Source organism: Macaca mulatta, chromosome 4 (genome assembly GCF_049350105.2).
Source record: "Macaca mulatta isolate MMU2019108-1 chromosome 4, T2T-MMU8v2.0, whole genome shotgun sequence".
NCBI classification, from domain to species: Eukaryota; Metazoa; Chordata; class Mammalia; order Primates; family Cercopithecidae; genus Macaca; species Macaca mulatta.
The window spans coordinates 167,232,186-167,376,364 of record NC_133409.1 but is presented as its reverse complement, the minus strand read 5'-3'; positions in this window follow the sequence as shown (position 1 = coordinate 167,376,364).

Genomic DNA, 144,179 nt, shown 5'->3' with positions numbered 1-144,179 from the left:
ATACTCAGAATCAGTAGATTTTTGCATAAAGACAAGGATGCCAAGCTCCTGGCAGAAAATCTGAAGATAAAGAGTAAACGTGCCTGCATTGCCTCTTGGCCATGGTGTTTTGGGTCGAGTTGCTGCTTGCTACTGCTTCCACCGGGTCTGGATACTATGAGGTCACATGCCCCCCCATTTTGGATTTGCAGCCTCCTCTGAGCTCTGATCTAGACTTTCTCCTTTTACAGATGAGGCAACAATAATGACCTGGCTGGGTAGTGGCGAAGGCAGGACCAGAATCGGTTTCCTAAGTTCAGGTTTGGAGTTGCCTTTTCTACCATGCATCAGCATTTCTTAAACTGGGGGCACGTAGATGTGGTCTTCATGATCAACAGGAATATTTTTTCCTTAAAAATATGTCTGTACTTGACTCACATTTGAGAAATCCCATGCTACACCCAGTTACCAGTGGAACACCCAAACTTTCCCAACCATGTATTCAGTTGTTTCTGCTTTGTTATCTGTCTTGGAATAGCGGGACTCCTTGTGGCACAGCTTATTATTGTCCAAATTTGTATATGCTGCTAACCAGATATTTCCCCTGAAACTTAATAGTTAGACAAAGAAAAGGCGTTTGTTGTTGTTGTTGTTGTTTGTTGTTGTTGTTGTTTGTTTGTTTGTTTGTTTTGAGACAGAGTTTCGCTCTGTAGCCCAAGCTGGAGTGCAGTGGTGCAGTCTGGGTTCACTACAACCTCCGCCTCCTGGGTTCAAGTGATTCTCCCTCCTCAGCCTCCCAAGTGGCTAGGACTACAGGCATGCCACTCAGCTAATTTTTTTGTAGAGATGGGGGTTTCACCGTGTTGGCCAGGCTGGTCTTGAACTCCTGACCTTAAGTGATCTGCCCACCTCAGCTTCCCTAAGTGCTAGAATTACAGGTGTGAGCCACTCTGCCCAGCCAGAAAAGACATTTTAAAGCAGTAAATGGTTCTGATTCCTCCAAGGTAACCTCACAAAGGGATCCACAGTTAAAGATACAGAAAGGAAGTGTCACAGGAGAGAGCCCATGGCAACAGCACTGCCTTCCACCCCGGAGAGGCCAGGGCAGGAGCAGCTGCAGCCTCAGCTTCTAACAGTGATTTGAGTCTGCTATACTGGGAAGTAGCACAGGACAGTTGGTAAGTGAGTAGGCTCAGCTGCCAGATGGCCTGGGTTCAAATCCCAGGTCCACCATTTACTGCTGGCATTATGTTTAAGCAAGATATTTAGGTTCTCTGTGCTTCAGCATAGTCATCTGTCACGGGAATAATATTTACCTTGTGAGAATTCAATGAGATAAGCCACATAGAGCTCAGTGCTTAGCACATAATGAATAATGCTATTATTAGCACAGCAGGTTTACAGTTTATAAACCACACTGACATCATTTCCTCCCATTTTTTCCACGTAACAAATCTATGAGATAAGTAGGATGGATCGGATCCTGTTTTAACAAAGACTCTTAAGAGGTTGAGTCATCCAAGATCGGGTAACAAATACTCAAATCCAGGCTTTCTGCCTCAAGATCCTAGGTTGCTTCTACTATCCACAATGCCTGTGGGACCCTCTAAGGAATAAGAATGATTTTCCAAGACTATTCTGAGGCTTAGCTATCAACATGTGTTCAGATATAGTGGGAGCAAATCACTTAAGAGTTAGGGCTTTGAAGGCAAGCAGCAGAGGTGGGCGGAAAACCAGAGAGGGTTTATATAGATAAATGAAAAACTGCAGCACACCAAGGAAATTTCTCATTTGAAATTTTGAAAACCCTGGAAGGGGATGGTGCTCAAATTACCTGCAGTTTTCAGGCAGCAGCAGGAGATTCCATGTGGTGCTAACGGGGCCTTCAAGGGCACTCTGGTCAATGTGAGTGGTTGGTCTGCTGCTCTCGTCGGGGGTGGATGGAGTGCAGTATGGGGACCGGGCAGGAGACTAGGATGGGAGACAGAAAAGAGAAAGGTCCCAGTCAGGGAGCATGAGTGATTCTGCACATTGCTGGTGAGAAAGTCTATAGGAGGCAGCAGTCCCATTTCCCATGCAAAGGAAACCGGTCAGATTACAGGATTTTCACTGGGTGCTTTTTATGGTGTTTCCTAAATTATTGCTTTGGATTCCAGAAATTTTGTATTAGGACTTGGCACTGCAGCAAGCTTGTTGGAAATCTTGAGTAGTCTGTTTAGACTACTGCTTGGTCCTAGAGGCAGTAATAGGAAATTGGCTCTAGCCTGGACAGGTACATTTTCAGCTTTATAAGAATCCAAATGGGCCCACGATTTTATTTCCTTTAAGGCCAATGTGGAAGAAATGCGGGTCTCTTTACCATCCTATGGTACCGTGGGCACTTTCTTCTCCTCTGGCACTCCTAGACCCCCATCTCCCCTGCCCCCCTGCCTCCTCCTCCCCCTCCCCCTCCCCCTAGGTCTTGCTGAAGTGGGCCAGGCTGAGGCGAAAGCTGTGCTAAATATCTTCCGAAATAATTTAATGGGTTTCATTTCCTGCAGCCTCTTTCTATCCTCTGAGGGAGACATTTTCCATCTAGCAGGCCATAGTAGGAATGTTGAAAAGAAGAATATAGTGTGGAGTGGGAAAAATAATTTTTGTGTCTTGGTACCTGAGAAGGTGTCCTGCGAGCTCCCTTCCCAAGACGCAGGGGCCCTGGGTGCAGCTCATCAACATATTGCATTCTTTCCCCATAGGGTTGCCAGAGAAACTACAGAAAGCCCAGTTAAATGTGAATTTCAGGGAAGAGAAAACCAATTTTTTAATATAAGCATGTCCCAAATACTGCGTGGAACATATTGTTAATAACACTATAAAAAGATTGTTGCATATCTGAAATTCAGATTCGACCATGTGTCTGTGTTATTTTCTGCTAAATTGGGCTACCCTATTTCCCTAGGAAAGTATCTACGTAAGCCTAGTGAACGGTAAAGAAAAGAAGGCAGGTAATTTGAAGGTCTTCTGAAAACTGAAGAACATAATAAAAAGATTAAAGGTAATATTTTCAAAAAAAAGAAAAAACAGTGCATAATACTAACCATTTCAAACAATAAATTAATTTTCATTTTGCATATTCTGTTCACATTTCTGTCCCTGAACATTTCTATTTTTTACAAACGTAATGCTGCATAATTTATATTGCGCTTCACTTTTTTAAACATTGTCTCAAGTACTTCTAATAATTTTATACTATTTTATAATTATTTTTAAGGGCAATATAAAGTTCCATAGAATTGAATATAGATACCCATATTTAAAAAAAGTGTTAAAAGATTTCCATACTGTTAGGCATTAAATAGTTCTGAATGTTTGAGTTTGGGGGATTATTAAAATTAATAAGGTCTCTGTATTTCTCTTAAAAATAATGTTATGCCTTTTCTGTCTTTAAGAAAAAGTGAGTATTTAAAAATGTGGGGGGACACAAAAGCGGTGTTTGATTTGACAGAGAGTCTCTCCTTGATCAAACTTTAATCAGGCTTCTCTGCTTGCGCTTCCCAGCCAGTCTCTGACTTTTGCATTTCTGTGTCCATCTTTGTATTGTTCAATGTTAATTAGAATCCTGTCGAATCAGTTTAGCCAGCGTCCTCCATCCTTGATATCTGACCAATTTCTTCACTCCCCACATCCCCCAGGTAATGTGTGATCACCCTGGTCTGCCTTCGGCAAGAATCCTATTAGGTCAATTTAGCAAAGACTTACCCTACCCTCTCAGTAATTCTCGAACCATCTACCTCCCGCACTGCTCCTTGGCTATAAATCTCTCCTTTTCCTTGTTATATTTGGAGTTAAGCCTAGTCTCTCTCATCCACCGAAAAGCCCCATTATCACAGTCCTCCTTAATAAAGTCTCCCTTATTGCTTTAACAAGTGGTGTGAATAATTTTATCTTTAACGGTTATGGTGCCGCAACTTGGATAGGACCAGATTCATTATTGGACCCCTCCAGACCAAAGGTGGGATGTTAAGTACCCAACTTTGATGCCTGTATCTTCACTCCTGACTGATTGATCAGGGATTCACTGGTGAGTCAGAGTCCTGAACCACTGCTCAGGACAAACGAAGCACAGTAAGGGCAAATTTTGATTCTTATGAGTCTGAGTATACTCTAACAGATGCGTTAGAAGCCCAGATGAACAGAAGTTGGGGCCAAGTGCAGTGGCTCACGCCTGTAATCCCAGCACTTTGGGAGGCCGAGGCGGGCAGATCACTTGAGGCCAGGAGTTCAAGACCAGCCTGGCCAACATGGTGAAACCCCGTCTCTACTAAAAATATAAAAATTAGCCAGGTGGGGTGGTGCATGCCTGTAATCCCAGCTACCTGGGAGGCTGAAGCAGGAGAATGGCTTGAACCTGGGAGGCAGAGGTTGCAGTGAGCTGAGATCGTGTCACTGCACTCCAGCCTGGGTGAAAGAGTGAGACTCTGTCTCAAAAACAACAACAACGAAAACCCAGAGGTTGGGTAAGAGGCCTAGGCAAGTAGAAGCTGGGTTAGGGACCCAGGCTTCTTTGTTTGAAAGGTGCCTGCTGGGCTGGATATTTTTCTTCCTGACTCCGTCTTTAGTGAGGATAACTCCCCAACTCCCTAGGCTGGAAGTCTCTTTTCCCATTCTTTCTCTCAAGTGGGGTCTGACTTCCAAACAGTGCACTGGAAAATGTTTCCTGGCTCTGTGAGGCCTGCTTTGTTTGATCCTCTTTCTTCCATAGGAACTTCTCAGTCGGCTGAAGCCACCTTCCCTAACCCCTGCTGACTAGATGCTTTGCTAACTTTGTCCACCTCCTTCTTGTTGGCACAGTTTTACTAAAGATAATGTGGAACTTCATTGGCTTCTTTGGGAAACTTAAGATCACCCCCAACTGGCTCCTCTAAGACCACTGTTTTCCCATTGCTTTTGCTCCTTCCCTCCCTTTACTACCTTTGATCTCCCTTCTGTCCTCTTGTAGAGGAGCACTTTGATACGCTCCTTCAAGTCCCTGCTGCTTCTGCCTTCTGCCACTCCGCCAGGCCTTTCCTTTCCCACTGTAGCCTTTCAACTACCTTCAACCACTTGAGCTTTAGGCCCCTTGCCTCCAGTGGGGGCTCTTAAAGGATGCAGGGATTCCCAAACAGCAACCACCTATGGCCGAAAAGAAAAAAAAGAAAAAGAAAAAGAAAAGGCTAATTGGAAATAGACTAGACATTTTATCTGCTCAGCCAGGCTTTCGAGACGTCCAGACAGTTGACTTGATGTCCCCTCACTCTCTTACCTAAAATGTAGTCCATAGCTTCCATAAGGTTACACACCAGGGCAAATGAAAATCTAAAGTCTCCTACAGAAATATGGGTAAAAAACATTAGCTCTCATATTGAAGGTGAATATTTGCATGTATGCCTATATATGTATGTATGTTTTGTATACATGATATTTTCTTACCTCTGGATGGTATTATGAAATTAATTTATAAAATTCCTTAAAGGAGTTTTATTCAAATTGATTAGAAATAAATGGGTGCTTATATAAATTAAACATTCCTAAAACTCCCAGAAATATAGGAACTAACTCAAAGGTGTTTCAGGTTCACATGACATGGGTACATCTTTGGTAAGTAAGATTAGTTTAAGACTATTATTGGCTTAATAAAAACAGTTGTGTGTTCTTAGTTGTTAGCATTAAACATAATATGAGCATACTTTTTATTCTACTTGGGATTACTAGCCAAATAAAGTTAAAAATAGTTAATAGGGAAATAACTTGAGATGATATATTAGTTTAATGTTATAATATGTCTGTCTGAAAATAGTTTCCAAACTCTCTTTGGTAACTTGAAACCTTAGACTTAAGCTAAATTAAGTAATACATATTTATTAAATATTAATCATTTCTAAGTAAGATAAATTACTCAAGTATTAATTACTAAGCACAGGTTAAGTTTATATATTTTTGGCTTCTTATTTTTATATGGTATAAAGAAACTGAAAATATTTGGATCTGTTAATAAAAATAAAAAGTTGTTCTATAAGAAGTGTGAGATGCAGGCGGGCATGGTGGCTCACGCCTGTATTCCTAGCACTTTGGGAGGTTGATGTGGGCAGATTGCTTGAGCCCAGGAGTTTGAGACCAGCCTGGGCAACAAGGCAAAACCCCATATCTACAAAAAATGCAAAAATTAGCCAAATATGGAGGCACACACTTGTATTCCCAGTCACTAGGGAGGCTGAGGTGGGAGGATTGCTTGAGCCTGGGATGTTGAGGCTGCATTGAGCCCTGATCCTGCCACTTCACTCCAGCCTAGGCCATAGAGAGTAAGGCTCTGTCTCAAAAAAAACAAAAACAAAAAACAAAAAACAAAAGACATGTGAGACGGTATGTTCATAAAATTTGCTAGTGTGCTACAGAATGCTTATTTATGACAGATAACTCATAATTGTCTACCCCTTACTAACCCTTAGTTTTCTCTGTAATAGGAGGTTACTAATGATTAAAATTACAATCAATATATGTCAATAAAACTGTTGAAAATAGTAATGGAACAATTCTGTATGAAAAGTGTACAAGGATATAGGATGTGTTTTTGATTTGTATTTTCATGGCAATAGAATTATTTGCCCCAGTTCGATAAGAATCTAGTCTTCTTGTAACATGACACTATTGTGAACATTGCTTATATATTACTAAGGCTTTGACTGACATAGCATATTTTTTTTTTTTTTTTTGAGATGGAGTCTCGCTCTGTCGCCCAGGCTGGAGTGCAGTGGCCGGATCTCAGCTCACTGCAAGCTCCGCCTCCCGGGTGCACGCCATTCTCCTGCCTCAGCCTCCCGAGTAGCTGGGACTACAGGCGCCCGCCACCTCACCCGGCTAGTTTTTTTTTTTTTTTTTTTTTTGTATTTTTTAGTAGAGACGGGGTTTCACTGTGTTAGCCAGGATGGTCTCGATCTCCTGACCTCGTGATCCACCCTTCTCGGCCTCCCAAAGTGCTGGGATTACAGGCTTGAGCCACCGTGCCCGGCCCGACATAGCATATTTAAGAATGATGTGCATAGGGCTGGATGTGATGGCTCACACCTGTAATCCCAGCACTTTGGGAGGCTAAGGTGGGAGGATCACATGAGCTCAGGAGTTCAAGACCAGCGTGGGCAACATAGTGAGATGCCACATCTAAAAAGAAAATAATAATAATAATAATAAAATAATTATATGCATAGAATCTGATTTAAGAAACTATGGTTGACTTTATGGAACTGATGTTTATAAAGCTGTCTTGAAAAAATCTGGCCTGGTACCCAGTTTATAGTGTTCTAGCCTTACGGGTGTCATTCCCTGGCAGACCTAACAACCTAAAGATATTTGGTGACCCCAAGAAGAGAGAAATTTACCCAATCTATTGATTTTGCAGGTGAAATTTGGTGGTGAGTTCTCCAGAGGCTTTTAATATGAGATTTGATATGAGATTCTGTATTAGTCTGTTTAAGACATTCCTGAGACCGGGTAATTTAAAAATGAAAGTGGTTCAGTGAACTCACAGTTCCACATGGTTGGGGAGGCCTTACAATGATGGCAGAAAGCAAAGGAAGAGCAAAGGCACATCTTACATAGCAGCAGGCAAGAGAGTGTGTGCAGGGGAACTGCCCTTTATAAAACCATCAGATCTCGTGAGACTTATTCACTATTATGAGAACAGCACAGGAAAAACCTGCCCTGCCCCCATGATTCAATTACCTCCCACTGGGTCTCTCCCGTGACACGTGGGGATTATTACAGTTCAAGGTGGGATTTGGGTGAGGACACTGCCAAACCATATCAGATTCCTATGAGAAGTTCCAGCAAAGCAAACTCAAAAAGTTCTATGTGGTTGATTACCATTCTTGCTGCACTTATGTAAATAATCAGGCCAAATCTAATGAGACTAGACGTATTTGGTAAACAAGAATCAAGGAGTAGAGTAATTATAGAGAAAAATTTTATGTTTCAATGGAAAACAATAGTGTGCCCTGGTTGGTTCTTTCTTGTACATTTTGTCAGTCCCTAACAAATTCTCAATTCTTTTCATTTCCTCTGATCTGACTATAACTCTTCAAACTAACATTTCTAGTTTTTTTCCTACCCTCCTGGCTTGACATCATGGAGAACTAAAACTGACCTTTTCCCAAAGTCCTGAAAGCTGAAGCTAGACAACTCTATATATAAGTTTCAAAGAAATCACAATGGATCATGTCTGGACAACCTTTGCTGGCTGCTGTGAGGGCCATTCGGAAAGTTCAACTAAATGCCAAATGCCATTACCAAAGACACTGAAACTGCAAACCAGGAAACCTGTCAGATTGCTACTGCCATCCTCATTCCACCACCTAAAGATGCTCCGAGCCCTTTATTTAAAAATTTTCTTAAATGTTTGCCCTTCAGACTCAGAAACGGCACTTGTTAATTTTAGTTGGTTTTTCTTTTATTTCTGTAAAAATTGCCCTTATTTCATGCCTAAATGTTTTTTATCAACGTCAGTAAATACCCTCTACTACCGAGTCTGAACAGATGGTTCCGCTGGTTGGTAAAGAACAAAAGGCGACTATAAGAGAAATGGACCTACATTGTAGATATGTTACATTCTTGTTATGTCTCTTCTTTCCTTTGAACGAGAGGATGGATTGACAAAGAATCTCCCCTTGAACAAAGTTAGGCTTCTCTGAATCCTCTTCCCAACTAGTCCTCAACTTTTGGACTTCGTGTCTATCTTTGCATCACTGAATTTTAGCAAGAATTCTGTCAAGTCAGTTTAGTCAGAGTCCTCCACCTTTGATATCTGACTAATTTCTTCATTCTCCATATCCCCCAGGAACTGCTGATTACCCTGGTCTGCCTTCAGCAAGAATCCTATTAGGTGAGTTTGACAAAGAATTATCCTACCCTCTTAGTAATTTTCCATCCACCTACCTCCCACCCAGCTCCTTGGCTATAAATCTCTCCTTTTCCTTGTATGTGGAATTGAGTCCAATCCCTTTCCCCCACTGCAAAACCCCATCGTAGTACTCCCCCTTACCATTCAAGTAAGTAGGCTGCCTTGCCATTATGCAAGTGTCACAAATAACTTTTTTCTTTAACAGAATGTAGAAAAATCAGCAATACAGACAAATACAAAGGATGTACTCCTCCCCATCCAACTCTGTGGACTCCTTGGTCTGTATCTTTTCCATTTCTTTTCTATATACACTTCCAACAATGGGGTCATACCACAGTTACCACACTGTAACATGATTTTTCATGGCACCATGTATCATGATTTTTTTTCGTTTCAGTAGACAGATTTCCGCAACATCATTTCAAGTAGCTGCATAGTATGGAGGCTTCATGTTTTATCTGGACAATGATCTATTGTTGAACGTTTTCATTTATCATCCCAGCTTTTCTTTATTGAAAATAGTACTGACGTGAATATCCTCTTGTAGCTAAATCTTCATACACATCTTTAATTATTTTCCCAAAACAAATTTCCAGAAGTGAAATTGCTGTATCAAAGGTCATGAATATTTTAAGGTTTTGATAAGCAGGACCAAACTGCCTTACAGAAAGTTTGCTCCAATTTACATTGCCATTCCCAGTTAAAAATGACCAATTTCTCAAGGATCTCATAAATATTGCTTATCATACAAACATATTTTTCCCATTTTGGTGGTAGAAAATGGTATCTAGTTGCTATTTTAAGTTCACTTCTTTGATTACTAAAAAAAATTGAATATTTTAATGCTTATTTGCTGTTTGTTTTCCTTTTAATTCTTTGTTCTTTGTTAGTCCTTTTTCCCCAGTGGAATGTTCTTTTTTTCTCATTAATTCATAAGAGAATATTATACTAAGAATATTTATATTTTTATATACTAAAAATATTTATATTCTTACATGTGAATAATAATATATAAAGGATATTAACATATCTTCATATGTAATATTCTTAATATATATTAATATTTTTCATATGTAATAATATTACCATATTCTTCATATATGAAGAATATCACCCTTTGGGTTTTTTATATTATAAAATTTCTTTCCTAGATTATCATGTGATATTCATTGTGAATTTTTTGAGGTACAGAAGTTTTAAAATGAATTAGTGATTGCTATATACTAATTATTTTGGTAGAGAATTATATGTTCTATAAAACATATAATTGAGAAAAGGGGAACAATCTTTGCTTAATTTCACCCAGTAGTTCTGGTATGGTTTGGCTGTGTCCTTGCCCAAATCTCACCTCGAATTGTAATCCCTGTAATCAGCACGTGTCGAGAGAAGGAGGTGATTGGATCATAGGGATCATGGGGTGGTTACCTCCATGCTGTTCCCTGACAGTGAGTTCTCACGAGATCTGACGGTTTTATAAGTGGCACTTCCCCCTTTGCTTCCTTCACAGTTTATCTTGCCTACTGCCATGTAAGACATGCCTACTTCCCCTTCCACCATGATTCTAAGTTTCCTGGCCTCCCCAGCCATGCGGAACTGTGAGTCACTTAAACCTCTTTTCTTTATATTACCCAGTCTTAGGTATTTCTTTATAGCAGTGTGAAAATGACCAATACAAGTTCTGAAGAGCGACTTAAATTTAGAATCACCTGAGATGCATTAAAGCATCAGGTGTCCTGCTGTCTGGGGTCTACACTGAAGAGATTCTAATTGGTTTGAGGTGGGGCCTGACATTGTTGTGTTTCTAAAGCTCTGCAGGTGATTCTAATTGCAGCTAGTGGACCAAGGGTAACTCTAGTTTTTCTCATGGTGTGAATAAGGTACAGAAATTTTAAGAAACATAGTCTCTGAACTGTGGCCCTGTATAAAACCATGATGTTGTGGCAAACCTATCACAGGTTATAACATACAGTTTATTTAAGGTTTTAATGTTTTAACCAAAGAGACACATATTTCCTACCACCAGGTTTCATTTACCTCTCATAGCAAGTGACCTTCCGACGTTACAAGTATTTAGACAAAGCAAGAAGCAGAGGATGTGTTATTGGTGTGGTTAAGGGTGGTGTGGCTGTTGTTTTTTCCCTCAATATTTTGCTTGTTGACTTAAGGCCTTATTTACTTTTTCTTGTACTAGGTGCATACATCTAGAGCAATAACTAATACTAGTACTATTACTACTAACACCATTCCTGTTGCATAGATGAGAGCATCTCAAACTTTAATCTGCCTAGGAGACACCTGGAGATCTTTTAAAATGCAGATTCTGATTCTGTAGAACTGGGGCTTCCTGGGATTTTGCATTTCTAACAAGCTCCCGGTGGGTGGTGATGCTGCTGGTCCTTGGGCCATACTTTGAGCAGCCGGGTAATGATTGATGAGACTGGGTTTAGAGATTACCCACATTTCTAGGAAGTAGCAGAGTATGTATTAAAACCCAGGTTAGCCTGACTTCAAGGTCACCGTCTCATATCTAACAAAATGATATATGCATTTGCCTTTTGACCCAGCAATCCCACTTCTAAAAATCTACCCTGAAGATTTACTTTCAAAAATACAAAAATATATAAGTAGAGGTAAGGCACTGCAGCATGATTTGTGATAGTAAAATACTGGAAACAACATAAGTGCTCATACACAGGCTGAATGTGTGGTACATTCACCTATGTCCGTACAATGAAGTACAATGCAGCTGTAACAAAGAATGAGGAAGATCTCTATGACCTGAGCTGGAGTGATGTCCAGGATCTGCTGATGAGTGAATAAAGCAAAATGAAAAAGAATACATATAGTATATACAAAAATACAATATGTGTCTCCTCATTTAGTGCAAAAGAAATACAGGAAGGATAATCCAGAAACTAAGATGGTTGATTATCTGCTGGGAATGGGATGAGAGTGGTGAGAAGAGAGCAACACTTTGAGTATACCATTTTGTATAGTTCTGGCTCTTAGAAATATAATGATATTTGGCCGGGCTCGGTGGCTCACGCCTGTAGTCCCAGCACTTTCGGAGGCCAAGGTGGGCGGATCACCTGAGGTAAGGAGTTCGAGAGCAGCCTGGCCAACATGGTGAAACCCTGTCTCTACTAAAAAAAAAATACAAAAATTAATACATGCCTGTAATTCCAGCTACTACTTGAGAGACTGAGATGGGAGAATTGCTGGAACCTGGTAGGCGGAGGTTACAGTGAGACGAGATCGAGCCACTGCACTCTAGCCTGGGTGACAGAGTGAGACTCCATCTCAAAAAAAGAAATACACTGATATTTTACATACCCTCTAAAATAAATATGTAAATAAAGTTAACCAGGATGAGGAGGCACAGAGTAATATGAGGCCCAAAATGGAATACAAGCAATAACAAATGAACCTAAATGTATTACAAATGAGTAATATAACCATACAGAAGGGGAGGAAAAGAACCTAAGAAACTTTAGAAAATAAAATCTTGACTGCGTATGTAAGTACTTAAGGCTAAAGACAGAACTGTAGACAAACGTTATACTCTAGTTGGCAAATCTGTTTCCCATGGGGGTAATGGGTTAGCAAGTCTGTAACCCCGCAATGTATAGTTCGGACAAATAAGTAATCAACTCATCTTGATTGTCCTGGACTTCCCTGGTTTTAAAACAGAAAGTCCCATGTCTCAGGAGCCCTCTCAGTCCCAGGCAAACAAGAAAGGTTGAACACCCTATATACATGTGAATGTATTTTAGATCAGAAGAGCGAGACCTCATTGCTGGAGAAAAAAGAAGCTACAAATAAGAAAGGGAGAAGAAGTTAATCTTGTGGTATTAGATTGGAACTGGAGGTGTCAATATAAATTCATGGTTTTTAATGCAAAAATAAACCGTTGAGTGTGTATGTGTTAGTATACACAGACATTATTTCCTAATTCTGCTTGCTTTGAGGCCTAAGGACAATGATCCAGTAGCACAGAGATTTCAGTTTTGAAATACCATTCTAAAATACAAGAAACCAGGGCTCTTTGGAGAAGCTGATTCCAGAATGGGGCAGGGAAAATACCAGATAAGCCTGTGGTGCCAGAAGTTAAGAAAGTGCTTGAAAAGAATGGTGTGCATTAAACGGACACAAGCATCAACCTGAAGGAGCTCTTGACTGCCAAAGCTGAAACAATTTAAGCAACAGGATGGGTGTAGTGGTTCATGCCTGTAATCTCAGCACTTTGGGAGGTCGAGGTGGACAGATTGCTTGAGCCCAGGAATTTGAGACCAGCCTGGGCAACATAGTGAAACCCCATCTCTTAATTAAAAATACAAAAATTAGCAGGGTGTGACGGCGTGTGCCTGTAATCCCAGTAACTTGGGAGGCTGAGGTGAGAGGATCACTTGAGCCTGGGAGTTCCAGGCTGCAGTGAGCCGAGATCACACTACAGCACTCCAGCCTGAGTAACAGAAAGAGACCCTGTCTCAAAAAACAAACAAACAAAATAACCTTAAGCAACAAAATAAATGATGGTGTTGGATTATAACCCATAGAATAAAGTACATATCCATGAGTTCACACTGATATAAATAATTGAGTAAATAAGTAAACAGGGGAGAAGGGACGGCTTTTCTTTACAGAGGAATGCAAATGTAGAAGGACTGAGTGAAGTGAAAATCATCACTAGGTGAACATCACAGTAAACATTATTGTGGACAAAATCCACCGATGGATGCTAAAATTAGTGGGCAAAAGTTCGAAGAGAAACAAAATGCTAGCCTTGTCTCAAGTATCTTCCCGAAGGTATTTATCAATTACCAAGAAGAAAATGGTAACTTTATGGTAACTTTACAGTACAGAAACTTTGCACACACCACCTAAGCCCAGTGATCAATGTTAACATTGCCAGTGATATGACATTAACTTCATGAAACCCCCACTATGACACACTGAGGACAAAACACACTTCTGTGGTGTTCTTGCCAAAAATTGTACAAGTTCAATCTGGTCATGAGAAAACAGACAAACCCACATGGATATTTTATGAAGTAACTGGCCAGTGCTCATCAAAAGGGTCAAGGCCTTGATGGATAAAGAAGGACCAAAAAACTATCCCAGATTGGAGGATACTAAGAAAGCATGACAAATACATGCCATGTGGAATCCTGGATTGGATACTGGAACAGAAAAAGAATATTGGGGGAAAATGTGAAATGGGAATAAGGTCTATTTTTTAGTTAATAGTGTAGGCTGGGTGCAGTGGCTCATGCTTGTAATCCCAGTGCTTTGGAAGGCTGATGCTGAAGGACTACTCCCTGAGGCTGAGAGTTTGAGACCAGCCTAGTCAACAAAGTGAGACCCCATCTCTACAAAGTTTTTAAAAATAGCCAGGCATGGTGGTGCATGTCTGTAGTCCCAGCTACTCAGGAGGCTATGCTTGGAGGATCACTTGAACCCAGGAGTTTGAGGTTACAGTGAATTATGCTTGCACCAGCCTCCAGCCTGGACAACAGAGTGAAACCTTGTCTCAAAAAGAAAAAAGAGATATAGTATCAATGTTGATTTAACGATTTTATGGTTTTGATGATTATTGTATACTTTTATAATTTTTTAACATTAGAGGAAGCTGGGTCAAAGGTATATGTAGGCTCTCTATACTATTTTTGCAATTTTTACATCTAAAATTATGTCAAAATAAAACATAAAAATCTAAAAATAAAAAATAAAGTCACGGCCCTTCCCACTATGAGGCCATTTCATAGTTAGTACCTGCTTGCCGGCTGCCCCACCCCAAAGCTCTGTGACATAATGAATCTCCCTAACCTAGCTCCATCACTGAGTACAACACTGACACATCAAGGTGCTCAGGAAATGGTTGGTTTTTCCTAGCTTATCACTAGATAATAATGTACTATTTTAAGTTACTTTACTTGGTTAATGGATGTTTATTTGGTGACGAGCTGGTGGCAGGGTTCTCCCTGTTTTTTAAGGCTGGTCTAAGTCAGCATGAAACTTTCTCAGCCTGGGCATCTTGCGCTATGATCACAAGAACACAGTGAATTCTGATTTTCTTTTCCTTAGCAGATCCAACTCTATGATTAATTTTACAGTTGCAAATAATGCTAGTCAGCATTTATTATATGCCCGCTCAGAATCATATTCAAAACCAGGAAATCCACATTTGTTCCCATAGGTGCATTTTTAGACATCCCATTATAAAACGTGGAATTGTAAAATTCTGTTTTCTATATGTTACCCTCCTCAATCACAGCAGAGACTTGTGATCCCCTAAAGGACAGAGGGCACAACATCCATCCCTCGGTCATCTGGATTACCCTGTTTGTTCTCTGATCTTTGGTCCTCCATTCTCTAGTTCCTGGTTTCTGCTCTTTTGGAGTCACACAACTTAGTTCTCTCACCTGGAAAAAGGGAGAAGATAATATCACAAAGCAGGGTTGTGGTGAGGGTTAGAAAACATGATGTGTAAAGAACTATGGTACAAAAGCATGCACAAGTGCTTGATAAATGCTCATGTCCTTGTTTCCTTCAGTTTCCTCTGTGCCACAGGGCCTGCCTAACCCATTAACAACATATAACAGAGTTTGGCGTTAAATAAGGTTTGATACAGTCCCCAAACTGCAAACTAGAGTGTTAACCTAAAGGCTACTGTTCCAAGGTTTATAAAAAATTATAAGATTATATAAAGTGCCCTAACTATAAGATCAGCAAACACATAAACAATCTAAATATTCAGTATTATAAATTTGAGCAACAGAAAACACGCTGATGGCAATAAGTATCAAATTAAACATTTTCTGGGTAGTTGTATTTGTCTCTTATAGGAAGTTTTTAAAGAGATGATTTGCATGATTCAGACCTCTTAGGAAGTTTTTAGAACATATTTGGGCTGGTGACTTCTTTTTTATCAGTTATTCAGTAGTACACAGAGAACGTATTCAGTGAAAATGTGTTATTAATCGTGATAATTAAGATGACAATGATGTTTGATACTGACAAATTTATTTTAAAGATATAATCCTCTTTTTGCCCTCTTTAACATCCTCAATCTTCTGACTTAAAATTGTAGTAGTTGTAGTAGTAAAAATTTATTAAAACCTTACTAGATTATAGGCATTATTCTGAATCTTTTACTTGTATTAACGTATTTAATTCTCCCCAAAACCCTATTATAATGGTAACAGTTAGCGTTGCTATAGCATTTACTATGTGCCAGAAATTGTTCAAACACTTTATATGCATTAATTCACTTACATCTCACAGCAGAAATGTGATGAAATTACAGTTGTTAACTTATTCATAAGGAGAAGAAAAGTAACTTGCTGAAGACTACAAGCTCAGCATCAGGCAAAATCAAAGTACTGGGAAATAATAAATGTCAGTCTATCACTTTACTTTTGGCTGTCACAGGTCCTATTTTATGTCTGCCAACAAAAGAACACTTCACACTGTGTCCTAATAACAGATAAACTAGACCATTGAAGATCACCATCAGAGAATTGCTAAAATGATCACAATATCCTGAAAATGCTTGATCTGTTTTCCTTTGTCATTTTTGACATTTTGCTGAATTTCTTGTCTCTGTGTGTGTGTGTGTGTGTGTGAGAGAGAGAGAGACAGACAGACAGACAGAGACAGAGAGAGAGCGAGCACGCGCACAAGGGAGCGCTTCTTTCCTGCCCTCCTGGCCTGGAGGAGAACCAAAACTGCCCTTTTCCCAAAGTCCTGAAAGCTGAAGTTAGACAACTCTCTCTATATATAAACTTCAAATAATTCATGACAGGTCATGTCTGGACAACCTTTGCTGGCTGCTATGAGGGCCATTCAGAAAGTTCAACTAAACACCAAGTGCCACTACCCAAGACACTCAAACTGCAAACCAGGAAATCTGTCAGATTGCTACATGCCTGGTACCTGAACCTACTGGAGCCATCTTGCACCCAAAGGGGAGTTAGCACACTGAAGATGACAGAGGGGAAAGAATCTGGGTCTTTGATGATACAATTGAGTAGGTGAACTAAGGGATCCTGGAATTACTATACCTCTCTTATATAAGACAATAGATTTATTGTGAAAGCGATTTGCATTTCGCGTATCTATACTTGAAGACAAAAGCTTTCTGATACAGATATATTAACTATACTCATATTTCCCTCCATGTTTCATGTAATAGTTGTTTCATGGAGGGAAATATGAGTATAGTTAATACGTCTGTAAAAGAGTATACCTTATCTTGGTATACTCTTCAGAGATATAAACATGCAAACCACACATACACACAAACACACCAGGACGTCTCACTGCAAATCAGCGCAGTAACAATCCCCAAATCTCAGTGACTTAAAACAACAAATGTTTATTTCCTGCCATGCACGCCTGTTGCTCGTGTCTACTGTGAGTTGGCTCTGTGTCAGCCTCTCTCTGGGACCAAGACTGATGGATGGCACTGACTTGAAAAATTGCATGTCACTGCAGCAGAGGACAAAAGACATCCCATGGATCTCACACTGGCAATTGGATGCTGTAGCCCAGGAGTGACACACATCATTTCCTCTTCCAACTCACTGGCCAGAACTAGTCACACAACCCTCCCCAACCACAGGACGGCAAGGAAATGCAATGGTACCATGTGCCTGGAGTGGGAGGAGAAGTGCAACAGCACTAAGGACTACCAAAGTTTACTAAGTATTAAAGCTGCTAAATAGGGCTATTCGACAGGGGAGGGGAAATGAGGGGTGGCAGGTAAATAGGGGAAAGAGTTTTGTTGTTGTTGTTAGCATTTGGATTTTCTTAAACTTTGAAAGATTGAAGTATTACCATAGAGATAAGTGAGCAAATCATAAATGTACAGCTCAGTGAATGATCAGAAAGTGAACTCATTTGTAAAATTACCACCTAGATCAAGAAATAAAACATTACCAGTTCCCTAGAAACCTCCAATTTCTACTTCCATTCTTCCTCCCAAAGTTATCCTATAGACTGAAAATTTAAAAGAAATACACATTTTCATACCCATCATGAGGGAAGTAGAAAGTATCATTCCTTTGGGGTTTCTCTAAACCTTGGGGAGAATGACTATATTGTTATTTTGGATAACTGAAACCTACAGGGGGTAAAGAATGGGTCTGAGTTTACTAGGAAGTAGCACAAACCAAGGAGAACTAGGTTCTCTGAGACTTGGAGGATGGAAAGTTCTGCGAATGGAGATGATACAGATACTTGCTCCCCTGCACTCCTCAAGGTGTCAGGACCTATGATGATGCTATATCTTGCTTCCTGGGAGTTAGCATTGGCCATCTCGGCTTTGGAGGCTTACAGCCCAGGCTGAGGCAGACTGGAATGCTGATGAGTTTCTCTGTGGCAGCTATGCCTGATAAACAACAGAGGGCCAAACTCAACACTGGTACTGGGAAATGACAGGAGAAAGAGAAGTGATAGCAACCAAATCGGACTAAGGCCAGGCCCTGCCCTATTTCCTGGCCAACACTCAGGATTCCTGTTCTATACAATGGGGAGGTGGTGGTGGTGGTAGTTAACTGTCCCAGTAATGACCGCTTTTGTATGTACTCCCAGCCAAGGAGGTGGAGGCACAAAGCCAGATATAATTTAGCTTAACACACAAAACAGGCCAGGCATGGTGGCTCACATCTGTAATCCCAGCACTTTGAAAGGCAGAGGTGGGTGGATCACTTGAGCTCAGGAGTTCAAGACCAGCCTGGGCAATGTGGTGAAACCCCTCTCTCTACAAAAAATACACGAATTAGCCAAGTGTGGTGGTGCATACCTCTTGTTCCAGCTACTCAGGAGGCGGAGGTGGGAGGATCGCTTGTGCCTGGGAGGTCAAGGCTACAGTGAACCCTGATCTTGCCACTGGACTCCAGCCTGGATGACAGAGTGAGACCTTGTCTCAAAAAAAAAAAAAAAAAAAGATAAAAGAAGAAAAAAGAAAAACCCCCACAAAAACAGCAAACCCACCAAAATTAAACACCAATAAACAACAACAACAAAATTATGCTGTTTCTAGCCCCTGGATTTAAGGAGCAAATTTAAGTGGAGCCATGTCTGGACTCAGCAGAAAATGTTGCAGTTTGCTGGTGATGTCTACCATGGATGCATCTAAAGCGATGCTGTCTGCCATCTTTGTTGTGGAGTTTGGTAAAATCGTGTTCCTCTCCCTCTTCACTTGCAGCGTAGGGTGGGTAGGGCCTCTTTCCTCAGTTGTTATCTGAGCAGAAGATAGTAATTCCATCTCCCTTCAGTGCCAGGTGGGCTGTGAATGGGAACTTGTCCTCAAAATGCAGTTTCACCTTCCTGTTGTTGTTGGTGTCCAAGTCTGAGGTAAAGCAGCAGAGCAGAGGGCCGGCAGTGTGTGCGTTCTCTGTGAAGCCCAAGGTGTACCAGTGCCCTGACATAAACTGGGGAGGGGGAACACAATGAGTGTATCATTCTGGGTCCAACCAGAGAAGAAGATGGATATGTATATATAATTCATTTGGAAGACAATTATAGGAGCTGGCTAAGCAGCCTCCACAAGGCTGTTTCCTTGACTAATGTTTGAGCCTGAAGCCCGTGGGCAGGCAGGCAGGGAGGAGAGCTGATGACAGCAACCTAGAACCCCATCGGGCCAGACTGAAACTCATCCTTTTTTTTCCCTCTCACCTTGATGATGAGGGTATCCTGCAGAAGTTGAGGCCCTGTGTCATGTTGCTGAATAAGTCAACACCCACCTCAGGGGTCAGAGAAGCTGTGGGAAGGTCCAGAGGGAAGGGAGGGCAGCGACAGGCCCAACCATGCTTCATGTCAACAAGGTGAGTCAGCAGATCAGCAAAGCCTGTCCATGCGCTGCAAAATGGCTGTCCCCACCATGCCTCCTTCCATCTCTCACGAGAGAATAACCCTTTAGCTCTTTCTAACCGGAAACATAGGAGAAAGAATTCTGGGAAATGTAGTCTAGCCTAGCCAAGTTAGCACATTCCAAAGCCACTGGACTAGCTATTGAGCCAAGCCTCACTAAGGCTGTGGCTCTGCCCACTTCTCAGGAAGTGAATTTGGTCTTTAAACCAATACCATGTGGCCTCCCCTGTTTCCCCAGCTGTTTTCTGCCCCTGCTGGCAGAGCCACTTATGTTAGTCCAGACCAAGGAGCAGACACCAGACTAGATTACATGTGCCAGATATTTACTAGGGGAAACACCTATGAGAGAAAACAGGGAGGAAGCCAAGAGAAGCTTGGAGAGCTTTCATACCATGATGTGAGTCCAACCCCGGGGAAGGAAGAAATGAAGGTTGGATAGAAATCACAGACTTTGATGCAATTCTAAGGAAAGTTGGGAAATGCTGCCTGTCAGAGGAGCCCTGCTTTTCCCTGAGGCAGGTCTGCTTTAGTATCCCGATGTGCTTAGGAGCAGCATTTGGGAAGTGTGGCCTGCAGGAAAACGCAGAGATGGATTTCAGAGCACAGTGTTGGGGGCCCTCGATCAATTGCTGTCTCAGCAATAGGAGGTCCGAGGGTGCCTTGTCCTGGCCACACTGCCTTGTTCTCATTTCTTGCTTTGGTCAAAACTCAGAACCAGCCCACCTTCCTCTTTTAGAGCACGAGAAGTAACTAACTAGGGCCAGGAGTCTTGCTGGCGCCTCTTTTGCCCAATGCCTGATTTCTGTTCAATCAGAAGAAGCTTTTTCAGGAGGAGATGGTGGCCATACTTGGAGGTGAGGGGGGTTCCAGAATATTCAAGGAAGATGGAATTGTTGCCTTGATCTTACAATTGGTCTAACCTTAGGTCATTTTATGAAAGCGTTTGGCTAAATATTAAACACTCCTGATGCCCTGTGATGTATTACATATTTCTTAAAGGAAAAAAAAAAAAAAAAGAAAAACAGAACCAGTAAAGTTTTCTGCTATGAAGGGGGAAGTATGGGATTTGCTAGAGATAGGGATTTGGAAAATATAGGTCAAGGCATTTTCTGCAGTCTTTTATTTCTATTCTCTTGAGAAATCAAAGGTAAGCATCTGTAACAAATGAACGTAATGAAATGGAAATAATTTTTGCCTAGGCATTGGAAAGGTAAGGATTCATTAAAATGTTAACTCCTGGAAGGCAAGCATTGCTTTTCTGAAGCTGTGTGACACCTAGCGGGTATCTGTACAAAAGAGGACTTAGTTGCTCTTTGGTAGTGAGTCTTTTGAATTTTCGGCTTTCTTTTCATCGTTGCGTAACAGCAGTAATAAATAAATTCACATTGTTCATGGGAAATGTGGGGTGGAATGCACCACAGCCTTACCAAAGCCTGCTCTTAGTATCTCGCGTTTATAGCAAACAAACTCCACTTTTGCAATAAGTGTAAATGACACTTTTGCAATTCTATTTTTTCTGTAATGCTCACTCACCAGAGATTTTTCCAATCAAGCATACAGTCCCCATCATGGTTTCTCATCTGTGCAAAGATGGAGTGTGAGTTGCTCTACTTGACCTTTGTTCTCAGTTTTCTGCCCTTAGGGTCAAATTATGCGCTTTTAATGAGAATTCGTATCATTTTTTTCAAAGAAAACACGAAGGGCTGATTGGCTAGATTGTTGAAGCCTGTACTGACAGCTAATAAATGAAAAGGATCATCAAGAAATCATCTCCCTTCCAGTGTACCTGCCTAATGGGAAAAACACAGGTAAATTGTCTTTATTCCCTGTTAAGCCCTAAAAATGGGAACAACAGTTCCATCAGATTTAAATTCCCTAGAGAGCATTCGTTTTTTCACGTTTATGGATGAATAAACCTCACACGCTCATTAGGCCCCATCGACCTCCTAATCAGCTCAGGAGACACTGAAAAGCAACCCTCTATTAGTAATTCCTGGCTAGGGCACTGACTGGAAAGAACTTGTTTTCCCCTAATTTAGAGCAGTCCCCTGGGTGTAGCAATATTTGCGGGAGCTTGGTAAACAGTCTGTCTGACACACTGCAGTTGCTGGCAGCTTCACACCTGGATCCTCATCAGGTCTAAAGACTGAGAAGTGAATTCATTACTATCTCCCAGACAAGGCCCTGCACTGGTGCAACAGTTATCAGGAACTGGGATGAAGAATGAATTGGGGCCAGGTACAGTACAGTGGCTCATGCCTGTAATCCCAGCACTTTGGGAGCCCAAGGTGGGCGGATCACTTGAGGTCAAGAGTTCAAGACCAGCCTGTCCAACATGGCGAAACCCCGTCTCTACTAAAAATACAAAAAGTTAGCTGGGCATAGTGGTGAGTGCCTGTAATCCCAGCTACATGGGAGGCTGCAGTAGGAGAATTGCTTGAACCCAAGAGGCAGAGGTTGCAGTGAGCAGAGATCGTGCCACTGCACTCCAGCCTGGGCAACAGAATGAGACTCTGTCTCAAAAACAAAACAAAACAATGAATTGGAAATACGCCGAGAGCCCCAACCTTGGATTACTTAGAAAACAAGCCCGAATATCTTTTCCATTGATAACAGTGTCTCTGTTTACCCATTTTCTTGCACTTCATTCTTCATAGCCAGGCCCATCAATTTTGCCTGTAAAAAGTCTCTCATAGCTGCCTCTTTCTCTCCTTTTTTCTCCCACAATCAGGGCTTGTATTCAGCTACGTTGTAAGGTATAGGTAAAACCATCATAGCTGGCAAATAGTCACTGGTGATTGCTTCCCCCCACCCCATTATCAGCCCTGGGCCTCTCTCCTTGGACCCAGCGCACACCAGAGCACCAGGCTGGCCAGAGCTCCAGACTGGTTAGATGATCTGCTCTGCCTAGGTCCTTACCACCTGCGATAGGCTGATAAAAGTCCCCAAAGATATCAGGTCTGTGGTCGCTTACCTTAAAAATCAAACACCTGTGAATATTATTTTAAGTGGTCAAAGATGTGATTAAGTGAAGGATTTTGAGATGAGGAGATTGTACTGGATTATCTGGGTGGGCTTTAAATGCAATTACATGTATCCCTCTAAGAAGGAGGCAGAGAGAGATATGACAGCTGACACACAAAGGAGAAGGCCATGTGAATATGAACAGGGAGAGACTTGAAGATATTGGCTTGAGAATTGAAGCGCTGTAGCCATAAACTCAGGAATACCAGAGCTACCAGAAACTGTTAAGAGGCAAGTAACACATCTTCTCCTATGGTTTTTGGCAGAAGCATGGTCCTGTTGACACCTCAATTTCAGACCTCTGTGAAATCCAGAACTGTGACAGAATAAATTTCTGTTGTTGTAAGCCTCCCAGTTTGTGGTAATTTGTTATAGCAGCAAATTATAGCAGCAAATTAGTTTCTCCTAAGAAACTAATATACCACCTTGTTCCAGAATCATAGCAGCCTCCCAGCTGACTTCTTTTTTTTTCTTTTTTTTTGAGATGGAGTCTCTGTCATCCAGGCTGGAGTACAGTGGTGTGATCTCAGCTTACTGCAACCTCTGCCTCCCAGTTTCAAGCGATTCTCTTGCCTCAGTCTCCCGAGTAGCTGGGATTACAGGCGCCGGCCACCACTCCTGGCTGATTTTTTTGTTTGTTTTTAGTAGAGATAGGGTTTCACCATGTTGGCCAGGCTGGTCTCGAACTCCTGACGTCAGGTGATCCACCCACCTCAGACTCCCAAAGTGCTGGGATTATAGACATGAGCCACTGTGCCCCGCCCCAGCTGACTCTCACGGGCCAGTTCTCTCCTCCCTAACCCGCCCTGCGTACTTAATTTTCCTGAGCTCCTCTGCATGGTTTCCAAAACTTTCTATAATCTGTTCCTCTCTCTTACTGGCACAGCTTTAGTTCCCATGAATAGTAATGATAGTAATAATAATAACTTTATTGAGTGCTTTCGATGTGCTAAGCACTGTGCTGAAAGCTTTATTGCAAGTATGATATTTCATTCTTGCAACAACACATTGAGTTTAGCATTATTATGCTTTCTTTACAGAAGAGGAAACTGATGCCCAAAGAAGTTAGGTAGCTGCTCACATGAATGGCAGAGCTGCAGGTACCCTCATGCTCCCAGCCAGTGTACTGTTTTTGTTCTTCCTCCCATCTGCTTGTCAAAAACTCACCCTCATTCCAGACTCAGTGTATATATCACCTTCTCTCCAAACCAAGTTCTATTCTTCCGTAAAATATCTCAAAATATGATAAAACAAGATTTTTATAAAACGTCGAAAGTACTTTTTTTTTTTTTTTTTTGAGACGGAGTTTTGCTCGTCGCCTAGGCTGGAGTGCAATGGCACGATCTTGGCTCACTGCAACCTCCGCCTCCTAGGTTCAGGTGATTCTCCTGCCTCAGCCTCCTGAGTAGCTGGGATTACAGGTGCCCCCATGACGCCTGGCTAATTTTTGTATTTCTAGTAGAGATGGGGTTTTGCCATTTGGCCAGGCTGGTCTGAAACTCCTGACCTCAGGTGATCTGCCCGCCTTGGTCTCCCAAAGTGCTAGGATTACAGGCGTGAACCACCGCGCCTGGTCAAAAGTACTTTCCATTCCCTATAGAAAATGTGGAAAATACAAGGAAGAAAATACGACTCCTGAGTATTTCAACCTTGGAGGGTTTTTTTCCCTAAGCGTAATTAAAAATGTAGATTTTAAAAATTAGGATTATTCTTTTTATCCTATTTTGTAATATGGTATTGGCTCAGAAACATAGCACTTCCCCAAAGTTTTTGTATTGTTCCATGCATGTTAGTTTTCTAAGTAGATTTTAAAAGTAGAAGACAGAGGTCATGATTTATACCATTTCTACATTTCTAGATACCTCAGAGTGTATAATTGGGCACACGGCACTCATTCAATAAACACTTGAATTGACCAAGAAAAATGTTTAATCAACAAATATTTATTGAGTGGGGTTAGGCGTCTCTGACCTTTTAGTTAACAATAAACTTAATTTGTGGGTTGAAAGCCCAGCTAAACAACTCACTTTAGGTTGGAATAACCTGCTGATCTTGGAGACAGAAGCTCATGCCGCTTATTAGTGTCTACACATAGGGTGAGCCATTAAAGCTCTGTCAGCCTCATTTCTCCAACTGTATAGGTGAGAAATGTGTGCTTGATTACCTTATCGACTCTCTCACCTCTTCCAGGATTATGTGAGAACCAAATGAGGTAATGTTCAAATGACATAATACACAACAGCACTCTATAAAATAAGGAGGTATGTTATCATTCTTCTTTCTAACCTTGCTATAGTAGGTGAAATGTGTTCTGAATATGCTTACAATTTGTCCCCACTATTGATCACATCTACATCTTGGTAACGTGATCTAATATTATAGACTCCAAATTATTAGCATTTATATTTTAAATTATTACTTTTTTCTGGGGGGGGTGGGGGCAGCGACAGAGTCTTGTTCTATTGCCCAGGCTGGAGTGCAGTGGCATGATCACAGCTCACTGTAGACTCAACTTCCCAGGCTCAAGCGACCTTCCCATTTCAGCCTCCCAAGTAGCTGGAACCATAGGCACACCACCATGCCATGTTAATTTAATTTAATTTTATATTTTATATATTTTTTTAAATATTTTTTATTTTATTTTATTATTTTATTTTATTTTATTTTCGTAGACATGAGGTCTCCCTATGTTGAGCCTGGGCTGAAACTCCTGGGCTGAAGCGATCATCTTGCCTTGGCCTCTCAAAGTGCTTGGATTACAGGCGTGAACCACCCTGCTCTTCCTGGGATTTTAATCGTATTTATATCAATTTTTAAAACTTAGTTTTAGTGCTCGCTGCTAGTTCCCTTCAGTCACGACTTTCTTATTCAATGTTTGAATATTTCCAAGTAATTGTTTTAGAAAAAACATGAGTGGTAAATCATCCAGTTCTTTAATGTCTGGACAATGTCTGAATGTTCGTCTGTTGCCTTTATATTAGAGTCGCCAGATACAGGACACCCAGTTACGTTTGAATTTTCAGATCATCAATGAAAACATTTTAGTATAAGTATATCCCATGTAGTATTTAGGACATACTTACAGTACAAGCAGATTCATTGTTTATTTTAAATTTAAATTCAACTGGGTGTTATGTTTGTGTTTTTATTTTCTCAACTTGGTAGCTCTAAAATATATACAACAATTTGAGTATAGAATTATTGGGTTATATCCTTTTCCTCTGAAATCTTTGAAAGTGATACACCATTACCTTCTAACCACCATTGTGGAGTCTGATTTTTATTCCTCTTTCGGCAACCTTTTTTTTGTTCTTCTGAATGCGATAGGAATTTTTATTTGTTTTTATGATATAAAGAAGTTTTAAGGACATATAGGAATTTCAGGCCTTTAATCAAGGCTTATAAGACTTTTGAGACTTTGGAAATTATATCAAGTATCTGGTAACCAACCTTCATGACTTACCTTAAACTTTTTCTCCCCCACCCTTTTTGTTTAAATACGAACTTGTTGAGGATGTCAGTTGTGTATTCGCATCTCTGAGCCTGTAATCCACAGAACAGTGAGAGAGAGTTGAAGAAATGTTGGTTGCAATATCAAATGAATGAATAGGGGCTGAACATTAGAACTAGCCACATGTTTCTCATGCATCGTGTTGTCAAATGATTGCACAATAGTTAAGTGTAACAATATGAAGATAAACTCTGAGAAAAGTTCCCCAACATAAGGAATCCCCTCAGTAATGAAGCAATGAACACTGGTTTCAAGGAATGGAGAGATTAAAACAGGTCTTGTTTTCTGGTATGGAGGATATGATGCAGAAAAAAATTTAATTACAAAAACATAGGCTATTAGGCTATTATTTTATTCAGAAGCAGAGTGAAATTCATGTTTCATTTTGTCACCCTTGCTGAGAGGCCCAGGAGCATGAGAAAATAATTTTTCCCACTTTGTAATGAATGACAACAGGGTAACCCCACTGTTGAGAAGAGCAACATTCCAGCATTTCAAAAAGCCGAGAGGCCAGGGAGAGCTCCTTGGACTGGCTCCAGACTGTTCCTGGAGAGGGTTGTAAAGGGTGAAGACTTCTGAGGCCATCAGCATGTTGCAAAGGGAGGGAAATACCCTTTGATGTGAGATGGCAACCCTGAGTCAGAGGCCTAATTTCCAGTCTCAAACTGTCTATAAAATCAAATCACAGTCGGACTTTGCTGTGTAGCTCGTCTCTGAGGTCCTCACCCTCCAGAGAGTGAGTTCATCTTCCTTTAGTTACGAATCTCTCCCAGCTCTTCCATGATTGGAGCAAATAATGCGCATATGGCGCGCAGTTCTGCAGGTGCTGTAAGATTTTTCTCGACTGCTTGTACTTTAGCACAAATTCATTTTCTTTAGGGCAATAAAGGTAAATCTTCTTTGAATTATCAAATCTTAGCTGCTAACCTCAGTGAGATTTAAGCTGATTCTAATTTGGATCCCATCTGCCTTGCTTTCCTTTATTGGCTTATTGTTTATTCAGTCACATAGGTTTCCCAGGGCATCTGATTTCCCATGAGGTCCTCTTCTTTAAAAGTTAAGTAACAAAAATAACAACAATCAAACTCCCAGTTTTCTAGAATTCTACCTGGAGCTTTTGTCTCCAGCTGAGCTTGATTTCAGCACCACCCTGAATGCTAACCCTTGGATAGTGGCTGCTACCTCAATAAGCTCCTGAGTCTCTCTCATAATTAAAAGATTGTGTGACTTCAAGAGCCCAGAGGGAAATCCTTCTCATTCCTAGAGCTATATCACCACTGTTTCTGATAAACTATGAAAAAATCAAGTCTTGAGCAACGTCATTGTCAGCTTGTAAACCTGAGTATTGGAATGTCACACTAGGAGTTTTCTAACGGCATGTGTGTGTTTGTGGGTATGTGTAGACCTACATGTAGGCATAACATTGATAACTATGAGTTACGAATGGGTTATGCAACTGGAGAATGGATCAGACCCAGTATAGAGTCTTTTCTATTGCCTCTAGAGATTTATCTTCATCAGAATCAAAGCCTCGACATTTTTAACCATTTATTGAAACTCTATGGCTCTTTTCTTGAATTGAGATTTGATTCTTATATGAGAATCGGGAAAGGACAACAAGGGAGGCGCTGGTCTCTGTCTGCTGGCAGGTGTTTGGCAATGTTTAGGAGAACGTGCATGTAGTGTTGTATAGGATGAGGCAATGAGGCTATTTCTGGACCTTAGAACTAAGTCTTGCTTTTGTGGAACATCATCATTTCAAGTGTGCTATTTTACCACACACTTCCAGGTCATGGTGGCCTCATTGTTCTACACCTGCTATCTTGAGGGGCATGGCCTAACTGTTAATGATGCCATGAATATGCATGAAGAGAAGTCAAGCAGATAGCTCTGATATTAAGAAGTGATAAAAATCATCTTTAATCGATTTAATATAGTTACCCTAAGCAGGCATCCCAAAGTAACATAAATGCACAGGATAAAATATGCATAGATGAGTTGTATAATTCCCTTATTAAGAAGGATAAGTATTAAGTAATAAGTAATTTTTCACCCAGCTAGAACTGGGAGAGAATGTGTGCACTATTGTATGGCCCCAGGCCACTTTGGCACTGACTATTCTCTTTCTTCCCATTCCATTCCCCATGATTGATCCCGTTAGGTGTAAAATACATGAGGAATAAAACACTGCTGAATCTGGGGGAAATGTCATTTGTTTTTTTAATTCTAGGCATTATTTTATACGGTACTGAAGAATCCTTTCAAGGCCAATAATGTGGATGACTCTAGTAAAGTTCATTGTTGAATCCAGGACTTGAGCAGAGAAGAGACTGGACAGGCTAAGAGGAAGGAATTGGGCTTAGGAAGGAATTGGGCTTAGTATTATCCAGACACCAGTCATCAACTGTCAGAAAATCACAATGTACCATACTGATTGTAAGGAAAGGGCTGATTAAAGGAATATGCTGTGCAATGTCTGATGTCAGACTGGGTGGAAGGACTCATATGCAAAGCAAATTCTGGATGTGCAGGTCAGGTTTGGGGTTCTGAAATATGATTTTGCACAAGGGGGATACCACAATGCCTGGGCTTGGTTCTATAGCAGAGAATACTCAGTGACATGAGGGGAAGATCTGGTGGTGGATAGCAAGGCCCTGCAAGGGACCTAGAGACATATGGGTAAGAATGTTAATATGCAAGGTGCATGTTAGGAACACAGACAATAAATGCCTGGGTTGCAGAGTCAGAGCCCAGACAGAAAACACTTGAGCTCCAGGAACAGTGCCCAGACGTGGCATGCCTAGGCAAGGGGACCGAGCCTCATGACACAAAAACTGAGAAGCAGCAGCAGCAAGATGATAATGACACCAATAATGATTACAGTAATAAACATGAATAACCATAGCTCATACATACTGAGCACTTGTTATGTGCCAGGCTAAGTGCTTAACACATACATGTTTTTTATTCTCATTTAACAGGGGAGAAAATTGAGGGCTAGAGACATTAAGTACACAGTTCAAGGTGAAACAGTGCTAAGTGGCAGAGCTGGGATTTGAACCCAGCTTTGTCTCACTCCCAAGCTCCTGAGCTTCCCTCTTTTCAGGACAGATTCTGATAGAATTTCCTTCCCAAGGTTGTGATGAGGCTGGAGCCTACAGCAGGGATGGCACACAGGTACACATCAAAAGCAGATCAGTGCTGCTTCCAAAAATTAACATAAGTAAATATCAAGCCTGGTTATGCAAAAGGAATTCTAGCCTTCAAGACCTCTAAAAGGTAATCACCCCACCATGCCTAACATGGATGAAGATCTTCATGGAAATCTATTGCCTGTTTTGAGGATGTAGATAATGCAATTAAAATATAAAGCAATATTGCTGGGGACTGCATGATGGGTTGGGAACTCACGTATATCATTTATTGTTTGTTGAATTATGTACCCCAGAGAGTTATGTTGAAGTACTAATCCCTGGTACCTGTGAATGTGGCCTTATTTAGAAATAGGGCCTTTGTGGATATGATCAACTTAAGATGAGATCATATTATATTAGATCAAGCCCTAAATTTAAAGATGCGTGTTCTTATAAGAGAGAGATTTGGAGACGTACAGTTACATAAGGAAAAAGGCCATGGAGGATGGAGGCAGAGATTGGAGTTATCCTGTCACAAGCCAAGGAAGGACAGGGATTACCAGCAACCAACAGAAACTTGAAGAGGCAAGGGACGATTCTTCCCCAGAGCCTTCAGAGAGAGTATGGCCCCACCAACACCTTGATTTCAGACTTTTAGCTTGTAGAACTGTGAGAGAATAAGTTTCTGTTGTTTTAAGCCATCTAGTTTATGGTAATTTTTTACAGCAGCCCTAGGAAACACATATACCATTGGTGGGCCAGTTATACCTTGATAAAATCTTCGTTTTTGTTGTTGTTGTTGCTGTTTTATTTATTTATTTATTTATTTATTTATTTATTTATTTATTTGAGACTGAATCTCATTCTGTCGCCCAGGTTAGAGGGCAGTGGCACGATCTCAGCTCATTGCAACCTCCGACTCCGGGGTTCAAGCGATTATGTTGCCTCAGCCTCCTGAGTAGCTGGGAGGTGCCCTACCACGCCCACCTATTTTTTTGTATTTTTCCTGGAGATGGGGTTTCGCCATGTTGGCCAAGTTGGTCTTGAACTCCTGGCCTCATGTGATCTGTCCATCTCGGCCTCCGAAAGTGCTGGGATTACAGGAGTAAGCCATCGTGCCTGGCCATAAATTGATAAAATCTTCTTGAAAGCAATTCAGCAAATGCATCAAAATCTTTTTGTATTTTTTGGGTTTTATTTCTAGTAAACTATCTTTGTATGTTCCTCATAAATTGAGATACAGAAAAGCCTTATTGACAGTTGTTGCTTTATGTATAATAGTTTTTAAAAGAAAATAACCTAATAGCTAATAAGAAGAAATGATGAAATAGTCTATGATATAGCCATAGAATAAAATGTCCAGCAATCATTAAGCACTTAAAAAGAAGTTTTTGTAATGTGGGAAATATATAAGTTATAATGGTAAATGAAAAACTGGGAAATAGAATATCCAATTTAATATGATCATAACTCTGATATAATATACATGGAGGAAAACTGGAAGGAAATATATCAAAAGATTAATCGTGATGATCTTTGGGTTTGGGAACTATGGCAAACATTTTTTCTTTATGTCTTGACATTTTAAAATTATCTATAATAAGCACATATTACTTTCTATATGGGGGAAAAAAGAGCTTGTCAAGAAAACTTAGAGGAATTTTATTAGAGAGGTGAAAAGAAAATGCCTCCTGAAAAGTCATCTCTGAAGAATGTAAACCTGTCATTATTTATTTATACTCATGATAAATTAGGAGCAAATATGTTTTAATGTCAACAATGTTAGTAATGCTTATATTTGCATAGGGATTTATAGCACCTCAAAGGGCTTACACTTTGCAAAACATTTTCACCCTGTATCTATTGTCCCATTTGATTCTTAAACTAGTCTGTAAAGAGTAGGTATTGTTATCCTTATTTTACAGACACAGAATCCTGCGATGCTGGTAGAAATAAGAATAGAACAGGGATGGAGCTGAGCACTCCAGGAATTGCAGGCTGTCCACTCCTGAGAGTGGCCTAGGCTCTGCTTCTCACTAGTGCAAGCTTCTACCAGCCCTTCTGCCTGTGGGTTCCAGCTCCCTCAGCTACAAAATAAGGAAGAGGTATTACTTCCCTTGGCTTTAAAAATCATATCATCTTAAAATCTGTGAGGCCTTGAGAGATAATGAATTGCCTAGGAAGTCTTTAACTTTTTGATCCCCCTGATTTCTTCTCAGAGATGAGATAATAGTATAAATTTAAAATGCATTATCTCTTTCTTTACTTCTGCCCAAAATAGAAATCCCTGAAATATCCTCGTTCTGTCTTTTGGAATGGGAACATAAGCAGAGTTCCATGAACATTGACTTTGTATTCTTCCAGCTCACCTCTCTTATGAACACAGGCTGTGGAAACATTGACACCTTTATATGCAATGATTTATTACCCTATCTCAGGGACAGGATGCAGGACCACAGTGAAATACGCTCTTGTGGACCTGACAGCAGCTCATCAGACAGCCATTCTCCCAGCCTGGCAGCTTCTTCTCTTCTGCCTCCTGTTATCCAAATAATAGAAACATAAAATCGAAAGACGGGAGGAGAGCTCTAGGATTGGGGTAAGGGTGGCTCCTAAATCACCCAACTCTCTCCCTTTATAGAGGCTCTGTTCATTTGATAATCAATTCCAGAGTCAGAGGAACAGGCATCAGAATATAAAGAAAGGTTTCCCTTTCCACATCCCACTTGCATTAGAGTATAAATTATAAAGCGCACTTTAATTCCACGTCCCAGTTTCCCGCAGTACGGAGACTCTAATGGTTTCATCTGAAATTACATTCACTCCAGCCCCGTCATTCTTACTCTGTCTCACAAGCTTGCCTGGAGGAGACTGATAAATGGCATCCTGCCAATCAGATCACTCCATGTCTTCAGAGGAAAGCTCCCAGGGCTTCTCAGGAACCTTGGTGTGCATTCATACACATTTGTTAAGCACTTACTAAGTGCAAGGCAAAATCTAGGGACTTTTGCTTTTCGTTCCTCCCTTCCTTCTTTCATGGAGAATGTTGTTTGAGCTCCTACTTAGAGTGTGACAGATGCAGTGTGGATATAATGATGAATTAGTCACTGCCAAGGAGGAGCTCATGGTCAGTGGGAGGGAGGGAGACATATACATAAACATGAGGCAGCAAGCGGGAGAGGAGAGAACACAGATGTTCAGATGTCAGAATCAGACCAACTAGGTGTGACTCCCTGCTTGGGTCCTCATTAGCTGCATGACCTTGTGACAGGGCACATCATTTCTATGAGTTATGCCCTTATGAGTGAACTAGAGATGATTATACCCATCTCAAAGGTTGGGCATGCAGATGAAATAACATATGTAAAACATCTAATGCAAAACCCGGGTTATACTAGGTGGTCAATAAATATTAATTTCCTTCCCTCTCAGATACATATGGTATACGATGGTAAGTGCTATGCCATAATTATCTGAGTAATGCTACCCAGGGTTGTATATCCTCAGAGCAAGAGAGAAGACTCAGGCTCTGAAATTCCACCTTTTCAGGGGCACAGCGAGGGTGGTGGTGGGGTAGGTGAACCATAGAGCACTAATGTCACGGGTTTTGGGAGTTTGATGAGTTTCCTGGGGCAGAGCATGACTCCATGGAGAAATTAGGCTGCGGCTTCAGCTTTATGCTAACATATATAAACAATTCACTCATTAGGTGGTGTCCTTGAGAGACAAGGAAGTTACCCTGAGGAGAGACTCAAAATCTACAATCTTGTTTGGGCTACTGGCTAGGGATTGGCAAGGAGGGAGGTTTTTGAAGGTAGTGGTCAAACTGTCTTTTGGTTTCACTTCCTGAATGTGTCAGATTCCTCCAGAGTGGGGAAGCTGTAAGGAAGCAAACAAGCAAATTAAAGGACAAAGCTTGAATCATGAGAGACACTACTGGAAACTCCCTTTTGTGGCCTAACAAAATTTAAAGCCAGATGTGAGTCAGATGAGGACCTTGCATTCTGATACAAGTATGGTTGCAGGCTAACACCAGAGAGGTTACGGGCTGCCTCCAGGAGCCATGGCCAGGCAGGCAAAGGCAGGAGCACAGGGTCACCATCTGTATAAGGAGTGTGTCTATGCAGTGACCAGGGAGCCACAGAGCGAACATCCAGGTAACAGGGAAAGAGAGTAAATGCTACATAGTGAGGAAGTTGAGGACCATCATGGCTGCTTGGGGACACATTGTGAACACATGAGGGATTTCTCCAGACAGAAGGAAGGTGTTTGAACTTGACAAGCCATCGTAATACTTGCCATGTCTCTGGTCACTGTGACAACTCTGCTCTACAGCTTGAAACCCTTAAGACCATAACTGTTTGGAGCACCTGATCCAAGAGAGACATATTAAAGGTCTTCCAGAGGCCTCCAAGGTGGTCTGTTAATCAGAATCTCTGTTGTTGAGAATATGGATATGAGATAGAGAGAGATTTGGTGGCTGGTGGAGTGGCAGATATGGATAGACCCAGAGAGAAGCAGACATGGAAAACATAGCTGAGCTCTAGAATAAGATTCATGAACTCCAGCTGCTGATGGGACCAGAAGACAACTCAGTTTCTCGGAGCTCCCTTTGGCTCCTGAACAAATTCTCAGCCCCAGTCTCCTGACACTTTGCTATTCCACTCTTCAGTCCTTCATGGGTGTGTTTCTTTTACCTAAATGTGGCTAAGCATCATTGTCATCAGTGTCATCATTTTCTGACTTAGCCTTAAAAACGCCTGCCTAAGAGTTTTCATTCATTCTCTGCAAACTCAAATGCCTGAAACTTTTGTTGTTAGGGACTGAGAAGAGGGGATTCTCACTCTGATGATCCATATTCTTCTATTGTATCTCCAGGCTGCCAAGGCCGGGGAAAGCCTGTGTTCCATATAAACATTATTGGTGCCCAGAGAGAAGGAGATCTGCCTGTTTGAAGATTGGGAAGAAGACTCTGCAAAGGATGTTTTACTTGGATAAAGATGACAAAGGGTGCTGGTGTGGACAGGGGCGAAGAGAGAGGGGATGTGTTCTCAGCAAAGGCAAGACTCCAGCATGTGCAAAGGCACAGAAGAATGAAAGTTTGAGTCATGGGAAGGAGTTGTTCTGTGTGTCTTGGGGGCATGGTGGGCAGTGAGGTAGGGAATACTAGTTGGGCCAGACTGTGAAAGGCACTGAAGCTGTCGTAAGGCTTTCTTCTGGAGGTGAGTGGTGGCTTTTAGTCAAGGGAGGTACACAACCAGTTTTATATTTGACATGGTAACTCTGGAAGTAACTACGAGTTCTGGTTAATGGTAGTCCTATCCAGCAGGCAGAAAGACCATTTGGAAGCTAATGAGACAATTCAGGCAAAAGAAAGTGAGGACCTGAACTGAGGTACTGACAGTGGAGGAGAAAGAGGAGCAAGACTGGGAGAGATTTACAAAGTCGCCATGTCTGGACCTGATGAACGACTGCATATCGTTGATGAGGGAGATGGAGGTAATGCAGGGAGGATGAGTCTAAGTTTCTATTTGTGGCAACAGGAGCATGATAGTGATATACATTGAAATAGACATCTCAGGAAGAAGAATACACTTTGGGAAACACTGAGTTTGAGATGCTTCTAGGACACTGCAGTACAGGTGCTGTCAGTAGCTGGAAATAGCATCTAGAATTCAGGGGAGAGCCAGAGTCGGAGATGTGGATTTGTGAGTATTTGGTGTATATGTGGTTTATGTTATGGGCAAACACGAGATCACCAGGGAAGAGCACCGTGATGGTGATAGAACAATAGGTCCTAGGATAAAACTGGTGAAGATCAGTGTGAGACACAGAGGCCTAAATCTAGAAGACCTATTGAGTTGAAGAAAAGTGATGAACAAAGGCAGGTTGTACTCTTTCAGCCTAGGCTTCATGAGGTTGAGTCCTTTGCTTTGCAGGTTTAGAAGTTTGTCTTTATTAGTTCACCTAAGGGATGAACTGACCAAGGTCTTGACATCTGATTCATCTAACCAAACTCCTAAGAATCTGCTTCCTAAACTAGAATGAGGTTCTATTAATTCACAGGTGGAAATACTAAGATGCACAAAACTAATCAGGTACTGATGAAAGCATATAAACTCCAAACTCATATTGCTTTGTGTGTTATCTGCTTCAAGGTAGAGCCATTTCTATTAAAAAAACTAGTATTGGCTGTCTTCAATAGTATTCAGGTGTCCTATGGAATAATACAGGCATACCTCATTTTATTGTGCTTCACTTTATTGTGCTCTGCAAATACTGCGTTTTTTTAACAAGTTGAAGGTTTGTGGCAACCCTGAGTCAAGCAAGTCCATCAGCACCATTTTTTCCAACAACACTTGCTCATTTCATGTGTCAGTTTCAGCAATTTTTAGCAGTATAGTATTTCTAAGTTGAGGTATGTACATTATTTTTAAAGACGTAATGCTATTGCACACATAGTAGACTACAGGATAGTCTAAACATAACTTTTATATGCACTAGGAAATAAAAAAATTTATGTGACTTGTTTTACTATAATATTTGCTTTACTGGAATGGTCTGGAACCAAACCCACTATATCTCCAAGGTATGCCTGTTGTGTGACTGAAAGCCCCCAAACTAAGTGTACTATAGTTAAATAAGTTTGAGAAAACTTGAGTCCTTCTCTTGGATGTTCACAAAGTACATACGAATTAAAGACTTTAAGAACTTCTAGGCCGGGCGTGGTGGCTCACGCCTGTAATCCCAGCACTTTGGGAGGCCGAGGCAGGTGGATCATGAGGTCAGGAGATCAAGATTATCCTGGCTAACACAGTGAAACCCCGTCTCTACTAAAAATACAAAAAAATTAGCCAGGCGTGGTGGCGGGCACCTGTAGTCCCAGCTACTTGGGAGGCTGAGGCAGGAGAATGGCGTGAACCCGGGAAGCAGAGCTTGCAGTGAGCAGAGATCACACCACTGCACTCCAGCCTAGGCGACAGAGCGAGACTCCATCTCAAAAGTAAGTATGTAAGTAAGTAAATAAATAAATAAATATTTTTTAAAAAAGAACTTCTAGAGTAAAGCAACCTGTTATGCTTAACCCAGCATTTGCAAATCCCTTGATCATAGAACTTTCTCACCTATGATACCAGCCCTCATTTCTGACCTGGCATAATCTGTCTAATCAATAGCTCCTCTTGGATGTATAACAGACATTTCAACCTTAACATGTTCAGAACCAGATTCTTGAATCTGCCTCTCCCAGCTAGTTCTCATCTCCCCCATGTTAGTAAATGATAACTTCACTTTCCAGTTGCTTGATCCCAAAATCTTGGAGGCTTTCTTTTTCTAACACTCTGCATGTAAAAATCAGCAAATCCTATTGGCTCTATGAAAACATATCCCAAATCTGACCACTTCTCAGCAGTTTCATTTTGACCATCCTAGTCCAAACTGCTGCCGACTTCCTCGCGGACTATTACATTCGCTATGCAAGTGGTCTCCCTGCTTCCAAACTTGCTCCCCATAGTCTATTCTTCATATAGCAGCTTTTAAAACTCAAGTCAGATTGTGTCATTCCTCTGCTCAAACTCCTCCAATAGCTTCCCATCTCGGTCACAGTAAAAGTCAAAATTCTTAGAGTGGCCTATGACACCCTACCTGATCTGACCTTCCATTACTTCTCTGACTTGACCTCCCACCACTGTACCCTTGGCTCACTCTGCTGCAGGCACACTGGCTTCCTTGCTCATCCTCCTGCCTCAGGACCTTTGCACTTGCTGTTTTTTGTTGTTGTTTTTTGTTTGTTTGTTTTTTTGTTTTCTGCAAGGAATGCTCTTCTCCAGACATCAGCATGGCTCACTTCCTCATTTCGTTAGGGTCTCTGCTCAAATGATCACTCATTGTCTAACCATCTTATTTAAAATATGTCTGCTTTGTGTTTCTTCATAGCATTTATCAGCATGTCAGTGTGTGTATATATGTGTAAGTGTGCATATTTTGTTACTATCTACACCCCCTGTCTCCCTCACAACTAGGATATAAACTCCTCGAGAAGGACTTTGACTTTTTCATTGCTGTATCCAGTATTTCAAAGAGTGTCTGACATGGTATATTTTGTTTAAGATCTGAATAAATGAATACCCCCATTGCTAGATGTGCAGAACACACCATGAGAAACCAGTTTAGACTTTTGGTGCCTGCTCTGGGCCGTGATATAGATTCATTTTTCCTTTTTCTTTTATTTTCTCTATTTTTGAGACAGAATCTCACTCTGTTGCCCAGGTTGGAGTGCAATGGGGTGATCTTGGCTCACTGGAACCTCCGTCTCCAGGGTTCAAGCGATTCTCCCTGCCTCAGCCTCCTGAGTAGCTGAGTTTACAGGTGCTGCCACCACACCCAGCTAATTTTTATATTTTTAGTAGAGACACGGTTTTTGCCATGTTGGCCAGGCTGTTCTCATACTCCTAACCTCAGGTGATCCACCCCCCTCAGCCTCCCAAAGTGCTTGGGATGACAGGCGTGAGCCACTGTGCCCAGTCCCTTTTTCTTTTCAATATTCCTTATCAATCATCATGTTATCATAGAAGTACTTGGAGTTGCAATTTTTCCAGACTGTATTTTATGCTGGTTTCATTTGAGATTGTTTGCAATATCATTAGAAAACAATCTGTAAGTCATAGGGATGGATAGACTACATCTGAGATTCCTGGGATTGGCTAATCTCATCTATTTGTATTGTTTTTAAAAATAACTCATGATTTTGAAGTTCAGTTTGCTTTCAAGGGGTAAGGGTAGAAACTTGGAAAAGGCCTTAATAAAACGGAGGCTCTGAACCTAGGCCTGTAGACATGGGTGTCTTCTGTTTAAAGTATGCTGCCCTGTAAGAGGTCAAAATTTGGGGGTTTAAAATAGAAGGATGAAAAGCACCAGAGTCAACTGACCTAGCAGTCAATCAACACTTACTTTTGTTTTCAGGTGAATATCTGTATTCTTCTCAAGCAGAGCACACAGTTTTGCCTTATACTTGTTTAGCTGTTTATTGTCCGTTTCCCCAGCTAGAGTGACAGTCCCATGAGAGGAGGGGCTTGTCTTGTCCACTGCATTTCCAGTGCTTAGATGGTAACTGACATGTAGTAGGTGCTGGTTAAATACTGGTCTCTTGGTCATGCTTTGCGCATGTCCATTCTAGTCTTTTCCTGCTGCCTACTAAAGACTTACTCTTTGCTTCATGACTTACTCATTTGGTACTTTTTACTTAATGATGCTCAATATGTACTTTCATACATACTAACTCAGCAGGCTGTTAATATTTATTGAGTACATACTATGTGTTTCGAACAAAGGTACAGGAATATGTGAAGTTAGTATTCTAATAATAAGCTACTTAGTCTCTAGGGATAGCTTGTATTTTGAAGCAGGAAATGCATATATAAAACTTTCTCCTGAAAAGAGTCGAGTCAAAAATATCTAAAAGTGCTATCTGATGCTTCCTTGCCATTTGTGGAAGAGAGCAATGGAATGTATCAAATAAGGGGAAGAAATGAAGACAGAGAGAGTATTGACTTAAGTAAAACGTCACATACTTACTAAAGGAGTTGCAACACAACCCAAGCAACTCATAGTGTCTTGTAAAAGATGCGGGATTCCATCGCTTGAACCCGGGAGGTGGAGTTTGCAGTGAGCGGAGATTGTGCCACTGCACTCCAGCCTGAGCTACAGAATAAGACTCGGTCTTAAGAAAAAAAAGTGCTGGATTCCACTTACCCTCCCCCGGTGATGATTCAAAAGCCCATTCGCCTGTTTGAACTAAGATGTAAGACAATGGCCTCAAACTCCAATCTTAATAATAGCACAAGTACTGAAGGTACCCACTGTTTCTCTAGAGTTCCCAACCACTCTTAATATAGTTTTACTTTCCATCCAATATTTTGTTCTTGATGTTTTCTGATCTTCCAATTGTACTGCACCCCTAGGAAAAAACCAAAATTGTTTTTTTTATGAGAAGCTAATTTTCAATTAGTAAAGAAGAAAATCTTATAAACTTTCCTTCCTAAGCATATAGCTATACCCTTGAGAGAACTTGAGCTCATCGTGTGCTCATGAAAAGAACACAATATCCTGTGTGAGTCAAACCTGAAGATGCCAAATGGTGATATATAAGCTTTTAAAGAAGGTCAGAGAACTGAGCCAACACTTCAGTTTTGTTCTTTAAGGGTAGAATACTGGGGGTTATGGGAACTGCATATTATGCAGGAGGGGTGATGGATGATGTCCTCATTATCCTTGTTTTCTAGATTTGAGCTGGTTGCAAGGTGGGGCTGGAAAGTCCCCTGCTGGTAATAATGTCAAGTGTATTGGTACTTGTGACTCAGAGGCACCATCAAAATTGATATGTAAGTGTGAAGGTAAATGCTTTATTTAAATATAGTTTCTCTTCTTATTTCTCCATAATACTCATGGGACACTTTCGATGATTTAAAGCAGAATGCTTTACTATGACTTCAATATTCTAAGGAACTCTTCTATCTACCCTTGACCTCATCTCGACTGCCATTGTTTTAGTAAGGGTTCTAGTTAGAAATCCTTTCTACCAAGGGCAGGAACTTTTTTACTATTGGGGCCCTCTGAAGTTTCACTGAAAAATCAGCTTACAGAAGGCAGGTTAATTGGAGAAAAGGTATACAAGTTTCATGTATATACACAGAAAACTTCAGAATGAAGACCTGAAGATACAAGGGAATTGTCCATTTTTATGCTTAGGTTCAACAAAGTATGGACAACCATGCAGAAATGTGATTGGAACCAGCCTGGGCAACATAGTGAGACACTGTTTCTACCAAAAAAAATGTAGCTAGACACGGGGGTGCGTGCCTGTGGTCCCAGCTATCAGGAGGCTGAGGCAGGTTGTTCTTGGCTGCTCCCAGTTTCTGGTGATGGTTAGCATTCTTTGACCTGGGGCAGCAATGCTCCAGTCTTTTCTCTGTGGCCACATTACCTTCTCCTGTAATGTCTGTGTAATTTCCCTTTGCCTCACACTTATAAAGGCACCTGTTAATGCGCTTAGGGCTCACCTGGATCATCCAGGGTGAACTCCTCATCTCCAGATCCCTAACTTCATTGCATCTGAAAAGACTCTTTTCACACATAAGATCGCATTCATAGATTCCAGGCATTAAGGCATGGGCATGTCTTTGGGAGGGGGCACCATTCAACCCACTCTATACGCCATATTTATTATTCTGTATGTGTAGCTTAAGTCCGTCTTGCTAGCAGCTACAAAGGTTTTTAAATTAGCATTCTGACCTGAACCTTCATAAATCATTATTCCTTGAGGACAGCAGCCAAGGACAAGACTAGATTAAGATTCTGAACAGGAGAATGGTTGATAGAGGGAGTTAGACACTCATAACCAATCGCCAGGGATGAGGCAGGAGATTCACATGCGTTAAATATCTTTTCCATTCGCTTTCAAATGTGGCTTTGTGGCCAGGTGCTGTGGTTCAGACCTGTATTCCCAGCACTTTGGGAGGCTGAGGCAGGAAGATCACTTGAGGCCAGGAGCTCAAGGCTGCAGTGAGCTATGATCTTGGTATGCAGGGAGTGCCACTGCACTCCAGTCTGGGCATCAGAGAGAGACCCTGTTAAAAAAAAAAAAGAAAAAAAGTGGCCTTGTTTGATTCTTATTACAAATCTGTGATGGACTTTGTCTAATCCACATTCCTGCAAATGCGGAAACAGGCTCAAGAAACTAGGTAACAATGTTCTGAAGTCCCACCAACCAAGGGCAGAGCCAAGATTTTGACCCAAATCTCAGTTCTTGTCTCCAAAGCATACATCCTCTGTCACAAGTGGGGATTTCCGGGTGCATCTGGGATTTCCAAGCCAGTTGTTACTGCCATATGCCTATATCCTCCCTCTGCTGGGGTTCCCAATAAGGAGAAGAGGACAGAGCTCTTAAGGCTTTGACAAAATTTGAGTCCTTGGTCTAGGTCAATAGTTTCTGGATTCTGTACACTATATTAGGAAAGGAGAGGAAAGAAATAATTATGAACAGTGTTCCTCTCTGTCACGATCACATATGATTACCATCACTGCATCTCCATAACTAGAAAACTGAACAGGTAGGACAGGCTTGAAAAATCCAAAAGTGATTTTCAGGGTGGGGGATTGAGCAAGGATATATGAAGGTATCAGCGTGACAATTTAGTAATCAGTTTCTTCCTCAATAAATTTAAAGAAAAAACCCAGAGGCAATAGGTTTTTTTGTGAAGACTAATTATGACACTTTGAATTTAAAAATGAATAAATATGCTCTGGAGGAAAAGTAAAGCAAATACGTGGAAGATAAAACAGTTTGGTTTCAAGATTAACACTTAAATATAAATTCTGAATGTCTCTTTGCTGGGTAAGGAAAGTTTTTCATTCTAACTGTGAAGAACTGGAGAGAGAATTTCTTCTCTGGTCATATGCACGAACTTCAGATCCTTTCTTGCTTCACCTTAAAAATAATTGAATAACATCAGCATCCAAGAATTTGAAGACAGCATCATTAATGGATGGATGATAGTTCAACCTGCCTGAGAGAAACTGCGTTTAAGAAAGCCCCGGCCGGGCTCGGTGGCTCACGCCTGTAATCCCAGCACTTTGGGAGGCCGAGGTGGGCAGATCACGAGGTCAGGAGATCGAGACCATCCTGGCTAACACAGTGAAACCCATCTCTACTGAAAATACAAAAAATTAGCTGGGTGTGGTGACGGGCGTCTGTAGTCCCAGCTACTCGGGAGGCTGAGGCAGGAGAATGGCATGAACCCAGGAGGTGGAGCTTGCAGTGAGCCGAGATCGTGTCAGTGCACTCCAGCCTGGGCGACAGAGCGAGTCTCTGTCTCAAAAAAAAAAAAAAATAAAGAAGAAAGCCCCTGATGGCTCAGCCCTTGGTAAGAGTGTATTCCTGCTAAAGATGGAGGTTAAATGCTTAGAATTGCTGAACAGTTACCTCCTTTGCAACGGTTATTAGGCAGAGTAGCCGATTTTTAATTAGATTTAAATGTGTGAATCACTAATGGTTAATGACAAACACTTTAATTATCGGGCCTTTCATTTTTTCTGGAAAGCCTCAGGCTGCTCCTGGAATCCTTAATGTGGGCATGTGAAGAATATGGGCATTAATGGGTCTGAGAAGTTTTTCTGTTTTATCTTGTAGACAAAGGCACAAACCGTTAACTCGATTTTATTGAATGTCTCTTCATAGTCAAGATATAGGTTAATGCCTCAGGGGGTTTGGAGATCCACACCAGGACACAGCCCCATTGGTTGGCTTCATTGCCTGCTCTCTCACTGTCCTGGATCCAGTTCCTGAAAGGGTTTTACTTCTCACCAGGATGCTTCCAGAGGATTTCAACTGATTAGCCAATCAAGGTAAGTTCTGATAAGCATAGACCCCTCCAGACATACTTAAATCTTATTAGTGGATTCTTCCAGAGAGAAAGCCTTTTGAGATGTAGAGAGATGAAGCTGTGATAGTGGAATGACAGATGTGGGGTTAATAATTCCTGGCAGGGGAGCCTGCCTGGAGTGTCTCATGTCTCTCCAATGATGGCAGATGCCTCCTTGCTAATTAGAAGCTGACTGAACTGGCCGTTCTGAAAGCAGTAGCTCTGGCTATAGCTGAAATGACAGTCACACATGCTTAGTGTAAAAAGGTCTCTGACCATTTAAGTCATCTTCACACATGATCACAAGTGTCTGCAAATTCCAAAAGCAAAGCGTACTTGGTACCATAGACTCTCCATTCCCTGTGGCTTAAGGCTGTCTCTGGCCATCACTCACAGTCTGAGGTATGCTCAGTCTTCTGGAATTTACAGCTATCAGCCAGGATGATGGTGTCTTTCCAAGGTGAAAAATGTCTTTCAGATGTTAACTAAAATTTTAAACAAACACTGTTTAGGCAAAGATGTCACAGAGAGGTTATTTACATTTAAGATAGCAGGTACATTTAGTAACATAATCTATGATATTTACAGAAAACTTATTGGACGTTAAGTTTTGTCTTCCAACAACCCTATGACGGAGGTAGTATTATCCTAATTTACAGATGAGAAAACAGACAGAGAGATTAAGTAACTTGCAGAAGGTGACCCAGCTGGTAAGTAGCAGAGCTGGTTCCAAAGCCCACACTCTGAACTATAATGCTAAAATTTGCATATGTAATCTGTGTGATTCTTACTTTCAGTTGCGTAATTGATTTTGCCACATGGATGAAGACAACTTGAACAAGGGCAACATGGACAGCAGAGAGGCACTAGAGAATGATAGTCTAAAACATGGAGTCCCGTGTCACCTAGTAATGAGTTGATCCCCCAGGTCTAGCACATATGGCTGTGAAAGCTTGGGCAAATTGTCTTAGGACCTCAGTTTCCTCATCTGCAAAATGGGGACAATAAGGGTACATAACTCATAGGATTGTAATGGTTATATGTGACAACTGTGACAATACCTAATATTAATTGAATGTTTCTTTTTGTGCCAATAATGAGAAAGATGTATGTGCTTAGCTTTGCCCTGGCATATAGGCATTTTCATTAGCTATTCTTATTATTATTTTATTACTACCTGTCAAACCCGTTTTGACAAACTTCAGGAGATCATCAGCTCCTTTTGCCATATCAGAATTCTGACCTACCGAATATGGCTCTTTGTAAGTGGGTCAGGGATGGAGCTTGGAAATCTTTTTTGTTATGTACAATTTCACCTATAATTTATTTTCCATTTTAATCTAATGCATAATTGAAAACACTTTTAGAATATCACATTATATATTGCTTCTATTACTCTCAGAGATACTTCATCTTTGTCATAGGGTATTATTAAATCTAGCTGAATTTCCAACTTCCCAAGAACCTGATAAACAGGCTCATTTTTCTTCACAGATTAGTAAGGAGAAGGAAATTAACTCTGAATCCTGATTCTTATCTGTAGTTTAAGGGAAAAAATACAGTTAAAGTGACTTGAAATGATAGTCCTAGTCAAAATGATGGGGTTATTCTGCAGCTGTCAGGGGTACCCATGAGCTGCAAAGTCACACCTGCAATAACAGCCTTGATTTTCTAATCCATTTCACAATCCACTCTTGGCATGAAGCACTTTCTACCTTTCGAACTGTCAGATTCTTGGGCTGAGCAAATTGGGTACAGCTTTTTGATTACGCATTCAGTTCCTTCCCAGCTTTAAAACTGATTTCACATTACCAGTATGATTTATCAAGAAGAGAGCCATCTGAAGGCACAAGCCTAAATTATAGAGGCGGCCCTGGGGTGTAAGCAAAAGCACTGCAGAATTTCAGATATAATAAAACAGGGTGAGCCTGCTATTACCTGTGTCCTAGATATAAAAGGTGTTCATCTGATAGCCTGGAACAGCTGGCACCAACACCCCACTTTATTAAGGGGCTGCTGTTTCCATATTTCCAGGCCAGGAAGCCCTATTTCTTAGTAACTAGAATTGTATTCATTAAAAAAACAAAACAAACCAAGTTTGGATCACTCTTATCAAGCAATCGAGCATAGTCTGTTGATTAGGGCCAGCCTGAAGCCAGCTAGTTGGGTAAGGTTAGCTGTCTTCTTTCCAATTAGCGCTTCTCGCCTCTCCTCCATAGGCCTTCCCAAGGCGTTCAATGCCTATGCTTCCCACTTCCTTCTAGCAAAACCAGCTCTCACACCCTTTAATCAAGCATCAGTACAGTTGACCCTTGAACAACGCAGGAATTAGAGGCTCTGACCTCATGCACATCTGGTTGTTTAAAAGTATGTAGCACCTTCCCCTTCACTCTCTTGCTTTTGCTTTCGCTATGTGAAGTGTCTGCTCTTGCTTTGCCTTCTGCCATGATTGTGAACTTCCCCAGAAGAGGCCTCCCTGGAAGCCAAGTGATGTTGTGGCTATGCTTGTATAGTCTGCAGAAACATAAGCCAATTAAACCTCTTTTCTTATAAGTTACCCAGTCTCAGGTATTTCTTTATAGTCATGCAAGAACGGCCTAATACACATACCAAAGACAAAAGTATCCAGACAGCAAACAGGACTACTGGAAGGTACAGGAACCAGTATATCTAGAGGTAGCCAAGCAAAGTTCCCAAGTGGCCCACAGCTGGGAGTGGGGCCAAATGTGCCTGAGCATCAGAGTGGGGCATGCAGCTCGACACCACTCTGGCCTCACTCCCTGGAGATTCTGATTCCGGGCGTCTGAGGCAGGATGGAAAGGTGAACTTTAAACAAGCTGTCTTAACCACTGCCAATTTGGGAACTACTGATTTACAAAGTAGAACCCAGAACCCAGAAAATGAGGCCTGCATCCTGTTCCTTTCTCAGCTACAGACTAACTTTGAAGGACAATTTTAACTCTTAGGTGCCTTCTGTGATGGTGTGAATAGGTAGGTTGCCTTGTGGGTGGTCAAAACATGGCACAGCACTCATTTATCATCCTCATGTCTCAGTTTCCCCAAATGTATAATGAAGTAAGATCTGAAAGCACTGTTCTGAAATCTTGTGAGCATAAGTTAAATGCAAACATGGAGTACTAAGAGCTCTTTGGAGTAGAGGAATTCCAGTGATTATTAAAATAGCACTTTACTGTAATAGCCAAACGAAGTGCCATTTTAAAATTCTTGATCATCTTGAAGATACAGTTCTTGAGTCATGAAGCCCATAACAATCTCTTAATTATTCAGGTGAAAATCAGTTAGAACTATGTGCATCATCTTCCTGTACTTAGAGGGGAAAGCAGCTATCGAGGGTCATTCTCTTCTTTCTTCCCCTGACCACAGGTACTTTATGTAAACCCACTGGTGTGTGTTCATGGGAAGAGGGACCAATCCTTAACCAGTTCATTTGAGTTCCTATTTCATTCAGTAGCTAATACAGGAAACCTTAACAGGGTTTCTGATGTGCAAATAGACTTTGTTTCAAAAGTTCATTTGGAACTTGGAAAAAGACAATGTGTCTAAACTGTGGTTAGTTCACTTCCCTTCTCTCACATCCTTAAAAATATCATTTAACAGTTACCTGAAGTCCTGAATAAAGAAGGTGAAAGAACTGGGCAATTACATTTAGCACTGTGTTTATGGGGTAACACGTAGAGCAAAGAAAAAACAGTTTCCTGACACAGAGACATCGGGAATTGGGGACATTTGCCTTCCCCTAGGAAAAAGGACAGTCTCCCTCTTCAGCTGGCCAGGGGGAGAAGAACACTCAGCTGCACATCGGAGTTGGTGGCAGCTCCTCTGATGTGGCTGGGTTAGGTTGGGTTTGGGTTTTAAGAATAAGATTGTTGGCTCTTGAGTTGTGGGATGGAGATATTCAGAATCAACTTGTGTCCATCAACAGATGAATGGATAAAGAAACTGGTATACGAACACAGCGGAATACTATGCAGCCTTTAAAAAGAAGGAAATTCTGTTATGTGTGACACAAGGATGGAATTAGAGAACATTATGCTAAATGAAATGAGTCAGGCACAGAAAGATAAATACTGCATGTTCTCACTTTATGTGGGATCTAAAACAATCAAACTCGTAGAAGCAGAGAGTACAATGGCAGTTTCCAGAGGCTGGGGGTGGAGCAGAAAATGGGGAGATGATGGTTAAAAGATACAAAGTCTCAGTTAAACTGGAGGAATATGGGGTTTTTTTTTTTTTTAGTTCTGTTGAACAGCATGGTGAATATAGTTAATAATAGAGTATTGCACATGTCAAAATTGCTAAGAGAACAAATTTTAAATGTTCTCACCACAAAAAGTGATAAGTATTTGAGGTGATAGATATGCTAATTGGCTTGATTTAATTATTCTACATTGTATTCATAAATCATTATAACCTCACTTTATACCTTAAAACATTACTTTAGGGTAATGTTTTACCGAGCTTACTTTAGTCATCTGTCCAACCAGGCCAAGAGGCAGGAAATGGAGGTGATCCTTTGAGACTCTTCTACCCCACCCACCTCCAGTTCTTTCTTCTTCAGCTGCCTTTCTTTCCCAACTCCCACCCTCTCCTCCTGCCCCACACCCCACCCGGGCACCTGTTCCATTTCGCATTCCTGCAGGGCTTTCCTTTCCCATTGAGCTCTCACCTTGGAAGGCAGATTTGCCAGTGAAAGCTCCAGAGGGTTTTGTCATCACACCTTTTTTCTTTCTTGGTTCTGTTGTATGGGGTGGGGTCTGGTGTGGGCAGAATTCCATCACCCATTAAGGTTTAGTTTATGTCTCCCACACCTCTCCAGCTCTATGCTTTTTAGCTACAGTATTGAACTTGAGCAAATGTGTAATTTTTGTATGCTTCAGTTTTTATTCACAAAGTAGAGATCATACTTTCCCTCATGTTCATCCTCTTCCCTGTTGAGCTGTTTGTTCTTCCCTCCCACATGCCCTGCTGATTCTCTCCTCTTCCCATGACCTCGGCTGATGGCCGTTCAGGCCTTCCTCACCTTGAGAAGGGATAGATTCGATGACTTGTCCCCAGCCCCCATCACTGTCCACAGGGGCCTGTGCCACTGTACCATGTTATTTCTGAAATGCAGTCATTCCTCACCCCCCACAGCAGCCATGGCTGGACTCAAGTACAGACCATCAGTTGTGGCTCTGGCTTCCTTGCCTTGTCTCCCGTTTCTTCTCCTTACACACCCCCTCCTTACGTACCTCCTCTTGCTATGTCTTACATAGCAAGATAATTCATGCTAGCCTGTTTCCAGGAAAAAATCTCATCACTTCTGGTTTGATATGGTTTGGCTGTGTCCCCACCCAAATCTCATCTTGAATTGTAGCTCCCATAATTCCCTCATGTCACGGAAGGGACCCAGTGGGAGGTAACTGAATCATGGGGGAGAGTCTTTCCTGTGCTGTTCTCACCATAGTGAATAAGTCTCATGAGATCTGATGGTTTTGTAAAGAGGAGTTCCCCTGCACACATTTTCTCTTGCCTGCTGCCATGTAAGACATGACTTTGCTCCTCTTTGCCTTCTGCCATGATTGTGAGGCCTTCTCAGCCATGTGGAACTGTGAGTCAAACCTCTTTTCTTTATAAATTACCCAGTCATGGGAATGTCTTTGTTAGCAGCATGAGAACAGACTAATACATGCCCTTTGCTGATACTTTTTCCTCTTCGTGGAATATTCTTTCAGCTCAGCAAATTGAGAACCTGTCTAATTTCAGCTCAAATTAAATGCCACCTCCATGACATTTTACTCATGGTAGCAGTCACAAGTAAGCCCCTCCCGTCCTGTGCTCCCTACCTACAGCACTCATGTGTGCCAGCTGTGAATGCTGTTTGCTGATTCACTTGTCTTCTCTCCTCTACTAGATGATAATGGGAGCCTAAGGAGTGCAGGGGAAAGTTTTGCTTGGAATTAGAAGATGGGACCCTGATGTCAACCTGGTTGTTAACGCTGGAAGGTTACTTAGCTTTTCTGGGCTTCAGTTTCCTCATCTATTAAATGAGGTGGTTGACCCAGGTGCCCTTGAAGGTCTCCACCAGCACTAAGTCTCTGTGAACTCGTTAGCAGAACTTTAGGGTCCACCCAACCATATGTATTTATCTTCTCTCCTTGCCTCTGCCTCTTTCTGGAAGGGGATGAGAATTAGCTGAGCATTTTCTCAGTGGCCAGTGGGCTACCCAGTAATGCAGAGGGCACTAAAATGGTAGTTAAGAGAATGGGCCTTGGGTCATTCAGGTTGGAGTTTGAATTCAGCTCTATGCTTTTTAGCTAAAGCATTGAATTCGAGCAAATGAGTAACCTTTGTATACTTCAGTTTTTATTTACAAAATGGAGATCGTAGCAACATCTACCTCAGAGGGTTGCTGACAGGTTAAGACGATAATTTAATGAAGATCTCATAATAAACAATAAATAGATGTATGAGTGGTAAAGACCCACCTTCTATGAAGATAATGTGTGGAAGTTACTTAACCAAGTCTGGGTCTCAGCCATGGATGCACATTAAAATCATCTGGGGAGTATTTTTTTAAGAAAAATACCATCACCTGGGCCCCAGTCCAAATTGAACAAGAATCTCTGGGGGGTAGCATTCTGGCATTAGTATTGTTGAAGCAGCTCTCCAAGATTTTCTAATTTACAGCAAGATTGTGAACCATCGTTCTAACGAGAATTTAGTTGATCCCAAGAGAGGAAAATCCACATGTTGAATAACAAATTTCTAAGACAGGCTTTAGAGAAGTTTGAGGCACTTGGGCAAAGAAAGGCCTGCTTCCCAGTGCAGGGGCCATGAAGTTCTCTAAACTCATGTCTGTCTCCCAGACTCTTCCTTGCAGGCCTAGATGAAAAGCAACCTGCCTGAGCCAGGAATGGCACTTAGGAAATGTCTCGTGACTCTGAGTCCCAACATTTGAAGTCATTCTGGAGGCCTTCAGATCTCTCCCAACCCTCTAACTGATTTTATGGATTTAAAATTCAAAATCTCTAGTCAACCACTTTTTCCAGTTCCCTGTTCCAAATGTAATTTAATGGGCTGTCACCATGGAAACAGGTATTTCTCCTTGAGGACCAATCCTCCTCTTGAAAATCTGTCTCTTCTATCATTTGATTATGATCAACGAGGGGTCATGAAAAGCGAGAATTATATCCATGGACTATGTGTAAAGAATCTGGATTTAGACTCTTCTGAGGGATGGTACAGCACTTTCTCTGAATCTGTTGAAGTTCCATTTTCGATAATAAGATACTCTTGCCCTTCTGGGAAGGAGGAAAAAAAAAATCCTGTTTCAAGAATATCGCTCAGTACTAGCTAGATGCGTTTCCAAATGTGAGAAAGTAAAATTATCATTTTAATCTGCCTCATTCTCACTTGTTGGGATCCAAAGGGTAGAATAAAAAACCAGTTTGTTTCAGACTGGTGCCTGTTTCAGACTGGTGCAGGGGGTGCCAGTAGCTCTGGGTCAGGGGGTCTGTACCCCAGGTTTCCCACCTACTGAAGGGCAGTGAGCCACACAGCCCTGCTGGGGTCTGCAGTGCCCCTTCTGGGCCCTTCTTAATCCTAGCAATTTCTGAAACATGCCCAATCATTTGGCACTTTGGCCTTCACAGGTAACGGAGACAATGGGAAGGAAGTGAAGAGGGAACCAGGTGGGAAGCAGAATGTGAGAAAAGGATAAGAGCAGGAGAGAGAGGCCTCTGGTGAAGAACCACGCAATTGCAGGGAGAAGCAGCGCTCGGCAGGTAAGGTGCCTTGTTGTTCCCGGACCAAACTGAGGGTCGGCTGCTCTATCTCGCGGTCCAATAATGAGATGCAGATAAACTGGGGAGGAAGAGTGTTTTTCTTTCTGTAACCGGCTATAGGGAGAAGGCCTGGAAATTATCGCCAGACCAACTTCAAATTACAAAGTGTTCCAGAGCGTATATACCTTCTAAGCTATATGTCTACGTGTAAGTGTGCATTCATCTAAAGACTGAAGTGATTCACTTCTTTTTATCTATAACTAAGATCTGAGTCCTGAAGACCTTCCTCTGGAGCCTCAGTACATTTACTTCATTTAAATGGGTCCAGGTGCTGCGGTGATGACCCTTATCTTGTTTCCTGCTAAATCATGGAGGTTCAGACCCCCCAGTAAACTGGTTTGTGAAGGCCAGGGGAGTTTCTTCAGACTCACAGTGAAACTTGTTTAATCATAAATGTGTCCTTCTAAGAATTCCTTTGTTATTTTGTCATGCCTAAGGTTCAGGAAATGCCTAGGCAAAACTCTTGGTGGGCTTTTGTTACACTCCAGCCTTTGTAGAAGGGCACTGGCTTTTTTTAGCTTTTAATATTTAACTTAACCTCTCGGTCAGTACTGAAACGGTTGTTATGGAGGCCTGTGTTAGTGAGACCTGGCCTGCGACATTGTCACATGTCACCATGGCGAGGCTGAACGGTGCTTCCCAGAATTCCCTTTTCTGCATAATTCAGGTTAGGGTGGGCTGCGAGACACATCTTGCACAAGACCGCAGAGCATCACATTGTCTGTGCATTCGGTGGCTCGGCACTGCGGCGGCCGTGCACGTGCTGTCATTTGTCTGCCGGCTCCTGTTGCTGGTGAGAGACGGCAGCAGGCCTGCAGCTACTACACTTCTCCCGGATCCTCTCTCAGCTTTTGCAAATCCGGGGCCAGATGGGTGTTTAGCTCCATAAAAAAGAGGCCTGGCTCTGGGTCCTGCAGGATGCCCCATCCTGGAGGTTGGGGGCAGTGAGGGAATGACACGGGTTCAGTCCATCCTGCAGGTTCTGGCTTGTCCTTGCTGTCCCCAGTGTCTTAATCAGCTTGGGCTGCTGTAACAGAATATGGAGTGGGTGGCTTAATCCATAAACATTTATTTCTCACTGTTCTGGAGGCTGGAAGTCTGAGATCAGGATGCCAGCATGGTCGAGTTCTTGCTGAGGGCCCTCTTCCTGGTTTACAGATGCCTGCTTTCTTGCTTTTCCTTCCAGGATCATCTCTCTGTGTCTCTTTTTACAAGGGCACTAATCCCATCTATGAGGGCTATCATCTCCCAAATGCCCCACTTTCAAATACCATCATATGGAGGATTAGGCTTTAACATATGAAATTTCAGAGAGTGCACAAAATTCAGTCCACAGAATCCCCTTTGCATTCATCTTTCCCTCTAGGCCATCTGACTTGCAAATTTCAACTTCCAGCATTGGACACAGAGAAACAGCCTTGTAGAAACTAACCACTTCCTACAATTGCATAAGATGAAATCCCTATGATAAATTCATGTGGCTGTGTGCATGTAAGGCTATCCTAGTGGTTCTGCGTTTCTGATCAAATTCCGACTGCATCAGCAGAAATGCATGCAGGGGAGGACGGCATGAAGGGCTAACACCCTTGTTCTGCATGTGCAGTCACGGGTCCTCTGCCATATCCAAGGGTGGACCAGACTGAGTCAGGCCAGTTCTCTTGGGATGCCTAAAGAATTAGAACTGAGAGAGTCACTCTCTCTCGGTGTGGGGGCTGTAAGAAGTAAAGTTGGGGTGCTGTGGGGAACTGTGTTAGTCTGTAATGGCTGCTGTAAGAAAATATCAAAGACTGGGAAGCTTAAACAACAGAAATTGATTTCCTCACAGTCCCAGAGGCCCTAAGTCCAAGATCAAGGTGTCAGCTGGATTGCTTGCTTCTGAGGTCTTTCTCTTTTCCGTACAGATTACTGCCTTCTCCTGTATCCTCAGGTGGCCTGTCCTCTGTGCACGTACATCCCTGGTGTCTCTTCTTCCTCTTATGAAGACACTAGTCATATGGGATTAGGATCACCCTAACAGCCTCATTTCAACTGAGTGGCCTCTTTAAAGGCCTTATCTCCAAATGCGGTCACATTCTGAGGTACCAGGGGCTAGGACTTCCACCATATGAATATTTGGGGACACAATTCAGCCCCATAACACTGGCCATTGGGGGCAAGTGTGGTGGATATACTTTTTGCCATCTGGAGAAAGCCTGATTGTAGAGAAAGAGAAGAATACAGCAGACGCTCAGAGAGCCATGGAACTGATATACTGTATAGAGAAGACCACAGTCTTTGGGGTGGAAGGAACCCAACTTTGTAAGGAAAGTCATTCACAAACTGCCTCTGTAGATGACTCGTGACATGGCTTGTAGGAATTTATCACTCCCAGCATACAAACTGTCTGATGGTTTGTCCTGCAGCATGGTCAGGTCTCTAGGCTGTTTTCCCAGCTGCAGAGCTCACAGGTGTCTGTGCATGAGTCTACTGTAGCTGGAGCATCTCCCCAGCCACGAGACAGGGACTGATGTCGGGATCGGTCAAAACAGCTCTACTAGTAACAGCAAGACACCTTTTTTCCTATTATTATTTGAAATTATCTATGACTTTTTTCTCCCCTCTAGTGCTATAAACTGAAAAAAAATTTCTAGAAAGCTCTTTGTATGTTTTAGACATTATTTTCATAACCTACAAGCTAACTGTATATTAATAAACTATTACCTCCATTCAATCACATGCCAAACTCGCAGAAGCCCAATCACTTTTCAGTAATACGTGCCAATGAACCAACCCATGTTTATTGAGTCTGATTATAAATGAAGCTCAGCAGTAGGGAATTCAAGAGATTCAAAGATGGTGAGGACAAGCTCCTCAATCTCAAAAATCTTACCATCTCGATGAGCTCAGGGACCAAGGCACTGAACTAGCCATCTAGACCTCAGAGTCAAGGTTAAAGCATAATTTTAGTTTTGATTCAGTCCCTTGGCCAGAGGAGCAGAATTGCCAAATTATAGCCATGAACAAGCACTTAAGTAGCTTAGCTTTGTCTATAGGAGGGTCTCTGCACAGCTGAGCAAATTCATAGCCTTTACTCTTTAGTGTTTACGTCTTCCATGCATTTTTTATGAATTCCAAAACAATGTGGCTATGCCACAGAAATGGAAGTCACCAGTCTTTGTTTGCTAGTGTACTGCTTGTATACAAGTTGCTTTGGATTTCTTTTATGTCTGGGCCCTGCGTGGCCTCTCAGTTCTGCCCATGGCAGTAGCTGACAGTGCTCTGGTTGTAGGAATATCTGGAAGGAGCAGAAAAGTGGTACAGATGCAATGGGTGGGACTCGTTTGGTGGGTTGACTGCTGATACAGTTCAGTGTCTGGTTACTGCTTTGAACAATTAGGTGAAAAAGATCGTGCTGACCTATCCAGCACAGCCTCTGCGTAACGAACGCTTCACAGAGTAGTGAAATACGGACACACAGGCAATCATTATATATTATAACACACACCTTATTGGTTCTGTTTCTATGAAGAACCTTGATACACCATCTAAGGAAATTTCTCAAATGTCCCAATCCAAGAAGTGTTCCTAGATAAAATCTAGGATGCCCTGTTAAATTGAAATTGCACATATACCACAAATAATTTCTTATTATAAGTATGCCTCATGCAATATTTAGGACATATTTATAATAAAAAGTTGTTTATTGTTTATCTCAAATTCAAATTTAGCTGTGGGTCTTGTATTTTTATTTGCTAATCTGGCAACCCGACATCTAGGTACTGCTGTTTTTGTAACATCTGCCAGAGCTACATGCCACAGCCATCACTGCCTGCAAGAGAGGCTGGGAAATGTAGTGCTGTTAACCAAGAACATTGTTGCAGTCAAGAACATAGGAGTTTTGGTAATAAGGGAAACGGAGATGATGGATAATGGATATTAGGTGGGCAACTCCTGTAGAGTCCAGGTGACCATTTTACCACATGTGAGATGGGTATAAGTATATTGATAATATTGTTAGCAGCTATCCCATATTAGGTTCTTACTTTGTGTCATGAACCATGCTAAGACCTTTTCATACACTTTCTCATTTAATCTCCACAACAACATTATTGCTACTCCCATTTTGCAGAGTAGAAGCCTTATCCCATGGCACAGGCTAAGAGCAATTTAGTTGTTTGAGGTCACACAGCTAGAAAGTTGCTGAGTTAGGGCTAGAATCCACACTGATGTGGTTCCAAAGCTGATGCTTTTGATATTTTTTTTCCCAACAACAATTCTGTGTGCCTACCATGTGCCAAGCACTGAACAAAGTGTCGAGTTATTAGAGTAAACAAAGAAGACAGTCTTCGCCATCAAGGAGATTACTTCCCATTATTGAGGCCTTTGGGAGGAGGTAATAAGGGTAGGGCCCTAATTCAATGAAGTAGTATTTTTATAAAAAGAGGAAGAGATGGCCAGACACGGTGGCTTGCGCCTGTAATCCCAGCACTTTGGGAGGCTGAGGTAGGCGGATCATGAGGTCAAGAGATCAAGACCATCCTGGCCAACATGGTGAAACCTCGTCTCTACTAAAAAAAAAAAAAAAAAAAAAATTAGCTGGGCATGGTGGCGGGCACCTGTAGTCCCAGCTACTTGGGAGGCTGAGGCAGGAGAATCGCTTGAACCTGGGAGGCAGAGGTTGCAGTGAGCTGAGATCACACCACTGCACTCCAGCCTGGCAACACAGCAAGACTCCATCTCAAAAAAAAAAAAAAAAAGGAAGAGACACTAGAGACCTCCCTCTCTCTCTCTACATGTGCATAGAGGAAAGGCCATGTGAAGACAAAGCAAGAAGGCAACGGTCTAGAAACCAGGAAGAGAGCCCTCACCAGAAACCAACCCTGACAGCACCTTGATCATGGACCTCCAGTTTCCAGAACTGTGAGAAAATAATTGTCTGTTGTTGAAGCCACTCAGCCTATGGTATTTCATTATGGGAGCCCCAGAAGACTAATATACCCCCCTATTAATAGAGAGAAACATAAATAAAAATCAGTACCTATGGAATAAATAAGTAGTGAAAAGGATCAGAGGTCGTGGAGTACTAAGGATTGTGCCAGCTCTTTAGAAAGGAATCTCAACACACTGAGATGTGGCATTTGGGCAGAGACTCGAGGGGTGCAAGTGAATGAGACATGATATTTGGGCAGGATGCTTCAGGCAGAGGGAGCTCAGAGTCCTCCAGGAGGAGCCTGCACTGTGCCTGGAGAGGGAGAGCACAGGGCAGAGTGGTGGGAAATGAGGATGGAGAGTCAGGGCCAGGTCATGTGTAAAAGCCCGGGGTTCTAATTATGATGGGAAGCCGCAGGGGAATGACATGGTCTGAACTTCATTTCTGTAAGATCAATAACTCTGGCTGCTGTGTAAAAACCCGAACCATAAGCAGAGGAGAGTGGGAGTCGGGAGACCAGTTAGGAGGCCACTTGAGTAAGGCAGATGAGAGAGGATTTAGCTTGAAATAGCCTCATAGACATGGGGGTGGTGGAAAGTAGCCAGATTTCAGGATATATTTAGAGAAAGAACAGTCAGTAATGAATCTGAGCAACTGGAAGGAGTGAATTGTCATTTGCTTAGATAGATTCATGTTCAGCGATGGAAATCAAGAGCTCTGGGCATTGGTGGGGGACCTTAAAGGGATCCCTCATGAGTGCCACCCCTCTTCTCTGCCTGAGAAATAAAAGAAAGACTAGAGATAGGCACTGAAATATTACTTTCACTACTGATAGAGGACAACTGGGTGTAGCGGCTTAGAGTGGGATCAAGTCACCCCCTAACCAAACTCCAGAATGAGGCCAACTTACCTCTCAGCCCCAGGCAGTGCTGTCCAGGTCGAGCTCCTCAGTGAATCTCGGAGCACAGGAGAGAACATGTGTTCTCTGCTCCCAAGTGAGCATGCCCAGACTTTACTCATCAGAACCCCTGAGGCAGTGGAGTGAGTCAAGGGCAGAGTGAGGCCTAGAGTTCCATGAATTGAACTGCTTTCACAGGAAGAGAACACCAGGAATGGACAAGACCCATTTTCTGCTAATAGATGTATTAAGTTCGAGGCCCTTCAGATGTCCAGGTGGAGTAAGGAGTTGGCTAGATAAGCCTGGTGCTCATGGGAGTGATTGGATTTATAATAAAGATTTGGGGTCATCAGTGTACTTTTGTTAATTAAAGGCATGGGACTGGCTGAAAGAACATACAAAGGAGAGGCCTGGTCACTCTGAGACTTAAAGGCCAGAAGGATGCTTAGGGAAGAATCCAGCAAAAGAGAAGACATAGCTAGTGGGGTAGGAGGACAGTTGAGAGCTCAGTGAGGAAACTTTCAAGAAACAGAAAGCAATTCACTGTGTTGAATGCTGCTGAGAGGTACAACTCTGGGTCGTTAGATCTGCAAGAGGGAGTTGTTGCATCATGAAGAATTTATCTATCTGGTCATTATCTCTGTTCCTTGGAGGGAGATTCTAAATTTTTGGAATTTCCCAAGCAATAGGAGTGTCTTTGCTATTTGTGGTGGGCCCTGATAGTTTTTGCTAATGAAATGACTCCAGATGACTAACAAGAGGAGGAGGGCCAGCATGGTGGCTCATGCCTATAATTCTAGCACTTTGGGAGGCCGAGGTAGGTAGATAGCTTTGAGCTCAGGAGTTCGAGACCAGTGGATCAATTTGAGCTCAGGAGTTGGAGAGCAGCCTGGCAAATGTGGCAAAACCCTGTCTGTACTAAAAATACAAGAATTAGCTGGGTGTCATGGCACACGCCTATAATCCCAGCTACTCAGAAGGCTGAGGCTGGATAATTACTTCAGCCTGGGAGGTGAGGTTGTAGTGAGCTGAGATTGCACCACTGCACTCCAGCCTGGGTGACAGAGTGAAACCCCATCTCAAAAAGAAAAAAAAAGGACGGGGCTGGTCATGCCAGGAAAACCAACCATGTGATTAGCGGGTTTGGTCTTTGAGCCACATGGCATCAGGCTGATCTCCAGACACTTGGAGTGTGAAGAGGGGCTTGAGTTGAGATTGATTTCAGTCGTGTAGCCAATGATTCAATCAATCATGCCTCTGTAATGAAACCTCAATAAAAACTCTGGCCACTGAAGTGTGTTGGAGCTTCCTGGTTGGTGAACATATCTATGTGCTGGGAGAGTGGGGCACCCTGATTCCATGGGGATGAAAGCTTGTGTTCAGGATCCTCCCATATCTTACCCTATGTGTCTCTTCATTTGACTAGCCCTGATTTATATCCTTGATAATAAAACCATAGCTATAAATATAGCACTTGGTGAAAATCTGTGAGTTGTTCTAGTGAACTATCAAACCTGAGGGTCATGGGAATCTCTGAATTTGTAGCCACCGTTTTTCAGAAGGGCAGATGGCCTGGAGATCGCCAAACCTGTGCCTAGTGTTTGAAGGGAGGGCAGTCTTATGAAAGACTGAGCCCTTAACTTGTGGAGCATCAGGGCTAACTCTGGGTGGTCAGTGTCAGGATGCATTGTAAGGCCCCCCAGTATTACAGGGGCCCACTAGTAGCATTGATGAGTGTGATTTCAGTGGTGTGGTAGGAATGGAAGCTTGATTATAGTTGCTTTAGAAGAGAATATGAGGAAGTAAGTGGAGACACAAGTATAGACAACTGCTTTGGGAGTTTTTCTGGAAAGGGGAACAGAAAATTACAATGGTAGAATGACACTAAACTGCCCTCTAACGTTGATTATTGATTTATAAGGGTGTAAGGCCCTAGATAGGCATTTGTAAAAGTTATTTTGAAAGAGCAGGTATGTATTATGTGGTGTTATGGTTTGAATATGGTCCCTCCAAAATTCACATGTTGCCAATGTATTAAGAGGTGGAGCCTTTAAGAGGTGATTAGGCCATGAGGACTCTTCCCTTGCAAATGGGATTAAGGTCCTTATAAAAGAGGCTTCACACAGCATTCAATGTCTTGCTCGTCTGACTTCTGCCACATGAGGATGCAGCATTTGTCCTCTCCAGAGGAGGCAGCTCTCACCAGACAACTGAACCTGCTAGCACCTGTATCTCAGACTTTTCATCTTCCAGAATTATGGGAAATGAATTTTCTGTTCTTTATCAGTTACCTAGTCTGTGGTATTCTGTTATAGCAGCACAAAATGGACTAAGATGTGGCCGTGGTTAACAAGTTGTATGGAAAGAGTATCCCACAGTAGGTAGAGAAGTAATGTTGGAATACTTGAATGGCACAGTTGATGTGAGGACAAAGAAAGGCGAGGAACATGGCAGGGAAAGCAATGGGAACTGAGCCAAAGCAGGGGTGCCTAGGGAAGTGGGGGCCTGGATGACTAACGAGTGGGGCCACCACTGCCCTGAGGGATTCTAAGTATCACAAAGGCTGCAGCAAGAGAATCATTTTACAAATTGATTGATGAGACTTCTCAGCATTAACTGCCTGTACAGTGACTGAGAGCAGGCAATGTGTACTCCGTGAACTGTGAGTTTATGCCTTTTTTTTTTTTTTTGAGATGGAGTCTCACTCTGTCACTCAGGCTAGAGTGCAATGGCATGATCATGGCTCACTGCAACCTCTGCCTCCTGGGTTCAAGCAATTCTTCTGGTTCAGCCTCCTGAGTAGCTGGGATTACAGGTGTGCACCACTATGCTTGCCTAATTTTTGTATTTTTAGTAGAATGGGGTTTCGCCATGTTGGCCAGGCTGGTCTTGAACTCCTGAAGTCAGGGTGATCTGCCTGCCTTGGCCTCCCAAAGTGTTGGGGTTACAGGCGTGAGCCGCTGTGCCTGGCCTGAGTTTATGCCTTTCTACTTAGTATCCCCAGCACAGTATTTGGCATAGAGTACACGTTCAACAAGTGCTTGCTGAATGAATGAAGCTTTCCTGAGGATACCCACTTTGTCTAGCTTGAACCTCAAATTCTTCCATACTGTGCCTTCAGATCGCCTAAATATCAACTGGGCAGAGAAAGTGCTGGTGAGCCAGAACTGGACAGTCACCTACTGGGGACTTTTGAAAAGGAACTCCTGAATGTAGATGGCCCCTCTTGTCCTTGTCAGCATAAGATTCCTTGGCTCCATGACCTCTGGAGAGGCTAAGAGAATAATAATAATGACAATAATTAGAATATCAATAATTAACACATAATTCTTACGATGTCCTAGGCACTGAGGTAAACAATTGGCTTCATTATTTCATTTAATAATACCTATCAGGTGGGTGCCATTACTATCTCCATTTAACAGATGAGGAAATTGAGGTATAGAAAGAACAAGTGACTTGCTCAAGGTTGTCCATATGCACGTGATAGTCTTGATACGTAGCTTGTCTTAGCCACTAAGCCAGATTGCCTTCAATGTGGAATCACCTGGGGAGCTCTGAACCCTCTCCATACCCAGGTTCTACCCAGGATCAATTACATTGGAATGGCCAGGGTGGGAGTGGGCATCAGTAGTGTTTAAAGATTCCCAGCTGATTCCAATGGGCAGTAAAGTTTTGGAACCGCCTATGTGGCTATGTTGCCTCTCCAATGAAGGTAAAAGAGGCCAGTTGCTGAGCTGGGGTGGACAGGGGTGATCTCTCCTCCTTTCCTGCCCTCAGGTACCAGGGCAGAGTGTCTCAGGTGGGAGCCATGTGAACAGAGAGAATGAGATTCTTTATTTGTAACTTTTAATTACAAGTTCTCATTCCTACCCCACAGACTCAGGTGAGAGGGCAAGCCGAACTATTATAGAAAAAGAGGATTAAATGGCTATAAGATTTATTATTGTTATTTTTGTCATCATTCCATAATTTAGATCAGCCAGAAGAGTTGTGTTCATTTTAATAAGCTAATGAGTACCATGGGAGAGCCACCTCCAATGTTTCGTGATGATGTATTACATTCAACGTTAACTGCCTAGGCAAAAAAAAAAAAAAAGGCACTGCTCCTCACTTTCCCAGTCATCACCCCTACAGGGAAATTCCTCAGCCTTAAGCTGAATATTCCTGCTGAGTATTTAACCTAGAAACTGAAAAGCCTGTTAATTTACAGAAAGTCTAGCAGGAGAGATCATAAATGACTCTCCCTCTCCATTCGGCGTATGTGTGGAGGAATTTGAAGAATAGGGCCTGTCTTGATTTTGTGGTGTAGCAAGGCCTGGCCATCGATTACAGCCAATAAAACAAAGCAGACAGCCCAAGGGTTGTGGAAGGCACAAAGCAGTTGGCACCATCTGCAATATTTCAGGGCACAGAGTACAGAACGACTTTGGAGTGAGGGTGAGAGGTTATGTTCTAGATGATGCGGCACATAGAAATAATGCATTGTTTGCAAAAAGCACATGACAGCCATGCTCAGGGGGAGGGCAGGGAATGAAGGCACAACACAGCCTGTCACAGAACAGGGTGGCCTTTTCCTCTCCTGGCACCTGTGTCTGCCCTCTTTTATGGTGCGGGGAGGATGCTGTTGTGTTTCTGGAACCTTCTCTAGCAAAGTTAAGAATGGCAGCAGAGGCAAGGGAAAGGGTGGATTTTATGGGGCATATATGTGAAAGGAAGAATTACCTTTCAGGATGAGATGGGGAGACGTTACCTATTAGCATCTGCATTTGTTTCTTATTGCTGCCTAATAAATTATCACACATTTAGTAGCTTAAAACAACACCTGCTTATGAATTCACTGTTCTGAGGTCAAAAGGTTGGGTGCAGCACGTCTGGGTTCTCTATTCAGAATTTTGCAAGGCTGAAATTGGGGTGTTGACCAGATACTGGTGTTGTTAGAAGGCATGACTGAAAAAGAATCCACTTCCCAGTCTCATCTGTGTCGTTGGCACAATTCAGTTCCTTATAGTTATAGGACTGGGGTCCCGTTTCCTGGTTGGCCATCAGCTGATGACCACCTGCGTTCCTTGCCTGTGACCTCCTCCATCTTCAGCGGCAGAAATAGGGAATGTTCCCTACAATTAAATCTGTCTTGCTAAGAATAGTCGTGGCTCTTGAGAGTTCACTTGATTAGGTGAGGCCCACCAATAGTGATCTTCGTTTCTTGAGGTCAACTGTTTTGGGACCTTGGTTACATTGACAAAATCCCATCACAGCAGCACCTAGATTCATGTTTGATTAAATAACTGGGAGAAAGCGGGTATACAGCAGGGGACAGGGCAATCTTGGGTACCGTCTTAAAATTCTAACCCCATCTCTACTAAAAATACAAAAATTAGCCAGGCATGGTACTGGGTGCCTGTAAGCCCAGTTACTTGGGTAGTTGAGGCAGGAGAATCACTTGAACCCAGGACGCAGAGGTTGCAGTGAGCCAAGACCGTGGCATTGCACTCCAGCCTGGGTGACAAGAGTGAAACTTCGTCTAAAAAAAAAAAAAAAATTCTGCCTACAGCAGCATCTTAAGCAAAGTTCCTAAAAACCTATGAGTGAGTGTGAGCAGGGTACGGACCCAATTTCTGGGCATATCCACAGCCCTAATTGTTCACTACAATGCTTGGTCTGTGAAGCTAGCCTTAGAATGGTAATAAAGGCTTCACACAGTGAATGTTTGTTTTATCGATGGCTAATGGAAATGCTAACATCAACTCATCAAGGAGACCTAGGGCTGAACTTTCCACCGATTTACTGCAGGCTCAGTGAGGAAGGAGAGCTGGTGCTGTTGGAGGAGGGGAAATACAGAAACATCTTGATGAAAGTAGCTTTATTATACTGTCCACTTAGATGCTGCATATCACACGTTAAAACAATGAGCAAAATATACCTGTTAGAGGACATTTTAAAAAAACATCTTTGTAAAGGGAAATAACTATTAATTCTTTCTCTGATGAGGCAAAGACAGAGCCCACTAAGAGATGCAGAGTGTAGACCCTGCTGAGGAATGTGGCTCGCATGATATGAAAGGCCACAGCATAGAGTTTCGTGGGGAAGAAGCATAAAAACAAATCAAGGGTGATTGAGTTACCTAGAGAGGAGGAGGTAAGAATTGAAGAGGATCCAAGGACATAACCCTGCCAATGCCTATGGGATTTCTTAGCAGAGTGAAAATTATTGATATAAACATTGATTTATCTTTGAGTCACTCACATACTAAGTGCCAGACATTTGACTGGATGCGGGAATACAAACATGTCCCCTTTCCTCCAAGAGCTCACAATGGGAGAGATGAGGACAAAGGAGGAAAGTTGTAACGTCCAGGGCTGAGTGTAGGGAGAGCAATGCACTCGGGAGGTGGCATAGCCCGAAGCGTCCACCCAACTCCACCAAAGAGGGTGTGTCAGAAAAGCCTGAGCCCAGTGTCACAGGGGGACCAGAACAATTTGATACTTGTCCACCTTCAAGATATGTGCATCTCATAGGTAACAAGAATGCCTGGCCTAGTGCCAGACTCCAAAGGAGCATTCGGGAAACATTAATCATCATGGTCATCTCATACTGTGGCCCCTTCCCCTTCCCCCACATACCTTCTTAGAATTTTGGGTCTGGAAGGGGCTGTAGATCAAGTCAGATCTACTCATTTTCATGTGGAAACTAAGTGCTGCAAGGTGAACAGCCCAACCAAAGGCACACAGTTTGTTCACCACTGGTGTAGTTAGCACTCCTGTTTCCCAACCAGAGTGCTTTTTCAGTGGCTCTCAAATTTAAGCATGCATCAGAAGCACCTGGAGAGCTTGAGAAACCAGAGATTGCTGGGCCCTCCCCCCAGAGATTCTGATTATTCAGTTAGTCTGGGTGGGGCCTGAGAATCTGCATTTCTTTCCTCCTTTTTCTTTTTTTGAGATGGGGTCTTGCTCTGTTGTCCAGGCTGGAGTACAGTGGTGCGATCATGGCTCACTGCAACCTTAAACTCTTGGGCTCAAGCAATCCTCCCAGCTCAGCCTCCTGAATAGCTGGGACTACTGGGGTTCACTACCATGCCTGGCTAATTAAATCTTTGTTTTAATAGTGATTGGGTCTCCTGATGTTGTCCAGGCTGGTCTCGAACTCCTAGTCTCAAGCGATCCTCCCTCTTACAGCCCCCAAAGTACTGGGACTACAGGCATGAGCCACCACGGCCCGGCCAAGAATCTGGTCCAGGGGATGATGATGCTGCGGGTGCTTTGAAAGCAACTGCTCTTTATTATGCTCTTTCATTCACCGCTGTACAAGGTGCTTGCAAAGGGTTAACAGAACATCAAATGGTTGGTAATTTTACAATGGACATTGACAAATGTGGCCTTGGAGGAAACTCACTAGAGTGAGCAATGGCTCCCCAGAGGAAACGGCCAGAAGGTTTTCACGAGGGCATTGAGTGGGGAGGATTTCAGGAAGGTTGGGATGGAGGAGGAAGCCATTTGCCTGCCTACACCCTCCTGTATCCCCATGTTGGTGACAGAACAAAAGATAAAGCAGTCAGCATTACCTGAAGTGACTTGGAGGTGATTAATACTCAGAGCTCCCGGAGCAGAAAGGTGGGCATACAAGTTGCAATTAAGATGATAAAGAACGCTGCTTAGCAGCAAGCTGGGGTGTGAGGCTGGTGAGGAGGAGGGCTGCTGCCTGTCTCTTGCTCTGCAGAGTCCGCTTCTGAGATATAGGGATGGGGTTTATGATGCTTCCAGGCTCATCAGGAGAGAGAAGAAAGGTAATTAGAAAGGTTATTTTCAAGACATGGGAATTGTTATTGTTGTTGTTGTTTTGTCTCCCTCCCTGGAAGGAAGGATGGAGACTCCAGCAGTTACTGATAACCATGTTGATGAGGATTTCATGGGTGGCGGGTGGAAAAAGTGATCATGATTTGGTTTAAATTCAGACTGTGTCTAGCCTAGCTAGTAATTGATGGAAGGAAGTAAATGACCCGAAGGAGGCTCTCAGTGTGATTCATAAGTCTTGTGTGAAATTTGAAGGCAGCACAGGTTACATACACAGAGCCAGCCCTACCATATGGAAGAAAATCATTTCCAGTGCCTCTTTGTCTGCTATTTCTGTGCTCTTTCTGCTATTCCGGACACCCTGACCTCTCTCTCCAGGGCTAAGTGGAAGCTCCAAGGCACCATAAAAATTCTTATTCCCCAAGCAAACTGCTGTAGGGTGCATTAACTAAATTCACACCAACTCACCAAATGGTGACTTAATGCCTCTATTTAGGTCACTGTCTAATTCTGACAAATAACCCTATAATGGTGGAAGGGAGGCAGGAGGGGCAGAGGTTAGCAGCAGGTGTGTGTATCCACCTGCCCTTAACATTTCTGCTTGAATGTCTAATTCGAATCTCACTTGCCATGGCCAAACCTGAACGCTACCTTTGCCGCTTGCCTTACCCCAAAGTGTTCCTCTTAGTCTTCTCCACTGCACGAAATGGTACTAGGTTTCATCTTTGAATCCTCTCAGGCAAATCCATCAGCCGTATCTGGTAGTATCTTTTTAGATTTACCTTCAAAACATATACTGAATTCAACCTCCTCTCACCTCTGTGTTCCCACCTTAATTTAAGCCTTAGCCACCCGCATCTCTTGCTTCAAATATGGCAGCCTGGACTCCTGTGTCCACACTCTGTCATTACAGGTAGTTGTACACAGAGCAGCTCTTTAAAACAATTCATCTTTAAAGCAAAAACAAGCAAAAGAAGGAGATCAGATTATGTTGCTTCCTCTGACCTCAACTTCCCTATGGTTTCCCCTAAGAATCAGCCTAAAATCCCCCATTCTTACTGTGTCTGTCAGCCCTACCTGACTTGGCCCCGCCCAGCCCCTCCATTTCACCTTCCTCTCCCTCTGACTCCTTCACCCTGCCCTGGCCACGTTCTTTTGTCTGCCCTTTGAACACCCCTCTCTCATTCCCATCCCAGACACTTGGCACTTGTTTTCCCCTCTGACTGGAACATCAGTGTGTGCAGATGGTGGATGGATGGAGAACATCCCTGGCAACCCTACTCACCACCACCACCCTGAACTCCCAACTCCTTTACCCTGCTTTATTATTTTTTTAATGGAGTTGTGTCCTCTGGTTTGTCTATGTATTTCTTGTCTATCTACCCCTGAGAACATAAGCTCTTTGAGGGCAGGAACTTTGTCATGTTCATGACTGTACTTCACAGTGAGAATAGTGCCTGGCATAGGGAGGGTATCCAGAAGTCTTTGTTGGAGGAGCGAGTTCTATTTATTCAAGGCCTCCTAGCTACTAGGGTTTGGGTATTCGCTGGGTCATTTATGCCAGTCACAACCCTTGAAGTGGGTACCGTTGTCATTCTTTTACACATGAGGAAATGGGAACTCAGAGAGCCTATGTGACATTTCCAGGATGACACAGTTGGGAAATGGTGACACTGGAATCTGACTTTTGGCCCTTCTGAGGTCCCCTGGCAGATTAATGAATCTGATGTGTTAGGGCTGATATGGTTTGGCTCTGTGTCCCCACCTAATCTCGTCTCAGATTGTAATCCCCACATGTTCGGGGAGGAACCAGGTGGGAGGTGATTGGATAATGAGTGAGTTCTCATGACAGCTGATGGTTTTAAAGTGTGGCACTTTCTCATTCTTGCTCACGCTCTCTCTTGCCGCCTCGTGAAGAAGGTACTTGCTTCTCTTTGCCTTCTGTCATGACTGTAAGTTTCTTGAGGCTTCCACAGCCATGTAGAACTGTGAGTCAATTAAACCTCCTTTCTTTATAAATTACCCAGTCTCTGGTAATATAGCAGTATGAGAAGACTAATACAAGGCAAATGAGTCCTCCGAGCACATTTCTAATGATGACAGTAATAAGGACCAGTATTTACTAAGTGCCGATACTGTGCTGAGGACTGTTTATTTTCTTCTTAACCTTCTTAGTAATCCTTTGAATCTTTATTTTGTAACAAGAGGAAACAGGAAGCATAGAAAAGTTTAGCAACTTTTCCAAGGTCATTTGGTGGTAAGTAGTGGAGGCAGGATTTGAACCCAGATGACTGGGCTCCAGAGCCTTCCCACACAGGCTGACAGACTGTGTCCTGGGTCTGTGCATATAAACCATTCCCCATCCCTGATCCCCCTGTCATTCTCACCACAAGGGCTGTGCCTTTGTCTGTCTTGTTTTTTTTTTCCTTTACCTGAAACTTCCAGAAGACTGTCTGGCACTGAGTGGAAAATTACTTTTGTTGAATAAATGAAGGAAGCAGTGAAAGTTTCAAGAGGAAATTTTTATATCATCTAATTCAAATTTCCCCTTTGAGCCAGTAAGTCGTTAACAAATGTTACCATCACAAATGTCTAATGTGAAAAAGAGCTGGCCTGTAAGTTTTTGACTGTATAGAAGCATGAAACAGATACTTATATTTATACAAGGGGCAATATATTGCATCTAGAACTCTGTAATATTGTTCTTTCTGACACATTTTAGAATCTGGAAAGGATAGAGCATTAATGAGGGCCAGCAGAGCAGATGCAGGGCTGAAACCGAGGAAAGTGCTATGAATATTCATACATAACACTCATAGAAATGTTTGTGTGTGTACACAAATGTCAATGTACATGTACAGTGTTTGTATGTAAGTGTGTGTATTATTCAGGGTCTAGTTCAGAAACAACATCCATGCTAGTTACTTTAACAGAGAGAATTTACTATAGGCAATTGAATAAACAGCTGTTGAAAGACAGGAAAGCAAAAGTGTTCATGAATGAACACAGAGATACTCACTGGAGGAAGCCACTGGAACCTCTAGGACTGGGAGAATGAAGGGGAGAGTTTGGGTTTATTGGAAACCAAAAGCTTGGAGGGAGGCTTCACATGAATGACAGATCTCCAGGGAGAGGACCCTGTCTAACTGCTACTGGAACCCCCAGAGCTTGGAGGAGGAGCCCCTGGAACTGGGACTTAGAGAAGGAGCTGCTACGCATGTGCCTCCTGGGACAGGTTCCAGGTTCCAGGATAGTGAAAAGCAGCTGGAAATCAGAGCCACCTGTCACTGGAACCTATGTGCAGGTGCCGGGATGGAGGGCTGTTCCTTGGGTGCTGCTGACAAGAATGGCATCGAGTCCCTTGTTCTGCTCCCACCTTCTAGTCCTCTTCCTGTGCCTGCTACTGGTTGCTTAAGAGGGAAACAGGGAGGCAGCTGGCAAAGGAAAGAGGGAGTTTGCCAAATTCTGGCCCCAGGATCACCAAACAGATTGAGGAAGGAGAATTTAGAACAGAGAGATGACATTTAATAACAGACAGGCAAAGATCCTTTTCCCATGCCGATTATCCTCACATAGCCTTTACGGCAGAGCAAACATTTATTCAGACCTAAATCATGTACCAAGCTGTTCATCACCCATCGCACTGGAAGTTTTCCTGTCAAATAACAGCTTTCCCTACTCCAGTCCTCATGAAGGTGTGGCTACCTATTCTCTATTTTCAACAACATAACAACTCTAATTCAGTTAAATAACAGTAAAATAGCTAACATTTATTGATTATTTACTGTGTGCTAGGTGCATAATATTTATACACTTTATCTCATATAATCCTCATTATAACCCTATCGGATAGGTATTATATTCATCTCCAAGTTACAGGTGAGAAAGTGAGGCACTTTAAAATTAAGCGATTGACCCAATTTTACAAGATTATACGTGGCCAAGGCCCAGGACACATGTTCTTATCTTTTCCACGTTACTGCCTCTAGCCATCTACTGAATAGCTCTGACCTCAGCTGACTTGGGCACTAGAGTTGTGATTAGAATAAGTGCTTTAGAACCAGGTGAAGCTGGTTTTAAGTCTGAGCTACTGTTCTTGCTTGCTAAATGGCATTGGAGAAATTGATTAAATTGATTAGAAATTGATTAGAAATTGATTACTAAGCCTCCACTTCCTTATGAACAAGGGAATAAAGATTGTGTCTGCCACAGAGATTATCTTTAAGAATTAAATGAGATAATTCTTATTAACCACATAGTGCAATTCATTACACGTAAGTGCTAACAACAGGTGGCTATTTATAGTGGATAATTATCCATTGTTTTGCAATGTAAAATTGAGAAAGTCTTTGTACTTCAGTTGCGTTACCTGAGAAAGGTGGTAGTTTGTGGCCCACCTCTAAGGTAGACTTCTAGACAATTTTTGGAGGGGGCCATTCAGCAGCTCCAGTCTAACAGGCTCCCCTGGCTGTAAAGGAGTTGGAGGCAGAAGCCACCTCCCAAGGGAAAGAGAGAATCAGTGTGGCAGCAACAGGTGGAGGATGGGCACCTGTGGCAGGTCAGGTCTGCAAGATGCAGAGTGGCAAGAACTAGCCAGGACGCAGCAGGTAGCTCTACTATCCTTTCTCACATGGGAAGAAGTTTCATGGAACTCTCCTCCTCCCTCCTGCAGTGGTAGACTGAATGCTGAAGTCTGAATTCATAGACACTGTGAATGTGTTACCTTACCTGGTAAAAGGGACTTTGAAGATATGATTAAGTCAAAGATCTTGAGACAGGGTAATGATTCTGGATTATCTGGGTGGGTTCAATGTCATTACAGGCTACTTATAAGATGAGGCAGGAGATTGGAGGAAGAGAAGGGAATGTGATAATGGCATCATAAATTGGAGTGATGAGGTCACAGGCAAGGCCAGCAATACAGGCAGTCTCTAGAAGAGGCAAAGGAATGGATACTCCCCTGGAATCCTCAGAAGGAATTAGCCCTGTCAATTCTTTTTTATTTGATGGGATCTGCCTGTATTTCCCAGGCTGGCCTCAAATTTCTGGGCTCAAGGGATCCTCCTACCTCAGCCTCCCATGTAGCTGGGACTATAGGCATGAACTACTGCCCCTGGCTCTCAACACTTTTATTTTAGCTCCATAAGACTCAATTTGGGCTTCTAACCTCTGGAATTGTAGATGAATAAATTAGTGTTGTTTCAAGCCACTAAGCTAGTGGCAATTTATTACAGTAGCAATAAGAAACTGATACACTGCCCAACTGACTTAGTAATTCCATCTTTACTCCTTTCTGTCTCTGTAGTTTGGTCATACCTATATTGCAGCACACATCAGATCCAGTTGTGTTTATTTGCTTATCTCCTCTACTAGATAGGCAGTGAAGAGGAGTGGCCCTAAGAGCCTCAGAGCCTATCAGAGGACTTAGTTCATAACAGGCTGCATAAATGTGGGTGAACTGAATTAATGTATAGATGGACAAGAGTGTCCCAAATTGTCTTAAATTTGTGGCTGTCTTAACAGAGGCCTTCTTAAACTACCTGCCTTTGTTTAAATGCATTAAAGATGGTTTTTAAAAAAAAAAAAAAAAAAAAAAAAAAAAAAAAAAACACACACTCTGAATTTATAGCCATGGAAGGGATCCCTGATTCCTTTGGTGTCTATCTAACTGACTCTGGTCAAGGTAAAGATCAAAGCGATAATCTTCCACTAATGAGCTAAGACTATGGAGAAGGACAGGAAGGAGAGAGAAAATGCACAAAGCTATTTAGAAGAGGAAGGTTCAGTACAAATGTAACTGAAGCAAGAAGTGATCAGAATATGTAGCAACTGTTATTTTAAGGAAAATAAATTCATGAGATTCAAACTTCAGCATGACGGAGAAAAAAGCGATGTTTTTTACATTTTCCACAAGATGTTCAGCAAGATGAATCTGTCAAGAAATTGGGGGGAAAGGTCACACAGAAGCCAGTGGAAAGTTGTGGATGGAATTCATTCTGTCACACGGCATCATCTCAATTAAAATATAACTGGGAGATTGTCAATTAGGCTCACATCTTTTCAGAATCTTCTATATAGAACATTGACAGGGGTTGTTTATTTGATAGCAGAAACTCTCAAGTCTTCCCATTAGGTTTTCAGTCTGAGATAATTAATGTGTGAAATGGTCTATTGACTTTATTTTGATGGGAGCTGTCTCAGATACGTGGGGATAGTAAACAAAGCATTGAGTTCCCTGGGGATGTCCAGGGTTTGTGTTATTGTCTTGGATGGTGTCAGATCTGGGGTACTGTCTATGCTACACCAGGGAGCAATCACTTGGAGACCAGAGTCCTGGGGGAGGACTCACCAGGATGAGGTCTTAGTCACGGATGATAGGCGGGTGGGCGGAACGTGGTACAGAGAGTGGGACCAAGAAAAATCAATTTCACAAGGAAGTGGTGGGTGAAACCCCATCTCTACTAAAAATACAAAAAAAAAAAAAATTAGCCAGGCGTGGTGGCGGGCGCCTGTAGTCCCAGCTACTCGGGAGGCTGAGGCAGGAGAATGGCGTGAACCCGGGAGGTGGAGCTTCCAGTGAACCGAGATAGCGCCACTGCACTCCAGCCTGGGTGACAGTGCGAGACTCCTTCTCAAAAAAAAAAAAAAAAAAAAGGAAGTGGTGGGTATGGTGGTGAGCTAACAAATTAGCTAATAAATCCGTGGGTGAGCTATTAGGTTGGTGCAAAAGTAAGTGTGGTTTTGCACCAACCTATTTGTGGAGGGGTTGGCAATTTCTTTGGAATACTTCTGTTGTGGCTGATTTCAACTGAGGAGCAAAATTCTTAAAAATTAACAACCAGCTCTTGTTAGCCAGCACAAACCAGCTTCAGCATGACATGGGATGAATGTGTGATTTTTTAAATTTATTTTTTCAATTGAGACAAAATATGCTTATAGAATTTACCATCTGTATTCATCTGTTCTTGCACTGCTATAAAGAAATACCTGAGACTGGGTAAGTTATAAAGAAAAGAGGTTTAATTGGCTCACAGTTCCACAGGCTGTACAGGAAGCATGGCTGGGGAGGCCACAGGAACCTGACAATCATGGCGGAAGGCAAAGGGGAAGCAGACATGTCTTCCCTGGCTGGAGCAGGAGGAAGGAAGAGAGAGAGGAGGGAGATGCTACACACTTTTTTTTTTTTTTGAGACAGAGTCTTGCTCTATCCCTCAGGCTGGAGTGCAGTGGTGCGATCTCAGCTCACTGCAACCTCTGTCTCCCGGGCTCAAGCAATTCTCTGCCTTAGCCTCCTAAGTAGCTGGGATTACAAGCACCCACCACCACGCCTGGCTAATTTTTGTATTTTTAGTATGGGTTTCACCATCTTGGCCAGGCTGGTCTTTAACTCCTGACTTTGTGATCCACCTGCCTCAGCCTCCCAAAGTGCTGGGATACAGGCATGAACCACCCCACCCTGCCTTTTCGTTTGCTTTTTTGTTTGAGACCGAGTCTCCCTCTGTTACCCAGGCTGGAGTGCAGTGGTGTAACCTCCAATGACTGCAACCTTCGCCTCCCAGGTTTAAACGATTCTCCTGCCTCAGCCTCATGAGTAGCTGGGATTACAGGCATCCACCACCATGCCTGGCTAATTTTTGTATTTTTAGTAGAGACGGGCAGGTTGGTTTTGAACTGACCTCGAGTGATCCGCCTGCCTCAGCCTCCCAAAGTGCCAGGATTACAGGCATGAGCCATCATGCCCAGCCTGATTCCATATTTGACCATTGTGAATGGTACTACAATAAACATGGGAGAGCAGATATCTCTTTGATATATTGATTCTTTTCTTTTGGACAACTATCTCAGTAGTGGAGTTGCTGGATCATATGGTAGTTCTAATTTTAGTTTTTTGAGGAATCTCCATACTGTTCTCCATAGTGGCTGTACTAATTTACATTCCCATTAGCAATGTATGAGAGTTCCCCTTTCTCCACATTCTTGCCAGCATCTGCTGTTGCTTGTCTTTTTGATACAAGTTTAACTGGGATGAGAGGATATTGCAAATTGGTTTTGATTTGCATTTCTCCATGATTAGTGATGTTGAACTTTTTTTTCATAGACCTCTAGGCTATTTGTATGTCACTGTTGAGAAATGTCTGTTCATATCTTTTGCCCATTTTTTAATTAGATTTTGTTGTTGTTGTTATTGATGCTATTGTTTGAGCTCCTTATCTACTCTGGTTATTAATCACTTGTCACATGGATGGTTTTCCAATATTTTCTTCCTTTCTATGGGTTGTCCCTTCAATGTCTTGATTATTCATTTGCAGAAGAAACTTTTTATCTTGATATAAACCCAGTTCTATATTTTTGCTTTGGTTGCCTATGCTTTCGAGGTCTTATACAAAAATACATATATATCTTTGCCCAGACCAATGTCCTGGAGTATTTCCCGAATGTTTTCTTCTAGTAGTTTCATGATTTCAGGTCTTAGATTCAAGTCTTTAATTCATTTTGATCTGATTTATTTTGTGTATGGTGAGAGATTCAGGGTCTACTTTCATTCTTGTATATATAGTTCTCTCGTTTTTCTAGCACTGTTTCTTGAAAAGGCTGTCTTCACCTCATTGTATTTTTTTGCATGTTTGTCAAAGACTAGTTGGTTGTAAATGCATGGATTTATATCAGAGGTCTCTATTCTGTTCCTTTGGTCTATGTGTCTGTTTTTATGCCAGTACTATACTGTTTTGGTTACTATGCCTTTGTAAGTACATTTTGAAGTCAGGTAAGTGCGATACCTCCAGCTTTGTTCTTTTTGCTCAGGATTGCTTTGGCTATTTGAATTTTTTTGTGGTTCCATATGCATTTGGGAATTTTTTTTTCTATTTCTGTGAAGAATATCATTGGTATTCTGATAAGGATTGCATTGAATCTGTAAAGTGCTTTGGATAGTATTGTCATTTTAACAATACGATTTCTTCCAGCCCATGAGCACAGAATATCTTTTAATTTTTTTGTGTGTGAGCACATGTTGTTAAAGGCAGGCATCAGGGGGATTACAGGATAGGCCAAAGCCCAAATTGAGAAATTGCAGAAATAGGTTGTAGGCAGGCCTAAAGCCTGAGTTTGTCTGGGAAACTAACCCACAATTTAAAGGTCTCACAATAACATTCAGGAATGTGCTGTGGTTGTTACTAGTTTCTTGCATCTGACCGGCAAGTAGGCATGTGACTAGAGTCTCCAGAACTTCTAGAAAAGACAGGAGAATACATGCTGAGAATGAATAATAATAGTGGTGGCCAGGCGCCGTGGCTCACACCTGTAATCCCAGCACTTTGGGAGGCCGAGGCAGCCGGATCACATGAGGTCAGGAATTCGAGACCAGCCTGGCCAACATGGTGAAACCCCGTCTCTAGTAAAATACAAAAATTAGCCAGGCCTGGTAGCGGGCACCTGTCATCCCAGGTACTCAGGAGGCTGAGGCAGGAGAATTGCATGAACCCGGGAAGTGGAGGTTGCAGCGAGCCTTGATTGCGCCACTGTACTCCAGCCTGGGCGACAGAGCAAGACTCCATCTCAAAACAAAACAAAACAAAACAAAACAAAACAACACACACACACACACACACACACACACACACATAAATAATGGTGACTGTTTTTTGATGTTCTATTCTGTGCTAGACGTCGTATTTATACGCATTACCTTCAATCTTCCTGATAACGTTGTGACACCGAGGCTGTTATTTCCATTTCTTAGATGAGATCAGTAAGGTGGAGAGGGGCTTCTCACCTGTCTGACGTTGTATTGCTAGTGAGTAGCAAATGCTGGAATTGGAATCCAGATGTTTCTGATTCCAGAGTTGCTCCCTTCTGCTGCTGCTTTCCAGCCCATCAAGTGAGCTGGAAATGGCGGAGACTGACCAGGAGTGGGGATGGGTAAAGGAAAGATGAAGGGTTGAGGGAAGGAGGTGTTGTACAAACCAACCCAGCCTCTGGATGTTCTTACCTGAGGGGAAATGTCTGATTGTGTCAAAGATGGATTAGTTGCAGAGGCTGTCAAAGTCCCCGAGTTCTCATTCACTGGGTTTGGCCTGGGGGTAGCACCTGAGGCCATAGATGACACTTGAAGTCAGGTGGCAGCCAAGCTGAGGTTCTGGGCACTGAACGCGTTGGCAGCACAACCATGAACCCCAAAGTTTGGGGTTTTGGGAGCCAGATGCAGCCATTAAGGAGACGGGGCTGGCATGAAGGAGGCACAGAGTCAGAAGCACAGCTGGAAAAGTGGGGCTCAAAGCAGGGTCTGAGGCCAGGAGGGAGCTGGACTGTGGGAGGGGGTTCAGGTACGTGAGAAGAGGGAGTCTGATAAGTCACAGAGGTCACACGTGGGGCTCTGGTCATGCAATCCTCTTTCCCAATTTATGGAGTTCCTATAAGGGAATTGCTACTGAACCAAGAGAATGATGAGAGCAATACAAATAAACATCAGCTCCTGGGGCCTGGAGGAACTGAGCTTGTAATGGAATCATGCGATTAGCCTTGAGCACTCTCTGCCATTGATCAAATCGTCACCACATAATAGCCGATAGTCCTTGGGCATCTGGAGTCTTTGGTGCTCTGCTTGGCTTTGTACAGAGTTGAGACAGAATGACATGGCATCATCCTGGCCTACAGCAGAGGTCCCAGCCCTTACACCTGGGTGGGGGTGCTGCTCAGAGGTATTGAAGAGATTCTGGGAATCCTGTGTGTACCTGTGTGTTCTTCATCAGTGGCATTAACTGTCACCCTGAGGACATTCCATTAATATTTGAAAAAAGGGAACTCTAAGCTTAAAGAGAAGCAGAACTGGAAGGCAACCACTGAGATCATCAAGTAGTTTGAAAGAAATCATTTCTGTTGGATAGCATGCAATCTAAGAATTCTTTCAAAAACACCGGTGTACATGTGTACGTGTGCGCCGTGTGTCCCTGCGTGAAAGGAGATGGGGGGAGAGAGAGAAAGTGAGCGTGAGAGAGGAAACATGAAACAGGGCTTGGCTGTGGGGCACCGTGGAAAGCCAGAAGAAAGCAGGAGGAGGAGGATGTTGGTAAGATAGTAGGGAAAGAGGAGATGGGGAGGTAATATGTGTGACCTGAGACAAGAGACAGAACAGTGAGAATTCAGAGAAACTGTTGGTTTGCCCCCAAATTCCTCATGTTTTTCAACAGGCTTCTGGTTCCAAGAGGGCACAGCTCCTTAAGGCCATCAGGAACCCATACTGGGTCCTGATGTCCAGGAAAGAGAAGGGAATGGAGAATCCTTTTGAACTGGAACATCTTACTCCAGAGGGATGTCTGTAAGCTCCAAGGTTGGCGTGCTTTAATTATTCTCTGCTGGAGAAACGTAGGCTAAGCTCAGTGGAAGGCAGTCTCAGGAAGGGAGGGGAGGAACAGGGCGCTTTTGCAGCACTCAGCCCCCGCCCTCTGGGCTGCCACCCCACAGAGGTCGCCAGGCCACTCCCCAGTGGATCCGGGATTTTGGATGGATCAGAGGGCTCGCTGCAAAGTTCAGCCAGCTGCATTCCTCTACACCGCACTGAAATTTTACCTAAATGTTTTACTTGTTCTTCTATGATGGGACTGATTGTAAAAAATGAAGGATAAATACATTTTTAAATTAATTTAGTTAAAAAAAATTTTTTTTTAAGATTTTGTTTTAAATCCATTAAGTGAAAAAATATATACTTAAATCCCCTATTTACATGAATGCAGACAAATGAAAGAAGAGAAATAATATTTCAATTTTATGTTAAAACTGAATATCCCCATTCAGAGGAAAATTTTGCAACAAATGAAGCCATTTAGCACGGAACTAATCATCTCTTTTAAATCATAGAGAAATGTACCAAGTTCTTACAAAGAGGTATAGCTTTAAAATAGCCTGCTTCACAATGCAATCATCTCAGGTATTGTCTTGCAGATTAACAGACGAGAATGTGGTGGTAAATCTGTTCTCCCTCTGGACGTGGACTCCACCACTCTCTGCTCTATTCTTCTTCTTTTTTCTCTTAAAATTATGGGCTTTGAAATATCAGATTTTGAATAGTTTTCAAATTCATTAGCATAGAGTTCTTATAACTTTATAAAAACTTGTCATTGCTTAAAAAAAGTCACATTCGTGATAAAATAATTGCTAAACATAAAATATAACCCCCCCACCAAGATAATAAAAAGTAAAATCTTGCATCTAGAATTAATTAGTATGAAAAATCGGGGTGCATAAACTTCCAATCTTTCTTCTATACTAAAAAAAAAAAAAACAGGCCAGGCACGGTGGCTCAAGCCTGTAATCCCAGCACTTTGGGAGGCCGAGACGGGCGGATCACGAGGTCAGGAGATCGAGACCATCCTGGCTAACACGGTGAAACCCCGTCTCTACTAAAAAGTACAAAAAACTAGCCGGGCGAGGTGGTGGGCGCCTGTGGTCCCAGCTACTCGGGAGGCTGAGGCAGGAGAATGGTGTAAACCCGGGAGGCGGAGCTTGCAGTGAGCTGAGATCCGGCCACTGCAGTCCAGCCTGGGCGGCAGAGCGAGACGCCGTCTCAAAAAAAGAACAAAAAGCAAAAAACAAAAAAACTCCATAAAGATTAGAACATGCTTTGAGTTTGTTCTTGTATTAGTTTTTCCTTAGTTAATTTTGAACATTTCCACATTGTTAAGTGCTTTTTCAGAAACATAATTTTTAATGAGGATACCATAAATTGCTTAGTCCTTCCCCCATTCTTGAACATGGTGGTTGTTCGGTATTTTGCTATTATGAAAGTACTATGATGAATATTCTGTTCAAAGACTTTGAGTGAATCTTGAGTATTTTCATAGGCGAAGTTTCTAGAAGCAGAATTACTGAGTCAAATACTATGAAGAGATTTCGGTCTTCTGATGTAGCGAATGTCACTCACATCTTTGCAGCACGTGGACACAATAAAGTCTAGGTGGAACATGCGGCTTTTGTTGCAGGTGGGGCAGCGGGGTGGGGAGGCGGTGTGCAATGGCTATCTGGGCTGGTGATGTGGGGGGTAAAAGAATTTTCCAAGACAGTTATAGGTAAAGAAAGTTACAGTTATTAGAGAAAGTAGGAAAATACGTTTAAAAGGGGGCAGTGGACAGCCTGCATGAGAGAAGCAGACAGCAAAGAAACAAACGCTTGCTGGAGATTTTTTTTTTTTTTTTTTTTTTTGAGACAGAGTCTTGCTGTCACCCAGGTTGGAGTGCAGTGGCACGATCTCGGCTCACTGCAAACTCTGCCTCCCAGGTTCACCCCATTCTCCTGCCTCAGCCTCCCAAGTAGCTGGGACTACAGGCGCCCACCACCACACCCGGCTAATTTTTTATATTTTTAGTAGAGACGGGGTTTCACCTTGTTAGCCAGGATGGTCTTGATCTCCTGACCTCGTGATTCACCTGCCTAGGCCTCCCAAAGTGCTGGGATTACAGGCCTGAGCCACCGCGCCCGGCCTCTTGCTGGAAATTTTATAGGATGGTGTTTATGCTGTATGCTGAAGAGGGCTTTGCACAGTACTGATAACGCCAAGGTTGCAGGGAGCTAACTTGAAGGTGTCTGGTGATAGCTTGGCGTGGGAACATTGTAAGTTATTTGTGCAGGAGGGCTCGGTGTCCTGGACCATGCAGAAAGGCGGGCTTGTAGCTTATCTGCTTCCTCTTGGTCCCACCAGCTCAACTCCTTTTGCCTAATTAGGATGCTACAGCTTTTACTAGCTTGAGTGCCCCTCTTTTTTAATTTTTATTTTTTGAGACAGGGTCTTGCCCTGTTGCCCAGGCTGGAGTGCAGCGGCACGATCTCAGCTCGCCGCAGGCTCTGTCTCCTGGGTTCGAGTGATTCTCATGCCTCGGCCTCCCAAGTAGGTAAGATTACAGGCATGTGCCACCACATCTGGCTATTTTTTTGTTTTGTTTTGTATCTTTGGTAGGGACGGGTTTTTGTCATGTTGGCCAGGCTGGTCTCCAAATCCTTGCTTCAAGTGATCTACCCTCCTTGACCTCCTAAAGTACTGGGATTACAGGCATGAGCCACTGTGTCCGGCTGAGTGCCCCTCTTTTGACCTGAGGAGAAAGAGTAGGAGAAAGAGTAAAAGGGAAAGGAGAGAGTGAGAGAGAGAGAAAGAGAGAGAGAGAGAGAGAGAGAGAGAGAGAGGAGAAGTGAAACAAGGCTTGGCCGCTGGGCAAAGTGGAAGGCTACTTAAACCCCCTTTCTAGCTCCCTTTTCCTCTCTAGCATGCCAGGGAGCTCCCAGAGGTGCTCCACAATCTGTGGTTCCTCAGGACACCCAGGTGCCCTTCCTGCTGACGTGTACCTGAGCTGCCGCCAAGCTGCTCCTCGCTGCTCCTCGCTGCCCTGGCCACTGGTGCCAGCTCTCTCCTCTCCGTTCTGCACTTCAGAGGTTCCCATGACTCCGATTTTTGGTCTGTGAGGTGTGATGGCCTTTATACTAATGCATCTCTGGTTTCATGTGCATCATTTTTCCTCCAAAGAACATCCCAGGTGGCTGGAGCTAGGCAGATCCAAGTGCTTGTGTATACTTGCCAGTGGGCTTGGCACCACTGTGCCCCCATTTGGAGACCCGGTAGCCTGATGAGTCTACCTGCTTCTTCTTTCCCAAGGAAGATTTCCTCCAAGGATACCATATTTCTTTCCGGAACTTAATTTGAGGTGACCCCATCTAAGTTTACTAGACGCATCTGAACTTCACATGGATACATAGTTCTGGATAGTTTCAAGACAGCTTCTAGCTCTCCAGTAAATAGTGAATTTAAATAGCTATCAGAGGAGAAGGGTGCTGCCTGGATATTCAAATCTCTTATTCAGCCAGCAGAAATCTTCTCTGTAATATGCATGACTAAATTGTCCTTCAGAAAGGTTGTGTTTATTTACCTTTCCAATAGAAAGTGTACACTTCGCTAAGCCACCAATGTTATTAGATAGCATCATTTTTTAAAAAAGGATTTTGTCCATTTAGAGGCCAATAAGAGGGTCTGGTTCTTTTTATCGGCACTTGCTTAGTTATTAGTAAATCTGAATGCTTTTGCGAATGTTTACTGTTTTTCTTCATTCGAGAATTGTCTGTTCTTTTGCTTAATTTTAAAAAATCTTGAAATAGACATCTTTTTTCTCATTAACTTTTATGTTTCAAGGATGTTAATTAACCATCTGTTCATCAGGTGGGATACTTTTAGTTGCAACTAAAATTCAAGGGATTTGTAATGTCATAAATAAAAAGACCCAAGTAGGCAAGGTCTGGAATTGGTAAATTCAGGGGCCTTATGGCATCACCGGGACGCCTGATATCTTTCCACTCTGCCATCCCTGACATATATCTTGCTCTCAGCCTGATGCCTTCATGCTCTGGAGATGGTGACTCATAACTCCAGAAATCACCTGCTCCTCGCAACAGCATTCAGAGGCAGAAAGAGGCCATTCTCTTCCATGAGTTTCTTCAAGTTTGAGGGAAACTTAACCCAGAAACCCTCAAACCGACTTCCCTTCACAGCTCATTGATCAGAACTGTATCTCATGCCCATGGCAACACCAGTCACAGGCAAAGGCTACCCATGACTGGGATGACTGGCTTAGATCAGTCACCCCGAGTCTCATGGAAAAATGTAGATACCTCAACAAAATAGGTGCTCTCTTAGCAAAGAAAAGTAGGGAATGACCTTTGACTGCCTACCAATAGTATCTGCTATACTATGACTCTCATATATGAAATTCTAGTTTTAAAACAAAATACAGGAGCCAGACACAGTGGCTTGTGCCTGTGGTCCCAGCTACTTAGAAGGCTGAGGCAAGAGAATCGCCTGAGCCCAGGAGGTCGACGCTGCAGTGGGCCATGATTTTACCACAGCACTCCAGCCTGGGCGACAGAGCAAGAGCTTGTCTCTAAAGTAAAACAAACAAAAACCAAAATCGTAGCACGTCTCAGATCTTTCCCTGAGCAGAGCCTTGTGTGTCAGCGAAGTCTCTTGATTGCTAATATACAATACTTAGCAGAGATGCTTGTGCCTCACTGGAGGTCAGAAGGTCTATTCCCCAGCAGCATTAGAGTGCTCCCTCTGTATAGCAGAGGAGTTAAAAACATTTTCTTCTAAAAACTGCTTAGAATTTCTCAAAGACTCTGCATTTTTCTGACGGGAGCATGATACATACATCCAAGCACTCATCAAGACCAATTCAGACATCCATAATACTCCCCTCCTCATTTGCTGGGTGTGTCAATTTCCCATTGCTACTAAAACCAATTATGTAAACTTCGTGGTATCCAACAGCACAAATTTATCGTCTTACAATTTGGAAGGGTAGACATGCCTTTAATATGGCCCTCAGTGGACTAACATCAAGTTATCTACTGGGCTGTGTTCCTTCTGGAGACTCAAGGAGAGAACCTGGTTCCTTTCCATTTCCAGCTGCTAGGGGCTGTCCACATTCCTCACATCACAGCCCCTCCCACTGTCTTCAAAGCCAACCATGTTAATTATTATATCACATCACTCTGACCTTCTCTTCTGCTTCCCTCTTGCTCTTATTTTTTAAGAGATGGGGTCTTGCTGTGTTGCCCAGGCTGGAGTGCAGTGGCACAATCATGGCCCACTGCAGCCTCGATCTCCTGGGTTCAAGTAATCCTCCCACCTCAGCCTCCTGAGTAGCTGAGACTGCGGTTACATGCCACCATGCTTGGTTCCCTCTTGCACTTTTAAAGACCCTTGTGATTACCTTGGGCCCACCCAGATAATAAGGACAACCTCCCCATCTCAAGGTCATCTGATGAGCAATCTTAATTTCATCTGCATCTTTACTTCTCCTTTGCCATGTAACCTTACCTAACACAATCATAGATTCTGTGTGTGGGAATGGAGAAATCTTTGTGCAGATATTTTTCTGTCTACCATAACCCGTAGGAAAATAATTTCCTTTTCCTTCTCTATAATCTTTATTTAATGTTACTGTGGTATTTAGGATACTTCTGGCCTCAAAATAGTACTGCTTTGGTTTTCTAGAGGCCATTTCATTATTTTCCCTTTGGGCCCATAAGGGTTCTGCCTCTGGCTTTTTGCTGAGGATACAACATTTGGCATCAGATCAAAGAGCACAAGTATTTCTTCTTCCAGGCTTTCGAAGCCTCTCTGCTCCTTAGCATGGATATTTCTATCTGGTTGCCCATAATAGACTCATCATTCCACTATGCTTCTATTTAGGGTTGTGCTATATGTATTCACTCCTCTTTAGCACGGTTTCCTTGTCAGAGTAAATCCATCTTGGAGCAGAGAGCTGCTTGCCCCACTTTGACTTCCTCTCTCACAGGTCCATGGAAACCATGCGCTAGGATAAATTTAGCTGAACTCTTGACCCTAATAGGTCATACAAGCTGTCCTTTATACTCCGAATTGCCTTAGGTCATTTCAATAGGTAAGAAGTATTTTCTTTTAACTTTGTTTCCCTTTTCTTCCTGATCCCATTTGTTATACAACATGCTTTCTTGTTCTTCCATGATCACAACTAATCACAATAGGAAAACAGAAGACTCACCTGAGAAGCACCAGGGCGGCTGAGAGCTCATAAAGAAACTGAAAACAGAAGGAAATTGTGCATAGCCTGCCTTCCACATACAGACTTTACATTTGGTAGATTATTGGTGGTCCAGTAAATGAACTTTAACATGTAAGTTATTTCTCTAGGTTTGATTGGTTCCATATTAGCATTTAAGTCCCAGTAACCTAAACATGCCCAGATAGAAAGTTCAATGAGCTCTGACCTCAAAATTCAGTGTAAATATTCTGGATCTTGGCTGGGCAGGGTGGCTCATGGCTGTAATCCCAGCACTTTGGGAGGCCGAGGCTGGTGGATCACCTAAAGTCAGGAGTTCAAGACCAGCCTGGCCAACATGGTGAAACCCCGTCTCTACTAAAATATACAAAAATTTGCCAGGCATGGTGGCGGGCACCTATAATCCCAGCTACTTGGGAGGCTAAGGCAGGAGAATTGCTTGAACCCAGAGGCATAATTTTGCAGTGAGCCAAAATTATGCCACTGTACTCCAGCCTGGGCAACAGAGCAAGACTCCGTCATTCTGTCTCCAAAAAAAAAAAAAAAAAAAAAAATTCTGGATCTTTAAGTGATCTGTATTTAACCAAATGTGGATTCTTTTGAGATTGAAATTCTTCTTGAGATTGTTACAGGAACCCTTACAGCCCTTTGTGTAAAACATTACTCAATATCAAATGAAAAAGAATAAACATGTTTGAATCGTGTTGATTTAATTTTCTTTACAAAGCTGTCTGGAATCCTTGCAGCATCATCTGTTTGGGGTGTCTAGAACCCAGGGATGCCATTCAATAACCAATTCCTGACTTCTGAGGACACTCTGCATAGATGGTATGCGATGTGTCTAGTGAAACGCAGCTAAACAAATTTCTTAGTCAGTCTGGGCTGCTGTAACAAAGTGCCATATACTGGGTGGATTATAAATGACAGAAACTTATTTCTCACACTTCTGGAGGCTGAAAGTCTGAGATCAGGGTACCAACACAGTCAAGTTCTGGTGAGCGTTCTCTTCTGTGTTGCCATCTGCTGCCTTCTCATATCCTTGTGTGGTAGAGAGCAGAGAAGGGAAGAAAGCTCTCTCGACTCATATGAGAACCCTAATCCCATTCATGAGGGCTCTACCCTTATGGCCTCATCTCATCCTATTTACTTCCCAAAGACCCACCTCCTCATACCATCCCATTGTGGGGTATGGTTTCAATATATGAATTTTGGGGGAAACAGACATTTAGTCTGTAACAGAATCTATGCAGTTTTTAAAAAATACTGATCCAACAAAGGATTTTTTAAAGCATTTCTGCTTCTTAAATGAACTCCTGGTTTTCAGGAAACCCCAGACCTCTAAGGCTTCTTTCCAGCTAAACACTAAAGATGGTACCTGAGATTCCCTCCAAAACAGATAAAGTCCTGAATAAGGGCTTGAAAAGAAACAAGTAGAAGAAGAGAGGTAACCTTCCTTCTGGTTTCTTCCCTTGGCGTGCACAGGCATGATGCTACAGCTCTGTACTGTCAACGCTGTCACCAAGCATCACTTCCTTATGGTTTACACTCCTCTCTCCCCATGGTGTCACTTCTTAGAGCTCTGTGATCACACAGTCATGTGCATCCATCCCCAGCTGTCAGCAGGATCTTCTGAGTAAAACACAGCCAAATAAATCTCTGTAATGAGGAAGGACCGCAATCAAAGGTGGGTCTATACCAATCTCCGCCACAGTTCCGGTCAGTCTCACTCTCCCTAGACTGCTTGCTTATTCACTGCAATGCTAATAAGACTTTGTTCTAACCGGGTGAGGCTCTTACCTTGCATTTCAAATGAAGCCCATACTCCTAGGAACCCTGTGTTCACGAAATGTCTGGAAACCAGCATTGACAATATGGAGAATGCTCTCCTCTTGATGAGAGGCTTATTAGAGGCCTGTCATCTTGATTCCTTCCCATTTTCAAGCATTTAAAATGTGAGCAGCAGTTCTCTAGCTGATATATCATTTGGTGGATGTCTGTGAAGGCTCAGTACTTTGCTGTTGTTGGGGGATTATCCCTTGTTCCCTGTGGTAGTCAGAATATTGGCCCCCTCAGGTGCCCATGTGTTAATCCCCAGAACCTGTGAATACATCACCTTATGTGGCAAAAGGGCCTTTGCAAATGTGATATAGGTTAAGGACCTGGAGATGAGGAGACTGTGCTAGATCAGCTGGGTGGGCTCAAGTTAATCATGAGATTCTTTATAAGGGAGAGAGGGAGGCAGGAGAGTTGGAGAAGGAGAAGCAATGATGGAGGCAGAGGTGGAGAATGCAAATGGGGTCTAGGGTCTTTGAACCAAGAAACACAGCCCCCCTCTAGAAATTAAAAAAGGCAAACAAACAAAAAAGCCCCCCAAAACCCCAAACCACCCAAATTCTTTCCTAGAGCTTCCAAAAGGAACATGGCACTTCTGACATCTTGAAATAGCCCGGTGAGACCCATTTCAGAATTCTGACCTCCAGCACTGGAAAATCATAAGTTTGTGTTGTTTTAGGTCATGATGTTTATGAGAATTTGTAACCTTCACAACAGGAAACTAATGCTTCCCCAATTAGAACCTGCTTTAATTAGGCTGCCTTGGTGGCAAGAATTAACAATGAACCTCAGACAATGAGGTGTTTACCTGAAGGCGACATGTGTTTAGAAGCTCGCCTGCTAGGAAGAGCAGGACACCGGGCAGCTCCTTCAACCACTGCAGACCTGGCGGCTCTTGGCCTCGCCAAGCTCCTCTTGATGTGTCTCTTTCTCTCTTCCAGTTGGCTCATTTTTGTCCATCTTCTCTGTGTTCTATATTTTATTCCTGGTCTCTGTTTCTTTTCAGTTCCTGCTCCCTCATAATTTTGCCCTGAAAATGGTACCTCACGGTCTCTACCCCAGAGCTTTCTTTCAGCCTCGGGTCACTGTTATCTACTCTGTTCTTTCTGTCTTGGTTCTGTTCTTGAGGGCGAACGTGACTGGCCCTGCTCAATCTACCATGCTAGGTCACAGCACGGATTGCTGGCCAGACTCAGCGGGCTGTCCTTAGACCACATTCCTCCCTGAGTCCAGTCAGCCGCAGCCAGGACTCAGAGTGATGGGGTGAGAACTGTGGCTGCCCGAGAGTCACCTCGTTACTAGGGTGTGGTGGATGGGAGGTTGATGGTTATTGAAGTCAATCTAGGGCATGAATAATGGACCTAGGGAGTTGCTTTTCTCTCTGAATTAAAACATCTCCACATGGAATCTGTCCCTGATAAATAGTAAAGAGGCTTAGAAAGTCTCCAGTGTAGTCACTTTCCTCCACCCCTGCTACTTTGCTGACACTCCGAGCAAGAATGGATATCCATTTTCTGTCCCCAGGGAGCTGGGGACTTGTTATTTTATTATTATTTTCTGAGACAGAGTCTTACTCTGTCACCCAGGCTGGAGTGCAATGGCACCATCTCAGCTCACTGCAATCTCCGTCTCCTGAGTTCAAGCAATTCTCCTGCCTCAGCCTCCCAAGTAGCTGGTATTACAGGCACACACACCAATGCCCAGCTAATTTTTGTATTTTTAGTAGAGACAGGGTTTCACCATGTTGGCCAGGCTGGTCTTGAACTCCTGACCTCAGGTGATCCACCCGCCTCAACCGCCCAAAGTGCTGGGATGACAGGTGTGAGCCACTGCACCCCGCCGAGCTGGGGATGTGTAAAGCAGATATGTAATGAGGGTAATGTTAGCTGTAGAGTTTGGTCCATAGCATAAAAGGCCAAATCAGGAAGGATTGGCACCAAGGAACTGAACAAAACCAACAACCTCTCTTAAGTACCTCCTCTGTGCCAGGTACTGTTTTAGGCACTTGGGCTATACCTGTGAACAAAACGGCTCTCCCTGGGAGCTGACATTCTGAGAAGAAGAGAAAGACGTACAGTAATAGTCTCTCGGTGAGGTTGACCACTCATTAGACATCCAGTCATAGGCGCCCAGAGGAAGTCTTGGCAAGCATGTGAAGTATCAGAAGAGAAGAGCCAGGCAGCAGCTCCTAGGCAGGGGTCCAGGCCTGGGGCAGGGAAGGGGAGGCCAAGGAGACCTGGCACTAGGGGCTGCAGGGTGGCAGAAGATACGGGAGCGCCATCCTGGGGGCTTCATGTCACAGCCATTATGGAGAAACCAAGACAGCTGGTGGGCTATGATGAAAGGGACTTGGCAGTGAGGATTAAAGTTCCAAAATGAAACCTCTGTCTTCTGAGAACTGGTTGCAGCACCGAGAAGTTTGTAAAGCTTGGAGGTGTGGGGACAATGCCGACACCAGGATGCGGTCTGGGGGCTTGGTTTCTGAGGAGCGGGAAGACCTTGCCTCGTGTCACAGTGGAGTCCGCAGCAAGACCTCTTTAGCAGCAGGACTCTGCGCCCCTGACCTCAGGCCTTCTCAGTTCCTTCTCAGAATCTGGAGTGGAGACATACTAACCAGGCCCGTAGGCCTGAGTGGCCCCAGCTGTGCCACCTGGACTACAGAAGGCAGGTGGGAATCAGGCAGGTCCTTACAATCAGGATTGATCCCTGGTTGTCACTCTCCTTGTGTGACCTGAGACCTGCCTTGGGTTACTAGTTCTGACCACTAGGGCCACAAACAGCAAGTCTAAATCTTTCAAACAGCAGCCTTCCAATTATGTGAAGACTCCTATCGCAGTATTCTGGGCAGTGATTTTTCAAACTTTGTTAGCAAGAGAAGCCTCCTCTCCCCACTGCCCACCACTCTTTGATGTGAATCTTATGCTACCGCCCAAATGTGAAGCAGAGAAAAGCAAAGCTGCTGCTTCTGTACCTGGGTTAGGGACCTGTTGTCCTGCTCACTCCCTCTCTGCTTCCTATATCTCGGCAGCCCCTTGGGCATCCTTGTGAAATTTTCAATGCACTTGGAAAGCCACTCCCTGAGACTTCTCTTTTTTAGGCTAAATACCTCTAGTTCCCTCCATAACTCCTCTGTGTATCTATAAGCTTCCAGAACCTTCACCAACCTGGTTAGCCTTTCCCAGGTGAACTGTATTTTGTCAGCATGTACTCGGGGACCATAAGTGGTCTGACCACTACAGTTCACCTGTGAGCTAGACTCCTGCGCACCCTGGAGTCCTTCCTTCCATGTGTACATATCTGCCCATTTTTGGTGGGCATTAGTTCATTTCATAAACGCTTAACAGATCTGATAAAAGAAAAACTTCAGCTGAATTAAATTTAAAGGAGTTTCACTGAGCAATGAATGACTCACTAATTGGGTAGCCTTCCAGGCCAGAGAAGGCTCAGAGACTCCAGCGCAGCCACGCGGTGGAAGAAGATTTATGGACAGGAAAAGGAAAGTGACGTACAGAAAACGGAAGTGAGGTACAGAAATGGCAGGATTGGTTACAGGTTGACATTTGCCTTGTTTGAACATGGTTCAAACAGCTGATTGGCCAAACATTTGATTGGCCAAAACTTGGAGATTGGCACAAGTGTAGGCTATGGTCTGTTTATACTTCACTTGCTATAGTTTGTGATGTTCAGAAAAACCTTTAGGCTGAACTTAAAATATGCAAGGAGGTAGCTTTAAGCTAAACTTGATTTAACAGATCCCAACTATGAGGCTTAATATTAAGCCTTCTGTGTTAAGAACTGGAGTTAAAAGGACAAATTAAATATGATCTTTATGTTGAAGGGGGTTGAGGAAGGTTGGGGAGAGGTTTGCTTGGCTCTAGTTGGTAAGTGCTATGATAGCTATCTGTCAGGGTGCAGCACAGAGGCCAGTGATTCTACCTGTGGGGGGCTGGAGAGGGCCTCCTCCCAACCCAACTGGCTTCACCAGCCTCTCTTCTAGCTCTGCATTCCAGTCCCTAGCTGTGTGACCTGGGATAGATCACATACCTCTACCTGTCCCCACCTCTGTTTTGTCTTGTTTAACATGAGGAAATTTGACCCAAATATTGCCAAGGTCCTTCCATGTTCCATCCCATGTGCCAGTTGTGATAGTTTGCAGCTTCTGATTTGGGACCCCCAGCTGGAGCTTAGAATGCATTTTTTCATCTAAACACATTCTCCAGTAGTGGTTAGGAGTACTTTGTTTGAAGCTCAACAGTATCTTGAAATCTGACAGTAGCATTTCTCAGAGGAATATTCATGATCCTTGGGATTAAGACCTTATTTTTCCAGAATTCAGAAAATCCTCTGAACTCCTCATTCATAGCCTCTCATTACCTCTGCTTGGCAGCTCTTATTTCATGTTAGGACTGTTAAACTTAGTCACTAATTCTGACAACACTCCTACTCTTGTATCCTGGATCAGCACAAGTATTTGCTTTCATTCTGGCCTAAATCTCCATCCCATCCCCATTTCTGATTTTGATCTTTTTAGATCTCAGCCAGTGTATTGTGTAGACAGACTCTTGGTGCTGTGTGTAAGTAGAACCTAACTAGCATTGTAATACTCCCTATGCTCAATCAAGTTTGGGATGTAGGACAACTGACTTCTGAACAAATTTGGAGCATGGCCCCTTTAGAAGTCCAAGACTTTCTATTAACTTTTGCTTATTTTTCTTTTTTTTCAATCTTAATGTATTTTCCTTCTGGCCAGTCATCCACTGATCACTTACATCAAACTTAATATGAAAAGATTTTTTAAGTTGAAAATGTATGTCGATTTTATTTTGAGAGAATTGGTTCTTCTGTTCATCTAAAATGTACTTAATTTTCTCTTCTTGGTAAAGGTGATGTCTTTTTTCTCCAATACTAGACGTTCAAATTTCCTACCAGTTAAACATCGCTTGTCTTATTTTGTACACACACTCTAAAGGCGCTTACTTGCTGTTGTTCGTGCATACATCTCTGAATCCCTTAGCCCTTCTTCTGTGGACATGATTTGTATCCCTCTGGGACTCTGGAATTTTTAGACGTTACTCAAGGAAGATTTTTGAGATTTCTAGTCATTAGATATCCCCATCTAATTCCAAGTAGGGATGTCTAGTGATTTTTTTCTTTAATATTTATGACTTTTGAGAGCATAATTTGTTGTCTTGGATTTCAGATTCCTTTGAGTTGTAAGGGTTTCTGATTTGAGAACTTTAACTTTGTCTCTCTTAGTAACCCTAATTTCAATCTTAATCTTCAATCTTTCTAATACAGCACAGTCTTCGAAGATAATGTTTTGTATCAGCATCCTAAAAGAGAAAGGAGAAAATATACAAGACGAAAGCTGTGTTGTGGCAAGCATGCATAAGACTATAATCATATATACCATCTTTACAGTGTACCCTAGTCCGTAAAACTCCTTTGTGCATGCCCTTTTACGTATGGTACATTTAAGAGTTTTGAGAAGAGGGAAAGGGGGAGAATCTACCAAGCTTTGGCTCTCACAGGGTTCCTTTTTCATATGTCTTTGTCTCTTAAGGCTTCTCATTCTTATCCTTCATAAAGGTTAATATGACCTTCTCATAACAACTGCAAGTGAAGTGAAAGGCACTTTTCACTACCTTTCTCACCATTGTCTTTATCTGAATTGTAGCCCGAATATATTAATATGCTATATTTGGTCATTGTTCTATACAAACAAGCAAACAAAAACCCAAACTCAATAGAGACAATTTGACTGTGATTGTCTATTCACCAGACAGAACATTTTTTTTCCTAAAGAAATTGGAAATTCTTTAAGCAATAGAGTGTGTTCCAGAGAGTCCTTAGAGACAACAGCTGCTCTGCTCCTAGCTCTATAGTCTTCACCTTCTGTTTATTCCCTCCTTTCTTGTTTTGTTATCCTCTAACACTGAATATACTGCTGAACTTTTAATGATGTTCTTTTCTATTTTCAGATTTTTCTTTTGCATTTTTTTCCTCCCCTGAGAATGGTGCACATTTGAAAGCTGACTTTGAATTCATGAGAGCACTGTGTTTTCAGTACAGATTTTCTGCTTTGCTCCTCTTTTTGGTGTAAGTGAGCTGAATCTGCCCTAGGGCCGTCCTGACTGCAGAATGTGCCCTTGTTCCCTCAAGGCTTGTTATCACCATTTCACAGAGGGGAAGAAAATATTGACCGGGCGCCGTGGCTCACGCTGTAATCCCAGCACTTTGGGAGGCCGAAGTGGGCGGATCACGAGGTCAGGAGATTGAGACCATTCTGGCTAACATGGTGAAACCCTATCTCTACTAAAAATACAAAAAATTAGCCGGGCGAGGTGGCGGGCGCCTGTAGTCCCAGCTATTCGGGAGGCTGAGGCAAGAGAATGGTGTGAACCCGGGAGGCAGAGCTTACAGTGAGCTGAGATCGCACCACTGCACTCCAGCCTGGGTGACAGAGTGAGACTCCGTCTTAGAAAAAAAAAAAAAAAAAGAAAGAAAGAAAAGAAAATATTAGTAGGCTGGTTTGGGCAAAGCCAATCTCATTGAAGAATGGAAAGTTGTGGCCAGGCACGGTGGCTCATGCCTGTAATCCCAGCACTTTAGGAGGCCGAGGCGGGCAGATCACGAGGTCAGGAGTTTGAGACCAGCCTGACCAACATGTGAAACCCTGTCTCTACTGAAAATACAAAAATTAGCCAGGTGTGGTGGCACGTGCCTGTAATCCCAGCTACTCGGGAGGCTGAGGCAGGAGAATCATTTGAACCCGGAAGGCGCCAGTTGCAGTGAACAGAGATCATGTCAATGCACTTCAGCCTGGGCAACAGAGTGAGACTCTGTCTCCAAAAAAAAAAAAAAAAAAAAAAGAAAAGAAAGAAAACTGTTCCCTCTTTACTTGTTCTACAGTGTTGGAATCAATTAAGATAGCATGAGTGGCAAATGTAAGCAGCTTTATGGCATAAGGTATGGTGTAATTATACTATATCTATTATAGTATTATGCATCTTAGGTACAACACAGCTCTCTTTGTGTATATTTCGTTCTCATTTTCTCTCTCTTTTAGGAGTCTGTTATTTAACTTTATCTTGGAAGACTATGTGCTGTATTAGAAAGAACATGTAACTGAAAGCTAGAAAATCCCAGTACTAATCCTGGCTTCACGAACTGTAATGTGACATATAAATGCTGGTTATTATTGCTACTATTAACATCAATAGCCAGGAATGTATTGAGTGCCTGCTGTGGGTTAAGCTTTTTACATGTATTAGTTCATTTAATCCTCATGACAACCCCTTAAAGGGGGTTATTATTATTATCTTTACATAACAGGAGAGGAAATCAAGCTTTAGAAAGGTTACCCAACATCACACCTCTAATAAGTGATATTCAGACTCAGGTTTGTAAGATTCAGAGCTCCTAGTCATTGCTACCACACCTCACCTTTTTTTAGTATGATTGATAACTATAGCAAGAATAAGGGTAATGCATGCAGGTAAATGCTGCATGATCATCTACTCTATCCCTTTCCAAATTGGTAGAACCAACTGTTTGACTTTGAAGCTAAAATGAATCTCAAGGATCACTTAGTGGAGCCTCCTCAATTCACAGTTGAGGAAACTAAAGCCCCAAGAAAGGAAATGCCTTTTCTAAGCTGACAGTAAACTCCAGTGTGGACACCTGAACCTCCGAACCATCTGACCATACGTGAACACAATTTCCTGCTTTCTTCTCATTCACCATGCAACTGATGATCACATTTGCGTATTCCTCTCCCAGAGACTACAGATCTGACACTTTGGGTGGATGTCAGAGACCCACATGATTTAAAGCAGGAAACCATGCCTGGTCTTTTCAAGGTCTTAAGTTCCCCAGGTGGGTGACTTCCACACTACCTTTACAAGTGACAGTTTCCCAAAGGGATAAACTCACTGCATACTGTCTCTCATTTTATTGCCCTGTTGGCTTTCTTATGCACTCTGTCAGTGTCCACAACAGTCTTCACGAGAGGATCAACACTGATACTTGAGACACTATAATCCAATAAATTGAAGGTCTCCAACTCATGACTCCTTGTATCAAGTGGGATACCGTTTGCTGCAAGGGACAATAACGAATCAAAAATGGAGACTGATTAAGCTTAAATAACAAGAGGTTTGTTATCAAAGAAATCAGGAGGTCTGGAAAAAGGGGCATGTTGATGATGGTCAGCTAAGTGGCTCCATGACATCTAGGACCTATGTTCTTTCCACCTTTCTGACCTGCCAACCTCAGCTGTCACTTAGCTCCCTCCAGGTTTCAAAATGGTTACGGCAGTTCCAGGCAACCCATCCTCACATCAGCCAATGTTCAGAGGCAGAAAATAGCGACTCTCTCATCCTTGCATAAAAGCAAAGAAGTCATTCCCAGGAATCAGCCCCTGCTCATTGGCCAGCAGAGGGTCATACGTCATTTCCTAAGTCCGTCACTAGCAAGGGAATATAATTTCCATGATTGGTTTAAACTAATTGAAATCTACCTCCATGGGGATGAGAGGGGCCTAGCCTTTCCAGAGATCTTATAGAGGATTGTGGATTCTTGAAGAACTTCAAGGTTCTGATGGCAAGAAAGAAAGGGGAATAGTGACTGACTAGGCATTTTGATATACTATCATCCTAAAATCATTTTAAACTAAAGAGTAAAGCATCATCACATTATGGAACTTGTCCTTTCTTCTCATTCAGTTACATCAAAAACGTCTGTCAGAAAACAAAAACAATTTTGGCCAAGTTTGGTGGCTCATACCTAGCAGTTTAGGAAGCCGAGGCAGGTGGATTGCTTGAGCTCAGGAGTTCAAAATCAGCCTGGGAAACATGGCGAAACCCCATCTCTACAAACAATACAAAAATTGACTGGGCCTGGGAGAGCACAATGTAGTCCCAGCTGCTTGGGAGGCAGAGGCATGAGGACCACCTGACCCCAGGAAGGCTGCAGTAAGCTATGATCACACCATTGAAGTCCAGCCTGGGTGACAGATTGAGACCCTGTCTTAAGAAAGAAAAAAAAAAAAAAAGAAAATTAAGAAAAATTTAATACTAAATTAAGAAAAAAAAATACTCAGTGTTGATGGGGGTGTATTGATGTAACCGTAGTCATTGTTGAGAACACCACAAATGACATTCAACCTTTTGGAAATCCACTTGACAGTACATATGGAGACACAAAAATATTCATGTGACCTAGTAATTTTACTTCTAAGAAATCAATCCAAAATAGAGAAAAACTGTCAACACAAAGATATTCTAGTAGTATTCAAGGCAACAAAATTTGGCAACAACTAATGGGGTGTGCCATGGCATAGTGGAAAAGGCAGTGATTTGGAATTTGGCAAGCTTGAGCACAGCTCTTACTTTTACTACCTACTTGTAGCCAACCACTACACTCATCTGAATTTGCAACAGTGATCATTGTATTCGAGTTATGGGATTGTTTGAGGGTTAAAGAAAATGAATACAGAGCCCTAATGACATAGTAGGCACACATTAAGGGATACACACACACCATCTAAAACCAAGGAAATTGGCCAGGTGCAGTGGCTCATGCCTGTAAACCCAGCACTTTGGGAGGCTGAAGTGGGCAGATCACCTGAGGTCAGGAGTTTGAGACCAGCCTGGCCAATATGGTGACACCTCGTCTCTACTAAAAATACAAAAATTAGCTGGGTGTAGTGGCATGTGTCTGTAATCCCAGCTACTTGGGAGGTTGAGGCAGGAGAATTTCTTGAGCCTGGGAGGTAGAGGTTGCAGTGAGCCAAGATCGTGCCACTGCGCTCCAGCCTAGGCAACAGAGCGAGACTCCATCTCAAAAAATAAAAAAAAACAAAACAAAACAAAAAAGGAAATCAAGGTTATCTCCTTTATAGACTTATGCAGGCATTAATATTTATGTTAATTAAAACTTTGAACCAGCAGAAAAACCTGTTAATACAATAATAGTAAATGAAAAATCAGGATAACAAATTTCTACCATGTTTAAACTAATCCTATGCAATGAAAAAAAACCCTCACTTGCCAACATGCTGATAGGGTTGCGTTAGGGTTAATAGGATGAGGGGTAATATCCCCTCCTTTTTTCTGTATTCTGACATTACATTTATAGTAAAAATAGTTTTTAAAAATACAAACCTATAGAAGAGTCTAACTGAGACAGTCTTTTAATATTTCCTTCTCCCTTTTCCTTCTCTGTGAACACATCTAAGAAAAATTCTGCTACCCCTTTTTGGTGGTCTAATCTAGATGTATCCAAGATTGAGCTTTCTGTCCCATTTTCTGCATCCGTTGATATCTTTTCACATTTTTCTAGAAAAGTTTTCTTCTGCCATTTTCCCCTTTCTAGCTTTCTTCATGCACATTGGCCTCATTTTGTTAGTGTAATTTTCGCTCTCTGATATTCTGTCAATATTCTCTGCGGGCCTCTCATTGGTTCTTCATTCCTATTTTGTCTCTTAAATTGCCTTGCATTGATTCTACTCCTCACCATCTTCTTCATGTCTTTTTTCCTACAATTGCGCATCGATCTTGTCTATCTTGAAGGCTGAGAAGGACTTTCTGTTCATTAATTACCCGGCTTACTTTCACCTATTCTCCTCCTGTCTAGAAAATTACTCATCTCCATACACCCTTAGCAAGATTACTGAGATGTGCTCAAATTGCTGGAAAGCTAAAGAACAAGGTCAGAAGGCAGGTAGGAGCCGAGGGAAGCTGAGTAGTTTCGAGGTCATGCCATAGAAGCAGTCTGGCTTAGACACTGTCACAGGTGTAGCAGCTATTGTCACCACTGGACATTGTCACTGAAGATGAATTTATTATTTATTTATTTATTTATTTATTTATTTATTTATTTATTTTGAGACGGAGTCTTGCTCTGTGCCCCAGACTGGAGTGCAGTGGCCGGATCTCAGCTCACTGCAAGCTCCGCTCCCCCCCACCCCCCCCGCCCGGGGTTCACGCCATTCTCCTGCCTCAGCCTCCGAGTACTTGGGACTACAGGCGCCCACCACCTCGCCCGGCTAATTTTTCTTGTATTTTTAGTAGAGACGGGGTTTCACCGTGTTAGCCAGGATGGTCTCGATCTCCTGACCTCGTGATCCGCCCGCCTCAGCCTCCCAAAGTGCTGGGATTACAGGCTTGAGCCACCGCGCCCGGCGAAGATGAATTTAAACTGCCCTCATGCTTTCGTACTTGGCTGAGAATCAGGGTTGGGGTTGGAACACTTGACAGCTGGATCTGGGTCAGGTGTCCGTACCCTTCTGGCTGCCAGTGGGGAGACCGGCCTTCCCTGTTTGGCTTTCATGGTGGGAGATGGGACGGCCAAGCCTCATACAAAGAGGGGTCCCCACCATGGAAAGAAAGTTCAGATCCTGACCAATAATAAACAAGTAAGTAAAAACAGAAAACCAGTGTGTTCTGCACTTTTCAGGATCCCGTGGTCCTCAACGCAAACAGCCTGGACTTTATACTGTTATTCCACAGTACAGATACCTTCTGTTAAGTAGAATTCACCTATGCAGCATTTTCTTTCTGCCTTTTCATGAGGAATTGTCTAGCTCTGGCATTGTATTATGAGCTAAGAGAACACCTTTCACTTTCCTCTTATTACTATAATGACCTTGCTTCAAGCAGGGTTTTGCTTTTATCTCTCTCCACAAAGCAGCTTTTTGTCCATTGCTGATTCTCAAGCATGTCTGTCTCTTCTCCCATTCCGACCCTCCCTGGCATATGCACCATTTGGCTTTACCCTTAACACCTAGTACTTTAGGTGTGTACCCTTAACACCTAGTACTGGGCATGGCACATATCATACATAATGAATGAATGAATGAATGAATGAATGAATGAATATATGTTGTTCCCTTCTGTATTTTTAGTTCAGTGTTTTACAGCAAACACGTGTCCTGTGTTTCCTGGAACAATTGGTGAAATTTTCTTCTTTTCAATAAAAAATACTCATTAACTGTCTAACTAGATATGCTTCATTTCTGTACCGTTGTAAAGCTTTCTTTATCAATACCTTCTTAAGTCATAGACGATTCATTGTCAAGCCACATTTCAATTTTGGTTCAGAAAAAGGTAATTTCTGTAATTATTATCAGAGACAGCATGCAATTCTTGAAATGCTATTTAAAAAAAGGGAAAGCACCTTGTACAATTTCTTCTCACAAAGACCAAAAATAAAACCTTAAATGGAAATATTTGAGTATTAAATTTGTGTCGCTTGTTACCTTCTCTATTTTTTATGACGAATGTAAGGGAGTGGGGATGTTAGCTTATGCGGAAGCCAGATCTATTGTTGGGGTCAGATTTCTTTGTAGACTGTTGGGCAGCTCCCTGATGGATGTCCCTTATATGGGACTGCCACTCAATGTCTGGCCTGTGTCCTTTGGCCTGAAGGATGTGTTCTGCAACCATTCCTTGGGGAAATAATTCTCCACCCTATCTGACCACCTTTTCATGAGTACATTCTTTAACAACTTCTTTTACTATTCTAAAATAAAATTCATGAGAAACATAACCTGTCTACACATACAATTTTTTAAAACACCAAACATTACTCTAACTGGAATATAAAGAAGACATAAAAGGAGATTAATTTATGATGCACTCTTGTGCATTTCAATAACTTTAAAGGCTCAGCACAATCATTCTAGAAGACAAAAGGAAGTCATCAGACACTTCAGCTGTCAGCATGAATGTGTGGCAGCTATGAGCACAGGTGGGTAGAGGTGTGTATGTGGAATGGTGAATACTATTGGCTATATTCCAAATAAAACTTAATAAAAGCTTCCCTTAATTCATATAGTAGGTGCATTACTGGGAAATTCACTAACAACTATGCCCCAGCACTTTGGGAGACTGAGGCGGGCAGATCGCGAGGTCAGGAGTTCAAGACCAGCCTGGCCAACATAGTGAAACCCCATCTTTACTAAAAATACAAAAAATTAGCTGGGCATGGTGACAGGCCATCTGTAATCCCAGCTACTCAGGAGGCTGAAGCAGGAGAATCGCTTTGAACCCAGGAGGTGGAGGTTGCAGTGAGCAGAGATCATGCCACTGTACTCCAGCCTGGGTGACAGTGCGAGACTGTGTCTCTCAAAAAAAAAAAAAAAAAAAAAAAAAAAACTATGCCAAACTTTTGGGGGCTTGTGTGCAAAATAGAGTAAGGATCTATGTTCAAAAACTTGGAAAACGTTTTATATTTTTATTATGAAAAATTTCAGGCATATAGAAGAGTTGAAAGAATAGCACAATAAATACTGGTATATATCCAAAAAGGTTGAACACAAATTCAACCATTTTTTTCCAGAATAATTTGAAAGTGATGAAACATATCACAATTTATTTCACTCTGTAGCTTCTAAAAATGACATTGTCTACATATTTATGATACCATTATAACATCTAAGAAAATTAACCATTTAATAACACCACCTGATATCTAGTCCATAAACAAATCTCTCCGGTTGACCCAAGCATTATTTTCAAGACTGGTTTTTAAAAATCAGAATCCAATCAGCATTCACTCATTATATTTATTATGTTTTACTAGTTTCTTTTAATCTAGAATAATCCCTTCACCTTTTTCTCCTATGACATTGATTTTTTTTACACATCTGCCATTAGTTTTTGAAAACAAATTTGCTTTTCTTTTCTTATAATTGGAATCAATCATTTATCCAAAGATCTCTAATTCCATGGACAGAGCTAAGGCTGTGTGTGTACTTTTTTGTAACTGAGTTCATATGCTACTTCCAATTCAAATGAAATATTGCAGAGATTTCCCCTTTATGTCTATTTTCTTAAGCTGACAATTTTGGTTCCTAATAACATATATTCACTTATTTACTTTCACCCTCAACATTTAAAAACTACTTTAAAAAACACCATACCTGTAGATGTTATGTACATCTTGAAGTCTGTCCATATCAATCTACCTAATTCTTTTCTTAATGGCTACATTGTATTGTATTGTGTAGATGCACCTTAGTTTATTCAACCAGTGACCCATTTATGGATGTTTGTATTGCTCTCAATCTTTTTAAAATCACAACAAATACTGCCGTTAATAACCCTGTATACATACTATTCTGCATTCGTGGAGGAATAACTTAAGAGTGAATTCTAGAAGTGGGATCACTGGGCAAACATTTAGAGTTTTAGAGTTTGCCAAATTCTCCTCCATAGAAGTTGTGCCATTTTGCCTCCCCACCGGCAGTGTATGATAACATGTTACGAAAGGTTTTCTCATCTACGCAAGCATCCAACATTGTATTGAAAAAGCCACGAGGAATACAGGATAATCCTTCCTTGGACATGGGGCAGTTCTCTATCATGTGCATTGTCTGCCCACTGCACGGTGTTGACCGTCCCTGGGCTCTGCCCCCTAGCTGCCAGGAGGACCCCCACATTACAACAACCCAAAACTCCAGTGCAAATGCCCAAAATGCCCCGTTAAGAACCTCTGCTCCAGATACTTGAAAATCTACTCTTGAGATGAAGAGAGACCCTTGGAAAGCTGTGTAGTCAGGCCATGTGGTTTTTTGCTTCCCATGTAATTGTTTTTGCTGACTGTCACTTGGCATGATTGTATTTGCCAAGGACACGAGGTGACGCGGCCCTGTGAAGCTGCTTGCTGGAACTTCTGTGGGGATGCTTTTGCTCACGACATCCTACTGGGCTCTCTTTCCAAGGACACTTGGGAGAAATGTCTCTCTCGTATTGATCCTGGGAGAGTTTTGCTTCCCTTGCCATTGTGCTCCAAACACAATGCATCACAAACTTGATCTTGCTCTCGTGTTTGTACTGGATGCTAGAACATGACTAGGCCACTCTGTGCTCTGTTTCGGGCTTGGACACAGGATTTTACAATTACATTGTAATTGTAAAATTACATTGTGTGGACAAACTTCATCCCTAGATCTATCTTATTTTCCTATAGTCTTCTTTTCTTCTTGTCTTATTTTCCTGACTCACCTTTTTAAAAAATCAGTGTGATTATATAATTTTCTAGTGTAATTACATGACTTTCTAAGTTGCCTTAAAGAAATAAAAATTCAGCACCAGCCTTACAGAATTGTTGTCAGGGTTATGCATGTAGGGCAGCTAGCCATGCCTGGCAGAAAAAAGGAGCAGGTAGTCCCTGAGTCAGTCCTGTGTTCCTCTCCCTCTACCTCCACCCCACACCCCTCCCACCAAAGCACACCTGCTCTCCGACAATGTCCATGGATTCACTGAGTCCTACTCCTCCCTTTCTAGTTAGGTGCCCAGATGAGCTTTTGTTTTTGTTTTGTTTTTTGAGACAGAATCTCACTGCAATGCCCAGGCTGGAGTGCAAAGGTGCAATCTTGGCTCACTGCAACCCCCACTTCCCAGGGGGAATTGGGGTTCTCCTGCCTCAGCCTCCTGAGTAGCTGGGACTATAGGTGCCTGCTGCCACACCTGGCTAATTTTTATATTTTTAGTAGAGACGGGTTTCACCATATTGGCCAGGCTGGTCTTGAACTCCTGACCTCAAGTGATCTGCCCCCGTTAGCCTCCCAAAGTGCTGAGATTACAGGTGTGAGCCATGGTGCCTGGCCAAGATGAGCTTTTGAATGTGAACAAAATGTGTGTGTCTGCATGACATGGGCCACACAGTACGTTACCTTCTTTGTAGCACATCAGTAAATGTTTTTCCTGCGTTAAGGAATGGATAGCTGTTCTTGTATCTGAAGACACTTGAACATGAGTATATTAGTTAGGGTTCTCCAGAGAAACAACCAATAAAAGATATCTGTGTATATGTCTATATAGAGAGCTATAGATAGATCATATAGGTATAGATATATAGAGAAAGAGTTGAAAAAACAAACTGTTTTTCCTATTATACTCTCACAACACAGAATGTCCTATAACCAAATGTGTGTGGGTTCTCCCCAGACCCCCTGCCACACCAAACAAGTGAGCAATTCTGCATCAGACACCAGCTGGGTTTGCTCTAATTCAATTCAATTCAATGCTGATACTCTCTATCTACCTGCGAGGAGATCTCACAGGGTGAGAGCTCAGTCCCTCAAGACTGCTCTGCCCTTCAGACTCCATTTGTGAGTCCCGGACTTCCAGAACTTCTGACCAGCAGGCTATAAATTGGGGTGCCCATGACCCTTTCCTCAGGTGTAATTAATTTGCTAAGGTTGTTTATAGAACTCAGGGAAACACTCTAACAGTTCCCCATGTATTACAAAGGTGATTTTAAAGGATACAAGGGAGCAGCCGGATGAAGAGGTACAGAGAACATGGTCTGGAAGGGTCTCGAGTGCACGAGCTTCTGTCTCCGTGTAGCAGTCGTGAGCCATCCTCCTGGTGTGCGGATGAGTTCTTGTTCACCAACCTGGAAGTCCCGTGAACTCAGTACTTCTGGGTTTTTATAGAAACTTTGTTATGTAGCATGATTGATTATGTCATTGGCCATTGGTGATCAACTCAACCTTCAGCCCTTCTCCCCTCCCCAGAGGTGAAGCGAGGGACTGAAAGTTCCAACCCTCCATCACTTGGCTGGTTCCTGTGGCAGCCCCCATCCTGATGCTATGTAGAGGTCCCCAGCTGACTAGTTATCTCATTAGCACACACAAAATACTCTTATGGCTCCAGAGATTCAAAGGATTTTAGGAGCTATACATCAGGAAACTGGGAAAAAGATCATATATATACACACACATATATGATATATGTATATATACGTGTATATATGTATATATACACTTATGTATGTATAACATAAGTATATATATATTTTACATAATCACATACACATATGAAAAGATATTTGTTATAATAAATCAGCTCACATCTCACATGATTATGGAAGGTTGAGAAGTCCCAAGGTCTGCAGTTGGTAAGCCGCAGACCTAGAAGAGCAGATTCCAATCTGGGTCTGAGGGCCTGAGACTCACGAGAGCTGATGGTGTGAGCTCCAGCCTAAAGGCCAGCAGGCTTGAGACCCAGGAAGATGTTTCAGTTCGAGTCCAAAGGCAAGAAAAATCCAATGTCCCAGCTCACAGGCAGTCAGAGAGGAGGAATTCCCGCTGTCTCAGTCTTTTTGTTCCATTCAGGTCTTCAGCCGATTGCATGAGGCCCATTCACACAAATCTGCTGTGCTCAGGCTACTGATCCAAATGTTAATCTCATCACAGAAACATCCAGAACAATGCTTGGCAAAATGTCTGGGCATCCCGTGGCCCAGTCAAATTGACACATACAATTGACCATCACAATGGGGATCTCTTCAGTGGGCCCAGAGTGCAGCACCTGGACCTTATGAAGGAGCATGAGGCAGGTGGTTTATTGCAGTCAATGACCCTTTCCCCTCATCCTTCTCTAATGTAACATTTCTCATTCCAGCTCCTTCTGCCTTTCTGACTTTCTTGCCTGGATGACTCAGAACGCTGGCCCCTATTCGCTCACACGTAACTTGGTCAACTTTATTGTAATCATGATAGTTTTTTCTGGGAATGTATGCCCTTTTACTCTTCAGGCTGCCTGGTAATTTTACTGCAAAATCAAGCCAGCAATTTTCCCTTATTTTTTTCTCTAGAGATTCCTGTCCAAATGCATCACTTATTACCTTGTTTCCAAGATACATTTCATACTCTTCAATCTCAGAAATCTGATATCCTGAAAAATTTCTTGCATAGAGACCCAGGAGCTCTTGCTGATGTTGCCACTGGGTTTTCCCCCCGATACAGAGCACTCTGAGTTAAAAATAAAATGTAAAAAAAAGGCTTCCTGTCTTAAAGAAACATAGGATCTCACTGAGGGGTTTGGGGTGGGGAAAGGAAGGATCTTTTCATTCAAAAGCAAAACAACTAAATAATTGTTTTCAACATGGTAAAATAGCAGCTACTGTCACTGTTATTTCAGGCATTATAAAAATGTCTTTTTGTCATAGATAAATTACGATCATGGTACATAAGTGACCTCTTTGATTTTTTAAAAACCAATTAATGGTCATGCATTTGTTAAAGTCTGTGGTTCCATTACCTAGAATTATTATGGGCAGCAAGGACGTCAGAGTTTTTCTGGTAACTTAGGCCACAGAGTCCAGTGACTTCCCTAAAGTCACACAGCTAGTTATTGGCAGAGCCGGGAATACCACTCATGTATTCTTGTTTTCACCACAGCTCAGTATCTACAGGTAACGCATGAATGACTGGAAGTGTTCACAAGTGCAGACTTGTTTTGGTGATCCTAAAGCAGCCAAATTGGCATTTGATTTTGCATTTTTTTAAAAGTAGGGTTTAGATGTATTGAAAACCAAAACCTGACCTTCTGAAATATAAGAGCTGTATAAAGTCAAGGACTGTTTGCAGATGAGACAAGTGGTACTCTTGCAGCAAAAGGAAGTCCTTGAAATTGCATTGAAACCTGAAGAAGAGATTGAGAAAAGCTAAAACCTGGTAATTGACTTCAGCCCTGGAGACATTTGAGTTTTAATGGTGTCAAGAGATGGTTATCCAACTGATGATTTAACTCTCTCCTCTTCCTTGGATGCATGAAGAGAGGGTTGGGCTGCTTCTTTTTTGAGAGTGAGAGTTGCAGAACGTAGCAGAAGCTCAGAACTATTGTTTCCTCCTCTTGTCTACACCGAAGGGTGTCTCTTTCAACATTTATCTGAGTATCTCAAGACAGACAGCACTTCACCTCTCAGAAGTGCTCCCTGCCTATCCAAACACCACCTCTCTCTAGGTACACTGCGGGCCTCCTAGGCGACATTTGAACATATCTACCCATGGCTAGACTTTTTTGACCACCATAGCTGTCTAAGTGTTGGGTACAAAAAGTGAACCAGCTCTGCAAATCACACCAACAGAGGAGAATGTCAGAAACCCAGGGTTGGCACAGAATTTAGCTGACTCTCCTGATTCTCTAGTTCTCTTTTTGAACTTAGGATTTTATAATTTTCCTATAATGTTTTTCTCCCTGTGCTTTTTTATTTTCAAAGAATATACAATTCATTTATTTTCCAAAATAATGGGAGGAACTTGCCATGTAAGCAATACAAAAATGTTTTCTGAAAATGAATAATTCTGGTACCGTTTCTAGGACAACGAGGGGGATAAAATAAAATGAAAAAAACAGAAGCTGGGAAAATGGTGTAAAAATTTGTGTAAATCTAGAAAGAACCATTATCTTTAAAAACTAAGTTAAAAATTTGATATTTGGCTAATGGAGACTTTAATAATTCAGGTCACATTTAAATAAGTGCCCTGGGCAGTTTATTGTTGCTAATGTCATGTTGATAGGTGTTATACAAGTATAAAATGGAATGTTTTAGAAATAGAATGTAAGTGTCCTTTTTTCCCAAGGGTAACTCAGTGTCTCCTGAGATAACACATTATGTTAGGGTTCATGTATAAGCTGCTCTTTCTTTGGAAATGTGTTAGAAAATTACCATACGGATAATACTTAAAATGTTCTTCCTTAAGTGTTTTGAGAAACAGAAGTCAAACACCAGCCCCTATGTCCCCCTGCCACCGGGGACTGAGACAGCTCCCTGGGTGGCTCATCTGAAGCTCCTCATATCAACAACTTACTCAAAACTAGCTCAGGATAAAAGGTGTTTGTACTATACTGGTAATTTTTCTGAACATTTTAAATTGTTCGAAATTGTAAAGGAAGCATATATATATATATATATACACACAAAAAAAAACACAAATAAACATGTAGATACATATTTTAAAAACATAAATGAGGATGTGTGTCATGCTATACAAAGCCTATAACCTGAGTTTGTCAGTTAACATTATGTTATAAACAGCACCATATTATATGCAATCTGTTTAACCATTTTAAAAAACAAATATGGTTCATCGTAGGTATATACCATAATTTAATTAACCAAGCTCCTCTTCTTGTACTTTTAAATCATTTCCATTATTTTAATATAACGGATAGTGCTACAATGACCAAAATAGCTTTGGACAAAGACAGCATTGTTGCACGTAATGAAATTCAGGGGTTTGGTTTATCTGCAAATTCACTAAACTGTAAGGAAGCCCTTAGCCCATTATCTGTTAGAGTCTATTACTGCATGAAAGCTAGAAAGGATTGATTTTTCTCCCCCTGCTTAAGAGCTCTTTCTGACTAGGCTCACTAACTTTGGAAGTGACATCTTGACGTTGTGAATTTTCTCCCACTTAACAAAGCTAGCACAAAATTCCTTTAAACAGTGACAGAGTGCATTAAATCAGCAATACAGCCATTGGCTTCATGATAAGAATGTTGCCAGTGCCACTGGGTTGTAATGAGAAGGCAGACGTGACAATGCCCACAGCACTTGGGTGTGCATTCAGCTTTCTTCTGCTAGTGTATTAAAGGGAAACATCCTGATTTGCCTGATCTTTTACAATATATTGTTTAATATTTTCGTCGAATTCTATCAAGCACCAGTATTCAATCACTGAGATGTTGGGCCTCACACCTGCTGAAAATTATAATAACGACACTACATTTATACAATGGCTTATGTGTTTCCAATCCTTTTATAATCTAATGTGATTTTTTAAAAAATTAAAATAGAGTTGATGAGCTTTTCATATAAACATGAGAAATAAAAACCACATAAATTGTAGCATTCTTTTCAAAATAAAAGTACAATCAATACTTGAATCTCCAAGCTCAGTTTTTTTTTTTTTTGAGGTGGTAGATTGTAATATTTTTATACCATTATCATTTATGTCTCTGTCCTTTAAAAATGATGGAATCTGCAGCACAATATGATGTGAAGCCTTGCTATAGTAGAGAAAGTGTTCCTGGCCCAGAAATGCTTTGCTTATAAGCAGAATTCCAAGGATTAGATTTGAGAAAGTAGGAGAAATAGATTTCACATAGTTGAGAACACTAATCTCTTCTTAGTATTTCAAATTTAGGTGACATTATCGGTCTCCTAAAATTATTTGCTCCTTGCCTTTTAAAGCCTGAAGTAAGAGTTCCTAAGGGTTATGTAAGTTATTTCTTAAGTAGCAGGACTTAAGGGGACACCTACCGCTTGGTAGCATGTGGGACGATAAAACAGCTGTTATTCTATCATTAGGGTCCAATTATTTTTATTACATGTGAATTAACACTGCTCTTCAAAATCTTCCTGTAAAGAAACTTCAGTGATCAAAGCATATAGAGCACAGCTCTGCAGGTAACTCCTTTTAAAAAGAGGAGGGCATTTTATGGAGATACAAGGTATTCCAAAAGTTTAGTGTAATTTTAAGCTTTGATACTTGTAGAAGTATAAATGCTACAAACCTTCACAAAGCCTTGTTTGAACATATTTCTTTCTTTCTTTTTTTTTTTTTTTTTTTTTTTGAGACAGGGTCTGGCTGTTGCCCAGGTTGGAGTGTAGTGACATAATCATGGCCCACTGCAGGCTTGACCACCTTGGCTCAAGTGATCCTCCCACCTCAGCCTCCAGAGTGGCTGGGACTACAGGCACGTGCCACCATATCCAACCAATTATTTTTATTTATTTATTTTTTTTACAGACAGGGTCTCACTATGTTGCCTAGAATGGTGTTGAACTCCTGAGTTCAAGCAATCCTCCCACCTCAGCCTCCCAAAGTACTGAGATTATAGGCATGAATCACTATGCCCAGCCCATTTCTTTTGCATTTAATTTTGCATTTTTCTAAGAGATGGGGTCTTGATATGTTGCCCAGGTTGGAGTGTAGTAGCTATTCCTACAGGCACCATCAGTGGTACACTGCAGCCTCCAATACTTGACCTTAAGCAATCCTCCAGCATCAGCCTCCCAAGTAACTGGGACTATAGGCATGCACCACCACACCCAGATTCATTTTGTAAATTTTAAATATAAAGCTTTTAATTTTTTACCTCAATGTCTACTATCTTCAAGAGTGATAGAAACAAAAAATTAAAAGCTTAATATTCAGGAGACAAGTGCCAGGTGTACCTGTAGTCCCAGCTACTTGTGTGGCTGAGGCTAGAGGATGGCTTGAGGTTTTTTTAAGAGATGGGGTCTTGCTGTGTTGTCCAGGCTGGAATGCAGTGGCTGTTCACAGCTTCAATCATAATGCACTGCAGCCTAGAACTTCCTGGCCTCTAATGTGATTCTTAAGAACTCTCTAAGAAGTAGGCCAGGTGTGGTGGCTCAAGCCTGTAATCCCAGCACTTTGGGAGACTGAGGCGGGCGGGTCACAAGATCAGGAGTTCGAGACCACCCTGACCAACATGGTGAAACCCCGTCTCTACTAAAAACACAGAATAAAATTAGCCGGGCGTGGTGGTGCGCACCTATAATCCCAGCTACTCAGGAGGATGAGGCAGAAGAATCACTTGAACCCGGGAGGTGGAGGTTGCAGTGAGCCGAGATTGTGACACTGCACTCCAGCCTAGGTGATAGACAAGACTCTGTCTCAAAAAAAAAAAAAAAAAAAAAAAAAAGAAGAAGAAGAAGAAGTGATGGGGGAAGATACTACCATTCTCATTTCATTGATGATGGAAACTAGAATGAGAGTGGGATTGTTGCTCAAAGTTGCAATGCCAGGAAGAGGTACAGCTGGGACTGATGCTTAGGTTCTCTAGCCATTTGCTCAATATTCCTGGATGCCCAGTGTCTCCCCACCTTGTAGTCTATCTCTCTATCACTTTCGTATTTCCATCTGGTACGACCATCTACCCAGTTCTTCAACCCACTCTTTCCTTTGTTTTCATCACTCTCACATCCTATATACTACCATCTTGCCCATTCTACTTTCAAACCACATCCCACATCTGTTCTATTTGCTCCCTCTCTATCATATACATCCCCGTCCAAGCTAGCATCGCTTCTCACCTGAGCAACAGTAATAGCTGCCTGTCTGGCCTCTGGCTCCCACTCTTACATCCCCATGTCTATTCTCTTCATAGCAGCCAAGTGACTTTCCTAAACCACACATCAAACTCTGTTGCTTCCCTGCTCAGAACCCTTGAATTTCCCTTTGAATGAACTCAAAACTCTTCATCCCAGCCACCAATACACTAAGCCCTACATGACCTGGCCTCTGCCTGTCTCTGATCTTCTTCCCACATCTTCCACCATCTCCCACCATCTCTCATTTGCTCCATATGTCACAGCTAGGCTTAGCTTTCTGTCTGTTACTGTCAGGTTGGTGAAAAAGTAATTGCGACTTTTGCCTTTAAAAGTAATGGCAAAACCGGCAATGTCTTTTGCACCAACCTAATAGAACATGCTAAGCTCACTCCTGTTCTAGTCTCCTGACCTGAAGCTCTCCGGACTTAGTCCTTCCACCATCCAGTTCCTTCTTGTCATCCAGGTCTCCGCTTGAAGACTGCTCTCCCTGAGGACCCAAACTGAAGGGGACCCTGTCACCCTTTTCCACATTACCCTGTTTTACCAAATTATGTCATTACTTTGTATTTTGATTTAATGCCTATCTTGATTTACTAAATATACTCCATTTATTTAACAAGCATTTACATAGCATTGCTATGAGCCTGGCATTTTTCTAAATGTATTAGCTATATTAACTAATTTAATATTTAATCCTCATAACATTTAATCCTCATAACATTCCTATCCTTTTTTTCAGATGAGGAAATGGAGGAAAAGAAATGTCCTCAAGGTCACCTAGCTCATAAGTGGCAACTTTCAATTGAAGTAGTTTGGCTCGAGAGTCTTTGCTTTTGGATGGGAGTCTTGTCGATCACATTCAACCCTAAATACCCATCATGTAGAACAATGCCTGGCATAGAGTAGGAGCTCAATAAACATTTGTTGAATGACTGAATGATGTGGTGGTTTCTAAGGAGACCCTAAACATGGATCTCCATGAGCTTACCATGGGTATACCCTATCACCTGCCTGATCCTTAGACCTTTGGTGTTCAGAAACTGGCCTGGCTAACATTTTCTGAGATATTTCAATATAACTTCATCTTCAGCCAGAGTAATGTTTGAAATTAAAGCTATCCTCTGCTTGAAATCTACGCAGTCACAACTAACATGTACGTGGTGATGTATACATTTCTATGGTGCTTTTCATATGCATCTTCTCATGTAACAGTAGTGCAAGGAAAGAAATCATTCCAAAGCCCTTCAGGAGAGTAGGGAAGACTGAAGTAGTCATTGTCATTACCTCAACAGGTTAATATAATAGCTTGTCACCCGCAGTTAAATCCAGAGGAGAGAAACCACATGATATGCATTTGACTGTGTTGGTAACATCTGCAGGGAACATTTACCTGTATTACTAAGGCTAATCTTGTGTTAATAGAGTTGGATCTTACTGAGAATGTCTGGTTATGAAGTTTTTTTTTTTTAAAAGAAAAAACGGGGGGTGGGAAAAGTTAAATCTTACGGCAGGGCCAGGCTGAGTCAAGTTTAATTAAATAATGGTGTGTTGTTATAAAATATCAGGCAGGGCACAGTGGCTCATACCTGTAATCCCAGCACTTTGGGAGGCCAAGGTGGGCAGATCACTTGAGATCAACAGTTGGAGACCAGCCTGGGCAGCATGGCGAAACCCTGTCTCTACTAAAAATACAAAAATTAGCCGAGCATGGTGGCGCATGCCTGTAATCCCAGCTTCTTGAGGGGCTGAGGCACGAGAATCACTTGAACCCGGGTGGCGGAGGTTGCAGTGGGCTGAGATGGAATGCACCACTACGTTTCAGCGTGGGTGAGAGTGAGACTCTGCCTCCAAAAATAAATAAATAAATAAAAAATCATCTCCCACCTTCCTATACTTTTCTCATTGTTGCACAGAACGTTCCTGTCATTCCACGACCATCAGCCCACCCTGGAATGTTCCCCTTATTTCTCTTAAGTCCTCCCTTTCCCAGTTAACCTAGGCTTTAACAGTAACTAGGTATATCCTTCCCCTTAAAACTTACCTCTCCTGTGTCCTCTTACCTCATGGGGTCACTGAGTGAATAACTAGTTTTGATAACGAGTCATCCCAAGCCTTATGCAAAAGCCCCCTTCTCCTTGATCCACTTTGGTCCATTGTCTTCTGTTTTGCATTACTGTTGCAGTCTGCTTCACTGAGTTGCAAGCAGTGTGAAGCTGGTTTTATGTAGTCTGGGCTTTGATGGCAAACTGCCTTGGTTCGAATCTTTGCTCCATCACTTACTGTACATGTAAACCTTGGCAAAGTATTTCATCTTTCTGTGCAATTCTTTCTTCTACAAACTGGGGATAATAGAACACCTGTCTCAGAGGATTGTTTTGCATGTTGTATTACTGCATTTAATGCAGTAATATGCTGCCTGGCCTGATACAAGTATTATGTTACAAGTATTATATGTTAGTACTATTATGTTATTATTATTATTATATGTTAGTATCATTATTGTTGAAAACAGTGACAGTTTTTCTACTCATCACAGCTCTTGTATACATAATTAGCACTTGATAAATGTGGGTTGGAAACAGTCTCATTGGTTTTCTTCATTACTGGTCTCAATGGCTTAAAGTATTATTCGTCTTAAAAAATACTATACCGCAAATGACTTAACAGACATTTAATGTAAATTCACGAAAGAATAATAATTTTTGCAATAATAAAAACAAAGTATGATATTGTGAAATGAATAACTATTTTTTTTCCCAGTGTGAGAGATGAAATTGTTTGCAACGTTTTAATGAGATTGGCTCAGTCCAGCTGGGTAGAATTGTTAATCAGTGTCTGCATCTAGATGACCCATCACCTTGAAGGTCATCAGGAATGGTGACCTTTTAGCTAGTTTAGGAGGTTCAACTCAAAGGTGAACCCAGAAATGATGAAGAATTGGTGTTAATTCTATAATCCAGCCTAGCTCAGTTAAATCCAGCTAATATCACCTGAACTGCAGGTTACTTACAGATATGTGAGTAGAAAATTGAATGTTTATTATTTTATCTACTGAGATCTTAGAATTATTTGATCTACAGAACTGTCACAGTAAAAACCTTTCTAATATGTGCATTGGTACTAGAAGCAGGGTTTTGCCTGTAATATGCGGCTGCAGCTTTGGGATCAGAGAGCAAGTAGCAAAACAATGACAGAGGTTGGAAAAATGATGACCCATGTTATGCAGTAGCAAAACACTTGGTAAAATTGTCACCTGATAAAATCGGGAAGGCAAGTAACATACTTCATTAAATGATGAGAGGAGCAGGAAGTTTTGAAGCAGAATGTTGACAGTGTGAGCTGGTTGTTATGTGTTGTATGTAATCAAATACTAAAAGAAAGGAATGAGTTCAGAAAAGAACTGATTGGTTTCAAAGTAGAATAGAGAGGAAATAGAGAAAGGCCAAAGATTTTGGAACTCTCCAGGCTGAAAAATTAAACCGTTTCTCATCTCCAACCAGTAAAAGAGAAAATTTGTAAAGTTCTTTGAGTTTAAAAGCTTACTAAGGTTCAGCCTCTGGGGAAAGACTGAATCAAGCTTTTAAAAGATCATTGCAAGGATTAAAGAGGTAGCTATAGATTTTTTTCCCCAGTGGGACATAATGGACCTGACATATTGGAAATCTGATATATTGAAGTAACTGTTAATAAGTATACTGCATGTCTCAAAACAAATTGTGGGTATAATTTGTCACATAGAGTTGTTGAGAATGAAATACAAAAAGTCAACAAAGTTTTTGAGTGAGGTATCTTGCGCAAAGCACCCTAGGCTGGCTTAAAGGAGATGTGACTATTAACAAGCTAAAAAGAAAAAGAAAAACAAAAACAAACAAGCAAACAAAAAAAACAAACTTGATTCTCCAACTTGCTACCAGCAGGAAGCAGGCTAAGAAAGTTCTCCAGCTGCCAAGAAGGTAGCAGGGTGACCTGGTTTGCCTGGGATTTTCCTGGTTTTAGCACAGAAAACCCTGCAACCCAGGAAACTCTCAGTCCTGGATAAGTGGGGACAGTTGATCACCCTTCTAAGAGGGCATATTCTACAATGCTATTTTTACATAGCCAAGAAAGATTTGAAAACAGAGGGACATCCATAGAGTAGAGTCAAGAATCATGTAGAACAATGGACTTGGGACTTATTCCCAGGAAGCAGAACTGAGGCTTAATTAAGGAACATTTCCTATCCCTTAGGTAGGGGGAACCTGATAAGATTTCAAAATTGCTATGGGCCCCTGACTATCCACATCCTTCCTTGACAGACCTTGCTTAAGAGCAGTGATTTCATTTGTCCTTCTCTGATGTGCCAGAGAACTCTTAGGCCACATTTGGAATTTCCCCAAAAATCTCTAATGAACTAAATGATTGACTGAGACAACTTATAAAAATAGGGTTTATTTTATGGCATGCTGTTACCAAAGGTGACAGTTTTCTTTCTATGCAGCAATAGGGAAATTTGTTGGGGCATCTCAGGATAACAACCTAAAGCTGAAGGCCTGATCTCACTTTGTTCCCTTCACATTTTCAATTCATGAAAGAAAGCATTTGATGGAGCTGTTTGGAGCAAGTTGGTGTGAGTCGTCTCTTTTTGTCTTGTTTGCACCAGCCAGCTCCGAGGTGTCTGGGCTGCCTCAGGTCCAGCCTATGTGGTTTTCCTCTCACTTATGCACACCCCCTGCTATAATCTGATGCGGTTAGAGTGGGAAGCAGCTGACTCTACCTTCCTAAGATGCTGAGAACAACTGAGACAGAAAAAAGCATTCAGGATAGAGCATTCCTCAAAAGGTAACTCTTTGTAAAGAGTCATAAGACTCTTTTAATCCATTCTGCCAAGTCTTAAAGAAAGGGATGGTGATGTGGAGATTTAATGTATCCTGGTGAGAAGTATAGAAAGAGAGGGGCTAAAAAGGCCTTTTAGCTGTTCATATCATTATATGGGTAAAACCAACCAAGATGTGGTACAGACGATGCTGTGTGGTTACCAAATTTCATTTCCTTTTCTTTCTCCTAGGCACAAAGGAATATATGCTTCTCAGCTGCTGCTGCTGCTGCTGCTGCTGCTGCTTCTTCTTCTTCTTCTTCTTCTTCTTCTTCTTCTTCTTCTTCTTCTTCTGCTTCTGCTTCTGCTTCTGCTTCTGCTTCTTCTTCTTCTTTTGAGACACATTCTCACTCTGTCACATAGGCTGGAGTGCAGTGGCGTGATCTCAGCTCACTGCAACCTCCACCTTTCAGGTTCAAGTGATTCTCATGCCTCAGCCTCCTGAGTAGCTGGGATTACAGGCACTTGCCACCATGCTAATTTTTGTATTTTTAGTAGAGATGAGGTTTCACCATGTTGGCCAGGCTGGTCTCGAACTCCTGACCTCAAGTGATCCACCTGCCTTGGCCTCCCAGGTTGCTGGGATTACAGGTGTGAGCCACTGTGCCCAGCCCTCAGCTTCCTTTACAGTTAGTTTGGGGCCATACTACCAGATTTTATTATATTGTATTTTATTTCTCTCTCTCTCTCTCTCTCTCTTTTTTTTTTTTTTTTTGAGGTGGGGTCTTACTCTGTTGCCCAGGCTGGAGTGCAATAGTGCAATCATGGCTCACTGCAGCCTTGGCCTGCTGGGTTCAAGTGATCCTCCCACTTCAGCCTCCTCAGTAGCTGGGAGGTGTGCACCACCACATCAGGCTAATTCTTTTTATTATTGCTTTGTAGTGATGGGATCTTGCCATCTTGCCAGGCTGGTCTGAAAATCCTGAGCTTACGTGGTCCTCCTACCTCGATCTCCCAAAGTGTTGGGATTACAGGTGTGAGCCACCATGCCTGGCCTTATGCTACCAGGCTTTAGACAATGGCTATAAAACCCCTGCATCATTTTCTGCCAGCTCCATATTCTCTCTCCCTCTTTCACAGCTACCTTCCATTAGAGCTACCTGCCACACTTTGGATGGCAGCACCCCAAGATGAAAGGAGCCTGGATCCCCAAGTCATTATTTGGAGGACAGCCTCTGCAAAGAGCTGCCTGCTGTGCATTGGACTGTGAGGTAAAAGGAACATAAACCTGTGTCTTACTAAACCATGGCGCTTAGGGGATTGTTTGTTACAGCAGCCAGCACTAATTATCCTGACTAGTATAAAAGGCTAAGGGAATGAAAATAGAGACTCCACCAGACAGTTTTTCCTCTTATCTTAAACTCAGCAACTAGTTTTAAAGTGTCATCACTTCACTGGCCTTAGAATTTATCATCCGTGTGTAATTGATTGGCCTCTCAGTTCTTGATTTGAAGTTGGGTGGTGGAGAGAAGGAGGAGGTGCTAGGTTGAAGTTCACATCGTTGAAATCCTTATTCAAAGTACCAAAATTGAGCAGCAGAGGGCAAGAACATAAAAATATTTATGTGTAAGAATCAAAACCCGACAGTAACATGCCTAAGTTATTTTACTTTTCTGGATTTCAAGACAACTATTTATGTCCAGTCCCCAGGGGATCTCCCTCCTGATTCCAGTTACTGTTCTTTATTCATTCCCAGAGTGCCTAGTTACAAACTATGATGTATTTATTTCTCTTATCAAAAATAAACATTAAACATGGAAAAGTTAATACTGGACCTAAGAGCATGCTGGGAGTTTAAACGAGCTCTAAAGTCTTGCTGAGGCAAAGATTTTGACTGCGTCTTAAAGCCCTAATATGGTCCTTAGCAAGCGATGAAAATGAACCTGCTCCCAAAAGCATTGACCTGGAAGTGTGTCTTTGTTGCTTAAGTTATGATTACAACTTCCTGAGCTGGTTTTATTAATGAGCTCTAAATGGAAGTGTTTATCTCAGGAGGAAGTACTGTTTCTCCCTCTTGTCCCTGGTGACATGCTAAACATACTAATTGATATGAAGCTGATTTTTAGGAGACAGGAAAGCCCCGAGGCCTTTGTCACAGTGACAATCATGGCTAGACTCATTACAGGGGCCTATCAGGGCTGGAAACAGGCTGCTCGCATGTTGCGTCATCCCAGGAGTGTGGGCTTTGCTGTGCTTTGTCATTCAACATATGTTTGAGTAAGCGCTTCCCTCTTTTACTTGGCCGTATTACCTGCATGGGGACCTTGCAGGGCTCTGGGAAGCACCTTTTCTTTCTGTTTTATGCAAAATTTTACATCACTTTATTATACTGCCTTCAATTTCATCAGTCATTTGGATCAAAAATGGGATAAACTGCAGCGTCGATAAATGACAAATAATCTATCCTTAATGCATAAAGAGAATGTACAAATCAAGAAGAAGGAATCAAATTGACCATTTGAAAGACCAAATAAAGAGCAGAACATGAAAATATGAAATACCGATGGCTAATAAATATCTTTTATTAAACAAATTAACTTTACTAGCAAGTAAAGAAAATAAATGAGATATAAATGTCACCAAGAGAAATAGCCCCTTATCACTAATCAAATTGGAAAATATTTTACTTTTTATGGTAATACCTAGTGATATCCAGAGTGCAGAAAACAGGCATTTTCAAACACTGCTGGACATAGAGCAGAGTAAATCAGTGGACTATTTAGAAATATTTATCCGAAGTCTTAAAAATTTGACCATCCAATTTCACCCTTAGGAATTTACTCTAAGGAAATAAATATGAATGTATCTAAAGAACATTTATTACAGAATTCTCTAAAATGATAGAATTGGAAGACAATCAAAACCCAATCATAAGGAATTGGTGAAATAAATATAGTTCTTCCATATGATAGAATGCAGTATAGCCATTAAAATCATTGTTCCAGAGTGCCTAATAATACAAGGAAACATTTCAGACATAATGTTAAGTGAAAATAGCATGTTACAAAAGAGTATTACTCCAGTTTTAAAAAATAAAAAGAGAATAAGTATATTTACTTACATAGAAAACAGATTGAAAAAATACACATCAAAATGTTTAATGATTATTATTTTAGTGTGATGGAATTTCTCTGTGTGTGTGTTATAATGTCTCTATTTTTCAATGTTTCCACCAGGGGACATATATTTCTTTAATAATCAGAGAAAAACATACATGTATCTATCTTTATATCATATTGATTCATATATATATAATATATGTAAATGCTGGGGTTATGTAATCCTCCCACCTCAGCCTCCTGAGTAGCTGGGACTACAGGCACCCACCACCACGCCCAGCTAATTGTTGTATTCTTTTGCAGAGATGCAGTTTCACCATGTTGCCCAGGCTGGTCCCAAACTCCTGGGTTCAGGTGATCCACCTGCCTTGGCCTCCCAATGTGTTGGGATTACAGGCATGAGCCACCACACCTGGCACTAGCAAAATTTCTTATATATACATTGTTGATAAGAGCATAAATTATTATAACCATCTTTGAAAGCAGTTTGGCATTAAGTTGGACAATTGAGTTTTCACATACTATATAATCCAAGTAGTTATTCTTATAAATATACTTTTGTACATGTACAAGAATATACATAGATGCTCTACTTGTACTAGCAAAATCCTTGAAACAAGCCAAATGCCCATTGACAGGAGAATGAACGAAGTGAGGCATATGTACACAGTGGAATATTATATAGTAATAAAAATGAATAAACTACATGCAACAATATGAATGAGTCTTAACAATTTAATATTCAGTGAAAAAAATAAGTAGAATATTAACTACAGAGTGTACCCTTTTTTTTGAGACAGAGTTTTACTCTTGTTGCCCAGGCTGGAGTATAATGGCGTGATCTCAGCTCACTGCAACCTCTGCCTCCTGGGCTCAAGCGATTCTTCTGCCTCAGCCTCCCAAGTAGCTGGGATTACAAGCACCCACCACCACGCCTGGATAATTTTGTATTTTTAGTAGAGATAAGGTTTCTCCATGTTGGTCAAGCTGGTCTTGAACTCTCGACCTCAGGTGATCCACCCTCCTCAGCCTCCCAAAGTGCTGGGATTACAGGCGTGAGCCACTGCATCTGGCCAAGTGTATCCTTTTTACAAAATTAAAAAGTAAAGCTAAACAATATATTTTGGGAATGAATATATGTGATAAAACTAGAGATACGTAAAAACAAAAGAGTGATAAACAATATAGTGGTTATCTTGGATGGGAGAAGGCTGAGAGATGGGAAGAATGACGAGCGTATGGGTAACATACATCAAGTTAATGTCAATATCTTAGTTTCTTTGTTGGGTGGCAAGTTCATAGTTGTTGGAGATGTTCAAGAAGAGTTCCCATCTGCAAAGAGTGTGGTTGGTGCTAGTGATTACCCCCAACACTTTTTTTTTTGAGGCAGGGTCTCGCTCTGTTGCCTAGGCTGGAGTGCAGTGGTGTGATCACAGCTCACTGCAGCCTCAACCTCCCAAGGCTCAGGTGATACTCCTGCCCCAGCCCCCGGAGTAGTTGGGACAAAAGGTGTATGCTGCTAGTGATTTCCTTTTACAACCCATACAACAAACTGCTTACTCAACTTTGTTAATAGCTACTCCCTTCCCCTACATGCAGACTCCAGGCCCTCAAAGACAACTTGGTTGTTCCTCTCTTATAGTACATAGCCAGCCATTCTTCAAATTAGTCTCATGTCCTACAACATATGACCTGCTCAAATGGCATTTTAGCTGTCTTTCAGATGGAGACACTTGACTGTGTTTCGCTTATTTCTAGTGACCTCACAAAAGCAATGGAAAGATCCCGTAGAGGTTCTTATTATGGGAGAGTGTGCTCTGCTGCCAAGAGTTTAATTCTAGGTAGAAGACCCACCTGGGTTGTGATTAGAAGTCCTTGGGCCATCAGAATGCCTTGAAAATGAAATAGGTGCTTTGGGAGGTGGAGAGTTCTCCAATACTGGAGGTATTCAAACAGAATCAAGTGGAACATTTGGACTAGCTGTCCTCTAAGGCCCTTTCTAACTCAGGACGTGAGTTCAAGTTTCATCCTCTTCCAGAGGGCAATCAGAGCAGAGCCCTCTGTATTTGATTGAGTGGCATTTTTAATTCTATGCATTACCCCCCACCAGCAATTTTGTCACAAGTTAATAGCCTGTCCTATTAACTTAGATTATAACACTAATTAGGTACCTGGCATATGGGTATTTATGAGCCTTGAAAATAAGGGCCAAAACAAGGCCAAACACATTTTTATGAGTTGTTCTCCTTCCCTACAATGAATTCCCATATTCACAGAGATAATAATGAAATAAGAAATGTGCTTGGTTTCCTTCATGTATGTGTATGTTTCTTAAGATCACAAGTACCTTTAACTGATCTTGACAGCCAGAGAACAATTCATTCAGGCAATTTTTTTCCTTATAGGTTTTATTTGGTATCTTGTTCAGATTCCAGGCTTCTCTGTGTGACCTCGTGATTTGATTGTCTGATGAGGGAACATTACTCATTAAAAATAAATGTACAAAGAGGTTTGGAGATTGAAGTTTCATGTTTTATTTGTTGAAAAGAAAGAGGTCATGTCAACTAATCAAATTCAGCATACATAAATGCAATTCCCAAGCCTCTGAATGCAGGGTATAAGGAAGAGATTACAAAACCAACTCGTTAACAAGTACTGAGGGAGGTTTCTTAAATGTCTGGGTTCTACTAAATACAGATTGACCACCCAAGTGGTCCCACTGTGCTTGTCTGTCCATTTAGGATGGGTCCTGTCAGATGCCTGATTTTAGGATATTTTACTCTAGGAGCTAAGATGGTTTAATTGTGTTTATTTAAACATTCTGTTTGTACAGCAAAAATGGGAAATGACTCTTCCTAGCGCAAATTGTGACTTTCCATTATCCCTTTTAGTGTCTTTTTCTTCTTTAACATGGTATTAAGGATGGGAGAAAAAGCATGGGGTTTTGAATTAAAAACTGAAAAGAAATTGGGTTTCAGATTAGCTCTGTTAATAGTTTTGTTTCTTTGATAAGGAATTTTACAACTTTGAGGTTTATTCATTTAAAAAATTGGATAGATAACTATATCCACTCTTACAACAACCCTATAAGATGGATATATAATTGTGTAACTATAACCATGTGACTAAATCTATCTCATAGGGTTGTTGTGAGAATTAAATAAAACTGTCATGTGTTTAGAATTTGCTTTGTTCTAGAAAGGATTTAAGGCAGCTTTGTAGATAAGGTTCTAGTAAACACACAACTTTATAACACACACGTATGTTACACACAGATTCATATGACATATATACACACTATACACCAATGAGCATAAATTTAAAATATGCATAAAAGATGAAAGGAAAACAAAAGTGGGAACATATAGTGAAGTCAGAAGTGAGAATAAAAATATGAATGAGATATAAATTTGATTGTAGTCTTTAGAGCAAGTGGCAAAAAATAAAAATAAAAAAGGAAGCTGAGTCTAGAGAACACTTCACAGTATCCATAATGTTAAAGAAACCAGTTGTCCCAGAGAACTAGTAAATGTCATTGTTTCCAGGACTAGGCAGTGAATTCCTGCATTTCCAGAACACAGTATATGAGGCAATGGGCAAAGTCTTTGACAATGATCTTACAGTAAATGCAATGATGCACTTCAGAAGGCTGTTTATTATATGGATTTTTTATGACATTACCCAAAAGCAAAATATGACCAAAAAATACTAGAACAAATAGAAGTTGCTTAGAATGTGTTTCTAGGTATATTGCATCCTGAGGACTTGGCTCACCTGTCTAGGAGGATACATGGACCATGTATGCTTCAAGCAATTCTTCATGTACTAAGCAAGAGATGAACCTATAAGGAACAAAATGCTGTAGAACAATGGATAGTCACTCTCCCAGTACCTCTAGCCCAAGAAATATTACTTGTGTCTCTGTTTGTGGAACTGTCATGATTACAAAGCAATTGATAGACTTAACCCTGATAAAGTTAATTCCTGAAGACTTAAAGGGTGATTCCTACTAGGAATATCTGCATTTCAATAAACAACTCTTGAAGCTCCAAACCCTGAAAGCCCTAAAGAAATGGTCTTTAATGAAAATGCTTTGTTCACAATGACAAGACAGGTACAGAGGAGGTTTTTTTCCTGGGATTTTATTTTCTACGTAAGTGGCCATTGACGCCATTACTTATAAAACTATGTCTCTGGGGTGAGATTCCAAGTTTAAATCTAATACAATTTTTCTTTTTAATTTTCAGATTTTTAGAAGAGTCCCTTTCATAGGGAAGACACTTTTGTTGAATGTGTTTTCCAAGACAACTGTTGCTAACAGTATGTTACTGATGTGTCCTTTGTAATTCCAGTGTGTTTGTCCCATGGAGAGATCTTACTCTGTTCCCAAGAGCAACCAACCATTCACAACAAGACCTGATGAAAACAAGTTATTTTCAAATTGATTTTCCGTTCTGTAAAAAGCTCTTATCATCCAATTTACTAAAAAGTTTCTTCTAATTAAAAGCTCATTATTAAAAAAAAATACAGCTTCAATCTTTATGCCATTAGGTAAGAACATGCTCTGAAAATCAAGTAGCTTTCAGCAGCACAAAAGAAAATGAATTCTTCGAACTGGCAGTTGCTTTGAAAAGAGATTGCTACCTGGAAAGCTGATCAATACCTTCTGTGTTTCAATCCATAAATGTATGATAATCAGTCAGGAGTGGCGGCTGTCACACTCCCCAGGGTTATGGAAAGGATTGCAATAAGCAAGATAACAGAGTTACCATTTCATCTTTCAGCCTCCGTGCTCACAGTGTCTTCAGATGATGGAGGCCAGAATTACTCACATGCCATTCTCAAAACCCTTCTTATTAAAAGAATATACTGATCACTTAGTTAGTTTAGACTGGTGGAGCCTATGTGTTCAGCTGGAGTTCATGAATATTACAATAGCAGAAAACAGCACAAGTTGGCTCTCTATATCCTTCCAGATAAAGAAGAGTTTCTTAGGAGCTGAATAGAGTCTCTTTTAAGAAAGGTTGGGTTTTTTTAACCAATGTTTTTATCCATTTTGCCTGAAAAAAAAATCATTATTTACAAAGAGAGAATGAGTATCATTGAGTGAAAGTTCGCAAAACTATTAAGCAGAAACATTCATTGATCAACCAAAGTCTTTCTGACTAATTCACTGGAGCCTTGCTGAATACAGAAAAAGTCCAGGAAGCAAAGAGTGAGGCTTCAAGTGGTGGTCAAATTAATGGTCAGCTGGGAGACTGCTAGATACCCAAGTCACTCCCGTATGGACAGACGGTGAATCCACAGGAGTCCCATCAGGAGACAGAAAATACACAGCCATTTACACAGGGAAGTTTAGTATAAAAAATTACTGAGTTATGATAGGAAAGTAACCATCAAGATGTAAAGATAACCCTAAAGGATACCATAGGACTGAGGGAGAGTATCTAAGGAGGGACAAACTTGGGAGGGTCCCCACCTGCCAAGCCTGAGGTTCAGACCTTGCTGGAGAAGGTGTGGTTGCAGCCCAGAGGTAGCAGATAATTTTGCTGGGTTTCCAGTTCTAGCTCATCCATTGGTGCTGAGCAACAAGAGACAGCCCTCTGAGATACAGGCGAGCGGACAGGTGGACAGGGGCACAGAGGGAGTTGGGGCTCCACAATGGGTGGAAGGCCTGTATCGCTTGGTGTCCACATGGGAAGGGCCATGGGAAGGTGATCACTAGGCCCAAGCAGGACTGTACTGGTCACTGAGGGACTGCAGGTGTGTGGCTGGGGCAGAACATCATCAGGTGTCTCTGCACCCATGCCCCATTGACAGACTGTGGTAGGGACAAGAAAAGCAAAATGTGGCAACTAGAGTCAGGAAGAGAAGCCTCCTTCTTCCTGAAGTGTCTCTGCAGCACCCTCTACTGACAAAGTTTCTATCACTTTCACTCTAAGGGAGAAATGCTTAGAGTACGGTGGATTATGGCAGAGCAGCTATGAAGGTTGACATTGGATCTGAGAGGCAAATACGTTGATAACTGGCTCATTTATAATGATATAAAGCATCTTCTAAAAGTAGTGAGAAGTAGGAAGGGGTAAAGGCCTGGCAGTCCCTTCACTTCATATATCAAAGGAATTTGACTTTTGTACTGATGTATAAATACAGAGCTTTGTAGAACCCTGGTCTATATGGATGACAGAAAGACAGTAACCGTGTTCTGCTTGGGCAAAATTGTGCGGCCAATCTGTATGTTTAACTAATTGCTTACCAAACAATTAACTTTGTTCCCATTAGCATAAATGAATACAGCCTGCCATGTGTGCTGTCAATGACCCTGTCCCCTAGAAGAAAGAAAAATCTGCCAAGTCAGGTTGGTGGTTAGGGGTCAGTGAGAAGGAAGAATGGGTTGATCTTTGAGTTTTCAGACAGCTGATGGAGAATTGATCAGATAACTAACCTTTGGCAACAGTTAAAGGGCCCCTGCACTTTGGGAGGGCTATAAGGGAGGTGGAGGGAGACATGGAGATGGCTTTGACAATCAGTGCTAAAAAGATCTGGGAATCAAAAATAGTATCTTATAAGGCCTCCTTCCTGACTTTCTATTACCATGGGAACGTGACACCACTCCACATGCACCCATTTTAGACTCTCCCTCACATTTCCCTTAGCCCAGTTTCATCCAGATAGTGATGCCAGAGGGGAGGGAGTGGCAGAGTTGGGGGCTCAGATCTGGATCCTCTTGTTTCTTAGGAATTGCTGGACCCCTCACACTTCTGTGTGTAGATTCCAGCTCTACATCTCTGGAGACATTTTCTGTTCCCCAGGAGTACTTAGAGCTACAGGTTACTGAACCATCAAGCTAGGTTCTGAATTTTAGAATGTGTTTTTAAAATTAAATAGGGAAAACCACCATAGGAGTCAATCCTGAGATGAGCATGTGGAAAATACAGTCGCTTAGGCAGTACTGCAACTGCCTTTGATTGGGAGCAGAAAAACAGCCAAATAACGTTTTCCATTGATTATAATGGAATCTAAAGGCCACACCTAATTTGTCAGAAAATAGCATATCTCATGAGTGTGGATCTTTTCACCTTTATAGACACTAAAATTCATGCTAAATTTTTAAAAAAGGTGATAGGCCCCAATAAAAATAATGACTTAGGTTGGACCTGTAAGCTATAAAGTAATGGGGAGTTGCATAATCATTTAATATAATCAACTTAGGTAAATTATGTCACACTCCTAAATTGTATGTGTGTATGCATAGATAGATAAATAGAAATAGGTATCAAGTCAAAAGAACAAAGCTGGAGGCATCACGCTACCTGACTTCAAACTATACTACAAGGCTACAGTAACCAAAACAGCATGGTACTGGTACCAAAACAGAGATATAGACCAATGGAACAGAACAGAGTCCTCAGAAATAATACCACACATCTACAGCCATCTGATCTTTGACAAACCTGAGAGAAACAAGAAATGGGGAAAGGATTCCCTATTTAATAAATGGTGCTGGGAAAATTGGCTAGCCATAAGTAGAAAGCTGAAACTGGATCCTTTCCTTACTCCTTATACGAAAATTAATTCAAGATGGATTAGAGACTTAAATGTTAGACCTAATACTATAAAAACCCTAGAAGAAAACCTAGGTAGTACCATTCAGGACATAGGCATGGGCAAAGACTTCATGTCTAAAACACCAAAAGCAACAGCAGCAAAAGCCAAAATTGACAAATGGGATCTCATTAAACTAAAGAGCTTCTGCACAGCAAAAGAAACTACCATCAGAGTGAACAGGCAACCTACAGAATGGGAGAAAATTTTTGCAATCTACTCATCTGACAAAGGGCTAATATCCAGAACCTACAAAGAACTCAAACAAATTTACAAGAAAAAAACAAACAACCCCATCAAAAAGTGGGCAAAGGATATGAACAGACATTTCTCAAAAGAAGACATTCATACAGCCAACAGACACATGAAAAAATGCTCATCATCGCTGGCCATCAGAGAAATGCAAATCAAAACCACAATGAGATACCATCTCACACCAGTTAGAATGGCAATCATTAAAAAGTCAGGAAACAACAGGTGCTGGAGAGGATGTGGAGAAATAGGAACACTTTTACACTGTTGGTGGGATTGTAAACTAGTTCAACCATTATGGAAAACAGTATGGCGATTCCTCAAGGATCTAGAACTAGATGTACCATATGATCCAGCCATCCCATTACTGGGTATATACCCAAAGGATTATAAATCATGCTGCTATAAAGACACATGCACACGTATGTTTATTGCAGCACTATTCACAATAGCAAAGACTTGGAATCAACCCATATGTCCATCAGTGGCAGACCAGATTAAGAAAATGTGGCACATATACACCATGGAATACTATGCAGCCATAAAAAAGGATGAGTCCTTTGTAGGGACATGGATGCAGCTGGAAACCATCATTCCTAGCAAACTATCACAAGAACAGAAAACCAAACACCACATGTTCTCACTCATAGGTGGGAACTGAACAATGAGATCACTTGGACTTGGGAAGGGGAACATCACACACCGGGGCCTATCATGGGGAGGGGGGAGGGGGGAGGGATTGCACTGGGAGTTATACCTGATGTAAATGACGAGTTGATGGGTGCTGATGAGTTGATGGGTGCAGCACAGCAACATGGCACAAGTATACATATGTAACAAACCTGCACGTTATGCACATGTACCCTAGAACTTAAAGTATAGTTAAAAAAAAAAAGAAATAGGTATCTATATAGCTACATATGTTGATATATATACATGCATACACATACATACATACACACTTATATATATCATATATAAATCTGTATTTTTATATACACTGCATAGCTCAGATTTCCCAAATAATTTCTGACTCTTCGTGTTACTAAAATTTGGTTTTACCAGAGGTTATCTCGTGCAAGAAATGGTCAAGAATTTTAACAGGAATTCATTATTCAACCATTAATAGTTGCCATTAGGATGGAGAAAATTTTGTGTGTGTGTGTGTGTGCATGCAACATTCTGTAAAATGACTTTTGCAGTGATGTTCTGTTGAATAACAGAGTGACCTGAATGAGAGCAGGACACAGTGTGAACATGAGGGTTCTTCATAAGTGAATTACATTTAGAAGATAATTATGTTTGGAAGTCTTTTCTATTTTCAGATCTTATTAAGCCCTGTGAAGTCTCTTTTTTTTTTTTTTTGAGACGGAGTCTTGCTCTGTTGCCCAGGCTGGACTGCAGTGGCCGGATCTCAGCTCACTGCAAGCTCCGCCTCCCGGGTTTATGCCATTCTCCTGCCTCAGCCTCCCGAGCAGCTGGGACTACAGGCGCCCGCCACCTCGCCCGGCTAGATTTTTGTATTTTTTAGTAGAGACGGGGTTTCACCGTGTTAGCCAGGATGGTCTCGATCTCCTGACCTCGTGATCCTCCCGTCTCGGCCTCCCAAAGTGCTGGGATTACAGGCTTGAGCCACCGCGCCCGGCCCCTGTGAAGTCTCTTAGACTTACTTGTCTGGAATCAACAATGAGTAAGAACAAGTGGTAATTCCATGAAAGGCCAGACTATTTCTCTCCTAAGACAAGTGGTGCACACGTGGGTGAGCAGCGCTGTGAAATATGCAAGTGGTCAGTGCAGAACCAGCTGGAGAAATCGGGAAGAGCTGAAGTCAGAGGAGGGCTGAGAGAGCAAGTTTGAAGGGACTAGAGTTCTCTTACATATGCTTGAGCCTCACATCAACCCTGTGAAGAAGGGAAAAGCAAAAATTGTCATGTTCATTTCATGAATAAAGAAAAACTCAGAAAGGTCAGAGGATTTATATGCCCAAGGTCACACAGCTAATATATAACAGAGCTGGGATTGGAAACCAAGTCTTCTAACTACAAATGCCTTATTATTTCCACTTCATCACACTGACTCATATCTGCCAAGTTCCTTCCCACTTTTTAATTGTTTTTAAACCATGGAGTAAAAGCTTGGGAATTAATGGTGAATGGGTGACGTACTTCATTTTATAAGGATAAATGTCTTCTTTGGTTGCTAAATTATAATAACAGACTCTAGACATTTTCATAAAAAGTATTTAATAAAAACACCCAAAGAGTTTCTTATATATAAAAGTTAAATGAAATAGATTAAATAACAATAAGGAGAGTCTTTGATCGGGCAACATAGCTAAACAAGGCTTGGTAACATTTCTAAGGAAGTGCTAAGTAAATAAAGAGACTTTGTCTTGCTCTAGGAAGTCAACCCACAATGTCAAAATTTAACCAACATTGTTCCTGGAGAATAAAGTTTCCATGTCACATTCATGTGATATATTTTGTTTGGGCTCTCCTGGGATGGAGAGGGGATAGAGAAATAGAAAGACATTTGTGAATTCTTTTTGGCTTGTTTCTTTGTAAAGAAACAAGAGGTAGTGGCTTTAGGAATGGTGGTAGGAAAGAGAGTCCTGGGTATAAATGAAAGATGCTGGGTTAGATCCTAACTGGAAATGATTCACCACATTGTTAGCTAGCAGTTTTTTGGCAATCTGGATAAAAGTGATTTGATATCTGTTGTCATACTGGGTGAGCAGAAAACTCAAAAGCCTGGTGCCATTAACCAACAGCCAACAACCATTCAGAACAAGGTAGGTTTTCTTAACTGCTTCCTATATACATCAGGCTATGGCAATCACTTTACATGGCAGGGATCCACTTAAGACTCCAGAACAACCCTGCAAGGGAGTAAGGTTATTTTCCCCATTCTACAGAGGAGCCAACTGAGGCTTAAAACTGGCCTATAATTTTATTTTTGTAGTTGATTCAGTTTTTTATTACATGTAATCTTAATGAGTCTTCGAGGATGTGACAAAAGGTTTGTTCTCTATCTGAAAAGCTAATTTTAAAATACAAACTAATTTGATGAATTTCCTACCACGGGGTATAAGAATAATTATTGAATCAGGAAAGCAGTAAATTCTTCTGCAGAACTCATTTTTAAACAGAGCTAAGATTTTGGGCAAGGGTAGGAATAGTCATGTCTTCGGATCGCTGGCTCCTTCATGTCCCTTCAAAGACCTGTTTTTCCATGATTCTATAATTTACATTCAGATTAAAATGCAGAGTTGAAGGGTGCTTCCATTTTGTGTTAGGAAACCAACTGAGCTCTTTTCTTGATGACCTCACATAGGATAAGGTTTTGAGAATTGAGGCTGGTTTTGGGGAGAGGTTGGCAAAAGGGATGTAGATATAGAGTGTTGGATGAGAGCAGCTAGGGAATCTAAGGACAGGGTGCAATAGCATGACCAGCATAGGCAGCCAGAGAGACTGGAACCAGCAATCCATTACTGAGGTTAGGCAAGACCAAGCCAACAGGTTCAACATGGCAAATGGGAGGCAGCACCCAGAGTTGTTTGAAGCATCAAAAGAGAGGGAATAAGCCATTTTCAGAGTTCCTCTACCTTCACTGGAGGCCAAAGAAGGAGCAGTTGTGGAGCTCAGGTAGCCAAACACATAGTTTTGAACATGAGTTCCTGGCTGGGAGAAGTGGCTCATGCCTGTAATCTCAGCACTTTGGGAGGCCAAGGCGGGCGGATTACCTGAGGTCAGGAGTTCGAGATCAGCCTGGCCCATATGGTGAAACCCCGTCTCTACTAAAAATACAAAAATTAGCCGGGCTGGTGACGTGCACCTGTAGTCCCAGCTACTCAGGAGGCTGAGGCAGGAGAATCGCTTGAACCCGGGAGGCAGAGGTTCCAGTGATCTGAGATCACGCTGCTGTACTCCAGCCTGGCGACAGAGTGAGACTCCGTCTAAAAGAAAAAAAAAAAGAAAGAAAGTGAGCTCCTTATTACAATAATGCCCAACTAATGTAAAACCCTATTGCTTTTTATTTTTTGAATGTTCTCATATTCCTCCTAAAATAGTAGTTTTTTGGTTAAAAGAAAAAAGTCAAAGTGATTTAAACTTGCTTTGACCTGGCTTCAGAGAGTTTCAGTAGACCTTACTAGATATCTCAAGACCATTTATACAGTAGCCTTAAACCAATAGTTTTAAGTTTTTTGCTGTTGATGGCTGTAAGCCAAATTTTATTAAGAATATCAGAGACTTAAATGTTAGACCTAAAACCATAAAAACCCCAGAAGAAAACCTAGGTAATATCATTCAGGACATAGGCATGGGCAAGGACTTCATGTCTAAAACACCAAAAGCAATGGCAACAAAAGCCAAAATTGACAAATGGGATCTCATTAAACTAAAGAGCTTCTGTGCAGTAACAGAAACTACCATCAGAGTGAACAGGCAACCTACAGAATGGGAGAAAATTTTTGCAATCTACTCATCTGACAAAGGGCTAATATCCAGAACCTACAAAGAACTCAATCAAATGTACAAGAAAAAAACAAACAACCCCATCAAAAAGTGGGCAAAGGATATGAACAGACACTTCTCAAAAGAAGACATTCATATGGCCAACAGACACATGAAAAAATGCTCATCATCACTCGCCATCAGAGAAATGCAAATCAAAACCACAATGAGATACCATCTCACACCAGTTAGAATGGCAATGATTAAAAAATCAGGAAACAACAGGTGCTGGAGAGGATGTGGAGAAATAGGAACACTTTTACACTGTTAGTGGGACTGTAAAGTAGTTCAACCATTGTGGAAAACAGTGTGGCGATTCCTCAAGGATCTAGAACTAGAAATACCATTTGACCCAGCCATCCCATTACTGGGTATATACCCAAAGGATTATAAGTCATGCTGCTATAAAGACACATGCACACATATGTTTATGGCAGCACTATTCACAATAGCAAAGACTTGGAATCAACCCAAATGTACATCAGTGACAGACTGGATTAAGAAAATGTGGCACATATACACCATGGAATACTCTGCAGCCATAAAAAAGATGAGTTTGTGTCCTTTATAGGGACATGGATGCAACTGGAAACCATCATTCTCAACAAACTATCACAAGAACAGAAAACCAAATACTGTCCTCACTCATAGGTGGGAACTGAGCAATGAGATCACTTGGACACAGGAAGGGGAACATCACACACGGGGTCCTATTGTGGAGAGGGGATGGGGGAGGGATAGCATTAGGAGATATACCTAATGTAAATGATGAGTTAATGGGTGCAGCACACCAACATGGCACATGTATGCATGTGTAACAAACCTGCACATTGCGCACATGTAGCCTATAACTTAAAGTATAATTTAAAAAAAAAAGGAAAAAAAAGAATATCAACATTCAAAACAATTTCACTGCTCTGTATGAGGAAAGTTGCAGGATTAAGCATAGTGTCTGCTCTTACTACCCCCAACACCCTCTGAGGCTCCAGGGGCACCTCCTAGGAACCCTTAGAACTCTGGGGAGAATAGTTAGGAAACTATTTCCTTGAAGAAAGAAAATCTATGCTGTTGGTAACCTCTGGAAAAATGACTGGAAAATTGTCTGTTACCTTGCCCTTAGAAATTATAGAAAATTGTTTCACATTTCATATGCCCAAAGGTATAATATATGCATAATTATGGAAGAACTGTATTTGCATAAATTTTAAACTATTAAAGCAATTAATGATTAATGACTGGATTAGGGAAGATGCTCAGGCTCTATTAGAATCTCAAGTCCACCAGCCCCTCCTGAAAACAGTAGATTAAAGGGACATTCAGGGAATATCTGGTTGAGGGTAGAGGACAGTAAGAAAGAAGGATTTCCGGCCCCAGTGATTTTATTAAGTTCAGGTATGTGATGTTAACTGAGTCAAGTTAAAATCAAAACAGGAGAGATTAAAAAATGTTTACATTTCATATCAGGATGAAAAGATTATCTTAGAAATGGCTGTTCTGCATACTAGCTGCCTCTGAAACTAAATTTGCCTGGGCTCTGTATACAATTGTGGAACTGTAATTGGTAACTTTTTCATAATCTGTATGTATACACAGAGGGTGTGTCAATACACAAGCCTATCCACTAAAATAAAAATCAACATATTACAAAGTGTCTACGTATTTTTGAGACAGATAATTCATAGGTTGACTGTAAATACAAATGTTTCTATACTCCTTGTATCATAGCCAAATTGTGGGTATTTGGGGAACACTTAGGGAAACTCTCTTTTATTTAACTTGAAAATGGTTGCTGGTTCACTTCAGAATTTGCCATCTTTTCTATCTTGTTATGTCAGCCACATCAATACTATTGGCAACACTTTTAAATCCATCAGTGTGATACCAGATGTGAGTTTTCCTATTTTAAAGTTCTGCTTTCTTTCTCATATTGTGACCAATATGGCAATATGGTTCTATGCAGTATTACTGCCAGTCAAGGGCCTTATTATATACTATCATTACATATAGCAATATTGTATTGATTTATTTAATTTTAATAGTTTTTGGGAGACAGGTGGTTTTGATTACGTGGATAAGTTCTTTAGTGGTAATTTGTGAGATTTAGGTGCACACGTCACCTGAGCAGTGGACACCATACCCATATGTAGTCTTTTATTCCTCAGACACATAGCAATATTTTAAAATCTCTAGTGATATCATCATCATGGTCACAAAAAAAGATTTCTCAAATTGTACTTTAAAAGGCTGCTCTCTGAATAACTTCTAAACTGTCTGAGCTTCAATTTCTTCATAGCTATAAAATGGGGGCTAATAGTATCTATCCTCTATAGTTATGAGGATGAAATGAAATAAGGTATGTAAAAATGCAATAAACTCAAAGTACTATAAACATCAATGGTGGAGACATAAAAACAGAAGCACAGGAGATAGCTTAGATGGTAGCCACGTGAAAAATGCCCCTTTGACTCTTGCTGTCCTGGAGTCGCCCTTTATGGCTCATGTTTCTACTCACTAATGGACATGTGTGTGGGATAGCTGTGGTTTCCATTTTTTGAATGCAGCTCCACGTCTTCTACACGCTCAGACGAGCAGCTTGGGGAATCACTGCAAATGCGTAAAAACTAAAATACAGTTCTACACGAAGCATCCAAAGTTCTATAAGCTTTGTGCAATCAGCGTGTTTGGTTCTGACACAAACAGACCTGGCCACAATCTAATTGTTTTAACTCTTCCCCAAGGAAACACAAGTCATCCCATGAGATTTTTATAAATTGTCTGTTGGCCTTGCTATCTCTTTCTCTCTTTTCATCCGGCAAAAATAATGTCTTGGTTCACAAAACAAAACTCGGTTATTGATGTAATGCCAATAATTCTGGCTTCTTAGGTTCAAGGTGTTTTCAAGCGATCATGGTAGAATATGCTGGGCTCTTCCTGTAAGGGTACAAAAATGGCACGGAGCAGAAAATAGGATGACCCCAGTGTAATATTCTAGATAAATTGAATGTCCAGGCTTTTAAGTACCTTTTACATTTGTTGAGGGTGACCATGAAGACTGTTATGTAGGGTGACCACAGAAATTTTCAAAAGGAATAAGTGGCTAGTTTGATAATTCCACCTGCTATTGTCATCTCTGAGCCTATGTTCCTGCCAGGAGAGCTTTCTCCTGCCCTCTCTACCTGACCAACTCCTACTCATACTTTAAGACCCAATTCCAGTTTCACCTGCTGGAACCACATGAACCTGGCATGATCTCCTGCTCCTTAGAATGCCTGTCATACCCGTCGATACGTACCCAGGGGACTCTCAATCATGGGCTGCCTTTAACTGACATTTTACGTTTCATGTGCACGTGTCTTAGCTGCTCAGTGAGGCCACAAGCTTCTTGGAGGCTAGAATAAACCATGTTCTCCAAGGTTGTATATAGAGTTGGTCCTGTGTCCACAGGTTCCTCATCTGTGGATTCAGCCAGCCACAGACCAAAAATATTCTAAGAAAAGAATTGAATGGTTGCAACTGTGCCTCACAGACTGTTTTTCTTGTCATTATTCTCTGAACAGCGCAGTATAACAATTATTTACATAACATTTACTTTGTATTAGGTATTATAAGTATCTACAGATAATTTAAATTATATGGGGGATGTGCCTAGGTTATATGCAAATATAACACCATTTTATTCAAGAGACTTTATATAAGTGACTAGGTTATAGGCAAATATTACACCATTTTATATAAGGGACTTGAGCATCCTCAAATTTGGTATCTGCAGGGGTCCTGGCAGCACTCTCCCACAGATACTGAGGGGCTATATATGCTATGTGTACAGTAAATAGCTTTTAAATTAAAATAGATTGATTTGATAGAAAATTTCAAAGGTTTGGATAGCATTTTCCCAGTAGCTAAACATAAAATTTCAATAAAAATTCTGCCATTTGTAATGTCAGAATATGACCTAAAAGCTCTACTTGACTGTTAGAATACAGGGCCTCCAAGGAGGATGAAAGCTGCTTTTGAATAACAGAAGGAGTCAAAGAAGTAGTTGGTTAATTTCCTTTGGTTTTTAGAAAAGGAATTGAAAAACCAGCCTGTTTTGCCTACATATTGAAGGACTGTGGTTCTAACTTCCGTGTACAATATCGAATCCTACACTCAACTTGGGCATAAGTTGGATTTAGAAACCTCGAAGGCAAACTTTTAAAAATTACTCCCACTCTGGTTCATAAAGTCAGAAGAATTAGGGGGCTACACATCAAGCCCCAAATTAGTTTTATTTTGTTTTTGAGACAGAGTCTCATTCTGTTGCCCAGGCTCGAGTGCAGTGGCGTAATCACAGCCCACTGCAGTGTCCACCTCCTGGGCTCAAGCAACCCTCCCATCGCAGCCTCCCAAGTACCTGGGACCTTAGGCATGCACCACCGTGCCTGGCTAATTTTTTAATTTTCTGTAAAGCCTAGGTTTCACCATGTTGCCCAGGCTGTTCTCAAACTCCTGGGCTCAAGTGATCTGCCCGCCTCAGCCTCCCAAAGTGCTGGGATTACAAGGCATGAGCCAGCCACTACGCTTGGCCCCCAAATTAGTTTTTATGGAAAAATTCAAAAGAGTGTTGTTTTTTATCAAGCAGCTTTGGAAGAGCGTCTAAATACCCATCAGAATTTGTAGACCTTTCAGTGGAAAAGAGCTCTGTTGTAAAGTGATCCAGGCAGCAGCCCTGGATCCAGACAGCCTCTGGCTTTTCACAGTGTGAAGTTGGGATTACTTACTCTTCCTGTTATTTTCTGATCCTTTCCTACTTTCTGCTCTGTTTTTAAAAGACTTTCCAGTTTTCACTGTAATCCAACTTACTTCTCTTTTGGGGCAAGCATGACCATGTATCCAGTTCTCCAATTTGGAAGCATCAGTTAATTTTTTTTTTTTTTTTTTTTGAGACTGAGTCTGGCTCTGTCGCCCAGGCTGGAGTGCAGTGGCCGGATCTCAGCTCACTGCAAGCTCTGCCTCCCGGGTTTACGGCATTCTCCTGCCTCAGCCTCCCCAGTAGCTGGGACCACAGGCGCCCGCCACTTCGCCCGGCTAGTTTTTTGTATTTTTTAGTAGAGATGGGGTTTCACCGTGTTAGCCAGGATGGTCTCGATCTCCATTTGTGTCTTTAGTGTACGGTTTGGGAAATTTCTTCTGTGGGCTATTTTTTTTTTCTCCTTTATCAGCTGATAGTATCCCAGAATCTGAGAGTTGGTAAGAGCTGGTTTTGTAACCAATCTTGCACAATCGTGCAGCCCTCTGCCTATCAGATCTCTGAGTCCATGGAAAGAAACTACAGTCATTATATTCAGAATTATAAGCCCCTCCATATCCAGAAAACTTTCTAATGAACACGTGACATTGCACAGATTATAGTGTGAGAGTCCTGGAAGGGATTGAAGTTCTTCAAGGATTATTTTTTCTTGAACATTATTTTTTCCTAACTCATTTCTAAAATCTGTTGCCCTCTTTTATTCTTAAACATTTCCAGGGAAGAAAAATTTACTGCGTGCTCTGGTTTGGTTTTAATGCTTGACAGCCCTTGAAATCAGGAAGTTACGTGAAACCTAGACTCTTGCTGCAGTCTATGCCTGACCTCACTTGTTTCGTCTTAACTGGAGCCTGGAATATCAATTATGCATGCATTAGATGCAACCCATTTGTATGGAGCTCTAGGGGGTTAAAAATTCTGGCATGGGCCATTCTGTTTGACCTCCTCTCTGGGAATGAAAATGACCTTCTGCTCCTATCTCCCATGCTGCACCATACAGGCCACCTGCTCTGGTCTGTTTTTCCTCCCTGTGTTCCCTGAACACACACATCTTGCTCGTTCCTCTCTCTGCTCTGTGCATGCTGTGTCCCCATCTGGCACACCCCACTTCTTTCTCTCACCACCAGAAGGTAAACTCCAGGAGCTGACAAGCAAGGACTTTGTCTCTTTTGCTCACAGCTGTATCATGAGGTGTGTCACAGCCATATCACTCAGAATGTATGCCTGGAACAGTGTCAGACATGACACACCTACTGGATAAGTGACATTTAATAATTGATATTCAAATTCTACCCAACATCAAGGCCTTTGCCCAGGGAAATAGAACAGCATAAACCATCATTCACGCAACACAACTGCTGTCTATACCACCAATGGTTGTCTACAACAAGTCCAATACTGCTCCTCTATTTGCAGTTACAAGTACATGGAATTGACTCCTCATCCATAGTGCATGTTTTCGTTAGGTAAAGAATGAGCTGCCTACAATTGTTGATGAGTGAAAATATTGTGTCTCAATAACACATGAAGTTAATGTCCAATTACAGATCCAGATCACAATAAGATAATAGATTCCATTTATTGAGAGTTTAGTATACTGTGCCAGGCATTATTCTAAGGGCTTTATAAATCTCAACTCAATAATTCTCTTTACCATTCCATGTGTTAGATATGGTCATTATCCCTATCTTACAAGTAATGATACAGAGGAACAGAGGGATTAAGTACCTTGCCCAAGGTCGCACAGCTAGCAGAGCCAGGATTGAGACTTAGGTAGGTCTGGAGCTTTAATTTCTGTGCCATGCTACTGTTCTCTTTGCCACATCACTTGACTTTAGGTCTTGTGTTCCTAACCTCTACTTTCTCCTGATGGGGACTACCTTCCATCCTACAGGAATGCCACCTCTACTACACACAAACACTGGCACTAAGATTCGGAAACTCAAAGTCAACTGTTTCCTTTCTCAACCCACACTCAGCCTCCTGAAGGCTCACTTTCTTTAACTACTTTCTGTTTTTATCAACACATCTGTCTCACCGTTAGACAAGAAGTGACTTCGAGGACAGCAAATGTGACTTACTCATCTCCCCTACTCCCTCCACATTCCAGAACACGGTACAGTGCTCTGGACAGCGTAGGAATTTAGTAAGCGTTTGTTTCATAAATATGTTTAGGGAATTGTTCCTGTTCTTTTCTTTCAAAGCCAAAACTATTCACAAGGGTTAAAAATGTGAAACCTCATCTGTCGCCTCTGAGATGGACTGTAGGGAAAATGAATAAACAGTCCACTCCAGCTGTGGGAACCTAGGCCCCAAGGAGCACCCAGAAAGCCCTCGAACCTGAAGACTAAGCAGTCTGTCACACGAGGCCATTTTTTAAGTCAGCAGTTGCCAGTGAATAAAAGGTTGTATTTTCAGAGAAGAATGAACTATAACTTTAGAAGACAGCTTCCTTTGTGGAGGTCTTAATAACACAGTAAACAATGTTTTATGGCTTGTTTGAAACAGTTCTTATCTGAGAATGTCTGTGGTAGATGAAAGATGGCCACAAATGCTCTGCTACTCTTTCCTTTAAGCAGTAGAATCTAACTCCCCTCTTCTTGAATCTGGGCTGAGCTTAGCGACTTGCTGGACCAATCAAATGCAGAGCAAGTAACACTTCATGGCTTCCACGTCTAAGTCAGAAGAAGCCATTGGCTACCACCTTGGCCTCTGGACACACTCACTCTTGAAACCCAGCCATTGTGCTGTGAGGAAGCCCAGGGAGCCATGGAGAAGCCAACACAAGAGGAATCATGGCTTCTGGGGGACAGCCACAGCTGGAGTCCCAGCCGATAGCCAGCAGGGATTTGCCAGCCATGACAGTAAATGGTTTTGGAGTGGATCCTCCAGCCCAGCCCAGCTCCCCGAGCTGATGCACATGGAGCAGAGATGGGCCATCCCACCAAACCCTTCCCCAGTTTCTGACTCAAAAAAAAAAAAAAAAAAAAAAGAAGCTGTGAACAAAATGAAGTCATTTTAAGCCACAAGCTTAAAACAGCAATAATGCTAAAACCAGCACAGTGAGAAACAGCTGATCAAAAAGTCCATTAAAAAGTTCTTCACTTTATAGGTGATTTTTCCCAAACATGCCCACTTGGATTACATATTTGACCTGCCTTTACCTCTTGAGTCGTGGTGTTTAGTTTATTTTTTATTTATTTATTTATTTTTTTGAGACGGAGTCTCGCTCTGTCAGCCAGGCTGGAGTGCAGTGGCCGGATCTCAGCTCACTGCAAGCTCCGCCTCCCGGGTTCACTCCATTCTCCTGCCTCAGCCTCCCGAGTAGCTGGGACTACAGGCGCCCGCCACCTCGCCCGGCTAGTTTTTTTGTATTTTTTAGTAGAGACGGGGTTTCACCGTGTTAGCCAGGATGGTCTCGATCTCCTGACCTTGTGATCCGCCTGTCCCGGCCTCCCAAAGTGCTGGGATTACAGGCTTGAGCCACCGGAGTCGTGGTGTTTTGGAAAGAAACTGTTCACTTCATAGATCAAAACTATGTCACAGGAAGACATGGAAAAACAGAAACTCCATGGCTCTGCTATTCTAAACTGAAATTGCAAGGGAATTAACTTGCGGCAGTCTGCTCTTAAAAAATTCAACCCATAATCCCATGATTGATTTAAATCCAGATTTATGATATTAAGAAAAATCTAAGCCTTTAACTAGATCAAACAGTTAATAGATCAATTATTTCAGAGAAATGTTAGACCGCTGGTATAAGGCCACCCTGATGATAAAATAGGCAGAATAAAAATACGTTCCCACCTCTAACCCTCTAAGCCTACCATTAACAGTTGATTCACTTGTCTTTATAAGATCCTCTTTTAAAATGCAAATATTCTGAAAGTTCGTGCCTTAACAGTTAATGCAGCCTTCAGTTATTCACAAGCTAGACTGAGTTACAGAAATCTAGTTCACTGTGTAGAGGTGGGGGAAATGGAGTGGTTCTTGGTGAGCAGCTGGTAGTCAACAAGGGAACATGCCACCTGGGAGGGAGGGGAGAAAGTTTGGAAGGCAGCAAGGTGTGCACAAAGTTAGGTGGGAAGCATCTAAAAATTTCTCCTACTTTGCTGGCTTCCTTTAGGCTGACCAAGCTACAAGGACTTATGAGAGCTTTGAAAAATACAAGACTAGAAAGGGTTAAACAAGACAGCCAGCAGTACTGAGTTGTTCCTTCTGATTAATAACTCTGTAGGGTCTTATAGTACTTTGCCTCTTCCCAGTTTCACCTCCTTGCTGGCCCCTACAACTGGGAGGATCCCCCCAGCGCTCTTTGAAATTGAGTTTGCTTGACCTCTTGAGTGACTGTGATTCTCAGCTGAATGGGATATTCCTGTCTTTGCTCTCCCCATGTGGCCTCAAATGCTCCTGGCCTTATAGCTTGTCAGCCCATTATCAGGGTGTTCATAGAGCAGTTAGAAACCTTAAAGCAAGATAGTTAAACAGGTATTTTCCTCAGGGCCCACAGAAGCTCTCTGCTACACACTGACTAGGGAAGTTCCCATCAGTGATCATGTCCTTTGAGGACACAGAGGAAAAGTACCCAGTTACTTTCACATAGTAGTTAATCTGAGATTAATATTTACCTGGTTCAAGTACTTTCCTCATTACACTAAAGAGCTTCTGCACAGCCAAAGAAACAGTCAACCTACAGAATGGGAGAAAATATTTGCAAACTATGCATCCAACAAGAGCTAATATCCAAAATCCTTAAGGAACTTAGACAAATCAACAAGAAAATATCAAAGAATCCTATTAAAAAGTAGGCAAAGGACATGAACAGACACTTCTCAAAAGAAGACACACACATGGCCAACAAACATATGAAAAAATGCTCCACGTCACTAATCATCAGAGAAATGCACATTAAAACCACAATGAGATACCATCACATACCAGTCAGAATGGCTGTTATTAAAAAGTCAACAAATAACATGTGTTAGAGAGGATGCAGAGAAAAGACAGTGCTTATTTACTGTTGGTGGGAATGTAAGTTAGTTCAGCCTCTACCAAAAACAGTATGGAGATTTCTCAAAGAACTAAACATAGGACTACCATTCGACCCAGATATCCTACTACTGGGTATCTACCCAAAGGAAAAAGAATCATTTTATCAGAAAGACACCAGCATTCAGTGTTTATCACAGCACTATTCACAATAGCAAAGTCATGGAATCAACCTAAGTGTCCATCAATGATTGATTGGATAAAGAAAATATGGTGGCCAGGTGTGGTGGCTCAGGCCTGTAATCCCAGCACATTGGGAGGCCAAGGAGAGTGGATCACCTGAGGTCAGGAGTTCAAGACCAGCCTGGCCAACATGGTGAAACACCATTTCTACTAAAAATACAAAAATTATCTGGGCATGGTGATGGGCACCAGTAATCCCAGCTACTTGGGAGGCTGAGGCAAGAGATCACTTGAACCTGGGAGGTAGAGGTTGCAGTGAGCCAAGATTGTACCATTGCACTCCAGCCTGGGCAACAAGAGTGAAACTCAGTCTCAAAAAATATGTATGTATATATGGTACATATACACAATGGAATACTATGCAGTCATAAAAAGAATGAAATATTGTCCTTTTTAGCAACATGGATGGAACTGGAGGACATTATCCTAAGTGAAATAACTCAGAAACAGAAAATCAAATACTGCATGTTTTCTCTTATAAGTGGAAGCTAAATAATAAGTACCCATGGACACAAAGATGGAAACAATAGACACTGGGGACTCCAAAGTGGGGAGGAAAGATGGGGGGTAACGGTTAAAAAAATTACTTATCAGGCACTATGTTCACTATTTGGATGATGAGTTCACTAGAAACACAAACCTCACCATTACACAATAGACCCACGTAATAGACCTGGACATGAAACCCTGAACCTAAAATTTAAAAAAAATACTTTCCTCATTGATTGTTTCATTTCTTCATATGGCTAATTAGTCACAGAGAAGAGACTATTCTGAAGAAAAACAGGCAATTTCCCCTCTGCTGAGCCCAACCCCATACACTTCATGCAGGTCTTTCTTCAAATGGGGGACCATTATACTGGTGTCCATCTCTTTGAAGAAAAGGAGAGGGAAAACCTGGAGTTTGAAGCTCTGTTTTTTATCATAGTCTTTCTCATCTTTTAATTTTTGTTCAGCGTTATCTACTACGGCAGAAACTACCAATACCTGAGTTTTCCTTTTGGAGGCACACAATTAGACCATATTTCCCATCCTGTGGCATCTATGTGAGACTGTAGAACTGATTCCTATCAATGTGACACATCTCAGGGAGGAGAGGTATGTTACTTGGAGGACCAGGTGTGTCTGCTATGCTCTCTCAGTCTTTCTTTATACATCTCATAAACGTAGAGAACTCTGATGTACAGTCACAAGTTGGCAGATGCCTGGATCCCTGAATGATTGAATGAGCAGAGCTCTCCATTGACCGCACTGAAATGTGACTTGACTGGGATTTTTTTTTTATATTACATTACATTGTTTGTTTTAGGAATCAAGTCTACCCTGACTCATAATTGCCAGCTTTTTTCTCTTCTCCTCTCTTATTCTCCCTGGCCAAATATTTGCTTAGTTCTCTGTTGTTGCATCATTTCTTGAATCTTCAACTGACTAACTCACCAGAAGTTACTTATCAATGGCCCTAGCTCTTCAAAGACAGGGCAGGTATACTATTCACCTTTGCACCTCTATTGTCGTTCATGTAGTAGGTTCAATAAATAAATGTGTAAGGTGCTATTAATAAGATGTTTCTGAAATAGGTCCTTCTTGAGGTGCTTACCTCAAATTGAGGAGACAAGATATATACATATGTAAGGTAGTACATGAAAAGTTCCAATGGTTCATATATACCATAGAATACTATGCAGCCATAAAAAAGGATGAGTTCATGTCCTTTGCAAGGACATGGATGCAGCTGGAAACTATCATTCTGAGCAAACTATCACAAGGGCAGAAAACCAAACACCTCATGATCTCACTCATAGGTGGGAATTGAACAATGAGAACACTTGGACACAGGGCAGGGAACATCACACACTGGGGCCTGTCATGGGGTTGGGGGCTTGGGGAGGGATAGCATTAGGAGAAATGCCTAATGTAAATGATGAGTTAATGGGTGCAGCAAATCAACACGGCACATGTATACCTATGTAACAAACCTGCACATTGTGCACATGTACCCTAGAACTTAAGGTATAATAAAAAAAGAAAAAAAAATAAAACTGCCAATGGTTTGTTCAGAAAATAACTGCAGCAGTGGATCAGAAGAGGAAGCTAATATACAGCCTACTATAGTTAAGGAAGTGTTCACATCAGGGAGCAGAGGTGAGCTAGGCTTTGAAGGGCAGGTAGGATTCTAACAGGTGGAGGAGATGGGAGAAATCATAGGAAAAGAGAAAGATGAGGCATCTCTAGAGTTGCCCAGTGACATAAGCACAATGAAAACTTGGTTGTGCACATCATTCTTCCAAAAGTGAGGTCCTAGCCCAGTTGACTAATCAACAAAATGATACTTGTCTGCTCCTAGCGTATTATACTTTCATGTACATCTTTGGAACAATTCTCCTGATCTCTCCCTATATGAGATATATAAATAAGTGCTCATTATTGATAGTACTTCCTATAGTCTATATGACATAGTCTTTCCAATAGATCAGAGAGTTTTATCTGGCTTTCTCCTCCATTCTGTCTATCAGTAATTTAAGCTTGCAGTCTCACTGAATATATATTCCTCCATAATTAAACAACCCTTTGTGTGTGTAGATACATTTATTTCAAAGGGCTCTCATCCATCTCTCATCATAGGATATGGAGAAGACTGAGGCTATCTCCTGAAGCAGAGACTTTAAGTGCAGATGATATTAGCTGTCTATAACCAAGACAGGGCTGTTGGCTTATTATGACAGACAGAGTTAGTAGTTCATTGGTAGTTTTCAGACGAAGAATTCACTAAAAATGCTAATAAAGCCAGGCTAAGCTGATCATTGTCCAGGAAGGAGAATAGACAAGGAGACAGCTCTCAAGAGAGTCAATCATCAGGAAAGGAGTGGACAGAAAATGTTCTGGGGATTCCAATATGGACTTAGGAGAAGTCATCTCTGAGAGCCTTGTTTCATGTTTATTTTCAACTGGATCCATCCTTTTTCCATTCCTAGCATTCATGCTCCCATCCCAAATCACTGAAGGGTTTCAGGTCTTATTATAGGAACTATTAAAAAAAAGTGGTTTTTATTTTTTGTTTTGTTTTGTTTTTTGAGACAGTGTCTCACTCTGTCACCCAGGTTGGAGTGCAGTGGCACAATCTCAGCTCACTGCAACTTCCACCTCCCAGGCCCAAGCGATCCTCCCACCTAAGCCCCCCAAGTAGCTGAAACTACAGACGTGCGCCACCACACCTGGTTAATTTTTGTATTTTTGTAGAGACAGGGATTTGCTACATTGCCCAGGCTGGTCTCAAACTTCTGAGCTCAAGCAATCCACTTGCCTTGGCCTCCCAAAGTACTGAGATTACAGGCATGAGCCACAACGTACGGTCTAGGAAACTATATTTGATACAGTTGTGATTGTAGAGAAAAATGAGAGAAATGGAATATTTACCCATACAGTGTAGTTATAAAATTCCTTTAAATTTTCTATTTTATTCTCCCATATACTTGGAAGCCCAATACATTAATATTCTAGATGTGCTGAATCCCATCTTCTGTCACTGAGAATGCTTATGGTCCTCACCATTCATCTGACCCTCCACAGAATCTGCCTTAATACTAAGGTTGACTTTTCCACAAGTGCTTTTTCCTTCCTTAGTAGTAACTCATAGCCCTGGTTCTTGGTGGTCACCCATAGACCTGGTTCTGATGAAGTAGCATAATTGTTACCTGTTCTTCTTCCCAATAGACTCTGAGCCTCCTTGATGGGAAAGATTTTCCTTTTGGACCTCCATCTCCCTGGTGAAAGAAAGGTGGAACATGGCAAATCTTCAACAAACGTTGACTGTTTGAATGGATTGGTGAAGGATGAATGGATAAATGAAGTGCAGATCCCTTGCAAGTAGGGTCTGTGTTAGGGTCTGTGTTATACCTCCTGTGTCCTTGGTACCTGGCACTGTTCCTTGAACAGAGTTTTTAAACCCATGGATGCTCTTTCAGCATGAAAGTCATTGGAATCGGTATTTAGGGGAAGACTTATGAGTTGTTCTTTATTTTTCTGTTAGTTACACCCAGCTTTCTTCCAAAAACAACTTAAAGAAAATGACCATTAAGACTAGGACTTTTTCTCAAATATCTTACAGATTACAGGATGGTTCTTTGGAACTCTGAAAAATAAGCCGGTTTTGCTGTCACCTTTATGATTGGGTCAGAAGTCATCAGTGCTTTAAAAACAGAGTCTTGGGTGTGGTGTTTGTATGATTTCACCCAAGCGTGTTCCCAGCATGAACAGATAACTCATTTATAAGGGAGGGAACACGTGATTACATGATGGTTTTTAACATCCTGTCACAACTACATGTTTAGCTGGACTCTCAATAAAAAAATGAATGTGTCCTCAGTCACTTGTCTGTTTTAGACACATTTCTACCAGCACTTTGAATTTTCTTTAAAACATCACACGGCCCTTGAAAGCAGAGTCTGTGCTCTCAGGCTGTGCGTGCAGCGAGTGTCTTACAAATCAGCAATCACTTTCAAATGTATGGGATTATAAGGCCAGGTCATCCCAAGCCCTCAAAGCTGAAGTCCAGCTTAAATCAAAACAGTTTTCTGACTTAAATCACAAGTGCCCTGACTGGCATGCTCACAACTTTCTTTCCTAATGACTAAAATGGTTTTTGTGTGTGTGTGTGTGTTTTTCTCAGTTTCGCTCTTCTCCCTTCCCCTCTTGCCCCATCTTTCTCCTCATCTCAACAAAACCATCAATTTGCCAAGTAACCACTGTGGAAACTTCATTAGAGCTCTGTATTTTACTGTAAATATCACCCACCCAGGGCATCCGGCTGAGCAGCACCAGATGTGCTTTCCTGGCCGATCGCCAGCCTCTGCTGAGCCATTGCCCTAGTAGGACATTTTCACCTCTGTGAGTTCATCACATCAAGAGTAGCTCTTTCCAGAGACTTCTGTTAATGACAGAGAAAGTCTGTCTTGCTTTGTGCTTTAAATTGTGTGCCCCGTGTGCTGGAGCTGCATCTGCACGACAGTCTAAAGGCGAATAGTTGGGCTCTGCGGCGTTTTGTGGTCTATATATAAAGTGAGGTTCTCATTCTGTCCTGATGAGATGAGTCCAGGCCACTCTGCACACCACTGTAGGGTGGGTTGAAGAGATCTGGCAGCCTCTCCATTCCGTCTTCTGGTTTGGTTTTCCCACCTCTTTATCCACCCAGGTTTCTCCCAACCCGCTCTTGGTACAAGTTGAAGCTCTAACCCTCAGTATATTAGCCTGTGGCCTTATCTAGAGATAGGGTCTTTACAGGGGTAATCAAGTTAATATGAGGACATATAGGTGGCCCTAATCCCATAGGACTGGTGTTCCTTTTTTTAACTTTCATGTTCAGGGGGACACGTGCAGGTTCGTTTTATGGGTAAACTCATGTCCTGGGGATTTGGTGTACAGATTATTGCATCACCCAGGTACTAAGCATAGTACCTGTTTTTTTTTTTTTTTTTTTTTTTCCGGAACCTCTCCCTCCTGCTACCCTCCTCCCTCAAGGAGGCCTCAGTATCTGTTGTTCCCCTCGTTGTATCTCTGTGTCCTCATTATTTAGCTCGCACTTATAAGTGAGAACATGAAGTGTTTGGTTTTCTGTTCCTGCATTAGTTCCCTTAGGATAAGGCCTCCAGCTCTACCCATGTTCCTGCAAAGGACATGATCTCATTCTTTTCTTATGGCTGCGTAGTATTCCATGGTGTATATGTACTACATTTTATTTATTCAGTCCACTGTTGATGGGCATTTAGGTTGATTCCGTATGTTTGCTATTGTGAATAGTGCTGCAATGAACATATGCGTGCATGTGTCTTTATGGTAGAATGATTTCTATTCCTTTGGGTGTAGATCCAATAATGGGATTGCTAGGTCAAATGGTAGTTCTGTTTTTAGTTATTTGAGGAACCACCACACTGCTTTCCACAATAGTTGAACGAATTTAGACTGGTTTAAGAAGAGGAGAAGAGACGCAGAGGCAGATGTACAGAGGAAAGAGGATGTGACGACACACAGGAAGAAGATGACCGTGTGGCTGGGGTGATGTCTCTACAAGCCCAGGAACACCAAGGACAGCCAGCAAACACCACGAACTAGAAGAGGCAAGGCAGGCTCCTTTCCTAGAGCCATCAGAGAGAGGATGGCTCTGCTGACACCTTGATTTCAGACTCCCAGCTTCCAGGACTGTGAGAGAATACATTTCTGATGTTTTAAGTTGCCCAGTTAGTTGTCGGTACCTTGCTGCAGCACCCCTGAAAAAGGAGTACCGCTGTCTTTCTCCCACTCTCCTCACAGCAGCTGCCTTCCAACTCAGGGTCTTTCCACGGTCATGCTCCACTCTAGCTGCATTCCAAGTAGCAAGTTTTTCTCTCCTTGCCCTCCAGCCCTCACAACTTATCAGTCTTTGTCCACTTCTCCAATGCCTCAGTGTCTTTAGAGTTATTAACAGTGAAGTGACTGCCTAAGAACAATGGCATCTGAGTGCATGGCTGCCGGGCTGACAGGTCAGTGGTCTGGGTCCAGGTTGTATGTAACATCTGCCAGAGGTTTCCCAGGAGAAATGGCTTCCACTGTTTCTCAAACTGGAATCTGAGGTCTCTCTAAGAGTTTTCTTTCTTGAGACAGAGTCTTGCCCTGTTGCCCACGCTGGAGTGCAGTGGCACAATCACAGCTCACTGCAGCCTCAACCTCCTAGGCTCAAGCAATCCTCCCACCTCAGCCTCCTGAGCAACTGGGACTACAGGTGCATGCTACCACGCCCAGCTCAGTTTCTAATTTTTTGCAGAAATGGGGTTTCGCTACGTGACCCAGGCTAGTCTTGAATTCCTGGACTCAAGGGATCCTCCCACCTTAGCCTCCCAAAGAGCTGGGATTACAGGCATGAGCCATTGTGATCAGCCACTCTGAGAGTTTTTATCTTGTGTTTTCATTTACAAGACCATCTAAAAATTATTAGTCTTCCAATTATATAATCAAAACTTCTGTTTTGCAGTGATTATTACAAGCAAATACAATTTTTTAAATCCATTTTCCTCAAACACGTTTTTCCCCCTTAAAAGGGGGGCTATTTATTTTTTCAAAATTAAGAAACGATGCTGCAGATGGAAGGAATGGTTGGAGAGAAACCTGGGCTGAGAGGACTTCGGTCTTCACGCTTGCTTATTCTAATCCTGAGCTGGATCTCATTCAGTGCCAAGCCAAATTTGCCAGCTCATCATTAGCCATTACATGTACAGATACATTTGCATGAGGATGTTAGAACATTAAAAAGATTGCTCGCCTGTCTTTCTA